The sequence below is a fragment of the Pan paniscus genome, chromosome 20 (assembly GCF_029289425.2).
Source record: "Pan paniscus chromosome 20, NHGRI_mPanPan1-v2.0_pri, whole genome shotgun sequence".
In the NCBI taxonomy this organism is placed as follows: Eukaryota; Metazoa; Chordata; class Mammalia; order Primates; family Hominidae; genus Pan; species Pan paniscus.
In genome coordinates this window covers 25,022,771-25,138,001 of record NC_073269.2, presented here as the reverse complement: position 1 = coordinate 25,138,001, position 115,231 = coordinate 25,022,771, and the positions used below count along the sequence as shown (strand labels likewise).

General features: G+C 41.0%; 2 protein-coding genes, 1 long non-coding RNA gene and 1 pseudogene across 7 annotated transcripts; 2 read left to right on the top strand and 2 right to left on the bottom strand.

The window, feature by feature from the left end:
- Window positions 1-17,471: 17,471 nt before the first annotated feature.
- On the bottom strand, window positions 17,472-19,503 carry LOC100987084 (actin-related protein 2-like; annotated as a pseudogene).
- Window positions 19,504-38,422: 18,919 nt separating this feature from the next.
- On the top strand, window positions 38,423-57,610 carry LOC134729612 (uncharacterized). Its single transcript, XR_010110863.1, has 2 exons — window positions 38,423-39,787; window positions 49,605-57,610. It is a non-coding gene; the product is annotated as an uncharacterized LOC134729612 (long non-coding RNA).
- Window positions 57,611-69,413: 11,803 nt separating this feature from the next.
- Window positions 69,414-78,203, top strand: LOC103783554 (zinc finger protein 486-like). The gene is made up of 4 exons (XM_055102848.2): window positions 69,414-69,458; window positions 69,770-69,896; window positions 76,001-76,100; window positions 76,620-78,203. The coding sequence occupies exons 1-4, from the start codon at window positions 69,414-69,416 to the stop codon at window positions 76,666-76,668; spliced, it is 321 nt and encodes a 106-aa protein (XP_054958823.1). The 3' UTR covers window positions 76,669-78,203.
- A 2,258-nt stretch (window positions 78,204-80,461) lies between these two features.
- On the bottom strand, window positions 80,462-114,934 carry LOC100968226 (zinc finger protein 486). Of its 5 annotated transcripts, none has more exons than XM_024926527.5 (4): window positions 114,511-114,934; window positions 97,363-97,489; window positions 95,767-95,862; window positions 80,462-84,824 (listed from the first exon to the last, which is right to left on the bottom strand). In XM_024926527.5, the coding sequence occupies exons 1-4, from the start codon at window positions 114,538-114,540 to the stop codon at window positions 83,686-83,688; spliced, it is 1,392 nt and encodes a 463-aa protein (XP_024782295.2). In that variant the 5' UTR covers window positions 114,541-114,934; the 3' UTR covers window positions 80,462-83,685. The 5 variants fall into 5 exon arrangements, with proteins under 5 accessions (XP_024782295.2, XP_054960071.2, XP_034800042.2 ...); XM_055104096.2 differs by lacking the exon at window positions 114,511-114,934 and adding an exon at window positions 112,318-112,646; XM_034944151.3 differs by lacking the exon at window positions 114,511-114,934 and adding an exon at window positions 93,973-94,114 and having other exon boundaries at window positions 97,363-97,396.
- Window positions 114,935-115,231: the final 297 nt, after the last annotated feature.

Here is a 115,231-nt window from a genome sequence, read left to right as displayed (position 1 = left end):
CAGGAGACAGATGGCCTTCCACTTATCTCAACTGCAAAGAGGCCTTCCTCTTTTACTAATCCACCTCAGCACAGACCCTTTATGGGGGTCAGGCTGGGGGATGGTCAGGTCTTTCCCTTCCCATGAGGCAATAACTCAGGCTATTATATGAGGAGAAACCTTGGACAATACCTGACTTTCCTAGGCAGAGATCCCTGCCAACTTCCACAGTGTATTGTGTCCCTGGGTACTGAGATTAGAGAATGGTGATGACTTTTAACAAGCATACTGCCTTTAAGCACTTTTTTAACAAAGCTCATCCTGCATAGCCCTAAATCCATTAAACCTTGAGTCAACACAGCACATGTCTCAGAAAGCATAGTATTGGGGCTAGGGTTACAGATTAACAGCATCTCAAGGCAGAAGAATTTCTCTTAGTACAGAACAAAATGGAGTCTCTTATGTCTACTTCTTTCTACATAGACACAGTAGCAGTCTGATCTATCTTTTCCCCACACCCCTCCCCTGGGATCTTGGCAGGCTTAAGCAGATTCTAGGAGAGAGGCTATTAAGAATTGCTCACCTCCAGGGTTCAGATCTCAGGCTCCAGTGGCAAGGGTTCACAAATGGAATCTTCTGAACTGTGGGTTGCACAGTTCCATGGAAAAAGCAGTTTCCCAGGCTGGGTAGCCCACTCAGTCACAGCCTCCCTTGGCAGGAAAATGGCTGTGGCAGGACCCAGGCCTCCCCATAGTCAGCTCCACAATCTGCTTTCCGAGTTCTCCTTGCCCAGCTCTGCCTCAGTACCCTTCAGCCATAAGATGGCCGCTGTGCTGACAGCTGGGCCCCCGGCCGTCCTTTCTCTTCCCTGCTCAGTGACTATGCCCTGGCCTGGAGCCCTCTCCAGGCGGCTCTGCACCCGCAGTGCGGCATCTCTCCCAGATTGTGCGGGGACTAGGGGAGGCTGAGGGGGGCAGATCACTTGAGGTCAGGAGTTGAAGACCAGCCTGGACAAAATGGGGAAACCCCATCTCTACTAAAAATACAAAAATTAGCTGGGTGTGATGGCAAATGTCTGTAGTCCTAGGTACTCGGGAGGCAGAGAAAAGAGAATGGCTTGAACCCGGGAGGCCGAGGTTGTTGTCAGCTGAGATCATGCCACTGCACTCCAGCCTGGGCGACAGAGCAACAGTCTGTCTTAAAAAAAAATTTTGGGGAGTCACTGCAAAAATATCAAATAATTTTTTTTTTGAGACGGAGTCTCGCTCTGTCACCCAGGCTGGAGTGCAGTGGCACAATCTCAGCTCACTGCAAGCTCCATCTCCTGGGTTCACACCATTCTCCTGCCTCAGCCTCCCGAATAGCTGGGACTACAGGCTCCTGCTACCATGTCTGGCTAATTTTTTGTATTTTTAGTAGAGAGGCGGTTTCACCGTGTTAGCCAGGATGGTTTTGATCTCCTGATCTTGTGATCTGCCCGCCTCAGCCTCCCAAAGTGCTGGGATTACAGGCTTGAGCCACCGTGCCCAGCCTCAAAAAGAGAGATTCAAGAATTGTAGACCAGCTAGCTATAGTTTGTAGTTTGTTCTCCATGGGAGGGTCTTGAAGAAAAGACATTTATAAGGTGCATGATGAAGAAAACCAAATTCAATAATTGGTTAGATGCAGTTACGTAGTTTCTTAATTTGTACAATCAAGGTGGAAATTCCCTGGTTGTTTAATCAGAGTTTAAGTGGTAGTTTATAGTTGTTTAAGCTTGAATTTTGTTTCCCCTAATGTAGAAATTTACCAAAAAATGCACTTGAGTTTAGATTTTTTTTTTTAGAAGTAGGAATCCGGGGACTAGAGCATCCTCAGTCTGATTGCCTGCCACTTAATTATTTTCACATCCCACAGGGGACTGATTTTTCCTGGCATTTTTCACATGTGCCCCAAGCAGGGCCTCAAGTGTACCCCATGTTCCTCAATTAATCATTTTATAAAAAGCATGGCATAACAGTATTGAAGAGATTTTTTTCTGTTTGTAAATATTTTCCCTGAGAAGAAAGCAAAGAATAATCCCCTGACACTGTATTGTAAAAATATCTGTCCCTCTTTTGCTTTTATTTTTCCAGAGAAATTACCAGAATGTTTTTAGGTTAAGATTACCCTTTGGAAACTTCATAGGGTGATGTGTCCTCAGCTATCCTTCAGTTTTTTTTTCTGGGCCTGGGTTTTAGTACTTTCTGGGGATAAACCAAGATACCCACCATGGCTATGGCTATGTGTCTAGTGACTATTAGCTCTTGGGTCATTTTCTTCCACAGGACTACCCGATGTATGGAGTGTAGCCTCTCAAGGGAGCAGGTGGCAGCCTTGGAGGTGAAAGGCATCTCCTGGTGCGTGTTTGTTTTTGTTTTTCTTTTTCTGTTTTTAAAGCTAACCCCTTGAGACATGAAGATTTTCTTAACCCAACCTAGCTTCCATTTTTTGGATACACATTGCTGGTCAGCCAATCAAATGCTGGTATTGAGGGCAAAACAAATAATTTCTCCCCCCTGGATTTTCTTGAGTGGGGGCAGAAAAACAGTGAAATAAAAACAGTGAAAATTTTGTAATAAAAATAAAAAATTCCAAAAGACAAAAAAACTGACCCCAGTGAGATGGCATAAAAACTTACAAAATAAAATGCACCTGGGGCACTCACTGGGGCATAGCACAGTGTCTCCTGGGAGGGTGGTTATTGAGCATGTAAGTGAACAGGATGGGGTGGATGATTGGGTCTGTACATTGAAAAGATTTCTTCACTTATTCTGACCTCAGGTTTTTTCGTTTTTTCATGTTTTTTTTGTTTTTTGGTTTTTTTTGGTGTTTTTTTTTTGACGGTTTCACTCTGTTACACAGGCTGCAATGCAGTGGCTTGATCTCTGCTCACTGCAACCTCCCCCTCCTGAGTTCAAGTGATTCTCATTCCTTGGCCTCCCGAGTAGCTAGGTGCACAACACTTTGCCTGGCTAGCTTTTGTGTTTTTAGTAGAGAGGGACCAGGCTGCTCCAAAACTTCTGGTGTGAAGTGATCTCCCTGCCTTGGCCCCCAAAGTGTTGTGATTACGGGCATGAGCCACTGCACTGAGCTGTATCAGTTTTTTTACTGTAATTTGCATTTTATTAGTAGGGGCTGAAAAGTAAGAAAATATTTACAAAGGACATAATAGAGATGAGTTACAAAAATTAGTATTTAATCATCTATTCTATTAGTTAATAATTCTTATTTACCTTTTTCTTTCCCAGAGTAACCTTAGGAATATTTTCAGGTGTTTTTCTGTTTGATTGTTTGTTTGTTTTTGTTTGAGATGGAGTCTAGCTCTGTCAACCAGGCTGAAGTGCAGTGGTGTTGGTAGAAGAGCTGAGGCAGGACTGGCTTGTCTGTCATAATATAAAAGAGTCTTGGAACATGTCCTGGGTCCAGGGTCTAAAATCCCTCATGGCCTTTGGAACGTCAAACTCTGTGCCAAATGGTGGAAGGCTGCCCTGACAAAACACAAATCTGAGCCCAGGGCATAAAACCCCTCATGGCTTGGATGGAATCCAAGGCTCAGGGCATAAAACCCCTCGTGGCCTCTAGAATGTGCACAGACTTGTTGGTTGCTCTCCCAGGCTCATAAATATGTTCTCCATTATCTCAAGCAGCAGAGCATACTCTTTATGTGTCAAAGAAAATGCTAAACCGTCACAGCTACACTTGATGCACTGTTACCTTTCTACCCTCACGTCCTTATGTCGTCACCTGTTTACCCCCACATCCACACATCCTCACCACCTGCTTCTTTGTTTGATCACCAATAAATAGTGTGGGCTTCCAAAGATTGGGGCCCTCGCAGTTTCCATACTAGCTTTGGCCCTCTGGACCCACCTTATGTACTCTTAACCTGTCTTTTCTCATTCCTTTGACTCCACTGGACTTCATAGCCACAATGGCCTCGTATTGGGTCTGATCACCCCAACAAGTGGCATGATCTCAGTTTTGCCACCCGGGTTCAAGGGAATCTCCTTCCTCAGCCTTTTGAGTAGCTGAAATTACAGGTACCATGCCACCACGCCCGGCTAATTTTTTAATTTTTAGTAGAGACAGGTTTCACCATGTTGGTCGTGCTGGTCTCAAACTCCTGACCTCGTGATCTGCCTGCCTCAGCCTCCCAAAGTGCTGAGATTACAGGCATGAGCCCCCATGCCCGGCCAGGTGTTTTCTATGGCTGAGTGATTTCAAACAGAATTCCAAGCCTTAGCTTTAAGAATGCTAGCTATCGGCCGTGCGCAGTGGCTCATGCCTGTAATCCTAGCACTTTGGGAGGACGAGGCGGATGCATCACAAGGTCAAGATTTCAACACCAGCCTGTCCAAGATGGTGAAACCCTGTCTCTACTAAAAATACAAAAATTATCCAGGCATGATGGCAGGCACCTGTAATCTCAGCTACTTGGGAGGCTGAGGCAGAGAATTGCTTGAACCTGGGAGGTGGAGGTTGCCATGAGCCAAGATCACACCACTGCACTCCAGCCTGGGCAACAGAGATAGACTCCATAAAAAAAAAAAAAGAAAGAAAGAAAATCTCTCTTCTCTTTTGACTGTAGACAATAAACATATTTCCACAGGAAAATGTGGTAGATAATTGATGAGTTACATAGACTTGTCAAAACATCAGTTCCTCTTTTTGCAGGGTAAATTTGTGACAGTGAATATCTCAGTTCTATATCATGTTGTCTTGATTTCTGAATTAAATGCTAAATTATATGTGATGAAACATGGTATCTTCTACAAGTTTTCTCATATGACTAATTTTTACTACATTATTTTTAATAGAAATAATAAAATAATACATATATTGTCTGAAAGAAGTAGATTTATTTGCTTTTCTTATGGAGGAATAAAATGTAAGCATCTTAGCCAGGTACACTGGCTCATGACTGTAATCCCAACACTTTGGGAAGCCTAGGCAGTTTGATCACTTAAGGTCAGGAGTTTGAGACCAGCCTGCCCAACATGGCAAAACCCCGTCTCTACTAAAATTACAAAAATTAGCCGAGTGTGGTGGCGCATGACTGTAGTCCCAGCTACTTGGAAGACTGAGGCAGGAGAATGGCTTGAACACGGGAGGTGGAGGCTGCAGTGAGCCGAGATTGTGCCATTGCACTCCAGCCTGGGTGACAGAGAGAGACTCCATCTCAAAAAAAAAACCATTAAAAAAAAGTGAGCACTTTAAATTTCCTTCCCTTATGTAAACACTTTGTTTGAGTAGTTTCACTGGATTTTTCAGTTAGTTTCAACACCAAGTGAATACCTCTGACATGGAAATTAAAGTTTTAACCAAGAGACTCCAAGCTAAGGCTAATATTAAGCCAGAAAGAGGAAGTTATTAAAGGTCCAGTTCGTTTTTCTTTTTTTTTAATTTCTTCTTCTTTTTTTTTTTTTTTTTTTTTTTTTGACAAAGTCTCACACTGTCGCCTCGGTTGGAGTACACTGGCGTGATCTCGGCTCACTGCAACCTCTGCCTCCCGGGTTCAAGTGACTCTCTTGCCTCAGCCTCATGAGTAGCTGGGATTACAGGTGCCTGCCACGACACCTGGCTAATTTTTTGTATTTTTAGTAGATACAGGGTTTCATTATGTTGGCCAGGCTGCTCTCAAACGCCTGACCGTGTGATCCACCTGCCTCAGCCTCCCAAAGTGCTGCAATTACAGGCGTGAGCCACCGCATCTGACCATACCACATTTTCCTTATCCAGTCTATCATAGATAGCCATTCAGGACCCGTCCATGCCTTTGCTATTGTGAATAGTGCTGCAATAAACATGCATGTGGATATGTCTTTATAATAATTTATATTTCTTTGGGTATATACCCAATTATGAGGTTCCTGAGTCAAATGATAATTCTGTTTTTAATTCTGTGAGGAATCACCACACTGCTTTTTACAGCTGTTGAACTAATTTACACTCCCACCAGCAGAGTATAAGCATTCCCTTTTCTCTGCAACCTTGCCAGCATCTGTTATTTTTTGACATTTAAAAAATAGCCATTCTGATGGGTGTGATGCGGTATCTCATTGTGGTTTTTCTTTTAATTTCTCTAATAATTAGCGATGAGCATTTTTTTCACATGCTTGTTAACTGCACACTTGTCTTCTTTTGAAAAGAATACGTTCATTTTTTTTTCTACTTTTTAATGAGGTTGTTTGTTTTTTTTCTTGTAAACTTGTTTGAGCACTTAATAAATTCTGGATGTTAATCCTTTGTCAGAGGCAAAGTTTGCAAATATTTTCTTTTATTCTGTGGGTTGTCCCTTTCCTCTGTTGATAGTTTCCTTTGCTGTGAAGAAGCTCTTTAGTTTAAATAGGTCCCATTTGTCAATTTTTGCTTTTGTGGCAATTGCTTTTGGAAGCTTCATCATGAAGTCTTTGCCAGTTTCTATGTCTAGAACAGTATTTTTTAGGTTATATTGCAGGGTTTCTTATAATTTTAGGTTTTACATTTAAGTCTTTAATTTATCTTGAGCTGATTTTTGTATATGGTGTAATGAAGGGGTCCAGTTTCTGTCTTCTACATAGTGCTAGGTAGTTATTCCAGCATCATTTATTAAAGAGAGAATTCTTCCCACTTTTCTCTTGTCAGGTTTGTCAAAAATCTGATGGTTGTAGGAGGGTGGCATTATTTCTGGTCTCTCTATTCTGTTGCAAAGGTCTTTTGCATGCATGGATTTTTTTATAACATCATTCTCTCTTGTGTTTTTCTCCCATAAGCATCACCTTAAGTGCATATAGTGTGCAAAATTCAGGTGTCCAAGAGTTCAAAAACTCTTTAAAAAGTATCAAAAAGCTATTTTACTATTCTCTCTTTTCTTAAGGCATTTTGATTATATGTAGGTATTTTTCTCTGCTTTTTTGAAATATATGTAAATTATATTAACAGTTACATAAACCTTTTGTCATTTTTTCAGACTCCAGATTATCTTTATCTAGTACTTCAGATTTTTTGCTTTCTTTTTGCTTCTGAAAAGTTTATCTTTTTCACTTTTAGTCCTTTAAAGTAGACACAGATTGTTTAGATAAAAGCTCATTTTAAGAGCACACAGATGCTTAGCACAAAGATAGGATTAAATTTTGCAATACAGAATGATAAAGACTGAAAGATACTAAGTTTCTTTGAAAGAAACCTGATTATCCAAGGTAATTACCCAATATTTGCAGGCTGAAGGACTTATATTGTGAAAGCAAAAACAGTTCAGTGCATAAACTGAACAGTAGAGTCTGTAGTTGTACCTTGCTTTCTATTTATTACTTCAGAACAATTAGCATAGTTATGTGTAGGGTTTGTAGACAAATTGCATTCATATACATTAAACAGTATTTTATTTTTTTTGAGACAGAGTCTTACCATGTCATCCAGGTTGGAGTGCAGTGGCATGATCTTGGATCACTGAAACCACTGCCTCTCAGGTTCAAGCGACTCTCCTGCCTTAGCCTCTCAAGTACCTGGCATTACAGGCATGTGCCACCATGCCTGGCTAAGTTTTTGTATTTTTAGTATAGATGGGGTCTCATGTTGGCCAGCTTGATCTTGAACTCCTGACCTCAGGTGGTCCAACTGCCTCACTCTTCCAAAGTACTGGGATTACAGGCGTGACCTGTAAACAGTATTTTCTACATAATATAAATGTAAAGCCACAATACTTATTTTGAATGAATCGCTTAAGTTGTTATTTTAATATTGTTATTTATACTTTTGAAACATAAAGTGTTTTAACTGAAGTATAGTTGAATTTTTTTTTTTTTTTTTTTTTTTTTTAGACGGAGTCTCACTTTTTTGTCCTGGCTGGACCACAGTGCTGCAATCTCATCTCACTGCAACCTCTGCCTCCTGGGTTCAAGCGATTCTTCTGCCTTAGCCTCCTGGGTACCTGGGACAACAGGCAGGCTCCACCATGCCCGGCTAAATTTTTTTTGTATTTTTAGTAGAGACAGGGTTCACCATATAGGCCAAGCTGGTCTCAAACTCCTGACCTCATGATCTGCACGCTTAGGCCTCCCAAAGTGCTGGGATTATAGATGTGAGACACCACGCCTGGCTATAGTTGTAATTTTTAAAAATTCTACATACATTATGACTAGTTCATTAAAATTATTCATACTTAGATACTTATACCTAATATCCAAAGAAAATTTACTACCAAATTTTTACAGTAGATATTAGTGTGACATGTTTATTACTTTATTCAATAGGGATAATTATGAATTAACACAACTTTAGTATCTTTTATTGCACTAAATTGGAATGCTGCTATTACAGGAAAAATAAAGACAGGTGATGTGGCCACCCAAAAACAATAATAGCTATTCAGTTAGCTATGTTACAAGTTCTTTTATTTTTTTTTTTTTTGAGATGGAGTTTCACTCTGTCACCCAAGCTGGAGTGCAGTGGCACGATCTCAGCTCACTGCAACCTCCACCCTCCGGGTTCATATGATTCTCCTTCCTCAGCCTCCTGAGTAGCTGGGACTACAGGCACCTGCCACCGCGCCTGGCTAATTTTTTGTATTTTTAGTAGAGATGGGGTTTCACCATCTTGGCCAGGCTGGTCTTGAACTCCTGACCTCATGATCCACCCGCCTCTGCCTCCCAAAATGCTGGGATTACAGGCATGAGCCACCACGCCCAGCCTACAAGTTGTAATATATTCCACTCTATGAAAACAGTCAGATTCTATTTCTTCATCAAAAAGTGTTGCTGGAAGTTGTCAGATGTATTTCAATATAGAACTCCGTTCACTGGCTAGGAGATGAGAGAGCACCAAAGGTGGAAAAAAAACTTTATAAAATTCTTCTGAAAATCTGCCTTCTTTCTTCCTGAAGCTCATGTTTCTCATGCTGAGAGTAGCTGTGCACTTTGGGTGTTTAGAGAGAAATTGCTTTTAGGGGAATATTTTTTGACTGACTTGATCAATCATATCTAATCTGAGCTTTTTCTTAAGATCTTTATAACATTTTTCTATGAAAATAATCTTGCTCAGATCAAGATCTCATTTTTCTCTCCAATGCCTTGGGTGTGTGTTTCAGAAGCCCTATTAGTGTCCCATGGTGTCAGAATAAGTTGGGCTGTCACAATGAGAATTTTTGCAGCTATCACTATCTGTACTCATGCTGAAAATTCAGCTTTATCTTTTCCTTGTCATCTCTATACGTAGAAATTTACGCTGAAACACTGTTCACATTCTCATTATTGTGAAGGTGTAATTCTACCCAGGAGGCCTGCTGGCTCTCCTCCTGCAGCTCAGGCCTCACTCTCTGATGTGACACTAGAGTGCTGCTGTGGCAAATGGGGTTCATATAAAATGTGAGCTGTGCTGTGGGTTGTGCCTCAGTGGCAAATGGTAGAGGTCAAGAGAGGACACTAGCAACCAGGAGAACGCAAGCAGGAGTGCTGTTGCCCGGTGCCAGGGAGTACAGAGCCACTGCTCTAAAATGTAAGTAGCCAAAAAGATAGAACCCTATTCAACCATTTTTGTAGCAGAGTGAAAGCCTACCTTCAGCAGACACCTGGCTTCAAGCTGCTAAACTACATCCTATTATGAAGATGTGAGAAGTTTTTGTCATTGAATATAAGTAATTAGCATACACAGATGGCCTCTTCAATCTCCAGGTGAATTTAGGATGAACTATGTATGACACGGTGCTGGAAATTCTTCTACTTGTGGACTAATTATAGTGACCATCTTTCTGTCTCTGCAGTCTCTTAAGCAGATAGATGAAGATCCATGTCACATTCAAGTTCAATTGTGTAATAAAACATTTTCTTTCTATTCTATTATTGTGGAGTTTCTCTGGGGTGGAGAAAATTTTTCATTTAATTATTGTTTCCAAACACTGTCTAGAATTACCAGACATGATATAAACACATAAGGTGCCATCCAGAATTTACTCTAGAGGGGACTTTCCCTCTCAGGCTTCCAGTCAGATCAGAGTTGTGCAGCAAAGTGCATGCTGTCCCCTAAATATGCAGGCAGAATTGTGTCTCTGCCTAGTTGGCATTCATAGTCCTCTACAGTCACTTCTAGAGAGGCTAGACCACATTTCTACAAACTTCACAGGGCAGCAATCAATCATTTTACCTCTTTCACTGACTCTTGTATCTTCAGACTGAAACTGATACAGAAACTATTTAGCCCAGAAACCCAATCAGAGTAGCATGTGTGCATTGAGTAGACATAGAGACATGAGAATCTCCACTTTCCCCTTCCTCCTCTTGCCAAAGTGCTCACAAATGTGCAGCTAACACCTGTTGCTACTCCAGCCATTCAGGCCCTAAATGTGCAGCTCCAAATTTTGAATTTAGATCTTGAGATTTGGGAAATAAAAAACTTTTATCTAAAAAATGCAAGTCCTTTTGGTTATCAAATTCAGAGATGAAAATAAAAGTGCAGTTATTTCTCCCCTCTTTGAACTATGTATTCATGTCTTGAAACTGTTCACTATTGCCACAAGTAGCTATAAATTAAACGAATAATGCCACATTGGACACTATATCCCATACCCTAAACCATAACGATATATATCTAATCAATAATCAATGCTATTTCTGTAAATAAATAAATATTTCTGACAAACAACTTTGTATCATCTTTTTTTTTTTTTTTTTGAGACGGAGTCTTGCACTCTAGCCCAGGCTGGAGTGCAGTGGTGCAATCTCGGCTCACCGCAAGCTCCGCCTCCCGGGTTCACGCCATTCTCCTGCCTTAGCCTCCCAAGTAGCTGGGACTACAGGCGCCTGCCACCATGCCCGGCTAATTTTTTGTATTTTTAGTAGAGATGGGGTTTCACCGTGTTAGCCAGGATGGTCTTGATCTCCTGACCTTGTGATCCACCCGCCTTGGCCTCCCAAAGTGCTGGGATTACAGGCGTGAGCCACCGCACCCGGCCTGTATCATCTTTTAATGGTAGGTTGTATTGACATTTTTGAAAAATAAAATTTTTTGACCCCTGAGCAAAAATATATTGAAGTGTTTTATATATACATATTTTTGAATTTTCCAGTTTGACTTTTGCTTTTAATTCCTAGTTTAATTCAGTTTTTGTTAGAAAATACACAGTGTATGGCTGGGCGCGGTGGCTCATGCCTGTAATCCCAGCACTTTGGGAGGCCAAGGCAGGCAGATCACCTGAGGTCAGGAGTTTGAGATCAGCCTCAAGAGCATGGAGAAACCCCTTCTCTACTAAAAAAACAAAATTAGCCTGGCGTGGTGGTGCATGCCTGTAATCCCAGCTACTTGGGAGGCTGAGGCAGAAGAATTGCTTGAACCTGTGAGGCCGAGGTTGCGGTGAGCCGAGATCGTGTGAGCCGAGATCGTGCCACTGCACTCCAGCCTGGGCAATGAGAGCGAAACTCCATCTAAAAAAAAAAAAAAAAAAGAAGGCCGGGCGTGGTGGCTCCGCCTGTAATCCCAGCACTTTGGGAGGCCGAGGTGGGAGGATCATGAGGTCAGGAGATCAAGACCATCCTGGCTAACACGGTGAAACCCAGTTCTCTACTAAAAGTACAAAAAATTAGCCGGGTGAGGTGGCAGATGCCTGTAGTCCCAGCTACTTGGGAGGCTGAGGCAGGAGAATGGCCTGAACCCAGGAGGTGGAGCTTGCAGTGAGCTGAGATCACAGCACTGCACTCCAGCCTGGGCAACAGAGCGAGACTCCGTCTCCAAAAAAAAAAAATTTGAGAGGTGTCTTCTAACTCAACATGTCTTTTCCATCTGAAAAATATTCATAATTCCCGGTGGATCCTCTTACCTTGGTCTCCTAAAGTGTTAAGATTATAGGCAAGAGCCACTGTACCCAGTCAGTATTTTAAAATTTAATAAAACCTGCTATGTGCCCTAACAAAATACACCAGATGAAAATAAGAATATTGTGCATTATCTTGGTTTTGACTGGAGAGTTTTGCGTGTGTCTGTGAAGCCTAGTTGGTCTATAATATGGTTTGGATGTCCATGTTGTCCAAACCTCATGCTGCAAAATAAATCCTCAATGTTGAATGTGGGACCTGGTGGGACACATTTCGGTCATAGGGGCAAATTTTTCATGAATGGCTTGGTACATCCTCTTGGTAACCAAAAAGTTTACACTCCATTAATTCAAATGAGAGCTGGTTCGTTAAAAGAACCTGGCTTCTTCACCTCACACTTGCTCTGTCTCTTACCATATAATATATCCAGTTACTCTTTACCTTCCACCATGATTTTAAGCTTCCTGAAATCCTCACCAGAAGCAGATGCTGGCACATACTTCTTATACGGTCTGCCAAGCTGTGAGCCAAATAAACATTTTTTCTTTATAAATTATGCACTCTCAAGTATTCCTCTATATGCAAAATAATTAATATAGTCTATAATGGTATCTAGGTTTTCTGTTTCTTATTTTTTATCTAAATTTTCTATTTATTATTGCAAATGGGGTTTTGATGTCGACAATTATGTTGCTATGTATGCCTTGCTTCACTTTTGTCAATATTTGCTTTATATATTTTGGAGCCCTGATGTTATATACACATATATATATAGATAAATAAATATTATAGTTATAGATTCCTGGTAAATCAACTCACTTTAACATAATATAACGTCAATCTTTGTCTCATGGTACTACCTGACCTAAAGCATATTATGTCTAATATAATTATGACCACTGCACTCAATCGTGGTTACTATTTTCATGGAATGTACATTTTTTTCATTCTGTTACTTTCAGCCTATTTGACTCAATGCTTAAATGAATCTCTTGTAGGCAGCATAGCGTATGCTTTTTAAAAACCCACACAGGCATTCTATTTCCTTTTTTTTATTATTTATTTATTTTTATTTATTTATTTATTTATTTATTTTGAGAGACAGAGTCTTGCTCTGTTGCCCAGGCTGGTGTGCAGTGACACAATCTTGGCTCACTGCCACCTCCACCTCCCAGGTTCAAGTGATTCTCCTGCCTCAGCCTCCTGAATATCTGGGACTACAGATGCATGCCACCATACCCAGCTATCTTTTGTATTTTTAGTAGAGATGGGGTTTCACCATATTGGCCAGGCTGGTCTCGAACTCCTGACCTCATGATCCTCCCACCTCAGCCTCCCAAAGTGCTGGGATTACAGGCAAGAGCCACTGTACCCGGCCTACATATGTATTTATTTATTTTGCGACGGAGTTTTGCTCTTGTTGCCCAGGCTGGAGTGGAATGGTGCAATCTCTGCTCACTGCAAACTCCAGCTCCTGGGTTCAAGCAATTCTCCTGGCTTAGCCTCCTGAGTAGCTGGGATTACAGGTGTCTGCCACCACACCCTGCTAATTTTTTGTATTTTTAGTAGAGACGGGGTTTCACCATGATGACCAGACTGGTCTTTAAATCCTGATGTCAAGTGATCTGCCTGCCTCAGTCTCCCAAAAGGCTGGGATTATAGGCATGAGCCACTATGCCTAGCCTCATTTATTTTTCAGAATGGAACTCACTGTGTCAACCAGGCTGATTTGCACATTTCACTGCTGCTTGAATCTCTCAAAGTCTGCTGATTATCTCATTTCAGTCTCTCAAATACCTGGATTACAAGTATGTGCCATCACACCAGGCTAGCTTTTTTGTATTTTTTATAGAGACAGAGTTTTGCCATGTTGCCTAGGCCTGTCTTAAACTCCTGGGATCAAGTGATCAGCCTACCTTGGCCTTCCAAAGTCCTAAAATTACATTTCATTTTATTTTATTAAGTAGTTTAATTAACTTATATTTAAAATAATTGCTTAAAGAAATAAAGTTGTTATCCAGGCGCTGTGGCTCATGCCTGTAATCCCAGCACATTGGGAAACTGAGATGGGTGGATCATCTGAGGTCAGGAGTTTGAGATCAGCCTGATCAATATGATGAAACCCTCTCTCTACTAAAAATACAAAAATTAGCCATGCGTGGTGGCATGTGCCTGTAGTCCAAGCTACTGGGGAGGCTGAGACAAAAGAATTACTTGAACTGGGGAGGCAGAGGTTGCAGTGAGCCAAGATTGTGCCATTGCACTCCAGCATGGGCAACAAGAGGGAAACTCTGTCTAAAACCAAAAAAAAAAAAAAAAGAAAGTTGTTTGTTAATTATATTGTTATCATTTTATGTGTTTCTAGTAGCTATTTTTTTCTCATTTCCTATTTGACTTTCTTAATTTTCATTTAGCTTTGTACTGGCATGCTTTGAAATGTGGCTAAGTACCAAGTACCATTATATTTGCTTCCATCATCACCATCTTTCTTCTAAAAAGAGACCTAGAATTCTTTTTCATTACCACAAATACCCGACTTCTGCCACAAAGACAAAAAAACAAGAGTATGATTTTACATCACACACTCTTGGAAAAAAATAGAGTTCTTGTCTTGATGGAAGTTCTAAAGACTAGGTGAGAGATTAAATCACTACCAGGAGCTAGATAATTGCTGTTTTACTAACAAATGTTCATTTTCATTTCTATATTGTCTCAAGTTATGTCAATAATGAAGCAAAAACCTTTATGCAGATAATTTCAAAAAAACTTATTTTTGTTTTTTTAATTTTTTAATTTTTTTGACATTAAAAAAATCTGATTTTATTTTCTGAATCAAAAAGAAGTATTTCATATTAAATTTAGACTGTTTAGCTTTCCACTGATATCTCAAGATACTTTCCAGATATTAGCAGTACTCAGAACTGTGTAAAAGTTAACCACCAACACCATGTTTTAAAGAAAAAAGTTTAAATGTAAGACTAATGTCTTGGGGACATTACTAAATGTATTTCTAAGAAACCCTTCTCAAAGGTCAAAGTATTGGCAATTCTAATTTAAAAATTTTAAATTTTTAATTATTGGAAATTTAAGTAACAATAGTTTCAAGAGCTAAGAATCAGATTGCTTTTTTAAACAGATTTTTTTTTTTCCTGAGGGATTCATACTTGACAACAACTCCAGTTAAACATAATACTCCACCCAAATCCCAAATTTAAATGCATTATGTCACCTTGGAATAGTAAAATTATAAAATGGTATTTCTAAATTATAATATATATACATAATACACCATTTTAACTGTCACATTTCCCAGCAGAATTATGAAATCAAAAACAAATTCTACATTCAAGGGACAAATCATAAATGCTCTTTCATTGTTTTAAGAGTCCATTCAATTCTTTGTTGTTTTTTACTCCCATATTTTAAAATTATGACCAAAGGACGAAAGGCCAAGTCAATCCCATTTCCCTGAACACAATTGCCAGTAGGTACTGGCCCTACATGTGCGTCCTTTAACAAGCTCTGTTCTCAAAAGGCTGGGGATATTTATATAAGAACTTAGTCTAAAGTGACTCAAAGATCCATGTTCCTAAGATCTAGTATGGGCTATTCATGTGTTCTGAGGCATGTCCAGCATGCAGGCAAACTTATATTTTCAAATTGAGGTAAAACAGACAAAAAACACTTAATATTAACAGAAGTTACATAATTAAAACTAACCTTTTACTGCTTATTTAAGCTAATTATGTATTCTTACCAAACAGAGACCCTCAAGTCAGTAATTTCTTTTGAATTTAGTCACCCCAAATTAAGCCTCTTCTTTCAAAGCCATTATTAGTTTAAAAAGTTTTAAAATGAAGAGAAATATTTTTTTCCAGAATTTGTTCTCAGGCCTCTGAGACCAAGCTAAGCCATTATATCCCCTGTGACCTGCACATACACATCCAGATGGGCGGTTCCTGCCTTAACTGATGACATTCCACCACAAAAGAAGTGAAAATGGCCAGTCCTTGCCTTAAGTGATGACATTACCTTGTGAAATTCCTTCTCCTGGCTCATCCTGGCTCAAAAACTCCCCCACTGAGCACCTTGTGACTCCCACTCCTGCCCACCAGAGAACAACTCCCCTTTGACTGTAATTTCCCTTTATCTACCCAAATCTTATAAAACGGCCCCACCCTTATCTCCCTTCACTGACTCTCTTTTCAGACTCAGCCCACCTGCACCCAGGTGAAATAAACAGCCTTGTTGCTCACACAAAGCCTATTTGTTGGTCTCTTCACATGGATGCGAGAGAAACTTGTATTTTGTAATTAGTGTGATGTAGTTTATTTTTATTTTTCAAGCTTAGAAATAATTCATGTATGGGTACTATTTGATATTTTTTTCAGATACCAAGGAATATCAACAGGATTCATAAGTAGGATTTTCTGACACTGACAGGAAAGTCTGCTAATGTTTACAAAATACCAAAGACTCTTCTTTCAAGCTTCAAAGATGGCCGAAAATTAACAGTTATGATTAGTTTTTCAGTACAAATAAAAAATTTAAATCTTGATTTTTTTGGCCAACATTTTAAACAGTCAAATTAGGTTTCAAATCAAAACAAATAAAACAACTAATGAAAATTACCCAATCGGTCAGGAGATAAGACCATCCTGGCTAACAGAGTGAAACCCCGTCTCTATTAAATATACAAAAAATTAGCGGGGCGTGTTGGCGGGCACCTGTAGTCCCAGCTACCCTGGAGGCTGAGGCAGGAGAATGGTGTGAACCCAGGAGGTGGAGCTTGCAGTGAGTTGAGATCATGCCACTGAACTCCAGCCTGGGCGACAGAGCAAGACTCTGTCTCAAAAAAAAAAAAAAGAAAAGAAAAATGAAAATTACCCAATTGGCAACAAGTCCTGTATTCCAACGTTATTTTTAAACCACCAATTATAACCTACTGCCAGTAATTATTTATAAGTACCTGCTTGTTTTATTACACACTGGTCAGTTATGTAAGAGAATAATTTGCAAGAATGATACTTGGCAATGGGTTACCTTAATGCTTCCGGAATAAACAGAAGCATTAACAAAACACCAGATCTTAAGCACTTTCAAATCTGTAATTTGAATTACCCAAAGGATTTTTAAATGTTACTTTTCCATTGAAGGATTGTAGGGAGTCTAGTCCCAGCTAACGTGGTTGATTTTAAAAAACAAATAAATCCCTAAGCCACATAGTAATGGAATACTACACTTGCTTTTTTTATCATATGGAAACAGCTCCAGGCAGAGCACAAGTAGAAGAAAACCTGCCAAATCAAAATACTGTAAAGAAAGTTCCTCTATGTACTCCAGTGAGAAAACCTCAAAAATAAAAATCAGAAGACCACCCACTGTTACCCTCCCCAGCAAAAAAACCTACCCAAAACACTTTAGTTCTGAACCTAACATTTCACTAAGATGTTCACAGGAGAAGCTTTAAGGTACTTAAAGCTGCAGCAGTACAGTTGAAAGCACCACATTACAGAGGAAATGCTCTAAAGGGTTCAGCAGCTGCCCACCCATCCCAAACCACCCCCAATCCCAGTAATATGTAAAAGCTCCTGTTAAAGTTTTTTTCTTATGCTAATAAATGCGTACCACCTAGTGACTAGCAGCATTAGAGAGGTAAAGTGAAAATAGGAAGCCTACAGGAATATCTAAATGCCTGCTTAGAAGAAACAAAGCAGCAGACAGAATCCTTAGCCCTCTAGTCTATGTAGGGAAGCAGTTGAATTAAATTCAGATTTACCCACATTAACAAAAATTTAACAAAGCTCCCCCAAGACACCAGAATAAAACTTGACCTTTCCAGTCAAAGGGCAGAGAAAGGCTTCTTCCATGTCCTGGAGTTGAATGAGTTCAAAGATTGGCAATAAAGGAAAAAAGAAAGCATTACGGGTGTGATGGGAACAAGCTTTGGAGTTTATCGAACAGTCACACCAAGTTTCTTTAGCACAAGGACACCCTTTTCTTGGTACTCCTGTCGGGTCATCCAAAAATTGTCTTTGTCTTTCATGATATCCACTAGAACTGCACCGCCCAAGAATACCATGTGCTTTCTGCGGGATGGGTCTTCAATGCAGATCTTAAATTTAGGAAGTTTTTCCACATCATCCTTCAAAACTCTTTCTAAGTAAAGCTGTTTAAGTTCTCGTTCAACCATGATGACAGGCCAGGATACATAGTAGACCCTCCAGAAAGCACAATGTGTTTGTAGAATTCAGATCTGGTATCAATGTCAGCCGCCTGAATTGTGTTAAAAAGCAATTCAGCAACACCAACTCCTTCAACATTGATCAAGTGAGGCTGAAATAAAGCTTCTGGTGTTTCAAATCTCTCTCCCCCAACTTTGATGATTCATCCATCTGGGAGTGTATAAGATTCAACTAATACTGTGGTTTCTAAGGCCAGTTTCTGCTCTTGCACAATATTATATCCCACGTAACACAGTTTTTCTTTAATCATGCGAACCGTTTCAAAATCAGCAGAGTGGTTGAAGGTGTATCCTTGCAACAGAAGTAGCTTGATAAGATATCTAGTTATATCCCTCCCAGCAATATCCAGTCTCCTGGTAAGATGAGGGAGAGAAAAGCCTTCATATACTGGGTAAATGTGAGTCACGCCATCTCCAGAGTCTACCACTACACCAGTCAATAAACCTTGAGCGTACAAAGTCAGAACTGCCTGGATGGCTACATATATACCGGAAAACTGGTAAGTTTCAAACATTACCTCTACCATCTTCTCTCTGTTTTCGGTTGGGTTCATAAGAGGTTCTGTGAGTAAGATTTTACAATTTCTGGTATCTATATTAGGTTTCTCTGGTCCAAATGTGTAGTCCCACAGGTGTTTCGTGTCATCCCAATTTCGTACTATGCCATTTTCCATAGGGTAGTTAACTTCTAACATTGATCGTAATTCACTTGCCTCATCACCAACCATAAGATCCTTGATTTCAATGTTTCCCACTTTGGTGGTTGATCTGATCGTTGTACCCGAGCGAGTTAGGAAAACGCCACACTTTGAGATGAATTAAGAGTCCTTTATTAGCCGGTGACCGAGAGACGGCTAACGTGTAAAGTTCTCTCGGCCCAGAGGAAGGGGCTTGATTAACTTTTATACCTCCCTTGGTTTAGGAAGGGGAGGGGGGTCTAGTTAGAACAATTTTACAGAAGTTAAGTAGTCAAAAAGTTAAAAGGATAAATGATTACAGGAAAGTAAACAGTTACAGGTGCAGGGGCTTTAAGACTATTACAAGGTGATAGACGCGGGGCTTTGGGCGTTATCAATCAGATGAATTCTTGGGGAGTGCGGATATAGCTTGCCACAGTATCTAATCAGTTAATTGCATTCTTGGATGTGCTGGGAGTCACCTTGCACAAGTTAAGTCCTTGAGGAAGGGGCTGCCAGTGAAAGAGCCAAGATGGAGTTTGTCTGGTTCTCTTAGCTAAGGGAGAAACAAGGCCAGGTGAATAAAGGAAAAAACAAGGTTGGGCATTACATGATAATAGATCTTCCAACCAAAGCTGGGAAGATGTGTTCTGGAAAGTTGGAGCCTGCATATCCACACTTCACAAACCCGGTGCCATTGTCGCACACCACCACCTTCCTGCCCTGGCTGTCCATCGTCCGCCCAGGGAAGAGCCGCTGCCGCCGCACAACCTACAGCCGCCGCCGCCCTGCCGTTTTCTCTTCTTCCAAAACTTATTTTTAAATCAGCCATAATAGTAATCAAAGACAGAGAAAAGAAGGTTTTTAATATTCATAATTTATATTTTAAAACGAACATGCTTCTAGAAATAAAGAAGGACAGGAAGAAAGAAATATACAAACAAATAAAAGGTAGCCTGGTCAACATGGTGAAAGCCTGCCTTTACTAAAAATACAAAAATTAGCTAAGTGTGGTGGTGCACACCTGTAATCTCAGCTAGAGGCTGAGGAGGCTGAGGCACTAGAATCACTGGAACCTGGGAGGCAGAGGTTGGGCGTGGTGGCGGGAGCCTGTAGTCCCAGCTACTCGGGAGGCTGAGGCAGGAGAATGGCGTGAACCCGTGAGGCGGAGCTTGCAGTGAGCCGAGATAGTGCCACTGCAGTCTGGCCTGGGAGAAAGAGCGAGACTCCGTCTCAAAAAATAAATAAATAAATAAATAAATAATACAATTAGCAAAATCAATAACAAAGTTGAAGGCAGATGTAATCACGAAGAATTTTTGCATTCAACTGAAGTTAATTTTTTACCTCATTTAAATATATTGTTGGATCTTTTAGAGGTTTTGTGTAATCACCAAGACACTACTAAGAAAATATCTGTATAGATACACAAAAGAAAATAAGAAGAAAATTGAAAGCATATCAATACAAAAATTTAAAAGAAACACACACACACAAAGGCAGAAAAAAATGAGAGACAAAGATACAAAAATCAAATAAAACAATTAATAAAGTAACATTGGTCAGGTGCGGCGGCTTATGCCTGTAGTCCCAGCACTTTAGGAAGCCAAGGAAGTTGGATCACTTAAGGTCAGGAATTCAAGCCCAGCCTGGCCAACATGGCATAAATCCATCTGTACTAAAAATACCAAAAATTAGCCAGGCATGGTGGCAGGTGCCTGTGATCCCAGCTACTCAGGTGGCTGAGACAGGAGAATCCCTTGGACCTAGGAGGCAGAGGTTGCAGTGATCTGAGATTGCACCATTGCACTCTAACCTGGATGAAAGAGTGAGACTCCGTCACACACACACACACACACACACACAGACACACACACACACAAATTATTGTTTTTCTCTTTCAGAAAACTATTTAAATATATATAATTATCTTTCCAATCAAGAGACATACTTTCAATAAAAAGCTTTATTAAAAAATTTTACCAGCCTGACCAACATGGCAAAACCCTGTCTCTACAAAAAATACAAAAGTTAGTCAACTGTGGTGGTGCCTGCCTGTAATCCCAGCTACTCAGGAGGCTGAGGCAGGAGAATCACTTGAACCTAGAAGGTGGAGGTTGCAGTAAGCCGAGGTCGCACCACTTGCACTCCAGCCTGGGTGACAGAGTGAGACTCCATCTCAAAAAAAAAAAATTTGAAAATCAAGATCCAACTTGCCTTTCTACAAGAGTCACCTCAGATCTAATGACAAAGACTGAAAGTGGTGAGATGGAAGTAGAAATTTCATGTAAATATTAATGAAATGAGAGTAGAAGAGGTCAAAATAATATTACAAAAGCTACATCTTAAGTCAAAAACTGTCATATTTTATAAAATGTACTTTAAGTCAAAACTTCAAAAAGACACAGAAGGGCATTAAACAATATATAAATTCATTCACTGGGAACTTATCACAAATTTGTGTGTATTTGTGTGTGTGTGTGTTTCAAATTAGGGTTTCAAATATATAAAGCAAATACTAACAAAACTGAATAAGCACATAGAGAGAAATATAATTATACTAGGCTATTTCAATACCCCACTTGCTATAATAATAATGACATATTTGAAAATCCATGTTTATTGTGCCAGTATTCACAAAAGACAAAAGGCTGAAGCAACCCAGATGTCTCTTGATTTATAAACATATCAAAAAATGTAACATATACATATGATGAAATATTATCCCACCTTAAAAAAAACAATCGTGTCACATTTTAAGATGAACCTTGAGAATATTATGTCACCTGAATTAATCCAGTAACAAAATAATGGATACTGTATGATTCCATTAATCATAAAAAGAGAAAGTGGAAGGTTTGTCCAGTCTAGGGCTGGAGAGAGAGTAAAATGAGCAGTTGTTACTTAATGGGTATTGAGTTTAAGTTTTACAAGATGTAAAGTTTCTAGAAGTCTTTGCATAGCAATGCGAATATACTTAACATTCCTGAAATGAACAGCTTTTTTTTTGAGACAGGATCTCACTCTGTCACCCAAGATGGAATGTAGAGGCACAATTTTGACTCCCCCTCAATCTCCAAAGTAGATGGGACCACAGGTGCACACCACCATCCCTGGCAATTATTAATTTTTTTTTAATAGAGAAAGGTCTCCATATGTTGCCCAGGCTGGTCTCAAGCTTTCAGGCTCCAGGGATCCTTCTGTCTTGGCCTCCCAAAATCCTGGGATTACAGATGAGAGCCACAAACATGCCTGGCCATGAAATATACACTTCAATAGATTTAAGACGGTACATTTTATGTGTTTTTAAAATATTTCTTTTGGTCGGGCGTGGTGGCTCAAGCCTGTAATCCCAGCACTTTGGGAGGCCGAGGCGGGCAGATCACGAGGTCAGGAGATCGAGACCATCCGGGCTAACACGGTGAAACCCCGTCTCTACTAAAAATACAAAAAATTAGCTGGGCTTGGTGGTGGGCGCCTGTGGTCCCAGCTACTCGGGAGGCTGAGGCAGGAGAATGGCATGAACATGGGAGGCGGAGCTTGCAGTGAGCCAAGATCGCGCCACTGTACTCCAGCCTGGGCGACAGAGCAAGACTCAAAAAAAAAAAAAATTCTTTTAAAGAAAAACTGAAAAAAATACAGAATTATAAATCTTTTTGAAAATTACCTTCAAATAACTAAAGTGTTTCACAAAACGAAATATATATTCATCATTAAACACATGGTAAAAATAAGACTATCTCCATGACAACTCACTTAGACAAGATAAAACTGCCATTGAAAATCGGCTAAGAAAGAATATAGGATAAGCCATAACTAAAATTGTGGTCACATTTATAAATAAACACACAGACATATGTAATCTGATTGTGATAAACATGCATAATTTATCTCTTAATTAAACCTCAAATTGACTTAAACTGTACAAACAGAATTGCAAATTGTCTAAAATTGTAATACGAAAGTAAAGCCAACAGACACAAAAAACTGATGTTAAGAAACCTACACTGAGGCCAGGCACAGTGGCTTATGCCTGTAATCTTAGCTCCTTGGAAAGCTGAGACATGAGAATTGCTTGAACCCGGGAGGTGGAGGTTGCAGTAAGCCAAGCCCGCACCACTGTACTCCAGCCTGGGTGACAGATCGTGACTCCGACTCACAAAAACAAAAAAAATTGTCTAGGTAACTGGAATATTTAACTATTACTGTATACTCATCAAATGCGAGTATTTTGAATCATTGGCATGCACTGTGTGGCAGTAAAATTTCAGAGAATAAGGAGTATAATTATAAATAGAAGATTCTAATGAGAAACTTCTAATAAATAGCATTTAAAATAAACTAGAGTTATGTTTGTTTTAAATATATGCTATTCTTACACAAAATGAAACTGCTGTAATCCAACTTTGAAGCAAAGAATAGCCTTACATTGTTAAATATAGAAAATATATATATCTACTTTGCAGAATAGGGTTAGACCCTCTGATATGTAAAACAATTAGGAAATAAACTATGTTATTATTCAGATATAGGCTGAAGAAAGTAGAGGAAAATTCTGTAATTCCTTTTTGCCAGCAGCAAAATTAAATTTATAAGTAAATATTTTAGTAAATATGGAGTGCCCACTAATTATCTAATTTACTGCAGGCATAATATGCAAAGTTTAGCAAATTGTTTTAAATATCTGACTCTAAAATTACAGACAAACTTGAAGTAGAAAATAGAAAGTAAAAATGTATAAGGAGAGTGACATCAGTAAGATAAAAAGACTAGCTGGGTGCAGTGGCTCATGCCTGTAATCCCAGCACTTTGGAAGGCCAAGGCGTGCGGATCATGAGGTCAAGAGATTGAGACCATCCTGGCCAACATGGTGAAACCCCATCTCCACCAAAAATAATAAAAAATTAGTCAGGCATGGCGGCAGGCACCTGTAATCCTAGCTACTTGGGAGGCTGAGGCAGGAGAATTGCTTGAACCTGGGAGGCGGAGGTTGCAGTGAGCCAAGATCGTGCCATTGCACTATAGTCTGGGCAAAAAGAGCAAAACTCCACATCAAAAAAAAAAAGAAAAAAAAAAATGAAAAGACTAAAAGTGCCCTATTTTCATATCCCCTTACAATAAAAATATATATATGTGTATGTATATATACACATATATACATATATATATACAACACACATATATATACACACACATATATATACACATATACACACACACACACACACATATATATATATACATCAGCCATACCTGACAGAAATGCCTTTATAAGAGAATCAGGCATTGTGGCTCACACATGTAATGACAGCTACATGGTACATTAAGGTTATGTCACTGCTTCAGGCCAGGATTTCGAGACCAGCCTGGGTTATGTAGCAAGACGCCATCTCCAAAATAAGTGCCTCTAAGAGAGATTTGAGATCCAGGGAGGGAGTTGTGAAACACTGTCAAAGCTTAAGATTGAGAAGAGTTTTATTCAGAAGGCAGGCCCTCATTCAGGTGGGAAACTACAGGACCCCTGTTCTTGGCTACAGACCAGGATAAGATTCATCCAACTTGGTCCTACTGAAAATTCAGAACTTACTCTGTAACCATCCCAAACTTTTCCCAGCCACAGTCTGGCAGAGGTCCTGCCATTCCCTGACCTGGAGGAAGGCACACACTTACAGCCACATAGGCAGGCCTGCAGACTTTGGCCTTTACTGTGGTCCCTGAAGCAGTTCGATGACTCAGTTTCAGTTACCTGAGCCACAGTTTATGGTCAGTTCTGCCTATATAGAAACCCACACAGTTACCTGAGGAAATGCTCTCTGGTACTCACTGAAAGCCACACTCATCCACATCCTGATTTAAGGCCCAGCATATGCAGACCTGACTGCAAAAACATGCCCTAGTGTCTGCCCTATAGAGCAAAGTCCTGAAGGATATTCAGTCTGTCTAAAAATAAAATGGGAATTACAACTACCCAAGCCTCTGTACCAAGCCAACTAAAGGTGGACCCTAGTGCAGACCCAGCAGCCTTGTGACCAAGCTACAACCCCTCTTCACTACAAATTCAGAGAGCATCTCATCACCCTAAGGGCCAACAAAAGATCTTTACCTTCTAAAATCAGTTTGTGAAAACTTGAAGAGGTATTTGCTGCATTGAATTCAGACACCAATACAAAACTATATTGTGAGCATTGTCAATGCTTCTATTTTGTGTGTGTGTGTGTAGGTGTGAGATGCAGTTTTGCTCTTGTTGCCCAGGCTGAAGTGCATTGGTGTGATCTCGGCTCACTGCAACCTCTGCCTCCTGCCTCAAGTGATTCTCCTGTCTCAGCCTCTGGAGTTGCTGGGATTACAGGCTCATGTCAACACACCCAGCTAATTTTTGTATTTTTAGTAGAGATGGGGTTTCATCATATGGGTCAGGGTGGTCTCAAACTCCTGACCTCAGGTGATCCACCCGCTTCGGCCTCCCAAAGTGCTGGGATTACAGCTGTGAGCCACAGAGCCTGGCCAATGCTTCTGTTTTAATGTAGCACTGGAAGTATGTGGCAGAAGAATTAGTCAAAGAAATAAAAAAAACTATTGAAATAAAAAAAGTAAAAAGTTGCTGTTTGTAGTTCATACAATTGTGTATATAAAAAACCATAAACAGTACATTAAAATGTCTAAACTAATAAATACACTCAGTAAATTAGCAAAATACAAAATTAACGTACAAGTATATATAGGGTTTCATACACTTTTTTTTTTTTTTTTTTGAGAAGGAGTCTTGCTCTTTTGACCAGCCTGGAGTGCAATGGTGTGATCTTGACTAACTGCAACTTCCACCTCCCAGGTTCAAGCGATTCTCCTGCCTCAGCCTCCCGAGTAGCTGGGATTACAGACATGCACCACCACACCCAGCTAATTTTTGTATTTTTAGTAGAGACAGGGTTTCTCCACGTTGGTCAGGCTGGTCTCGAACTCCCCACCTCAGTTGATACACCCACCTCAGTCTCCCACAGCGCTGGAATTACAGGCGTTGGCCACCGTGCCTGGCTACAGTTTCATACACTTAAAACAAACTATCTAACAAAATAGAGGGGAAAAAAATCGTATTTGCTATAGCATTAAGTAATAAATTTCTGAGAAAAAAGTTGACCAAGGAGGTAAAAATCTTTACAATAAAAAATGAAAAAATTAAAGAAGATCCAAATAAATTTTAAAATATTTTGTCTATGGATTGAAAGAATAAATATTAATAAAGTGCCATATTATCCAAAGTGATCTATAGATTCAATATACTTCCTATCAAAATTGCAGTGGCATTTTTTTCGCAGTACTGGAAAATACAATTCTAAAATTTACATGAAACTAAAATAAACTTTGAATAGCCAAAGCAATCTTGAGGAAAAGGAATAAGGCAGAAAAATATCATAATTTCAAACTATATTTCAAGACTTTATAGTAATAAAAACAGAATAGATTGTGCTGAAAAAAAAACAAAAAAATGCAACAGAAACTATTACTCTCACACATATCAGACCTGATGCAAAAAGATAACATGAAAAATAGTTTTAGTTTCTCTAAATAATGCAAATAGATATTTGCATATCTGCAAAACAATGGAAAAGCAGCCAGATTGTGTAGTCTCTTTTTCGTTTGTCTTGTTTTGTTTTTTTGTGACGGAGTCTCACTCTGTTGCCCAGGCTGGGGTGCAATGGCACGATCTTGGCTCATGGCAAGCTCCGTCTTCTGGGTTCAAGTGATTCTTTGGCCTCAGCCTCCCAAGTAGCTGTGATTATAGGTGTCCAACAACCCCCCTGGCTAATTTTTGTATTTTTAGTAAAGACGAGGTTTCACCATGTTGGTCAGGCTAATCTCAAATTTCTGACCTCAGGTGATCCACTGCCTTAGCCTCCCAAAGTTCTGAGATTACAGGCATGAGCCAATGTGCCCAGCCTGTGCAGTCTCTTACATGCCATGAAGAGGACTTTGGCTCTCACTGTGAACTTGAAGGAAGCTCACCAAAAGAAAAATGGAATCCTTAGAGAATTTAAAATCATAAGACAGAAGATGCCCCTTTGTAGGAGCAAAATTAAATAAATAAATAAACAAATAACACAGCTGCCCAGGAACTATTTCCTCTGGAACACAGCTTCCTGAATCACATTTTAAAAACTTGCTTTCTCATTGACCTTGGGACCTCTTATCTGTGTCGTCTCTTGTATTCATTTTCACTCACACCTACCTGGGGGTTTGGCAATCATCTCATGTCTCTTCATAGTCAAGGGTTTTTTTCCTTGCTCCAGACAGGTGATCAGGTCTGGCTTAGGACAACAATACCTGTTTTATTAAAAATAAATAACATGAGTCTTGCTCATATTCTCCAATTACAAGCACATTACTAAATGTGCTCAGCAGAGCAGATATAATAAAATATTCTAGTAAATTAATACCAAAATACTAATTCATAACAGAAATTTCTAAATATTTAGAAAATACTTTCAGCCAGGTGCAGTGGCTCACACCTGTAATCCTAGCACATTGGGAGGCTAAGGTGGTGAATAACCTGAGGTCAGGAGTTCAAGACAGCCTTACCATCATAGAGAAACCCCATCTCTACTAAAAATACAAAAAATTAGCCGGGCATGGTGGCACAGGCCTGTAATCCCAGCTACTCAGGAGGCTGAGGCAAGAGAATTGCTTGAACCCGGGAAGTGGATGTTGTGGTGAGCGGAGATCATACCATTGCACTCCAGCCCGGGCAACAAGAGTGAAACTCTTCAAAAAAAAAAAAGAAAAAAACAGAAGGAAAGAAGAAAGAAAGAAAGAGAGAAAGAGAGAAAGAAAGAAGAAAGAAAGAAATAAGAAAGAAAGAAAGAAAGAGAAAGAAAGAAAGAAAGAAAGAAAAAGGAAGGAGGAATACTTTCAATATGCAGTTTTCTTAATTTTACTATCTGGTACTACTGAATCAAAAATTGGTGGTGGCAATTAGATTTTCAGGTGGGGCAACAATATTTTATGCCACTAAGTTTCTGGAATTACCACTAATTTAGAGTGAAGAATACAGCTCAACTCAGGAATGTGGAAAGTCTGGATTAAGATGAAACATCTTGAAGAAATTCTTTTCTAAATGAACAAATTCTGAAGATTTTCTGGAAAAAGTGGATCTGAAACTCTTTTATGAAAAGAATAAATTACTAAAACAATTCTGCAAAAAAAGAGAAATAAAATCTTTAGGGTATATTATGAATTATGTATTCAGGTTATCCTCACCAAGGAAGACTAGGTTTCTGTGGTTCTCTAATATCACATCCCTATATAGATTCTGCTGTGCAGTGTCCAGGCAATGCCACTCCTCCAGAGAGAATTCTGTGGCCACATCCCTAAATTGCAGTGGTCCCTGAAACACACATACACACACCTTTACTTAAATGGCCATGAGCAGAATTTTTAATTTGACTTAAGGTGAAATGCGAGCGTAAAGAGAACTGGTTCTGACTTATAGGATGACTAAAATTATTCAATAAAATAATTTTCAACACAGAAATATTCTCTAATGTATTCTCTAACTCTGAGAAAAAAGAGCAGCATAAGATCCGCCACATCGGTTCATATACATTTTTCTAGATAATAAAGTACAAAATTGAGGGCAAGAACAAGAACACATACAGTTTTGAGTGCTATATTTACATCATACAGAATGAGTTGTGAATATTTTTCTGTGAGGAAAAGAAAGAGAGATCAGATGGTTAATGTGTCCGTATAGAAAGTAGACATAAGAGACTCCATTTTAATCTGTAACCCTATCCCCAGCCCTGTGCTCCCTGAGACATGTGCTGTGTCCACTCAGGGTTAAATGGATTAAGGGCTGTGCAAGATGTGCTTTGTTAAACAAATGCTTGAAGGCAGCATGCTCGTTAAGAGTCATCACCACTCCCTAATCTCAAGTACCCAGGGACACAAACACTTCTCAGAATCACTTTGCAGGGGTTGTCTGGGCTCAGTCTCACCTCCCAGGTTTCAGAGGCTGCAGGTTTTATTCAGCTGTGATGGATCCAGGCTGGGATTCCTTCTACCTTTACAGCTGTGGGGGTGGTCAAGATGATGGTCTGGGCTCCTTTCCACCGTGGTCGCAAGGGGGATGTGTTCCAATCTTTGATCCACACTCAATCACTTGGGGAGAAAGGGTGAATTGGGGAGAATAAGCTGATGGGGCGCCTCTCATTTACACAGGCTGAAATTGTTTGAGTAAATTTCCTAAGGCCTGTAGCTGTAGCTGTCACTGTAACTCGATTTCACCTAACTCTTGTGGAGTGCCTGGGAGTCCCTGTAATATAGGAAGGGGCCTATGATATAATATTTCATAGGGAGAATATCCTGTTCTCTTTGAAGGGTTGCATCAATCTTGAACAGTACCAGGGTTAAAAGTACCACTTTAATCCTGTTTCCTGACATACTTTCCCTAAACTGTTTTTGATTGTCTGATTCATCCACTCCACCTTTCCGAACTCTGCGGTTGGTAGGCTGCATGCAGTTTCCATGTGATCTCCAATACCTTTGATGTTTACTGTACCAAGTCAGCCACACATGCTGGCCTGTTGTCCAAGCTGATCCATAAGGGCAGTCCAAACCTGGGAATAAGATCTCGAAGAAGCACACGGGTTGCCTCACGAGCTTTCTCAGTTCATGTTTGATAAGCCTCTACCCACCCAGAGTAGGTACCAGGTACAGAGTAGAACTAGTAAATACTTATTACCTCCACGCTTTGGCATTTCTGTGAAGTTCACCTGGAGATCTTCAAAGGGGGCTGCTCCATATGTCTGTATACCTGGCAGAACGGCTGGACCCTGTCTTGCATTGTGCTGTCGGCAGATAACACGTCGCTGCGCTACTGTTTTGGCAAGAGCTGATAAATAGGAGATGTAAAAATACCGGCCTAACAACTTTTCCAGTGATTCCTGACCTAGATGGGTAGTTTCATGCACAGCCAGTACAACCTTTGCTCCAAGTAGCTGTGGCACAGCTATTCTCCCATCCGATAACTGGATCCATCCTTCCTTTATTACCTGTCCCCCTTCCACTTGGAGAAAGTTTTTTTCTCCTTTAGAATAAGTAGGTACAAGTTCAGGTTCTTGAGGGAGAAAGGGGGCTGTGATTGATGCCCGGTAAGGGGTGGATGCTGCCTTTTGAGCCTCCAAGTCAACTCAGGAGTTCCCTAAAGCAACTGTAGTAGGAGTTCACTGGTGTCCTCTGCAGTGCGTGACTGCCATCTTCTGGGGCTTCCACACTGCCTCTAATAATTGCAAGATTTCTTGCTGATACTTTATATCTTTTCCCCCAGAGTTTAATAGGCCTGTTTCTTTATATAATGCTTTATGCACTTGGAGGGTTAAAAAGGCATATCGAGAGTCAGTGTAAATGTTCAGTCTCACTTAGCTCTAGGGCCCGAGTTAAAGCAATGAGTTTGGCCTCCTGGGCTGAAGAACCCTGGAGGCAATGATTTGACTTCAATAAAAGCATCCAGAGGTGCATATCCTGCACACCTCTCTCCTTGTGGGTTGATGAAGCTGCTCCCATCCACATATAGCTCCAAGTCCACTGATGTCCAAGGCTGGTCCCATAGGTCAGGTTTGCTAACCTGAGCAAACTGAGTGCAACACCTCTATATAGTTATGCTCAACAGGGCTCTCTGATACCGGGAGCAGGGTGGTGGGGTTCAGGCTGTTACAAACTTCAATGGTTATGCAGAGACTTTTACAGAGCAAGCTTTGGTACTTGGTTAGTCTAGCATTCGTTAGCCAATGATATCCTTTGCTATTCATTAAAGTCACCACAGCATGAGGTGTTTTATGTTTAGGTTTTACCCAAGAGTTAATTTATCTGCTTCTTGTGCTAGCAGGGCAGTTGCTGCTAAGGCTCTCAAACACGGGGGCCAACCTTTAGAAACCCTGTCCAGTTGTTTAGATAGATAGGCCACCGGCCTTAGCCAGGGCCCCACAGCCTGGATCAAAACCCCAATTGCCATTTTTTCTCTCTCTGACACATATAGTGTAAATGGCTTTGACAGGTCAGGCAGACCCAGGGCTGGAGCTGACATGAGTTTCTCTTTTAACTCATGGAAGGCTTGCTGCTGTTGAGATCCCCATTCAAAAGTTTCCTGGATGCCCCCCTTTGTGACTTGGTACAGAGGTTTGGCCAGTACTGCAAAGTTTGGGATCCATAACCTGCAGATCCCCACAGCTCCTAAGAACTCTCTCACCCGCCTCCTGGTCTTAGGTTCTGGTAGGTTGCAAATGACCTGCTTTCTTTACAGTAAGCACACTGGTTACGCTGCAGACGTGGTCAGTCAGACTGTGTGTTTTCCCCAGGGTCCCCCATTCCTCAGCCCTTTGGGGGAACCCCTTTAATAGCTGTGGCTGGCAAGTCAGCGTTTCACCGGGCTTGGCGCTCACTTTCTTTACGGCTTTCTCTATGACCCGCCGCATCTCTATTCACAAACGCCTGATTGGCTATTTCTAATAACTGAAGTGTTCATACCCGCAAACCCAGTCTGTTTCTGAAGCTTTCTTCTTATATCTTCGGCGCTTTGACTAACTAAAGCCACATTAATCATGCGCTGATTTTCAGGGCTATCTGAATCAAAGGGAGTATACATACGATATGCCTCACATAGTCTCTCATAAAATTGTGCTGGACTCTCTTCTTTTCCTTGAATGACCTCAGAGACTTTGTTAACATTTGTGGCCTTCTGGGCTCCCTTTTTTAACCCTTCTAGGAGGGCCTCCCTATATCATTTTAGTCTTTTCATGTCTGGCCCTTCATTTGGGTCCCACTGGGAGTCTGTTCCTGGTAATTGGAACCTTACATACTCTTGGACATTTTGGTAATTGGCCAGAGCATGTTCCTCCAGCCACTTAGTTGCTGCCTGGAGCACCCTTCACCTTCCATCTGTGTTAAAGAGGTACATGAGCAATTGGTGGCAATCAGCCCAAGTAGGGTTATGAGTCTGGATAATAGTTTGGAGCAAATCAAAGCTTGAGGCTTTTCAGTATAAGATGGGGTATTGTTCTTCCAATTGAGGAGATCAGCAGAGGTGAAAGGTTGATACACAAAGGCATGACTTTTTACCACATGCCTGTCCTCGTCTACTCCAGTATATCACTGCTCCCTCAGGGGCATCTGTGTTCCAGTCTTAGGTCCTAAATGAGCCACCAAGGGAGGGGTTTCTCCCATGGCTTCACATCCTCTCTTGTTTACTCTGGGTGTTCTAGGGGTGTGTGTGTCCTGTGGAGGCACAGGTGCTGTGGGCTCAGAAGTGGGAGTCTCTCATCTCGATAAGGGGGAGGCATCACTGGTGCCATTTCCTGCCATGAGTCTTCTGATATGGGGTCAGACAGAACTTTAGGAACCGACTTCCCTCGATGGGTGGAGTGTGATTCTTCCTTGGCTACCTGTTCTTTGCCACTAACACTGCTGCTGCCTGTCCTCTCAACCACTGTGGGGGGGTCTAAAACTAGCTGTAACCAAGTGTCTATGTACGGGAACTGGTCTGGGTATCCTGGCTTACAAGTTATCTTGTGCAATACCGTTGAAACAAGGGACCTGTCCAGGCTTCCTTCTGATGTCCAACCCACTTCTAATGCTGGCCAATCTATTTCACATAAAGATCTAAGTTTCTCTGGTGTCATGGTAACCCCATAGTCTCCTGTAAATCCCTTCTTGAAATTTTTCAGCATAGTTCCAAGTGGGGTAGGCTTACTTTGTGTCTGACACATTTTTCTCTAGAGACAAGACAAAACTCACACTATGAGAAGGAAAGGGTAAAAGTTCACACACTTGCCTAATTCACACTGTATCAAAATCAAAACCAAAACCATGGTGCCAAGCAATTTAAGCCAAGACAAAATCAAAACCAAAACCAAAACCAAAATGTCGATAAAGGCACGTCGTGGGTGATCAGGCCATGCTTCCCCTCAAATGGAGTGAGGAAGTTTCTAAGACCGGTCTTACCATGTTCCAGATGTCCAGACTCAAGTTGCCAGTTCCTTCCCAGTGTTCAGCCACTGCATTGATCCTCCACAGGGGCCTCCCATGCACTGCACTGACAAGGTATTCCACCGGGGCAATTGCCTACCTGGGAGCACTCTCAGGATCCGTGTCTCTCAGTCTGGCTGGAGTCCCCTACGGGGATGCTCCACAGGACAGGCCTAAGTCACCTAAAAGACTGCCTTGACCAACCACTAATCACCTCACTTCCCAGTCAGGGAACCAAGAAATGTAGCAGGACGAGCCACAGACAAACTCCTCAGACACCAGGTTAAAGAAGGAAGAGGCTTTATTCGGCCAGGAGCATCAGGAGACTTGCGTCTCAAAAGCCAGCTCCCTGAGACAGAAATTTCTGTCCCTTTTAAGGGCTTACAACTCTAAGGGAGTCCACGTGAAAGGGTCATGATTGATTGAGCAAGCATGGGGTACGTAACTGAGCGTGTATGCATCGGTAATCTGGACAGAACAGAACAGAAAATTTCACAATGCTTCCTCATACAATGCCTGAAATCTATGGATAATACAAGCAGTTAGGTCAGGAGCTGATTTTTAACTACCAGCCCTGGGGAGTGGCCAGGAGCTGTCTAACTATTTATCTCATTTCTGACTTTCTTTAGTTTTTGCTTCCTCTTTTCTTTTTCTGAGGCTTGAGACAAGGAGAAAGGTGGTCTCCTTCCTTACAGTGTCAGGGGATTAGTCTTTCCTTTCTTCTCACTGGAAATATTTACAAACAGAAAACAAATCTTTTCAATAGTGTTAGCCAATGCTTTTAAAAATGATTAACTGAAGAACATGGGGTACCCTTGAGGCATATGTGAAAAATGCCACGGAAAATCAGTCCCCTGTGTGGTATGAAAATAATTATGTGGCAGGCAAATAAACTGAGGAGGCTGTAGTCTTCAAATTCCTACTTCCAAAATAAAAAAATCTAAACTCAAGGACATTTTTTGGTTAATTACTACATTAGGGGTAGGGCCGGGTGTGGTGGCTCATGCCTGTAATCCTAGCATTTTGGGAGGCCGAGGCAGGTGAATCACGAGGTCAGAAGATCAAGACCATCCTGGCTAACACGGTGAAACCCCATCTCTACTAAAAATACACACAAAAAATTAGCCAGGCATGGTGGCATGCACCTGTAGTTCCAGCTACTTGGGAGGCTGAGGCAGGAGAATCACTTGAACCTGGGAGGCGGAGGTTGCAGTGAGCGGAGATCATGCCATTGCACTCCAGCCTGGGCTATACAGTGAGACTCCGTCTCAAAAAAAAGAAAAAGTTTTACATTAGGGGAAATAAAATTCAGGCTTAAGCAACTATAAACTGTCAGTTAAGCTCTGATTACATAACCAGGAAATTTCCACCTTAATTGAACAAATTAAGAACCTACATAACCATACCTGAGCAATTATTGAATATAGTTTTCTTCATCATGCACCCTATAAATGTCTTTCCTTCAAGCTCCTCCCATGGACCACAAACTACAAACTATAGCTGGGTGCTCAACAATTCTTGAATCACTGTTTGATTAAATTATTTCTATTTTGGCAGGGACACTCATACTTTTTTTTGTTTTTTTGTTTGTTTTTTTGTTTTTAGACAGAGTCTTGCTCTGTCGCCCAGGCTGGAGTACAGTGGCGTGATCTCAGCTCACTGCAACCTCCACTCCTGGGTTCAAGTTATTCTCTCACTTCTATCTCCTGAGTAGCCTGGACTACAGACATTCACCATCACACCCAACTAATTTTTGTATTTTTAGTAGAGATGGGGTTTCCTCATTTTGGCCAGGTTGGTCGTAAACTCCTGACCTCAAGTGATCCACCTGCCTAGACCACCTAAAGTGCTGGGATTACTGATGTGAGCCACTGCACCTGGCCCCATAAATTTTTTGTTTGTTTGTTTTTGAGATGGAGATTTTCTCTGTTGCCCAGGCTGGAGTGCAGTGGCACGATCTTGGCTCACTGCAACCTCCGCCTCCCAGGTTCAAGCAATTCTGCCTCAGCCTCCTGAGTAGCTGGGATTACAGGCACACGCCACAATGCCCAGCTAATTTTTTTGTATTTTTTTAGTAGAGATGGGGCTTCACCATATTGGCCAGGCTGGTCTTGAACTTCTGACCTCAAGTGATCTGCCCACCTCAGCCTCCCAAAGTGCTGGGATTACAGGCATGAGCCACCATGCCCAGCCGCTGGCCTCATAAATTTATAATAGGAGAAAAGAGAAATTGTAAACCCTGTGAGATAGAATAGATCTCATCCTCCCAAGTAGCTGGGATTACAGGCATGTGGCACCATGCCCAGTTAATTTAATTTTATTTATTATTATTATTTTTTTAATTGATCATTCTTGGGTGTTTCTCGCAGAGGGGGATTTGGCAGGGTCATAGGACAATAGTGGAGGGAAGGTCAGCAGATAAACAAGTGAACAAAGGTCTCTGGTTTTCCTAGGCAGAGGACCCTGCGGCCTTCCGCAGTGTTTGTGTCCCTGGGTACTTGAGATTAGGGAGTGGTGATGACTCTTAATGAGCCTGCTGCCTTCAAGCATCTGTTTAGCAAAGCACATCTTGCACCGCCCTTAATCCATTTAACCTTGAGTAGACACAGCACATGTTTCAGAGAGCACAGGGTTGGGGGTAAGGTCATAGATCAACAGGATCCCAAGGCAGAAGAATTTTTCTTAGTACAGAACAAAATGAAAAGTCTCCCATGTCTACCTCTTTCTACACAGACACAGCAACCATCTGATTTCTCAATCTTTTCCCCACCTTTCCCCCTTTTCTATTCCACAAAACCGCCATTGTCATCATGGCCCGTTCTCAATGAGCTGTTGGGTACACCTCCCAGACGGGGTGGTGGCCGGGCAGAGGGGCTCCTCACTTCCCAGTAAGGGCGGCCGGGCAGAGGCGCCCCTCACCTCCCGGATGGGGCGGCTGGCCGGGCAGGGGCCTGACCCCCCTACCTCCCTCCCAGACGGGGTGGCTGCCAGGCAGAGACGGTCTTCACTTTCCAGATGGGGCGGCTGCTGGGCAGAGGGGCTCCTCACTTCTCAGACGGGGCGGCTGCCGGGCGGAGGGTCTCCTCACTTCTCAGACGGGGCGGCCGGGCAGAGACGCTCCTCACCTCCCAGACGGGGTCGCGGCCAGGCAGAGGCGCTCTCCACATCTCAGACGATGGGCAGCCGGGCAGAGACGCTCCTCACTTCATCCCAGACGATGGGCGGCCGGGCAGAGACACTTCTCACTTCTAATTTTAAAGACGGGGTTTCTCCATGTTGGTCAGCCTGGACTCGAACTACCGACCTCAGGTGATCCAACCGCCTCGGCCTCCCAAACTCCTGGGATTAAAGGCGTGAACCGCTGGGCCTGGCCTAGCTGCAGCCTTTTCAAACAGGGCTTCCTACCTGAGCTGAGCCAGGCCCATTCCAGAGCATGGGAAAATTCTATCTCTTTTCATTGTCTCTCTTTTTGAATGTATTCAAAAGATGAACAGAAGTATTGTGCTGTCATATTAATAATACATAAAATTTTTGTTCAAGAGAAAATCAACTTTTACTTGTTAATAGTGTATTATCAACACTAAAGCCAATTTTAATAAAACCTTATAAAGCCGAGTGCAGTGGCTCACACCTATAATCCTGGCCCTTTGGAAGGCTGAGGCAGTCGGATCAGGAGTTCAGGAAATCGAGACCATCCTGGCTAATACAGTGAAACCCCATCTCTACTAAACATAAAAAAAATTAGCCGGGCCTCCTGGTATGAGCCTAGGGTCCCAGCTACTAGGGAAGCTGAGGCAAGAGAATCGCTTGAACCCATGAGGTGGAGGTTGCGGTGAGCCAAGATCGCACCACTGCAGTCCATCGTGGGCAACAGAGCAATATTTTGTCTCAAAAAATAAAAATAAAAATAAATAAATAAATACAACCTTGTAAATAAACAAAATTTGTCATTTTTGACCTCTCAAGATATACATGTATATTTTGTAATCTCTTGTAATTTTTTGAACTTTTTATAGTTTATTTTTATCTGCATTCTTTTTTTCAATTTGAAACCACCTTTAAGTAATTTCACATTGTTATAGGAGACAAAAAGATATCATTTAGTGATAACCTCGGTGGCTCACGCCTGTAATCCCAGAACTTTGGGAGGCCTAGATGGGTGGATCACTTGAGGTCAGGAGTTCAAGACTAGCCTGGCCAACATGGTGAAACTCCATCTCTACTAAAAATACAAAAAATTAGCAGGTTGTGGTGGTGCACTTTTGTAGTCCCAGCTACTCTGGAGACCGAAACAGAAGAATCGCTTGAACCCAGGAGGTGGAGGTTGTGTAAGGCCCAAGAGGTTCACCTTGCCCTTTGCCTAGACAGAGTTGATTCATCAAGACAGGCGAATTTGTGGAAGAAAAGTTAAATAATAAATTTGAACTCAATTGAACGTGGACACAAACAATGGTCACCAAGTCCCAGAACAGTTTGTGTGAGCCCCTTCAAGTGTTCATTCAGTGCTGTTTTGGAGAAATCTCTATTTCAATCTATTCCTATACATTAGTTATTGAAAAACAATAGGCAATCGCAAAAACAAGTTGACATTTTTATGTTCCTCGTGCCAGGTCATGAAAGGCCCTCGTGACTAGGCCTCATACAAAACAACTAGTTACAAAAGAGCTAGGATACCAGACTGGGCTGAAGCTTCATGAGACCTCTTCTCATCTGTGCAGGAATGAGTGGCCGACTCTGGAGCCCAAGCTGTTGCTTCCCATCTGGTGGTGAGGCCTCCATTGTCTGGTGAGTGCAATGTCCGATGCTAGAGCCCAGGCTGTTGCTTCCCACTCTGGTAGTGAATCCTCCATAGTCTGGTGAGTGTAAATATATATATATTTTTTTCCTTTCTCCTCTTCCCATTGCAATTTGCTTATTATATCAATCTACTTGTTATATCAATCTGCTTATTATATTGATTTGCTTATTACATAATTTGCTTATTATATCTGCATTGCCATTTACGTGGAATGAAGCTTGTTTACCCTTAAAGGTATTGTGTGTGTGTCTTTCCTTCTCCCCCTCGTGCGTTTCCCGCACAGAACACTTTTGGCGTCACAAACAGGATTCAAAAACAAAAGTGTGCCACTTTTTAGCAACAAGGGCAGGGTGGGAGGCACGAGGACTTCCCATATCCCGGGATGGAAACTCCCCCAGTTCTCTCCCTTGGCAATTGAATGGTCAAGGGGAACCGGCCTTTCTAAGAATTGGGAATCTAAATTAGTGCAATTTAGACCTTTGTGCGTGAAGTGCTGCAGGGAATTCCAGTCAGCAAAGGAGACGCTGAGGGGATCTCCCAGAGTGGATGGTGTTTCCTTACTGCTTATAAGATAATGTGTCAAGAGAGGGGCTGGTTGCATTCTATGAAATGCAGGGAAATAATTCATTTTACCAAAGGCTAAGACTAAAATACTAGAATTTGCAACCCCTACCACTAAAAATGAGGCTCAGAAATTTATTGGCTTGTTTGGATTCTGGAGACATCATATTCCCCACTTGGGTAACATTTTACAACCTCTGCATGCAGCCACTAGAAAACGCTATGACTTTGGGGAGAGAAAGAGATCATGGCTTCGGAACAAGATAAACAAGCAGTGCAACTGGCCCTGGATCTATGACCCATTTGGGATGGTCCAGTAGAACTGCAAGTAACTGTCCTAGATCAACATGCTAATTGGAGCCTTAGGCAGAAACAAGATGGGAAGGGGTACATTTCTGGTTTTGGACCCAGAAACTGCCAGAGGCCAGCAAAGCTTATAACCCTTTCGAGGAGCAATTGTTAGCTTGCTATTGGGCTTTGCTGGAAACGAAACACCTCTGCTTCAACCATGATGTCTTTATGAGGCTTGAAATTCCTATTATGACTTGGGTCATGAGTTCCCCCGAAACTCACCAGATAGGGCACGCCAAGGGGGAGAACTGGGGGAGTTTCCATTCCGGGATTTGGGAGGTCCCCAAGTTTCCAGCCTTGGGCTCCAGAGTCAGACACCGCACTCTCCAGACTGGAAGATTCTCCACCAGACCAGGAAGCAACAGCATGGGTTCCAGAGTGGGACACCCGCACTCACCAGACGATGAAGGACTCACCACCAGACCAAGAAGCAATAGCCTGAGCTCCAGAGTCAGACACCACACTCAACAGACTGTGGAGGATTCACCACCAGACAGGGAAGCAACAGCCTGGGCTCCAGAGTCGGCCACTCGTCCGTGCACAGACGAGGAGAGGTCTCATGAAGCTTCGGTGCAGTCTGGGACCACAGCTCTTTAGTAACGAGTTGTTTGGCATAAAGCCCAGTCACAGGGCTCTTCAGGACAGGGCTTAAGGAACACAAAAAGGTCAACTTGTTTTTGTGATTGCCTATTGTTTTTCAACAATAGTAGCTGTAATCCCAGCTACTCAGGAGGCTGAGGCAGGAAAATCGGGTGAGCGAGACCCCGCCACTGCACTCCAGCCTGGGTGACAAAGCGAGACTCCGTCTCAAAAAAAAAAAAAAAAAAAATGGCTTTAGTATTGATAATACACTACTAACAAAGTAAACGTTGATTTTCTCTTGAACAAAAATTTTATGTATTATTAATATGCCAGCAAAATACTTCTGTTCACCTTTTGAATACATTCAAAAGGAGAGTGAGTACAAAAGAGAATTTTCTCATGCTCTGGGGTGGGCCTGGGTCAGCTCAGGAAGGAAGCCCTGCCTGTAAAGGCTGCAGCTTAGGCTGTCTCTCTTCACTCAGCCCAGCATCTGATCACATCTTCTGTCACTCAGGGCCTGAGGGGCGGGACCTAAAGCATTATCCAATCAGAGACGCTGGGCTGGAAACCGTCCAATCAGGCACGCAGCTGGAGCGAAGAGGACGGCTTTCCGCTTTTGGCGCGGCCTTTGTCTCTGGCTGCAGCCGGCGCTTCAGGCAGGTCTCCTCTTCACTGGTCTGTGTCCTATTCTCCTGGAGGCCCAGCCTCTGTGGCCCTGTGACCTGCAGGTATTGGGAGATCCACAGCTAAAACCCCAGGACCCCCTGGAAGCATAGAAATGGTGAGAGTGCCCGGCCGACATCCCGAGAAAGGAAGAGGGGGAGGGTGGAACCGGTGGGAAGTGACTGTGGCGGGACTCAGGCCTCTTCGCAGTCAGCTCCACAATGTGCGCCCCAAGTTCTCCTTGCCCAGGTTGGCCTCAGCCCCCTTCAGCCTTAAGATGGCGACTGCGCTGACAGCCGGGCCGCCGGGCCTCCTGTCTCTTCCCCTCGCAGTGACTGTGCCATGGCCTGGAGCCCTTTCTAGGCAGCTCTGCAGCGGCAGCGCCGCGTTTCTCCCAGATTTTGCAGGGACCATGGGAGGGTCGTCAGGGGAGAATCCTGACTCGGGATGTGGGTTCATGAATGGGAAGAGCTTTGGTCCGTGGGGTTCACAGTTTTCTCTTTTCTGTTATTAAAAATGTGTGGAATCCGGGAGGCGGAGCTTGCATTGAGCCGAGATTGCGCCACCACTCCAGCCTGGGCGACGGAGGGAGACTCCGTCTCAAAGAAAAAAAAAAAAAAGTATGGTGCCAGGTACGAAATGCCAGTAATCCCAACACTTTGGGAGGCTGAGAAGGGCTGATCACTTGAGGTCAGGAGTTGAAGACCAGCCTGGGCAAAATGGGGAAACCCCATCTCTACAAAGAAAATAGAAAAATTAGCTGAGTGTGATGGCGAATGTCTCTAGTCCCAGCTACTCGGGAGGCAGAGGAGAGAGAATCGCTTGAACCCAGGAGGCGGAGGCTGCAGTGAGCTGAGATCACCACTGCATTCCAGCCTGGGTGACAGAGCAAGACTTTGTCCTTTTTTTTTTTTTTTTTTTTTTTGAGACGGAGTCTCGCTGTCGCCCAGGCTGGAGTGCAGTGGCGCGATCTCGGCTCACTGCAGGCTCCGCCCCCCGGGGTTCACGCCATTCTCCTGCCTCAGCCTCCCGAGTAGCTGGGACCACAGGCGCCCGCCACCTTGCCTGGCTAATTTTTTGTATTTTTAGTAGAGACGGGGTTTCACTGTGTTAACCAGGATGGTCTCCGTCTCCTGACCTCGTGATCCGCCCGCCTTGGCCTCCCAAAGTGCTGGGATTACAGGCGTGAACCACCGCGCCCGGCCTAAGACTTTGTCTAAAAAAATAAATAAATAAATACATAAATTATGGGAGTCACCGCAAAAATATCAAATAATTTAATCAGTCATTCAAGAGCACCCAGCTATAGTTTGTAGTTTGCGGTCCATGGGAGGGGCTTGAAGGAAACACATTGATAAGGTGCATGATGAAGAAAACCATATTCAGTAATTCAATAAGTATAGTTATGTAGTTTCTTAATTTCTACAATTAAGGTGGAAATTTCCTGGTTATGTAATCAGAGCTTAATTGGCAGTTTATGGTTTTTTAAGCCTGAATTTTGTTTCCCGAATGTAGTAATTTAGCAAAAACTGCACTTGAGTTTAGATTTTTATTTTAGAAGGAGGAATCCGAGGACTAGCGCCTCCTCAGTCTAATTGCCTGCCACTTAATTATTTTCACACCCTACAAGGGACTGATTTTTCCCTAGCATTTTTCACATGTGTCCTAAGCAGGGCCTCAAATATACCCCATGTTCCTCAATTAATCATTTTTTTTAAAGCATTGCATAACACTATTGAAAAGACTTGTTTTCTCTTTGAAAGTATTTCCCAGAAGAAAGCAAAGAATAATCCCCTGACACTGTATTGTAAAAAATATCTGTGCCTGCTTTTCTTTTGTTGTTTTTGTTTTTTGAGACGGAATCTGGCTCTATTGCCAGGCTGGAGTGCAGTCGCGCGATCTCGATTTACTGCAACCTCCGTCTCCTGGGTTCCAGCGATCCTCCTGCCTCAGCCTTTCCAGTAGCTGGGACTACAGGCGCGCGCCACCACGCCCAGCTAATTTTTTGTATTTTAAGCAGAGACGGGGTTTCACCATGTGAGCCAGGATGGTCTCAATCTCTTGACCTCGTGATCCACGCGCCTTGGCCTTCCAAAGTGCTGGGATTAGGCGTGAGCCACAGCGCCCGGCTCCTCTTTTTCTTTTATTTTTCCAGAGAACTTACCAAAATGTTTTTGGGTCAAGATTACCCTTTGTAAACTTTGTAGGGTGATGTGTCCTCAGCTATCCTTCAGGTTTTTTTCTGGGCCTGGGTTTTAGTACTTTCTGGGAATAAACCAAGATACCCACCATGGCTATGTCTGCTGGAGTGTCTAGTGACTGTTAGCTCTTGGGTCATTTTCTCCCATGGGACCACCTGAAGTATACAGTGTAGCCTCTCAAAAGAGCAGGTGACAGCCTTGGGGCTGAAAGGCATCTCCTGGTGCACTTTTTCTTTTTTCTTTTTTTTTTTCCTGAAAAGCTAACCCCTTGAGGCTGGGTGCAGTGTCTCACGCCTGTAATCCCAGCACTTTGGGAGGCCGAGGTGGGTGGGTCACCTGAGATCAGGAGTTGGAGACCAGCCTGGAGGCTGGCCAACATGGTGAAACCCCATCTCTACTAAAAAATACAAAAAATCAGCCGGGCATGGTGGCAGGCGCCTGTAATCCCAGCTACTCGGGAGGCTGAGGCAGGAGAATGGCGTGAACCCTGGAGGCGGAGGTTTCAGTGAGCGGAGATTGAGCCACTGCACTCCAGCCTGGGTGACAAGAGCAAGACTCGATCTCACAAAAAAAAAAAAAAAGAAAAGCTAACCCCTTGAGACATGATTCTCTTCACCCAACCTAGCTTACAATTCTTGGAGACACATTGCTTGTCAGCCAACCAGATGCTGGTATTGAGGGGAAAACAAATAATTTCTGCCCCCTAGATTCTCTTGGCAGGGGGCGGGGGGGGGGTGGCAGAAAAATAGTGAAAAATTTGTTTTAAAAAAAAACACTCCAAAAGACAAAAAAAACTGACCCCAGTGAGATGGCGTAAAAATTTAGGAAGTAAAATGCACCTGGAGGACTCACTGGGGCGTAGCACAGTGTCTCCTGGGAGGGTGGTTATTGAGCACGTAAATGAGTAGGATGGGGTGGGTGATTTGACCTGTACCTTGAAACGATTTGTTCACTTATTTTGACCTCCCTTTTTTTTTCTTTTTTGAGACAGTCTCAATCTGTTGCACAAGCTGGAATGCAATGGCTCAATCTCGGCTCACTGCAACCTCCACCTCCTGGGTTCAATTGATTCTCATGCCTCAGCCTCCCAAGTAGCTAGGACTACAGGTGCGCACCACTAGGCCCAGCTAGTTTTTGTATTTTTAGTAGAGATGGACTAGGCTGGTCCCAAACTTCTAGTCTTAAGTGATCCACCTGCCTTGGCCTCCCAAAGTGCTGGGATTACAGGCGTGAGCCACTGCACCCAGCTGACATGTTTTTTTAACTAAAATTTGCATTTTATTAGTAGGGCTTGAAAGTTAAGAAAATATTTACAAAGAAAATAAAAGATGAGTTTCAAAAAATTAATATCTAATCATATATTCCATTTGTTAATCATTCTCATTTATCTTTTTCTTTCCCAGAGTGAGTTTAGGAATTTTCTCAGGTGTGTTTTTTATGGCTGAGTGATTTCAAACAGAATTCCAAGCCTTAACTTTAAGAATGCTAGCTACCAAGGGAAAAAATAAGAAAAATCTCTCTTTCATTTTGGCTGTAGACAATGAATATATTTCCACAGGAAAATGTTGTAGATAATTGATGAGTTACATAAATTCATCAAAACATCAGTACCTCCTTTTGCTGGGTAAATTTGTGACAGTGAATAAATATATCCTGTTGTCTTCATTTCTGAATTTAATGCTAAATTATATGTGATGAAACATGGTACCTTCTACAAGTGTTCCCATATGACTAATTTGTTACTACATTATTTTTAATAGAAATAATAAGATAATACATATATTGTCTGAAAGAAGTAGGTATATTTGCTTTTCTTATGAAGGTATAAAATGCAAGCACTTTAGCCAGGTGCAGTGACTCATGCCTGTAATCCCAGCATTTTGGGAGGCCGAGGCAGGTAGATCACTTGAGGTCAGGAGTTCCACACCAGCCTTCCCAACATAGTGAAATTCCATCTCTACTAAAAATACAAAAATTAATAGGGTATGGTGGCGCATACTTTGTAGTTTCAGCTGCTTGGGAGGCTGAGGGAGGAGAATGACTTGAACCCGGGAAGCAGAGGTTGCAGTGAGCTGAGATCATACCTTGGCACTCCAGCCTGGGTGACAGGGCAAGACTCCATCTCAAAAAAAAAAAAAAAGTAAGCACCTTAAAATTTCCATCCCTTATATAAACACAGTGTTTGAGTAATTTCCCTGGATTTTTTGAACAGTTTCAAAAACCAAGTAAATAACTCTCACATGGAAATTAAAGCTTGAACCTTGTGACTCCAAGCTAAGGCTAATATTAAGCCTGCAACAGGAGGTTATTAAAGGCCCAGTTAGTTATTCTTGGGGAACCTTTCCTGCAGATGTTTCAGCCTGCTCACCCCAGCCATGGAAGGAGCCTTTATCCTCAGAGAAGCTGCAGAGCCCTGGAAAGCTGGGGCCCCACAGGCAGATGCAGTTAAGGTTAAAATGAAAGGAAACTGGGGGACGGTCTTACTAATGATGATGAAGTTGTTATTGTTTTGAGGCACCTTCTACACTTTGTGTAATACAAATGTTAGATTTATGTAAAAAAAATGAATTTCAAAAATGTATTGCAACAGGAGGAAGTACCAACTAACTATAAGATCTTTACGGCTTGCATAGATGTAGGCAGAAAAGAGCTTTCTTTTCTAGGGAGGAGCAAACAAGATTAGAAAGGAGGTGGGAGAGGAATGGCAAATGGAGGGTGAAAAAGTCAGATTATAGAAAAGAGAATGTCTTACCCTGAAATCAGCATATTCTTAGGAGGGACATAAAATGGGGTTGTATGTTGACTCAGACTGAGGGTAGCTCAAAGTTCAGGAGCCTGAGGGAGGGAGATAAGCTTAAGTAAAGTTTAAGAAGTATTTACTTTTAGGCTGGGTGTGGTGGCTTATGTCTGTAATTCCAGATCACAAGGTCAGGAGTGGGAGACCAGCCTGAGATGGTGAAACCTTGTCTCTGCTAAAAATACAAAAATTAGCCACCTGCGGGGGCACGTGCCTGTAATGCCAGCTACTCAGGAGGCTAAGGCAGGAGAATAGCTTGAACCTGGGATGCAGAGTTTGCATTGAGCTGAGATCATGCCATTGCACTCCAGCCTGGGCAACAGAGCAATACTCCAACTCAAAAAAAAAAAGGAGATATTTTATTTTAAGCCTGGCATGGTGGCTCACCTGTAATCCCAGCATTTCAGGAGGCCAAGGCATGCAGATCACCAGAGGTCACAAGTTTGAGACCAGCCTAGGCAACATGTTGAAACCCTGTTTCTACTTAAAATACAAAAATTAGCCGGGCATGGTGGTGGGTGCCTATAATCCCAGCTACTCGGGAGGCTGAGGCAGGAGAATTTCTTGAACCCGGGATGCAGATGTTGCAGTGAGCCAAGATCACACCACTGCACTTCTGCATGGGTGACAGAGCGAGATTCCGGCTCAAGAAAAAGACAGAAATATTTTATTTTTACCACTGAAGACAAATTCAGCTGATTTTTTTTAATGAGAAAAAGGAGAAAATGTGCAGAGTGTGTGTCTGGCTCTGTGACAGGTAAGAAAAGGGAGCACCGTCTAAGTTGTAATGGGAAGAGTGTTTCTTTCCATAAACTGTTCTTGGAGCACATATAGGATGGAGAATTGTATTAATCACAAATATTTTCCAGCATTATCTATGCATTTCATCGTTCCCCATCACTTTTCTTTGTTCTATGCATTTCTTCCATTTGGCTTTTCCTGGGCTGCATCTTATATATGAAACTGGTAAACATAACTACAGTGTTTCGCTGAGTACTGTGAGTGGCTATACAAAATTATTCAACTTCAGGGAGGTCATGGCAGCCCCAAATATTAAACATTAGCTCAGAAGCATACATGGGCCCATGGGGTTTGTGATTGGCATCTGCAGTGAGGACAATGTTGGGACCCGAGCCCTGAATCAGAGTCTGTTCTGACTGTGGGTAGTGTCAGAATTCAAATGTTAGACAATAAATTGTTGGAGAATTTTTTGATGTTCAGCAAACTACAGATTTAGTGCCAGAAATAAGATATGGCAGAGTCCTTGCCTGGAATAAAACTCTGGGTGTTTGGGAATGAGAGACTGCTCTCCTGTACACAGGCAGTCACACTGCCCATTGTCCTGGGATTCCAGGTCTTCTCCGAGGGTGACAGAGGCCTGAAAACTTAGAGGAAAGGAGCTCTGATGACAGACCCCCTTTTCACACAGCTGCTACCACAGGATTCCCACCCACTCACAAACACACACACTAGATATTGATGTGTCCACACTCCTCCCAGGACTAGGCACCCCCCTCAGGAACTTCACCATGGCGTTTTTGATCCAAGTGTTTTTTGCCAAAAAACAAGTCTCCTGGTACATCCCCTCAGACTGTAAATCTGCTGCAGCAACCTGTTTTCTCTACCAAACTAGGGTTCTGGACCACCTGTTCATAATCTCGTCTGCATGCATGCACACAGAAATAAATCAGTACAGCCCCACTGGGACCACTGTCTGTAGCAAAAATCAGTCCTTTCACCTACGTTGCACTCTCCCACCCTGAGATTCTTTTTTTTTCTTTTAGCTTTAATTTTTGTTTCGGGGTACACATGTGGGTTTCTTATACAGCTAAAATTGTGTCACGGGGGTTTGGTGTGCAGATTATTTTGTCCCTGAGGTACTACCCATAGCACCAAACAGGTATGTTTTCTGATCCTCTGAGTCCTTGCAGGGTCCACCCTAAACTAGTCCTCAGTGTCTGTTGTTTGTGTTCATGTGTTATTATTATTTACCTCTTATAAATAATAACAAGCATTTGGTTTTCTTTTTCTGCATTAGTTTTCTTTTTGGTTTGGTTTGTTTTTTGTTTTTGTTTTTGTTTTTTGAGACAGAGTTTCACTCTTGTTGCCCAGGCTTGAGTGCAACAGCGTGATCTCCGCTAACCACAACTTCCGCCTCTTAGGTTCAAGGGATTCTCCTGCCTCAGCCTTCCGAGTAGCTGGGATTACAGGCACGCACCGCAACGCCTGGCTAATTTTGTATTTTTAGTAGAGATTTGGTTTCTCCATGTTGGTCAGGATGGTCTGAAACTCCCAACCTTAGGTGATCCACCCATCTCATTCTTCCAAAGTGCTGGGATTACAGGCGTGAGCCACCGTGCCTTGATGTTATTGCAAAGACCTCATTTTTTTTCTACTTATTAATTTATTATTATTATTATTATACTTTAAGTTCTAGGTGCATGTGCACAACATGCTGGTTTGTTACATATGTATACATGTGCCATGTTGGTGTGCTGCACCCATTAACTCATTATTCATATGAGGTATATCTCCTAAGTCTATCCCTCTCTGCTCCATCACACACCCATGACAGGCCCTGGTGTGTGATGTTCCCCACCCTGTGTCCAAGTGTTCTCATTGTTCAATTCCCACCTATGAGTGAGAACATGCGGTGTTTGGTTTTCTGTCCTTGTGATAGTTTGCTCAGAATGATGGTTTCTAGCTTCATCCATGTCCCTACAAAGGACACGAACTCATCCTTTTTTATGGCTACATAGTGTATATGTGCCACATTTTCTTAATCCTGTCTATCATTGATGGACACTTGGGTTGGTTCCAAGTCTTTGCTATTGTGAATAGTGCCACAATAAACATACGTGTGCATGTGTCTTTATAGCAGCATGATTTATAATCCTTTGGGTATATACTCAGTAATGGAATGGCTGGGTCAAATGGTATTTCTAGTTCTAGATCCTTGGGGAATCACCACACTGTCTTCCACAATGTTTGAACTAGTTTACAGTCCCACGAACAGTGTAAAAGTGTTCCTAGTTCTCCACATCCTCTCCAGCACCTGTTGTTTCCTGACTTTTTAATGATAGCCATTCTAACTCGTGTGAGATGGTATCTCATTGTGGTTTTGATTTGCATTTCTCTGATGGCTAGTGATGATGAGCATTTTTTCATGTGTCTGTTGGCTGCATAAATGTCTTCTTTTGAGAAGTGTCTGTTCATATCCTTTGCCGACTTTTTGTTAGGGTTGTTTGATTTTTTCTTGTAAATCTGTTTAAGTTCTCTGTAGATTCTGGATATTAGCCCTTTGTCAGATGGGTAGATTGTAAAAATTTTCTCCCATTCTGTAGGTTACCTGTTCACTCTGATGGTAGTTTCTTTTGCTGTGCAGAAGCTCTTTAGTTTAATTAGATCCCATTTGTCAATTTTGGCTTTTGTTGCCATTGCTTTTGGTGTTTTAGTCATGAAGTCCTTGTCCATGCCTATGTCCTGAATGGTATTGCCTAGATTTTCTTCTAGGGTTTTTATGGTTTTAGGTCTAACATTTAAGTCTTTAATCCATCTTGAATTAATTTTTGTATAAGGTGTAAGGAAGGGATCCAGTTCCAGCTTTCTACATATGGCTATCTAGTTTTCCCAGCATCATTTATTAAATCGGGAATCCTTTCCCCATTTCTTGTTTTTGTCAGGTTTGTCAAAGATCAGATAGTTGTAGATGTGTGGTATTATTTCTGAGGGCTCTGTTCTGTTCCATTGGTCTATATCTCTTTTGGTACCAACACCAGGCTGTTTTGATTACTGTAGCCTTGTAGTATAGTTTGAAGTCAAATATGGTGATGCCTCCAGCTTTGTTCTTTTGGCTTAGGATTGTCTTGGCAATGTGGGCTCTGTTTTGGTTCCATAGGAACTTTAAAGTAGTTTTTTCCAATTCTGTGAAGAAAGTCATTGGTAGCTTGATGGGGATGGCATTGAATCTATAAATTACCTTGAGGAGTATGGCCATTTTCATGATATTGATTCTTCCTATCCATAAGCATAGAATGTTCTTCCATTTGTTTGTGTCCTCTTTTATTTCATTGAGCAGTGGTTTGTAGCTCTTATTATTTTGAGATACGTCCCATCAATACCTAGTTTGAGAGTTTTTAGCATGAAATGCTGTTGAATTTTGTCAAAGGCCTTTTCTGCATCTATTGATAATCATGTGGTTTTTGTCTTTGGTTCTGTTTACATGATGGATTACGTTTATTGATTTGCGTATGTTGAACCAGCCTTGCATCCCAGGGATAAAGCCAATTTGATCATGGTGGATAAGCTTTTTGATGCGCTGCTGGATTCAGTTTGCCAATATTTTATTGAGGATTTTTGCATCGATGTTCATCAGGGATATTGGTCTAAAATTCTCTTTTTTTGTTGTGTTTCTGCCAGGCTTTGGTATCAGGATGATGCTAGCCTCATAAAATGAGTTTGGGAGGATTCCTTCTTTCTCTATTGATCGAAGTAGTTTCAGAAGGAATGGTACCAGCTCCTCTTTGTACCTCTGGTAGAATTCAGCTGTGAATCTGTCTGGTCCTGGACTTTTTTTGGTTGGTGGGCTATTAATTATTTCCTCAGTTTCAGAGCCTGTTATTGGTCTATTCAGGGATTCAACTTCTTCCTGGTTTAGTCTTGGGAGGGGGTATGTGTCCAGGAATTTATCCATTTCTTCTAGATTTTCTAGTTTATTTGTGTAGAGATGTTTATAGTATTCTCTGATGGTAGTTTGTATTTCTGTGGGATCAGTGGTGATATCCCCTTTATCATTTTTTATTGCGTCTATTTGATTCTTCTCTCTTTTCTTATTACTTTGGCTAGCAGTCTATTACTTTTGTTGATCTTTTCAAAAAACCAGCTCCTGGATTCATTGATTTTTTGAAGGTTTTTTTGTGTCTCTCTCTCTCCTTCAGTTCTTCAGACAATCAGTAAAAACAAACTTCTCCGAGCTAAAGGAGGATGTTCGAATCCATCATAAAGAAGCTGGAAACCTTGAAAAAAGATTAGATGAATGGCTAACTATAATAGACAGTGTAGAGAAGACCTTAAATGACCTGATAGAGCTGAAAACCATGGCCCAAAAACTACGTGATGAATGCAGAAGCTTGAGTAGCCAATGTGATCAACAGGAAGAAAAAGTATCAGTGATTGTTAAAATGAATGAAATGAAGCGAGAAGAGAAGTTTAGAGATAAAAGAATAAAAAGAAATGAACAAAGCCTCCAAGAAATATGGGACTATGTGAAAAGACCAAATCTACGTCTGATTGGTGTACCTGAAAGTGATGGGGAGAATAGAACCAAGTTGGAAAACACTCTGCAGGATATTATCCAGGAGAACTTCCCCAACCTAGCAAGGCAGGCCAACATTCAAATTCAGGAAATACAGAGAACGCCACAAAGATACTCTTCGAGAAGAGCAACTCCAAGACACATAATTGTCAGATTCACCAAAGTTGAAATGAAGGAAAAAATGTTAAGGGCAGCCAGAGAGAAAGGTCAGGTTACCCACAAAGGGAAGCCCATCAGACTAACAGTGGATCTCTCGGCAGAAACTCTACAAGCTAGAAGAGAGTGGGGGCCAATATTCAACATTCTTAAAGAAAAGAATTTTCAACCCAGAATTTCATATCCAGCCAACCTAAGCTTCATCAGTGAAGGAGAAATAAAATCCTTTACAGACAAACAAATCCTGAGAGATTTTGTCACCACCAGGCCTGCCTTACAAGAGCTCCTGAAGGAAGCACTAAACATGGAGAGGAACAACTGGTACCAGTCACTGCAAAAACATGCCAAATCATAAACACCATCAATGTTAGGAAGAAACTGCATCAACTAACAAGTAAAATAACTAGCTAACATCATAATGACAGGACCAAATTCACACATAACAATATTAACCTTAAATGTAAATGGGCTAAATGCTCCAATTAAAAGACACAGACTGGCAAATTGGATAAACGGCCCAGACCCTGGCAGGTGCAGTGGCTCACACCTGTAATCCCACCACTTTGTGAGGCTGAAGTGGGCAGATCACGAGGTCAGGAGATCGAGACTATCCTGGCTAACACAGTGAAACCCCATCTCTAGTAAAAATACAAAAAATTAGCCAGGCATGGTGGCGGGCACCTGTAGTCCCAGCCACTTGGGAGGCTGAGGCAGGAGAATGGCATGAACCCGGGAGGCAGAGCTTGCAGTGAGCCAAGATCATGCCACTGTACTCCAGCCTGGGCAACAGAGACTCCATCTCAAAAAAAAAAGAGTCAAGACCCACCAGTGTGCTGTATTCAGGAGATCCATCTCATGTGCAGAGACACACATAGGCTGAAAATAAAGGGATGGAGGAAGATCTCTGAAGCAAATGGAAAACAAAAAAAAAAAGCAGGGGTTGCAATCCTAGTCTCTGAGAAAAACAAGACTTTAAACCAACAAAGATCATAAAAGACAAAGAAGGCCATGACATAATGGTAAAGGCATCAATTCAACAAGAAGAGCTAACTATACTAAATATATATGCACCCAATACAAGAGCACCCAGATTAATAAAGAAAGCCCTTAGAGACCTACAAAGAGACTAAGACTCGCACACAATGATAATGGGAGACTTTAACACCTCACTGTCAACATTAGACAGATCAATGAGACAGAAAGTTAACAAGGATATCCAGGAATTGAACTCAGCTCTGCACCAACCAGACCTAATAGACATCTACAGAACTCTCCACCCCAAATCAACAGAATATACATTCTCAGCACCATATTGCACTTACTCCAAAATTGACCACATAATTGGAAGTAAAGCTCTCCTCAGCAAGTGTAAAAGAACAGAAAGTATAACAAACTATCTCTCAGACCACAGTGCAATCAAACTAGAACTCAGGATTAAGAAACTCACTCAAAACAGCTCAACTACATGGAAACTGAACAACCTGCTCCTGAATGACTACTGGGTACATAATGAAATGAAGGCAGAAATAAAGATGTTCTTTGAAACCAATGAGAACAAAGACAGAACATACCAGAATCTCTGGGACACATTTAAAGCAGTATGTAGAGGGAAATATATAGCACTAAATGTCCACAAGAGAAAGCAGGAAAGATCTAAAATTGACACCCTAACATCACAATTAAAAGAACTAGAGACGCAAGAGCAAACACATTCAAAAGCTAGCAGAAGGCAAGAAAAAACTAAGATCAGAGCTGATTTTTTTTTAATGGGTTTCATTGATGTTATTGCAGAGGACATGATTTTTTTTAATGGCCATGGAGTATTCCATGATTATGTGCCATATTTTGTTTACTAAATCTTTTATTTTATTTTATCTTTGGATGCAGGGTCTCACGTATTGCCCAGGCTAGATTACCATGGTGTGATTTTGGCTTACTTTAGTCTCAGCCTCCCAGGCTCAAGCAATTCTCCCTTACCTCATCTTCTCAAGTAGCTGGGACTACACGTGTGCGTTACTATGGCTGGCAACTTTTTCTTTTTGTATTTTCCATGTAGACAAGATTTTGCTATTTTTTTCAGGCTGGTCTCAAACTTCTAAACTCAGGCAGTCCACCTGCCTCGGCCTACCAAAGCTCTGGGATTGAAGGCTTGAGCCACCGCTTCTGACCATACCATATTTTCTTTATTGATGGGCATTTAGGGCCTGTCCATGTCTTTGCTACTGTGAATAGTGCTGCAATGAACATGCATAGCATGCATATGGATGCGTCTTTATAATAATTTATATTTCTTTTGGTATATACCCAATTATCAGGTTCCTGAGTCAAATGATAATTCTGTTTTCAGTTCTGTGAGGAATTGCCACACTGCTTTTTACAGTTAAACTAATTTACACTCCCACCAGCAGAGTATAAGCATTCTCTTTTCTCTGCAACCTTGGTAGCATCTGTTATTTTTTGACTTTTTAAAAATAGCCATTCTGACTGATGTGAAGTGGTATCTCATTGTGGTTTTTCTTTTAATTGTTTATTTTTTTGAGATGGAGCCTGGCTCTGTCACCCAGGCTGGAGTGCAGTGGCACGATCTCAGCTCATTGCAACCTCCACCTCCCAGGTTTAAGCGATTCTCCTCTATCAGCCTCCTGACTAGCTGGGACTGCAGGTGCCCACCACCATGCCAGGCTAATTTTTGTATTTTTATTAGAGACAAGGTTTCACCATATTGGACAGGCTTGAACTCCTCACCTTGTGATCTGCCTGCTTAAGCCTCCCAATGTGCTGGGATTACAGGTGTGAGACACTGTGCCTGGCTTCTTTTTAATTTCTTTAATGGTTACCATTGAGCTTTGTTTTTCATATGCTTGTTAGCCACATGTATATCTTCCTTTGAAAAGCATCTGTTCATGTTTTTTGCCTACTTTTTAATGATGTTTGGTTTTTTCTTGTAAACTTGTTTAAGTTCCCATTAATTCTGGATATTAGACCTTTGTCAGAGGCAAAGTTTGCAAATATTTTCTTTTATTCTGTAGGTTGTCTGCTTACTCTGTTGATAGTTTCCTTTGCTGTGAAGAATCTCTTTAGTTTAAATGGGTCCCATTTGTCAGCTTTTGCTTTTGTTGCAATTGCTTTTGGTAGCTTCATCATGAAGTGTTTGCAGGTTTCTATGTCTAGAATGGTAGCTTTTATTGTATCTTGCAGGGTTTCTTATAATTTTATGTTTTACATTTAAGTCTTTAATTTTTCTTGAGTTGATTTTTGTATGTGGTGTAATTAAGGGGTTCAGTTTAAGTGTTCTACACATTACTAGTTAGTTATTCCAGCACCATTTATTAAATAGAGAATTTTCCCCACATTTCTTTTGTCAGCTTTGTCAAAAATCTGATGGTTGCAAGAGGGTGGCATTATTTCTGGGCTCTCTGTTCTGTTGCATTGGTCTTGTGCACTCATGAATTTTTTATAACATCTTTCTCTCTTCTGCTTTTCCCCCCTATAAACATTTTTTTTTTTTTTTTTTGGAGAGAGAGTTTCGCTATTGCCAGGCTGAAGTGCAATGGCATGATCTTGGCTCACCACAACCTCCACCTCCTGAGTTGAAGCAATTCTCCTGCCTCAGCCTCCCGTGTAGTTGAGATTACAGGCATGGGCTATCATGCCCAGCCAATTTTGTATTTTTAGTAGAGACAGGGTTTCTCCTTGCTGATCAGGCTGGTCTCCAACTCCCAACCTCAGGTGATCTGCTTGCCTCAACCTCCCAAAGTGCTGGGATTACAGGTGTTAGCCACCACACCCAGGCTAACATTCTTTCAAGTGCATCCAGTTTGCAAAACTTAGATTACCAAGAGTTCAAAGACTTTTTAAAAAGTTCCAAAAAATTTTTCTTATTCTCTTTTTCCTTAAGGGATTTAGATTATGTGTAGATATTTTTCTCTGCTTTCTTGAAATATCTGTAAACCATATTAACAGTTAAATAAACTGTCTTTTTTTTTTTTTTTTTTTTACTTTAGATTATCTTTTCTAGTACATCTGATTTATTGGTTTATTTCTAATTTTAAAAAGTTTGTTTTTCTCCTTTTTAGGACTTTTTTTTTTTTTTTGGATGGAGTTTCAGTTTTGTTGCCCAGGCTGGAGTGCAATGGCATGATCTTGACTCACCAAAACCTCCACCTCCCAGGTTCAAGGGATTCTCTGGCCTCAGCCTCCCGAGTAGTTGGGATTACAGTCATGTGCCACCACACCCAACTAATTTTGTATTTTTAGTAGAAACGGGGTTTCTCCATATTCCTCGGGCTGGTCTCGAACTCCCAAACTCAAGTGATCTGCCCGCCTCAGCCTCCCAAAGTGCTGGGATTACAGGCATGAACCACCATGCCTGGCCCATTTTTAGTCCTTTAAAGTAAACACAAATGTGTTTAGATAAAAGTTCATTTTAAGAGCACACAGAAGCTTAGCAGAAACATAGGAGTAAATTTAGCTATACGGAATGAGAAACACTAAAAGATACTAAGTTTCTTTGAAAGTAACCTTATTATCCAAGGTAATTATCCAACATTTGCAGGCTGAAGTACTTAACACAGCAAAAACAAAAAGAGTTCAGTGCATAAACTGAACAGTAGAGTCTGTAGTTGTACTTGGCTTTCTATTGATGACTTCAGAACAATTAGCATAGTTATGTGTAGTGTTTGCAGACACTACACATAACAATATATTCATATACATTAAACAGTATTTTCTTTTTCTTTTTTTTAATTTTTCTTTGAGACAGAGTCTCACTCTTGCCCAGGCTGGAGTGTAGGGGCATGTTCTGCTCACTGCAACCACTGGGACCCAGGCTCAAGTGATTTCTCCTGCCTCAGCCTCCTGAGTAGCTGGGATTACAGGCACACCCCACCATGCCTGGCTGCGTTTTTGTATTTTTAGTAGAGATGGGGTATCACCGTGTTGGCCAGCTTGATTGTGAACTCTTGACCTCAGGTGATCCACACACCTCAGTCTCCCAAAGTGCTGGGATTATAGGCATGAGCCATAAACAGTATTTTTTACAATAGTATGAATATAAAGCCACAATACTTACTTTGAATGAATCACTTAAATTGTTATTTTAATATTGTTATTTACACTTTTGAAATATAAACTTTTAACTGAAGTATAGTTAAATTTTTTTAAATGCCGTATACATTACTACTAGTTTATTAAAATTATTTATACTTAGATATTTAATCTAATACCCCAAAAAATTTACTACCAAATTGTTACAGTCAATACTAGTTTGACATGTTTATTACTTTATTCAATAGGGATAATTATAAGTAAACACAATTTTAGTATCTTTTATTTCACTCAATTGGAATGCTGCTATTACAAATGAAAAAAAGACAGTTGATGTGGCCACCCAAAAACCACGATAGCTCTTCAGTTAACTATGTTGGAAGTTCTAATATACTCCACAATGTGAACACGGTCAGATTCTATTTCTGCATCAAAAAGTGTTGTTGGAAGTTGTCAGATATATTTCAATATAGAACCCCCATTCAATGACTAGGAGATGAGAGAGCAGCAGAGATGGGAAAAAAAGCTTTATAAAATTGTTCTGAAATTCTGCCCCCTTTCTTCATAATGCTCATGTTTCTCATGCTGAGAGTAATTGTGCACTTTGGGTGGTTAGAGAGAAATTGCTTTTAGGGGAATATTTTCTGGCTGACTTGATCAATCTTATATCTAAACTGAGCTTTTTCTTAAGATCTTTTTAACTTTTTTCTCAAAATTATCTTGCTCAGATGGAGATCTGTTTTTCTCTCCAATACTTTGGGTGTCTGTTTCAGAAGCCCTATTAGTATCCCATGGTGTCTGAATGAGGTAGGCTGTCACAGTGAGAACTTTTGGAGATATCTCTATCTGGACTCATGCTGGAAATTCATCCGATTTTTTTTCCATGTCACCATGATAATTAAAAACGGGCTGAAACACTGGTCACATTCCCATTAGTGTGAAAGTGCAATTCTACTCACAAGGCCTGCAGGCTCGCCTGCAGCTCAGGCTTTCCTCTCTGATGTGACACTAGAGTGCTGCTGTGGGAAATGTGGTTCACATAAACTGAGCTGTGCTCAAGGCTGTCCCTCAGTGGCAGATGAGAGAGGTCAAGAGGACACTAGCAACCAGGAAAAAGCAAGTGCTGTAGCCCAATGCCATGGAACCCAGAGCCACTGCTGTAAAATGTAAATAGCCAAAAGGATAGAATGCTTTTCAACCATTTTTGTAGCAGAGTGAAAACCTACCTTCAGCAAGTACCTGTCTTCAAGCTGCTAAACTACCTCCTGTTACGAAGGTGTGAAAAGTTTTTTTGTTACGGAATATAAACAATTAGCATATACAGATGGCCTCTTCAATCTCCATGTGAATTTAGGATGAACTATGTATGACATGGTCCTGGAAATTCTTCTACTTGTGGACTAATTTTGGTGACCATCTTTCTGTCTCTGCAGTCTCTTAAGCAGATTGACTATGATGCATGTCACATAAAACAGTTTTCTTTCTGTTCTATTGTGGAGTTTTTCTGGGGCTGGAGAAAATTCTTTTGTTTTTTCCAAACACTGTCTATAATTACCAGACATGATATAAACACATAAGGTGCCAACCGGAATTTACTCTAGAGGGGACTTTCCCTCTCAGACTTCCAGTCAACTCACACTTGTGCAACAAAGTGCATGCTGTCCCCTAAATATGCAGGCAGAACTGTGTTTCTGCCTATTTGGTATTTATAGTCCTCTACAGTCACTTCTAGAGAGACTAAACCAAATTTCTACCAACTTCACAGGGCAACAATCAATCGTTTTATCTCAATGACTCTTGTATCTTCAGACCTGAAACTGATCCAGAGACCATGGGGCCCACAAACCTAATCAGAGTAACGTGTTCATTGAGTACACATTCAGACATGGGAATCTTCACTTTCCCCTTTTTTCTCTTGGTAAAATGTTCCCAAATGTGCAGGTAACACCTGCTGCTACTCCAGCCATTCGGGCCCTAAATCTGCAGCTCTACATTTTGTATCCCGGTCTTGAGATTTGGGAAATAGAAAATTTTTATCTAAAAATGCAAGTCCTTTTGGTTATCAAACTCAGACATTGAAATGAAAGTGCAGTTATGCCTTTCTCCTCCTTTGAAATATGTATTCATCTCTTGAAACTGTTCACTATTGCCACAAGTAGATGTATATTAAACTGATAATACCGCATTGGACACTATATCTCATACCCTAAACCATAATGATATATGTCTTATCAATAACCAATGTTACCTCTTTAAATAAAAAATTTCTGACAACTCTATCAGCCCACTCTCTGTCCCTTTGTTTTTGTCTTCACAACTCCTCTTGCAACTGCTGTTAATGAAAGTGTAGATTCTAGGCAACTTGAGTCTTTGCTCCCAGGTTATAATCCTTAAACTTCACCCAAATAAACTGTCTACTTACATTCATGTTGTGTCAGCTTTTTTTTTTTTTTCATGTAGGCTTAATACTTAGAAAGTGCTAGAGCAGCCTCTATTAGGGGTTCTCTTCTCTGATTGTACTCCACTTGCTGTAACACCAAAGGATGCAGAACCAGGTGGGTCCTACCTAAAATCTGCAGATAAGGTATGGCTTCTGCCTGGGGTTTACAAAAAAGGGTCGGACTGTAAGAGTGTCCAGGAGGAAATAGAATCTGATGGTAGGATCTGTAAGTGTATATAAACATCTTAGGAGTGAGACATCAAGGCCACAAAATATCCAGAGCCATGTGCACAATTACATTTACCTGTAAAATGTGATACTGGAGTAGAGTATTTTCATTCTTTCTCTTACCCAAATGCTAGCAAATCAGAATGGGTGATCCAGGTTCTTGAGCTCCACCAAGGCAGTTCCATTTTCTACTTAGAGTCAACCTGAGTCTCTCCAGCCTGGCTTATCATTGAGTCTCTCCAGCCTGGCTTATTGAGACATCAGCCCATGGTCACTGGGAATTCTCTCACAATCACCTAGGTGTCTTTGAGGCATTTGGGAATATCCAGAGCAGAGTTGTGTCAGGTTGACAAGAGTGATTAATTTTGCTTCTGTCTCAGTGTAAGAGAAATCAGTCATCCTGTGTTTTTGTTCATCCTCTCATACAAGAGGTAACTTTGGTTGGTACTCAGATGAGAGTTTATCCAGTTTCTGGTACTTGGATGATAAACAAGAAGGAGACCTGGAGACCCAAGTAGATAAACTCATTACTTCCATTTTATATGGCCATTAAAAAAATACATGAAGCAGTCATGGTTTCTACAATCCAGAAACTTTTAGTCTAGACTAGCAACTTCATGAATAATTGAATTATGCATCATATGGTTGGTGGAATATATAGACGTGTCCAAAATCTTGGGCTTTATTTATGCCACTTTATGCTGTTGTGACTTCTGATATCTACACCTGAAGGTATATTTATGAACAGAACAATTATTATAGTTTCGTTGTTTTTTTTTTAGACAGAATCTCAGTTCCCCAGGCTGGATTGCAGTGGCACGATCTTGGCTTACTGTAATTTCTGCCACTCGGGTTCAAGCCATTCTCCTGCCTCAGCCTCCCAAGTAGCTGAGATTACTGGCCACAGCCACAATGCCCAGCTAATTTTTGTATTTTTAGTAGAGGCAAGGTTTCACCATCTGGGTCAGGCTGGTCTTGAACTCCTGCCCTCATGATCCACCCACCTCAGCCTTTCAAAGTGCTGGAATTGTGGGACTTAGCCACTGCACCCAGCCGTATAGTTTCTATTTCTTTTACCTTGCTAACTGTACATATTTATTTTCCAATAAAATTACCCTAGGAAACCTGAAGGGATTTGTTTAAATTGCATATTAGTATATAGTATAAAGTTGACAGGGCCGTGGCTAGAAAATATTAAAATTACAGAAACTCTGGGATTTAAGTTTCTTTTAGGTAGGCTTAGAAAAACAAAACTGGAAGTATCCCAGTGGCATAGAGAACAGAATTCTACAAGGGATCCTCACTCTGCCCCAGACCTGTTCAGATTCACCTTCTTTGGAGGCCTTATGTAGGTCCAGACCTACCCTGGAGTCTTGCCTCACAGAACTGATTGGCAGAGATCAGTTTTGGCTGGTGAATCCTGCAGTATTTCTAGAGCTGCTGCTCACAATTTCCTGAAATCCAAAAGCAGATAAATACAAAAAAAAAAAGTATGTATTTGAGGGTCTTCATTTTTAAATTTTCTTTTTTTTTTTTTTTTTTGAGACGGAGTCTCACTCTGTCGCCCAGGCTGGAGTGCAGTGGCGTGATCTCGGCTCACTGCAAGCTCTGCCTCCCGGGTTCACGCCATTCTCCCGCCTCAGCCTCCGAGTAGCTGGGACTACAGGCGCTCGCCACCACGCCCAGCTAATTTTTTGTATTTTTAGTAGTGACAGGGTTTCACCGCGTTAGCCAGGATGGTCTCGATCTCCTGACCTCGTGATCCGCCCGCCTCGGCCTCCCAAAGTGCTGGGATTACAAGCATGAGCCACCGTGCCCGGCCGTTTTTAAGTTTTCTATGAAAACCATTGGATGCAGAGACATTCTATTTAGCAACTTGTTTTTTATTCCCGCAGATCCAGTAGTTGCTCCATAAGTCAAAAAAAAGTAAATACAAACAGAATAAAATTTTCTCTAAACTAAACTCTTCCTTTTTATGTCTCATTCATCTGTCTATACTTAGCTTTTATTCTCTACAATTTTTAAAAATTTTTGATGACAGAAAAACAAGAAATTAAAATGCTTGGCCCTTTTTCTAAATCGTGGTAATTATTAAATCCTTAATACCAGCTCCAGGGTGTTATGAGAATTAAATTACATAATGTGTTATGCCCAGCACAGTGCTCTGTATCATACTCTTGAGCACATAGTACATGCTTAATAAACATTGCATTAGTACATGTGTACATGTTGTTTTTTTAATGCAGACTTATTCAGGCATTGCTGCCTTCTGTTTCTTCTGTAAACTTTAAAGAGCCAGCAAAGAATATAAAACTTTAGGATGGAGATGAGTTGTCCTTATTTGTACCAGAGGTATCTGATTGTGACAACAGTGTAAGGGACCCTGTGGTTTGCCTACTTTTCTAACTAATGCTAATAATGAGCCAAGGAGGAGTAACATCAGCATTGACAGGGGACTTGTTTAAAACACTGATTCGCAGACCCTTTTCAAACCTGCAGAATCACATTACTTAAAGTGTGGCCAGAATTACTAAGTGAATTATAAGCTCATTAAAGCTTGAGAGGCAATGCTTAGCTTAGTGGTTATCAGCCCAGGCTTCTCATTAGGATCACATGGCCAATATGCAGAAATCTCTTGTGCCCTCACCACAGCTTCTGTTTATTATTCTGGTTGAAAACATCCATGTTGTTTTAATGAAGGGCCTCATGTGACTCTAAGGTGAGGCCAGAATCAGGTATGAGGCCTTCAAAATATATTCATGAGAATTAAGTTCCACCTTTGGACTAAAGGGTATCCACAGGGCCTGTTCTGTTTTGGCTTGGTATGGACAGGTCAGAGTGGTGCATATTTGTATTACTGTATGAAGCAGGTACTATGTGCTCCAGATTATGATACAGAGAACTCTGCTGGGCATAACACATTATATAATTTAATCCTCATAACACCCTGGGAGCTGGTACTAAGGATTTAATATTAATTTCCAGAATTTAGAAAAAGGGCCCAGCATTTTAATTTCTTCTCTTTTTCTCTGCAGGTTCTGTAGCAGAAATTGCTGGTGTCTGTGGCAGGGGAGGGCACCTGAGGACAGGAAAGAAGAAACATATTTTTATCTTTATGGAGCAGCACATTGTTCCCAAATACCTTCTGCTTTAAGGGACAGAAATGGGTGGACTTTTTCTGTCTTTTCTGCCAGTTGATGTCATGCTCGCAGGTAAACATGTGGTACTGACACCCTTAAGGAAATATTCTCAAGAGGCAGGTAAAAAACCAATTCCAAAAAAGTATTGCAACAAAAGGAAGCACCAAATAACTATAATATCTTTATGGCTTGCAAAAATATAGGCAGAAAAGGGCTTTCTTTTCTAGGGAAGAGCAAACAAGATTAGAAAGGAGGTGGGAGAGGAACAGCAAATGGAGGGTGAAAAAGTCAGATTTTAGATCAAAGAATGGCTTACCCTGAAATCAGCATGTTCTTAGGAGGGACATAAAATGGGGTTGTATGTTGACTCAGACTGAGGGTAGCTTGAATTTCAGGAGCCTGAGAGAAGATAAACTTAAGTAAAGTTTGATTAAGAAATATTTTATTTTAGGCTGGGTGTGGTGGCTCAAGTCTGCAATCCCAGCACTTTGGGAGGCTGAGGCAGGCAGATCACCAGAGGTCAGGAGTTCAAGACCAGCCTGGCCAACATGGTGAAACCCTGTGTCTACTAAAAATACAAAAATTAGTTGGGCGTTGTGGCAGGTGCCTGTAATCCCAGATACTTGGGAGGCTGAGGTAGGAAAATTGCTTGAGCCCTGGAGGTGAAAGCTGCAGTGAGCCGAGATGGCCCCACTACACTCCAGCCTGGGTGACAGAGTGACACTCCATCTCAAAAAAAAAAATCATAATTGATTTTGACCGCTGAAGGCAAATTCAGCTGGTTTTTTTTTTTTAATGAGAAAAAGGAGAAAATGTGCAGAGTGTATGTCTGGCTGTGTGATAGGCAAGAAAAGGGAGCATCATCTTAATCATAATGGGAAGAGTTTTTCTTTCCATAAACTGTTCCTGAAGCACACAAAGGAAGGAGAATTTTATTAATCACAAATATTTTTCATAATTATCTATGTGTTTCATCTTTCCTCATCTCTTTTCTTTGTTCTATGCATTTCTTCCACTTGGCTTTTCCTGGGCTGCATCTTATATATTAAACCAGTAAGCATAACTACAGTGTTTTGCTGAGTTCTGTGAGTAGCTCTACCAAATTACTGAGCTTCAGGGAAGTTATGGGAGTCCCCAGTTTTTAAACAGTAGCTCAGAACCGTAGATGGGCCCATGGGATTTATGACTGGGATCTGCAGTGAGAACAATGTTGTGGGACTGAGCCCTGAATCAGGGTCTGTGCTGACTCTGGGTAGTGTTAGAAATCAAATGTTATACAATGAGTTGGTGTTGGAGAATTGTTTGATGTTCAGCAAACGCTACAGATTTGGTGCCAGAAAAAAGATATCATGGAGGCCTGGCCTGGAATAAAACTCTGGGTGTTTGGGAATGGGAGATTCTGCTCTCCTGTACACAGATTGTCACACTGCCCATCGTCCTGTGATTCCAGGTCTTCTCCCAGGGTGACAGAGGACTGAAAACTTACAGGAAAGGAGCTCTGATGACACATCCCCTTTTCTTGCAGCTGCCACCACAGGATTCCCACTTACTCCCAAACACACACACTAGACATTGACATGTCCACACTCCTCCCAGAACTAGGCACCACCCTCAGTGACTTCACCATGACATTTTTGGTCCAAGCACTTCTAGCCAAAAAGCCAAAAGTATCTACAAGTTTCCTTGCATATCCCCATCCCCGGATATCGAATCTGCAGCAGCAACCTGTTTTCTCCACCAGCCTAGGGTTCTGGCCCTCCTTTTCATAATCTCATCTGCCTGCATGCACACAGAAATAAATCAGAGTACAGCCCCACCTGGTCAACTATCTGTAGCAAAAATCTGTCCATTCACTGACATTGCACTCTCTCTCACCTGGGGATTTTTTTTTCTTTTAGCTTTTATTTTTGGTTCCGGGTACACATGTGGGTTTGTTATACAGCTAAAATTGTGTCATGGGGATTTGGTGTGCAGATTATTTTGTCACTGAGGTACTACCCATAGCACCAAACAGTTATGTTTTCTGATCTTCTGAGTCCTTCTACCCTCCAGCCTCAACTAGGCCTGTGTCTGTTCTTCTCTTTGTGTTCTGTGTTCTTACTTCTTAGCTCTTATTTATAAATTATAACATGCGTTTGGTTTTGTGTTTCTGCATTAGTTTTCTTTTTTGTTGTTTTTTGTTTGTTTGTTTGTTTGTTTGTTTGAAAAGGAGTTTTGCTCTTGTTGTCCAGGCTGGAGAGCCATGGTAACATCTTGGCTCATCAAAACATTCGTATCCTGGGTTCAAGCGGTTCTCCTGCCTCAGCCTCCCCAGTAGCTGGGGTTACAGGCAGGCACCACCATGCCTAGCTAATTTTGTATTTTTAGTAGAGACAGGGTTAATCCATGTTGGTCAGGCTAGTCTCAAACTCCCAACCTCAGGTGGTTCGCCCACCTCGGCCTCCCAAAGTGTTGGGATTACAGGCATGAGCCACCATGTCCAGCCTCTGCATTCATTTTCTAAGAACAGTGGTCTCCAGATTCATCTATGTTATTGCAAAGGACATGATTTTTTTTAAATAGCTACCCAGTATTTTGTAATGTTTATATACCATATTTTGTTTTTACTAAATCTTTTATTTTATTTTACTTTTGGAGACAGGCTTATTGCCTAGGCTACAGTGCCAGGGCATGATATTGGCTTACTTTAGCCACAATCTCCCAGGCTCAAGCAATTCTCTCCTACTTCATCTTCCCTTGTAGCTGGGACTACATGCGTGCATTACCATACCTGGGCAATTATATATATATATTTTTTTTCCGGGGAGACAAGATTTTGTCATGTTGCCCAGGCTGGTCTCAAACTTCTAAGCTCAGGCAACCCACCTGCCATGGCCTCCCAAAGTGCTGGGATTACAGGCATGAGCCACAACATCTGACCATACCATATTTTCTTTATCTAGTCTATCATTGGTAGGCATTTAGTGCCTGTCCGTGTCTTTGCTATTGTGAATAGTGCTGCAGTGAACATGCATATAGATGTGTCTTTGTAATTTATATTTCTTTGGGTATATACCCAATTATGAGGTTGCTGGGTCAAATGATAATTCTGTTTCTAGTTCTGTGAGGAACCACCACACTGCTTTTTACAGTTGTTGAACTAATTTACACTCCCACCAGCAGAGTATAAGCATTCCCTTTTCTCTGCAACCTTGCCAGCATCTATTATTTTTTGACTTTTTAAAAATAGCCATTCTGATGGGTGTGATGCGGTATCTCATTGTGGTTTTTCTTTTAATTTCTCTAATAATTAGCGATGAGCATTTTTTTCACATGCTTGTTAACTGCACATTTGTCTTCTTTTGAAAAGAATATGTTCATGTTTTTCTTTTCTACTTTTAATGAGGTTATTTGTTTTTTTTCTTGTAAACTTGTTTGAGCTCTTAATAAATTCTGGATATTAGTCCTCTGTCAGAGGCAATGTTTGCAAATATTTTCTTTATTCTGTATGTTGTCTGTTTACTCTGTTGATAGTTTCCTTTGCTGTGAAGAAGCTCTTTAGTTTAAATAGGTCCCTTTTGTCAATTTTTGCTTTTGTGGCAATTGCTTTTGATAGACTCATCATGAAGGTTTTCCCAGTTTCTATGTCTACAATGGTATTTCTTAGGTTATCTTGCAGGGTTTCTTATAATTTTAAGTTTTACGTTTAAGTCTTTAATTTATTTTGAGTTGATTTTTGTATATGGTGTAATGAAGAGGTCCAGTTTCGGTCTTCTGCGTAGTGCTAGGTAGTTATTCCAACTCCATTTATGAAATAGAGAATTCTTCCCACATTCCTCTTGTCAGCTTTGGCAAAAATCTAATGGTTGTAGGAGGGTGGCATTATTTCTGGGCTCTCTATTCTGTTGTATAGGTATTGTTCATTCGTGGATTTTTTATAACGTATTTCCCTCTTCTGCATTTTCACCCATAAACATTCTTTCAAGTGCATACAGTATGCAAAACTCAGATGTCCAAGAGTTGAAAAAATTTAAGAAGTTCCAAAAAAATATTTTATACCATGGAGCTAGCAAATTAGAATAGGTCATCTAGGTTCGGGAGCTCCACCAGGACTGTTCCATTTTCTATTTAGAATCAGCCTGAGTCTCTCCAGCCTGGCTTATCATTGGGACATTAGCCCCTGGTCACCGAGAATCCTCTCACAATCATCTAGGTGCCTTTGAGGCATTTGAGGATGTCCTGAGCGGAATTATGTCAGGCTGACAAGAATGGTTAATTCTCCTTCTGTCTCAGTGTGAGAGAAATGAGTCATCCTGTTAGTTCATCCCCTCATACAAGAGGTGTCTTTGGTTGGTACCCAGATGAGAGATTCTCCAGTTTCCTGGTACTTGGATGATACAAAAGGAGAAAATCCGGAGACCCAAATAGATAAACTAGTTGCTTCCATTTCATATGGCCATTTAAAAAAATCCATGAAGCAGTCATGGTTCTTACCATCTAGAAACTTTTAGTCTAGACTAGCACCCAGATAAATAATTGAATTATGCATCATATGGTTGGTACAATAAATAGATATGCCCAAAATCTTAGGCTTTATTTAGGCTATTTCTTTATATTGTTGTAACTTCTCATGTCTACACCTGAAGGGATATTTATGAACAGAAAAATTGTTATTATAATTTCTTTTTTATTTTTGAGATGGAGTCTTACTCTGTCACCAAGGCTGGAGTGCAGTGGTGCAACCTTGGCTCACTGCAACCTCTGCCACCCAGGTTCAAGTGATTCTCCTGCCTCTGTCCCTCAAGTAGCTAGGATTACAGGGGCCTGCCACTGCACCTGGTTAATTTTTGTATTTTTAGTGGAGACGTGGTTTCACCATCTTCATCAGGCTGGTCTCAAACTCCTGACCTCGTGTTCCACCCACCTCGGCCACCCAAAGTGCTGGGATTACGGGCATGAGCCACAGCACCCGGCCATATAAAATCTATTTCTTTTATGTTGTTAAGTGCACAGTATTTATTTTCTAATAAAATTACACTACAAAACCTGAAGGGATTTGTTTAATTTGCATATTAGTATATAGTATACAGTTGACAGGGCAGTGGCTAGAAAAAATGAAAATAACAGAAACTCTGGGATTTAGGCTTCTTTCAGGCAAGCTTAGAAAAAACAAAACTGTTAGTACCCCAGTGGCATAGAGAACAGAATTCTATAGGGTCCTCACCTTGTCCCAGACCTGTTCAGATTCACCCTTTTTGGAGGCCTTATTTAGGTCTGACCCTGCCCTGGAGTCTTGCCTCACAGAACTGATTAGAAGTTATCAGAATTTTGGCTGGTGAATCCTGCAGCATTTCTAGAGCTGCTACTCACAATTTCCTGAAACCCAAAAGCAGATAAATGGGAAAAATAAAGTATATATTGTAGAGCCTTAGTTTTTAAATTTTATTTATTTATTTATTTATTTATTTATTTATTTATTTATTTCTTGAGATGAAGTTTTGCTCTTGTTGCCCAGGCTGGAGTGCAGTGGCACGATCTCGGCTCACTGCATCCTCCACCTCCCAGGTTCCAGTGATTCTCCTGCCTCAGCCTCTTGAGTAGCTGGGATTACAGGCATGCACCACCATGCCTGGCTAATTTTGTATTTTTAGTAGAGATGGGGTTTCTCCATGTTGGTCAGGCTGGTCTCGAACTCCCGACCTCAGGTGATCCACCTGCCTTGGCCTCCCAAAGTGCTGGGATTACAGGCGTGAGCCACTGCACCCAGCCAGTTTTTAAATTTTCCATTAAAACTAGTGGTTGCAGAGACATTCTCTTTAGCAACTTGTTTTCTATTCCTGCAGATCCAGTAGTTGCTCCACAAGTCACAAAAAAGTGAATATAAACAGAATAAAATTTTCTCTGAGCTACATTGAACTCTTCCTTTCTATATCTCTTTCATCTGCCTATATTTAGCTTTACTATTTACAGTTTTTTTAAAAAATTTGATGACAGAGAAACAGAAGAGATAAAAATGCTGGGCCCTTTATCTAAATCCTAAAAATTATTAAACCCTTAGTACCAGCTCCCAGGGTGTTATGAGAATTAAATTACATAATGAGGGATGACCAGCACAGTGCTCTGTATCTTACCCTTAAGCACATAGTACCTGCTTAATAAACATTGCATTAATACATGTTTACATGTTGTTTTTTAAATACAGACTTATTCAGACATTGCTGACTTTTGTTTCCTCTGTAAACTCTAAGGAGCCAGCAAAGACTATAAAACTTTAGGAGGGAGATGGGTTGTCCTTATTTGTATCAGAAGTATTTGGTTGTGACAAGAGTGCTAAGTGTAAGGGACCCTGTGCTGTGCCTGCTTTCTCTAATGTTAATAATGCTCCAAGGGGGAGAAACAACTGCATTGACAGGGGATTTGTTTAAAACACTCACTTTTGGACCCTTTTCAAACCTGCAGAATCACATTAGATTAAGTGGGGCCAAAATTACCACGTGATTTATAATCTCATTAAAGCTTGAGAGGCAATGCTTAACTTAGTGGTTATCAGCCCAGGCTTCCCATTAGGATCAAATGGCCAATTTGCAGAAATCTCTTGTGCCCTCCCCATGGCTTCTGTTTATCATTCTTGGTGGAAGCATCTATCACATTTTAATGAAGGGCCTCATGTGACTCTAAGGTTAGGCCAGAATCAGGTATGAGGCCCTCAAAATACATTCATGAGAGTTAAGCTCCACCTTTGGACTAAAGGGTGGTCACAGGGCCAGTTCTGTTTGGGTTTAGTAGGGACAGGTCAGTGTGGTGCATATTTCCATTAAGGTAGCAGAAATTGCTAGTGTCTGTGGCAGGGGAGGGCACCTGAGGACTGGAAAGGAGAAACTTATACTTTCATCTTCATGGAGCATCTCATTTTTCCTGAACCTCTTCTGTTTTAAAGGACAGAAATGGGTGGACTTTTTCTGTCTTTTTCTGCTAGTTGATGTCATGCTAGCAGGTAAACACCTTTAAAAGCATATCCTTCAGATGCAGGTTTAATTTGTCCAGAAAATCTCATCTGAGAAGGAATTCCAGAGAAGGGGAAAAAGAAAAAAAAAGGCTTTTCTTCAGGTAAACCTGTGTCAGATGAAGACCTGTGTCCACTCTGCCTCCTGGACTGCCATGCGTTTAGTACTTGCAAACCTTTACTTTTCTACTTGTATTTTTCCTCCCTAATAAGTTTGATTTAACTACTTGTTAAAATTCTTATGATAGTCAAGGGTCTCTGAAAAATATTTCTTTCCTATATTCCAGAGCCATCTCTGCATTCTCTACATCATAGCTTCTTATATGTCACGCAGGATTCTCAGCAAGGATTTATGATCTGCAATATTAAAAATGTTCCTTTTGTGGCTATTGAACATGGAAAGATGTGGATACTGAAGATTTCTATTGGGGAAAAGTGTGGTCTTTAGTAAAGATGGAGAACATGTAATGTTGAGGCTCCATCTGTGTGTTCCATTAGCTCTATGCAGAACAGGATTAAGAAAATGCTCATTAAAATGGGATGGCATTTATTACCCAGAAAGTTCTGAAAAAACTTATCAGGAGATACCTGTTTTCTAGGGTGCTAAATGAAGCCTACTTAAAATTACTAGTAAAAATTACAGAACATAGGAGTTATCTGGATGTTGAAGTTTGCATAAAACTCATGTTTCTTTATGGTTAAATTCAGACTGTAATTTAGTTTTTTTGGGAAGTATATTTCAACAGTGATTCTGTGTTCTCCTGTGTGCATTAGCACATCGTAAAAATTTGTCCTCGTGCAGTTAATGGTTAATGATTCACTTGCTGAATTAGCTCTCTGACAGATTTTTTTCACCATAGGGTTAATTATTTTTCTCTTCATTATTAAGTATGTTTATGCAGCTGATGTGCATAAAGCATCACATTTAATCTGGTGGCTGTCCTTTTTTCTTATTTTTTTCTACATATTTCTCTTTGGAAAATGAAGGCTTTTATCTTTGCTTACAGGCTAAAAAATCTGGGAAAAACACAGGCTCTTCCACTTACTGGATGTTTGACAAAATATCCTTCTTGGGCCAAAAACATTGGCATTACTGGTGAGCTTCTTAGAAATTAAAAAAATCAGCCAAGTGCAGTGGCTCATGCCTGTAATCCCAGCACTTTGGGAGGCCGAGGCGGGCAGATCACGTGAGTTCGGGAGATCGAGACCAGCCTGGCCAACATAGAGAAAACCCCATCTCTACTAAAAATACAAAATTATCCAGGGATGTTGGTGCATGCCTGTAATCTCAGCTACTCGGGAGGCTGTGGCAGGAGATTCGCTCGAACCCGGGAGGCAGAGGTTGCGGTGAGCCAAGATCACATCACTGCACTTCAGCCTAGGCAACTAGATTGAAATTCCATCTCAAAACAAAATTTGAGAGGTGCCTTCTAACTCAACATGTCTTTTCCATCTGAAAAATATTCACGACTCATTCTGTATGATGTAAATATAGCACTCAAAAATGTACATGTTCATGTTCATGCCCTTAATTTTATACTTTATTATATGGAAAAATATATGAAATGATGTTGTGGATGTTATGCTCCTCTTTTTTTCTTAGAGTTAGAGAATATATTAGAGAATATTTCTGTGTTGAAAATTATTTTATTGGATAATTTTAGTCCTATAAGTCAGAATCACTTCCCTTTACTCTCTCATTTCACCTTAAATCAAATTAAAAATTCTACCAATGGCGACTTGGTAAAAATATGTGTGTGTGTGTGTGTGTGTGTGTGTGTGTGTGTGTGTTTCAGGAACCATTGCAATTTAGAGATGTGGCCATAGAATTCTCTCTGGAGGAATGGCATTGCCTGGACACTGCACAGTGGAATTTATATAGGGATGTGATATTAGAGAACTACAGACACCAAAGTCCCTTTGGTGCCCTGCGACATGCACAATAGCTATCTCTTCTGGCAATTGGAGATTGTTGAGGACACAAGCAATTAGCTATGAACTAAATCTTGGCCTCTACTATTGATAAGACCCCTCTTCATCCAAATTTTCCCAAATGTGTGTGCCACCCCAAAGGCATACTTACAGTCAGTATAGATAGTTCCTTCCTGGCAAAAGCATACTTACAGTCAGTATACCCTTGGCTTTGTAAATGTCCTAAAGCTTGGCTGAGTGCAAACAGTTCACATGCTTGGGCAGACCAATCTTTAGGCAGCCTTCCTGATTCTACTTCTTCAAGCGTCTCTCCATCAATCACTGAATACCTGTTATGTCTTTTCCTCTCAATCACCTGGGAAGACCCATCTATGAATAAGTGCCAACCTGTCTTGAAGGGAGTTTCTCCTAAGTCTGGTCGAACTTTTGTATGGTAGTCAATCAGATCTAAACATACATGCTCTCGTTTTAAGTTTGGATCCTCTGTTAAAAATCTTGCTGGATTAAGTGAATTATCAGTAGTAGTAGACTAATATTTTCTATTAGTCTAAATCTAGGTATGATATTCTCAATATTAAATCATCTTTTTCCAGTAAAATAGCCGCATATTTTAAAATTATTGAGTCAGTGATCCACCTCCCTGCTTTCTGATTTATTATAGTTCTAACTTGGTGGGGCAGGCTTACTGTTAACTTTCCTCCAAAGGTTACCTTCCTACTTTCTTTGACTAATACTGCTGTAGCTGCGATGGATTGGATACCCTGGGGCCACCTATGAGTGAGTGGGTCTAAGACCTTTGACAAGAAGGCCACGGGCTGTCGGCAGCCTCCGTGTTCTTGGGTTAGCATTCCTAGGGCTACCCCATTATTTACATTAATGAAAAGGTGAAATGGCTTTTCTAGGGACGGTAGAGCTAGAACGGGGTGGCTATGAGTGTCCCTTTCAATTCCTCAATTTGCTGGATTTCTTGGGAAGTCCACAAGAAATTATCAGCCTTCCACTGGGCAAGTTTCTCATATAGAAGTTTACTCTTTCATGCATATGAGTCAAATCCATAAATGACAATATCCAATTAGTCCTAAAAATTTCCTGAGTTCTTATTTAGTTTGAGGCAAGGGTAGGGAAACAATTCTCTTTCAGGTCCTGTTTTTCATTTACCTGCACTGATTAGGCAGCCTAAGTATTTAGCTTCAGGTTCTACATACTGAATTTTCCCTTTTGAGACCAGCAACCCCTCACACTGCAAGTGATTGAGAATGTGTGTAGAGAAGTCACCTACCTCTTTTATGTCTTTACCAGATATAAGAAGGTCATCCACGTACTGAAGCAGACATATTTGTTTAGGGACTGTGACTTTTTCTAGTACTTATTCTAGGATCTGAACAAAGAGGTTGGGGGAGTCTGTGAAACCCTGGGGCAAGACTGTCCATCAATATTGTTGTCTCTGCCCCAAATAGGGGTCTTCCCACTCAAAAGCAAATATATCTCAGCTATCATCAGACAAGGGGCATGCCCAGAAGGCGTCCTTCAAATCTATCATTGTAAACCATTGATGATCATATGGAATTTTGCTAAGAATGGTGTAAGGTTAGGAACGATGGGGTGAGTGATCTGGACTATTTGATTAATAGCTCTAAGGTCTTGCACCAATTGATATGATCCATCTGATTTCTTGACAGGCAGGATTGGGGTATTGTAAGGAGACACACAGGGTTCAAGAAGCCCATCTTTAACGAGACCCTCAATTACAGGCTTCAGCCCTACTCTGCCCTCTAAAAGAATGGGGTATTGCTTTCTCACTATTTCCCCAGGGGTTTTTAGTTTGATACGTATTGGAGGGGTTTGGAGTTTCCCTCTATTTCCTTCCTTTGACCAGACATCAGGATGAATATATTTCTCATCCAAAGCAATGAATAAATGTAGTGAAGTGAGGACTCCTTTAGGGCCCACTTGAAGGCCTATGCCTAGCCTTAACATTAAGTCCCTTCCTAATAAATTAGTTCCCACTTCAGGAATTAATAAAAATTGAATATGGGTAAATCAACCTTGATATCTGACTTCTGTGGTTTCTAAAATTTTTTGCTTAAATCCTTCTTCTTTTACCCCAGAGACTAAAAGTTCTTCTGAAGAGCAGGTGAGACCAGGTGGAGGGAAACAAACAGAGGAGCATGAAGCCCCTGAATCGACTAGAAAGGTGATAAATTCACATTTAGGTCCCACCTTCAAATTTATCAAGGGCTCCTGGTGGGACTCAAAAGAAGTGGGGCCCCTGACTCTCCTATTGTTCCTCAAAAGTCATGAGTGTGAGAGTTTCTCTCTCTCTGTCTAGTTCAGGACACTCCTTCTTGAAGTGGCGTGTTTTTCCACATTGGTAACATCTATCTTGTCCTTCTCCCTTCTCAGTCTTAGCATTCTCTGCCCTTGCCCCTCTATACTCCTTAGGGGGCTTATTAGTTGAGGACCTTGGCCCTCCAGATGGAGGCTTGGGTCCTCTTAAGACGGGTCTAGGCCCCTTATCATCTCTGGCACCTTGGAAGCCCTGCTGAGAGATATATGGATTTGAAGCCATCTGCTGGAAGGTAGATAACACAAGTTTTGTCTTTTGTTTTTGTTTTTCCTCTTCTCTTCTGACATATACCTTTTGAGCCTCCCTAAGCAGTTCACTCAGGGGACGGTCCTCCCAATTTTCTATTTTTTGTAGTTTTCTTGAAATTTCTGGCCAACTTTTAGTAACAAAGTGAAGTTTTAACATTCCCTGTCCAAGGAGATTTTCCAGATCAAGACCTGCATATTGTCTCATTTGCTCCCTCAATGTATCTAAGAACTTAGCAGGTCCCTCATCTTTTTCCTGTTGAATATCAAATGCTTTAGAAAGATTCTGAGTTCGGGGTACTGATTCTCAAATTCTTTTTATTATCATCTCCCTTAGATCTTGCACGTTTTCTCAGTGATTTGCATTGTTATTGCCCCACTGAGGGTCGTGGGTGGGAAATTTATGGTCCACAGGAGGAACATTTTGACCGGGTGGGTGCTCACGTTCCCAAACCGCCATAGCAGCCCTCTATACTTCATTCGTTCCCTGAAAAGAGGGTGCCCAAGATGGACATCAACTCCGCCCAAGTGCGTATCTGAGGCCCTAAAAATTGATCAATTTGATCTGCTACTCCATAAGGGTCATCCAGTAATGGCTTAAGCTCCTTTTTTTAAATTCCAGACCTCTGAACTAGTCGAGGGAGCATTTACAAAGCCAATAGCCCCCCCGCCTCGTGGTACCTCTCTTAAAGGAAAGAAAGTTGGATCTGGCTCTTCGGGTGTGGAGGGAAATGGAAAGTTTTGAATATCTTTTTTACATTGCTCTATTTCACGTTGAAGCCCCTTTAAAGAGGGATATTAAATAGGTTGGGAGGGGGCAGGCTGACAAGATGGTAATTCATAGTTGGGATTATAAGGAGGGAGGGCAATATGAGCAGAAGTACCACAAGCAGAGGATGGATCCACAGCAGCAGCTGGGGGAATAGAACAGGCTGGGGCACTGCCTGAAGCGTCTGGCAAGTAACCCGCAACCACAGCCGGAGGGGCGGCACAGGCTGGGGCGTAACCTGAAGCAGCTGGGGAGTAACCTGAAACCGCAACCTGAGGGACGGCACAGGCTGCGGTGTGGCCTGAAGCGGCTGGGGAGTAACTTGAAAGCACAGCCGGAGGGATGGCACAGGCTGGGCGTAACCTGAAGTGGCTGGGGAGTAGAGTAACCTGAAACCGCAACTAGAGGGACGGGATTAGGGGCAGCCGGAAGAGTGAGGCAAACAGGGGAGGGACCTGAGACGCGAACCAGAGGGTCGGAATTAGGGGTGCTGAACGAAGGAAGATGATTTAGAGGATCCCACGTGTTAGGTGTGGGTTGTCTAGGCATGGGAACTTCTTCCCTTTTAGAAGGGTTGGCTTCTGACTTTCTCCCTCCGGAGTCTAAAGGGTAAAGAAGAACTGGTCCCTGATGCCAGCAGAGGGCGTAATTGATCTCTTCCTGGGAGACAGGGCTGTTATCATTAACATGTTCCATTAAGAGCTGACAAATCCGCTCCTCATTAGACCCAAATTTTGGCCAGAAAAGTGAGGGTTTAAGGATGGGTTCTCAAGCCCAAATAAAACAACAATATTTTGTCATCTGCTATTTTCGTTTATACTTGGTTCTCATTATCTTTCCAATACTTATCAGAAGGAATTTCATCACTCTGGAGACACTTTAATTTTCCTGTCTTGCTTGAAACATTCCCCATCTTAGGGATTATTTGGTGGGTGGGGGGGCCCAACCACTCCTGTTAGAGATTTCTACCCTCCCCCTTCCTGGAGGCTTACTGAGGCTTTGGGGAAAAGGCCCCAATCCAACCTGTCTGGGATTTCTACCCTCCCCGTTCCTCTTTGTCTACTCTGTTTGCTCCCACCTCTAGTTGATAGCACGAGACCGCAGAGAGGACTCACTCACTCCACACAACCACAGTACTTAGTCCCATTCACACACTCTCAACCTCCAAATTATCCCATCCACCCAGGATATATTTTGTCGCCTTCGTGAAGTCTCCTACCTTATTCTGTGCACAAGAATTACCTAGTCCTCTTATTGCCGTGGTCTTGCAAGCCTCTCTTAACTGCTTTGCTGAGAATCCACATTTATTAATCACAACGGGTGTGTCTTGATCTCCCTCACCCTAGGGCCACTGTAACTAGACAGTAGGATGCATCCCCCCTGGGTGGGGTGACCAAAGGCCCCCTTTCTAAAGGAGAATATTTGAGCCGCAAAGTTGGGCGCCAGAACTGTTAGGAATAATGCTCAAAACCCTAAGGAAATTGAACACTCAAACAAAGGATTCTTAGCAAAGCAATTTTACTTCTGCCCAGAAGGATGCCTCCTTGTCCGGTTGCCATGAGAGCACACCTGAACAAAGGGGCATGAGAGACTTTATTCCTGACACAAGTCGTACTCCTCTACCTTTTCCCCATTGGCTGGGGTCGGGTCGCTAATCCCGGTTGGCTAAACATTTGACTTTTTTTTTTTTTTTTTTTTTTTAAGATAAGGTGAGCATGTAAAAGAAAATGGAAAGAAAGGGGAAGGGGTGTCTGTAATGAGCTAGAAAGTTAGTCCTCTTTCCAAATAAGGAAAGGAATGTGAGCTGGTAGTGATAACTTCTGGTACTGTGGTGTGCCTGGGTATCTAACAAAGGCAAAAAGGGAAAAAAAGGAGGAAAAATGGTGGGGGGTACTATGAATTAAAGAATAAAAGATTGATCAGATTATTTGAAGAGAAACCTCATCATATCCCACAAGGGTATATTCTTTCTCTTTTTTTGTAGAATGATTTTTAGTAATTTATTATTTGCATAAAAGAGTTTCAGGATCAGGCGCGGTGGCTCACGCCTGTAATCCCATCACTTTGGGAGGCTGAGTCGGGTGGATCACGAGGTCAGGAGTTCAAGACCAGTCTGGCCAAGATAGTGAAACCATATGTCTGCTAAAATACAAAAAATTAGCCAGGCATTGTGGAGGGAGCCTGTAATTTAACTAATCAGTAGGCTGAGGCAGAGAATTGCTTGAACCAGAGAGGCGGACGTTGCAGTCAGCCAAGATCGCACCACTGCACTCCAGCCTGGGAAACAGAGCGAGACTTTGTCTCAAAAAAAAAAGAAAAAACAGAGTTTCACATCCCATTTATTTGGAAAATCTTCAGAATTTGCTAATTTAGAAAAGAATTTCTTCAATATGTTTTATCTTAATCCAAACTTTCCACATTCCTGAGATGAGCTGTATTTTTCACTCTAAATTAGTGGTAATTCCAGAAATTTAGTGGCATAAAATATTGTTGCCCCTACCTGAAAATCTAATTGCCACCACCAATTTTTGATTCAGTAGTACCAGGTAGTAAGTAGAATTAAGAAACCTACAAATTGAAAGTATTTTCTAAATATTTAGAAATTTCTGTATAAATATGTATTTTGGTATTAACTTACTACAATATTTTATCACATCCTGTCTGCTTAGCCTGTTACTAGCTTGTAATTGGAGAATATGAGCAAGATTCATGTTATTTATTCTTAACGAAACAGGTATTGTTGTCTCTAAGCCAGACCTGATCACCTGTCTGGAGCAAGGAGAAAAACCTTTGACTATGAAGAGACATGAGATGATTGCCCAACCCTCAGGTAGGTGCGAGTGAAAATGAATACAACAGATGACACAGTTAAGAGGTCCCAAGGTCAAAGAGAAAGCCAGTCCTTAAAATGTGATTAGAGAAGCTGTGTTCCAAAGGAAATAGTTCCTGGGCAGCTGTTTTTTGTTTTTTAATTTTGCTCTCTCAAAGGGGTATCTTCTGTCTTATGCTTTTTTTGTTGTTGTTCTGGGATGAAGTTTTGCTCGTTAACCAGGCTGGAGTGCAATGGTATGATCTTGGCTCACCACAACCTCTGCCTCCCGGGTTCAAGCGATTCTCCTGCCTCAGCCTTCCCAGTAGCTGGAATTACAGGCATGCGCTACCATGCCTGGCTAATGTATTTTTAGTACAGAAGGGATTTCTCCATGTTGGTGAGGCTGGTCTTGAACTCCTGAAAACAGGTGACTTATCCGCCTCGGCCTCCCAAAGTGCTGGAATTACAGATGTGAGCCACCATGCCCAGCCCTGCCTTATGCTTGTAAATTCTCTAAGGATTCTACTTTTCTTTCGGTGAGCTTCCTTCAGGTTTACACTGAAAGCCAAATTCCTCTTCATGACATATGAGAGACTGCACAATCTGGCTTCTTTTTCATTGTTGTTGGGACTCACAAATGTATGCATGATTTTAAGAAACTAAAACTATTTTTTAAGGTTTTTTTCACATCAGATTTGAAATGTGTGAGAGTAGTTATTTCTGTTGCATTTTTCTGTTCATTTTTCTGCACAGTCCACTCTGTTATTACTATATAGTCTTGAGATATAATTTGAAATTATAAGTATGATATCCTTCTGCTTTGTTCCTTTTCCTCATGATTGCTTTGGCTATTCAAAGTTTATTTTAATTTCATGAAAATTTTAGAATTGTATTTTCCATTACTGTGAAAAAATACAACTGCAATTTAGATAAGAAGTTTCTTCAATCTATAGATCACTTTGGATAACATGGTGCTTTAATATTTATTCTTTCAATCCATAGACATAAAATATTTTAAAATTTATTTGGATCTTCTCTAATTTTTTACTGATTTTTTTATTGTAAAGACTTTTTACCTCCTTGGTTAATTTTTTTCTCAGAAATTTATTATTTAATGTTATAGTAAATAAGATTTTTTTCTTCCTCTATTTTTTTTTTTTTTTCCTTTTGAGATGGAGTCTCGAACTGTCACCCAGGCTGGAATGCAGTGGCACAATCTGGGCTCACTGCAACCTCCACCTCCTGGTTTCAAGCAATTCTCTTGCCTCAGCCTACCAATTAGCAGAGATTGCCGGTGCCCACCACAACATCCAGCTAATTTTTATATTTTTAGTAGAGACAGGGTTTCACCTTTTTGGCCACGCTTGTCTCAAACTCCTGACATCAGATGATCCACCTTCCTCGGCCTCCCAAAATGCTGGTATTGCAGCCATGAGCCACCGCACCCAGCCTCTTTCTGTATTTTATCAGATAGTTTGTTTTAAGTGAAAGAAACCATACATATACTTCTATGTTACTTTTATATTTTGCTAATTTACTGAGTGCATTTATTAGACAGGCTTTAATATACTGCTTAGTTTTTTAAATATAAAATTGTATAATCTGCAAACAGCAACTTTTTACTCATTTTTCTTTAATTTCAATGGATTAAAATTTTTTTTGACTAATTCTTCTGCCACATACTTCCGGTGCTAGATTAAAATAGAAGCGTTGACAATGGGCACAGTATAGTTTTGTATTGGTGTCTGAAGTTGATGGAGCAAACACCTCTTCAAGGTTTCTTACACTGATTTTAGAAGATAAAGATCTTCTTTTGTTGGTCCCTTAGGATGATGAGACACGCTCTGAATTTGTAGTGAAGAGGGGTTGCAGCTTGGTCACAAGGCTGCTGGGACTGCACTAGGGTCCATCTTTAGTTGGCTTGTTACAGGGGCTTGGGTAATTGTAATTCCCAGTTTATTTTTGGACAGACTGCAAATCTTTCAGGACTTTGCTCCATATGGCAGACATAAGGAATGTTTTTGAAGTTGGTTCTGCATATGGTGGGCCTTGTATCAGGATGTAGATGAGTAAGGCTTTCAGTGAGTACCAGAGATTATTTTTTTCAAGCAACTCTGTAGCTTTCTATGTAGGCAGAACTGGCCATGAACTGTGGCTCAGGTAACTGAAACTGAGTCACTGAACCACTTCAGGGAACCCTGTAAAGGCCAAGGTCTGCAGGCCTGCCTAGATGGCTGTGAATGGGCACCTTCCTCCAGGTCTCTGGAATGGCAAGACCTCTGCCAGACTGTGGCTGGAGGAGTTTCGGATGATTACACGGTAAGTTCAGAATTCTTAGTGGGACCAAGTTGGGTGAACCCTATCCTGGTCTGTAGCCTAGAACAGGGGTCATATAGTTTTCCACCTGAATGAGGGCCTGCCTTCTGAATAGAACACTTCTCAACCTTAAGCTTTAACAGTTTCACAACTCCCTCCCTGGATCTCACATCTCATAGAGGCACTTATTTTGGAGATGACATCTTGCTACATAACCCAGGCTGGTCTCGAAATCCTGGCCTGAAGCTGTTCTCCATCATTAATGTACCATGTAGCTGTCATTACAAGTGTGAGCCATAATGCCTGGTTTTCTAATAAAGGCATTTATTTATTTCTCTGAGACACTCTCTCATTCAGGCTGGAGTGCAGTGGTGCCATCTCACCTCCCTGCAACCTCTGCCTCCCGGGTTTAAACAATTCTCCTGCCTCAGCCTCCTGAGTAGCTAGGATTACAGACGTGTGCCACCATGACTGCCTATTTTTTTGGTATTTTTGTAGAGACAGGGTTTCACCATGTTTGCCATGCTGGTCTCAAACTCCTGACCTCCTGATCTGCCCATCTCAGCCTCCCAAAGTGCTGGGATTAAAGGCATCAGCCACTGTGCCCAGCCAATAAAGGCATTTTTGTCAGGGATGGCTGATGTTTTTTGCTGTAAGGGGATATAAAATTAGGGAACTTTTAACCTTTCATCTTACTGATGTCACTCTCCCTCTACATTTTGACTATTTTCTATTTCAAATTTGTCTGTAATTTTAGATTTATTTATGACAATATGCTAGAATTTGCATGTTATGCATGAAGTAAATTACATAATTAGTAGGCACTCCATATTTACCAAAATAATTACTTATAAATTTAAGTTTGCTGCAGGCAAAAAGGAATTACAGGGTTTTCATCTACTTTCTTCAGCCTATATCTGAAGAATAAAATAGTTTATTTCCTAATATTTTCTTTCACGTATCAAAGTGCCTAATCCTATTCTTCAAAGTATATATTTATATTTTCTATGTTTAACAATTTAAGTCTATTCTTTGCTTCTAAATTTGGATTTCAGCAGAAATTTAAAAGTTTCTTTTAAATTTAAACCCTAGTTTCTTTTAAATGCTTATTTATTAAAAACTTCTCTTTAGAATCTTCTATTTATAATTTTTTGGAAAAAAAAAAAGGTTTTGGCCGGGTGCAGTGGCTCACGCCTGTAATCCCAGCACTTTGGGAGGCCAAGGCGGGTGGATCATGAGGTCAGGAGATCAAGACCATCCTGGCTAACACGGCGAAACCCCGTCTCTACTAAAAATACAAAAAATTAGCTGGGCGTGGTGGCGGGCGCCTGTAGTCCCAGCTACTCGGAAGGCTGAGGCAGGAGAACAGCGTGAACCCGGGATGCGGAGCTTGCAGTGAGCCAAGATCGCACCACTGCACTCCACCCCACCCTGGGCAACAGAGAGAGACTCCGTGAAAGTTTTCTGCTGCTTTTGTTATCTACATAAACAAAGATATCACCTGCAAATAATGAACTAATTTCCAGTTTTATTCATTACAAATATTAACATTTTTTTCTGGCATATTTTTCCTTTATGCACCATTTTATACATTCACACACACATAGGACAATAAAAATATATCTAATTATTTAATTTTGGTTGAATTTCCATTAAAATAAGTGTTAACTATGATTATTTGTTTTCTGTTTGAAGAGGGCTTTTATTGTTGTACTCAAGAGCGTTGTTTCTGGAGACAAAGCTGCCTGTACTTTAATAGACAGATTCTGAAAAAAATTTGAAACATAAGCCATAAAATTTTATATTAATAAATTCAAGACAAAGCAGAAAGCATAGATTTGCTTTCAGCATTCTCAAGGAGCTTAGTTTTTATTAGCCACCTTATTAAAATAATTTGTTTTGTTCCAATAATTGTTCTTTTCTTCTGAAAATACGTACAATCTCATGCTCACACAAACACACTCCATAAGTTTCTTACACCTAAGGTTTATCTTCAGAGTAATATGTGTATATTTAACTGATGTAAATTAACACTAAAAGTCTACATTTGCAGGCAAAGACCACATGTTCAAAGAAAACCATATAACAAACATTTATTAATAAGTTTTCAGTATATGTATGATTTCTATTTCTTTTTTTCTTGAGATTGAGTCTGTCGCCCAGGCTGGAGTGAAGTGGTGCAATCTCAGCTCACTGCAACCTCCAGCTCCCAGTTACAAGTGAATCTCCTGCCTCAGCCTCCAAACATGCGCCACAATGCCCAACTATATTTTGTATTTTTAGTAGATGAGGTTTCACCACGTTGGCCAGGCTAGTCTTGAACTCCTGACCGCAGGCAATCCACCTGCCTTGTCCTCCCAAAGTACTGGGATTACAGGCATGAGCCACTGGGCCTGGCTGTATTTTATTTATATTTCTGTATAATTTTTATTATGATCATAAAAATAACCCTGTAGTCAATAACAATTTATTGTACATTTTAAAATAACTAAAAGTATATAATTAATTACACTGTTTTTAATACAAAGGATAAATGCTAGAGGTGATAGATACCTTATTTACCCTAATGTAGTTACTAAATATTGTAGGCCTGAATCAAAATATGCCATATAAAGCATAAATATATATACTATATACTCACAAATACTAATAATAAATTTCAGTAAGAAAAGAGAATAAAAATTTAACCTATGGGAACAATATTCTTAAATTCATTTGCTGTTTAAAGCCACTGGCAAAGTGATTACTAGAGACATTATTCCATTATGTACCAAATAGTATATTGCTACCATCTTTTACCTACACCTTTGAGTAAGGTGGGATAGGTTAGTGGCATAATAATGCTTCATTAAATGCACAATAGTCTTAACATGGTAAAAAACATAAAATTAAATTCACACATAATCTAACAATTTTTAAATGTACTGCATTTTATTACATAAAAGTACAATAAGTAAAATATATGAATTTAGTTTAATATACTTTTATCTATAATTATTTCTTGCACTATAATGTAGAAAAGTATTACTCTGAATACCTACCTTATACATTATTTCATATAGGTTAACTACAAAGAGCCTCTCCACTTATATTTTCATCATGCATCTTATATTTTAATGTCCTTACTTTTATAGAAAAGGTCATAAATGCCCAATTAATAAAAAACTATCTCTAATATCTCTGATGCAGCAAAAATTGATCACATGCTTTCACATGTGAATACAGTAAGAAAGAATAAAATAACAGCATAAAGTAATTTGAAAGCTGTATTACATCATTATCCACTTTTCAGAAAAATTTTTTTAAGGAAACAAATATACTTTTTTTTTTGAGATGGAGTCTTGCTCTGTTGCCCAGGCTGGACAATGGTGCAACCTCGGCTCACTGCAACCTCCGCCTCCCAGGTTCAAGCAATTCCAATTCTCTGCCTGAGCCTCCCAAGCAGCTGGGATTATACGCGCCCGCCACCATGCATGGCTAATTTTTGTATTTTTAGTACAGACAGGGTTTCACCATCTTGGCCAAGATGGTCTTGAACTCCAAAGTGTTGGGATTACAGGCATGAGCCACCACACGCAGCTGGAACAAGTATACTTTTAATGTAATTACAATGCTTCCAAAAATCTGCTTTTAAAGTTATACACAAATAAATTTTTTTTTTTTTTTTCCTGGAGACAGTTTCGCTCTTATTGCCCAGGCTGGAGTGTAATAATCTCGACTCACCACAACCTCTGCCTCCAGGGTTCAAGCCTCCTGAGTAGCTGGGATTACAGGCATGTGCCACCACGCATGGCTAATTTTATATTTTCAGTAGAGACTGGGTTTCTCCGTTTTGGTCAGTCTGATCTCAAACTCCCAACATCAGGTGATCCTCCCACCTTGGCCTCCCAAAGTGCTGGGATTACAGGCATGAGCCACTGTGCCCAGCCACAAATAATTTATCTAAGAAGTGTTTCCAAACTCATTATATTTGCAGGAATCTTCTTCAATATACATTCCCTGATGTTGCACAAAGCTTGGCAACCGCTTTAGGGTTTCCTTCTAATACAAAATGCGGGCAATAAGATCTGTAATACAAGCAAAGGTACTACAAACCTCTTTATATTTGTAATGCTTGTCTTCAGAATCAATACTCTTCTTCACCTTAAAGGCTTATATTTTCTGAAAGATTTTTTTCACAGTAATTGCTCTTTTATTTTTATTAACTATGAACCTTCTTCTGTTGAGTAAGATGTCATGGGCATTAATGGCTTTTCCATATTCTTTATATTTGTACAATTTTTCTCAAGGATAATAGCTTTCCTGTGAAATATGGTGTAAGCACTGATTAAAAGTTTTGCCACATTCTTCATACTTGTAGGTATTTTGGAAGTATGAATTACCTTACCTACAATAAAGTGTGGCAACCATATAAAGGCTTTGTCACATTTCATACATTTCTATGGTGTAGTATAATTTTTTTTATGCATAGAAAAGTTGGAGGTGTTGGGAAAAGCACTGTCGCATCTTTCAGGTTTGTAAAGGTCCTCTTCACCATGAATTATCGCCATGTCTCTTAAGAATTAAGAGCTTGTGGCTGGGAATTGAGGCTCATGCCTGTCATCCCAGCACTTTAGGAAGCTGAGGCGAGTGGATCACCTGAGCTCAGGAGTTTGAGACCAGCCTGGCAAATATGGCAAAAGCCCATCTCTACTAAAAATACAAAAATTAGCTGGGAATGGTGGTGGCACCTGTAATCCCAGCTACTCGGGAGGCTGAGGCAGGAGAGTGGCTTGAACCCAGGAGGCAGAGGTCACAGTAAGCCAAGATCGTGCCATTGCACTCCAGCCCGGGTCACAAGAGTGAAACTGCATCTCAAAAAATAAATAAATAAATAAATAAAAATAAAAGAATTGAGAACTTGTTACAGGCTTGCCACATTCATCACACTTGTAGGGTTTCTGTCCAGTATGAATTATGTGTAATAAGGGTTGAGAACTTCCTTAAAAAGCTTTGTCAGCCAGGCACAGTGGCTCATGCCTGTAACCCCAACACTTCGGGAGGCCAAAGCAGGCAAACCACCTGAGGTTAGGAGATTGACACCAGCCTGACCAACATGGAGAAACCCCATCTCTACAAAATTAGCCAGGTGTGGTGGTGCAGCCCTGTAATCCTAGCTACTAAGGAGAGTTACTTGAACCCAGAAGGTGGAGGTTGTGGTGAGTCAAAATTATGCCATTGCACTCCAGCCTGGGAAACAACAGCAAAATTGCCTCTCAAAAAAATAATAATAATAACAAAATAATCCTTTGTCACGTTCTTGGTTTCTGTCCAATATGAATTCTCTTATGTTTATTAAGGTCTGAGGACCAGTTAAAAGCTTTGCCACATTCTTTACATTTGTAAGGTTTCTCTCCAGTATGAGTTGTCTTATGTTCAGTTAGATTTGAGGATGTAGTATACGCTTTGCCACATTCTTCACATTTGTAGGGTTTCTCTCCAGTATGAGTTCTCCTATGTTTATGGAGGCCTGCAGACCATGTAAAGGCTTTGCCACATTCTTCACATTTGTATGGTTTCTCTCCAGTATGAATTATCTTATGCATAGTAAGGTGTGAGGAACGGGTGAAGGCTTTGCCACATTCTTCACATTTGTAGGGTTTCTCTCCCGTATGAATCTTCTCATGTTTACTAAGGATCAAGGATGAAATAAAGGCTTTGCCACATTTATCACACTTGTATGGTTTCTCTCCAGTATGAATTTTCTTATGTGAAGAAAGAGTTGCAGGATGGTTAAAAGCTCTGTCACATTCTTTACATTTGTAGGGTTGCTCTCCAGTATGGATTATCTTATGTGTAGTAAGGGTATAGGGGTACATAAAGGCTTTGCCACATTCTTCACAAATGTAGGGTTTCTCTCCAGTATGAATTTTCTTATGTGTAGTAAAGCTAGAGAAGTACTTAAAGACTTTGCCACATTCTTCACATTTGTAGGGTTGCTCTCTAGTATGAGTTATCTTATGTGTAGTAAGGTGTGAGGACTGGTTGAAGGCTTTGCCACATTCTTCACATTTGTATGGTTTCTCTCCAGTATCAATTTTTTTATGTGTAGTATGGGTTGAGGACTGGTTAAAAGCTTTGTCACCTTCTATATATTTCAAAGGTTTTTTTTCAGTATGTCTTCTTTTATGTCTCTTTGAATTTGAAAATTGATGAAAGACTTTCACATATTTACCACATTGAAATATTTTGCTCTGGGTAGTTGTCAAACATTGGTTAAGTCCATTATAATCTCTTTTGTGTAACTTACACTCATCCACACTTTCACAGCCTTTTTTAAAGTGTAAATTGCCATGTCCACATTTTTCAAATTTTCTCAGTATCACTTTTTGGTAAGAATCTTTTATTTTCTGCTCTGGCCAAAGGTCTTGGGCAAAATGAGAACACATAACTGAAAGAAACAATAAAAACACATTACTTCAATTGCTAGACTCAGATAAATATACTTTACAAATCTAACCTATAAAATTATACAAACTACATATAGCAAAATGCCACAAGCTGTAATTTCTTCATGGACATATAAAGGTAACAAAAACATACTGACCAAAATACATTTGTAAAAAATTTATAAATGACTTTTAAGTGTGTGAAAGTCCCTAGGTGAGCACAATGCAAACAGTCACATAGAAGATAAAGAAAAGTCTGTTACTTATATGCAACAGCTCTTCCTGCTCTCCAGTATAACATTGTGCCTTTAAAAGTAAATTGCCAACCTAGTGCAGTGGCTCATGCCTGTAATACCAGCACTTTCGGAGGCTGAGGTGGGTGAATCACTTGAGGTCAGGAGTTCAAGGCCATCCTGGCCAAGATGGTGAAATCCCATCTCTACTAAAATTACAAAAAGTTAGCCAGTCATGGTCATGGGCCGCTGTAATTCCAACTGCTCAGGAGGCTGAGGCATGAGAATTTCTTGAACCCAGGAGACGGAGGTTGCAGTAAGCCAAGATTGCACCACCGCACTCCGGCCTGGGCGACAGAGCGAGACTTCATCTCAAAAAAAAAAATTTTTTTTTAAAGTAAATTGCCAACAAGGCATGATAGCTCATGCCTGTAATTCCAGAAATTTGTGAGGGCAAAGCATGAGGATCACCTGAGGTCAGGAGTTTGAGACCAGCCTGACCAACATGGTAAAACCCCATCTCTACTAAAATACAAACAAATTAGCCAGGCGTGGTTACAGTTACCTGTAATCCTATTTGGGAGGCTGAGGCAGGAGAATTGCTTCAACTGTGGAGGCAGAGAATGTAGTGAGCCAAGATCATGCCACTGCACTTGAGACTAGGTAACAGAATGAGACTCTGTCTCACACATACACACAAAAATGTAAATTGCCAACTCCTGGTTTCCTTTTTAAAAAACAAGAAACATTGGCACATACGTCTTTATTTCTGTCTTCTAGGGGCTTTTTTAGACACCAGATAATGTGTCCCATGACATAAAATGCTAAAAAAAAATGGTGATATACATTGGAATGACAGTTTGAGTTTGCTGGGTCTAAAGGTAAATTATAGAGAAGCAGAGAAACTGCAAACAGGGAATGGGTATAGCAAGTGATTACTGACTATTAAGAAGAAATACGAATAAGCTGATTTAACTAAACAATAAACACAAAATTTTAGACAAGACTCATCCTAAAAACATGTTTGAAAAATCCCCAGAATCTCTAGCCAAGACAATTGATTTCATACTACGCCAGGACAAAGCTATATTATAAAGATTGTAACAGGTAGCTTTTTGTTAATTTCCAAATCTCTATCAAAGATTATAATGTATACCAAATATTAGAACATGGCCCCATCAAAAAAATTATAAACTTTTCAAAAGCAACCATAAAAAGTATACAAAGTAATTTTTAAAATTCCAAATGAATTGAACATCCCACTGTTGGTGGGTCATTCCTGTAATCCCAACACACTGGAAGATCAAAGTGGGAAAATACATGAGGTCAGAAGTTTGAGACCAGCCTGGCCAACATGGTGAAACCCTGTATCTACTAAAAATACAAAAATTAGCTGGGCATGGTGACATGTGCCTGTAATCCCAGCTACTTTTAAGGCTGACACAGGAGAATTGCTTGAATCCGGGCGGGAAACGTTGCAGTGAGTGGAGATTGTACCACTGTACTGCGGCCTGGGAAACAGAGCAACACTGTCTCAGAAATAAAATTTAAAAGGTTGGGTGCGGTGGCTGATGCCTGTAAACCCAGCACTTTAGGAGGCTGAGGTGGGTGGATCATTTGAGGTCAGCAGTTCAAGATCAGCCTGGCTGAGATCACGCCACTGCACTCCAGCCTCGGTGACAGAAAAAGACTCTGTATAAGAAAAAAACAGAAACCCAGACAACTGCTGAAGATCAGAAAAATGAGAATAAAAAGAAATACTAAAATACCAAAAAACCGAAAATTGTGGATATAAAAAATATAAAAAACTGAAAAATTTATTAAAAGAAAATATGATGTAAACATGAAAAAGCTGAATGAACAAACTTAGATACACACAAATATATTTATAACAAACACATATATAAGCAAAATTTCAAAAATCACATATAAGAATAGAATTTTGGGTGCTGCAAGATAAAAATGATGTTCCATTTATAAGCATAGTCTCATGAGATAACCAGATAATTTTTTTTTTTTAGACAGAGTTTCAATCTTGTTGCCCAAGCTGGAGTGCAATGATGCAATCTTGGCTCACTGCAACCTCCGCCTCCCGGGTTCAAGGGATTCTCCTGCCTCGGCGTCCTGAGTAGCTGGGATTACAGGCATGCGCCACCATGCCTGGCTACTTTTTTGTATTTTCAGTACAAACAGGGTTTCACCATGTTAGCCTGGCTGGTCTCAAACTTCTGACCTCAGGTGGTCTGCCCGCCTCAGTCTCCCAAAGTGCTGGGATTATAGACGTGAGCCACCACAACCGGCACCAGTGAATTTATTTAAAACATTCTTGCACGTCAGAAAAAAACTGTGATATTGCTAAAGTTATAATAATTTTTTTAAAAAGCTGTCAAATGCAATAATGCCATCAGCAAAATTGTACTACCAAATAAAACAAGTGCTTCCAAAATAACCAAATCCTGAGAAAGTATATTGGCACTGCATACACCATACACATCAAAGATGCTAAAAGGAGTCTCTTCCACTGAAAATAACATAATGCAAGAAAACAACAGATAATCTATGAAAATACATAACTTTCTGGAAAAGATATCCACATACACAAAAATGGAATTTCTTAACATTATCATAATGGTACAGAAAACATTTTTAATTACTCTCTAAATTTAAAAGATAAAAGTATAGAAATTATTGTTAACATCTGTTAATAAATATACAACATAAAAAATATAATTAGCAAAATCAGAAACAAAGTTGAAGGCAAATGTAATGATTTCAGTATATAACTGAAGTTAATTTTTTTACCACATTCAAATATATTGTTGGATCTTTTAGGTTTTATGTAATCCCCCATGTTACCACTAAGATAATAGCTGTATAGATACACAAAAGAAAATAAGAAAGAAACTGAAAGCATATCAATACAAAAAATTTAAAAAACACAAAAAAGACAGAAAATGAGTGAAAAAGATAGAAGAATCAAATAAAACAATTAATAAAAATAACTGTTTTTCTACTGCAGAAAACGATTTAAATATATATATAATCATCTTTCCAATCAAAAGACATACTTTTTTTTTATTTTTTGAGACGGAGTTTCGCTCTGTTGTCCAGGCTGGAGTACAGTGGTGTGACCTTGGCTCACTGCAACGTCCGCCTTCTAGGTTCAAGCAATTCTCCTGCTTCAGCCTCCTGAGGAGCTGGGATTATAGGCACCTGCCAGCATGCCCGGATAATGTTTGTATTTTTTAGTAGAGACAGCGTTTCACCATGTTTGCCAGGCTGCTCTCGAACTCCTGACCTTCTGATTCACCCACCTCGGCCTCCCAAAGTGCTGAGAACACAGGCATGAGCCACCGTGCCTGGTGGAGGTTACAGTGAGCCAAGATTACACCACTGCACTCCATCATGGGCAATAGAGTGAGACTCAGTTTCAAAAAAAAAAAAAAAGATGGTACATAAAAACTTTAAAGTTTTTAATAAAATATAAGAAATATGTAAATCTGCATAAATCTGTTAATAGATACACCATACAAAATAATTTTTATATCAGTAACAAACCATAAAATATAGAGGCATAGTTTTTGTATTCAATTGAAGTTACGAGGTTGAAACATATTGTTTTAACTTTAAGATGTATGTAATCTCCAGTTTTCAAGATGATTACAAAGATAATATTTATAGAAAGTACGCAAAAGAAGATAAAAAGTAATGAAAGCATGCCAGTACAAAATAAAATGAAAATTAAGAAAGTAAAACAGGAGATGAGAAAAATATAACTACTAGAAACACATAAAACAATAACAATCCAACTGCTAATGACAACTTCATTTCTTTATTCATTGTAAATATAAATTAATTATACTACTTAATAAAATCAAATGTAATCTTAGGACTTTGGAAGGCCAAGGTAGGCTCATCACTTGATCCCATGAGTTCAAGACCAGCCTGGGCAACATGGCAAAACTCTGTCTCTACAAAAAATACAAAAAACATAGATGGCTATGATGACACATACTTGTAACCCAGCTGTTTGAGAGGCTAAAATGAGAGGATCATCTGAGTTTTGGAGGTTCTGGCATCAGTGAATCATGCAAATCAGCCTGGTTGACAGAGTGAGACCCTATCTCAAAGTTAAATGAGGCCAGGCGTGGTGGCTGATGCCTGTAATCCCAGCACTTTGGGAGGCAGAGGCGGGCAGATCACCTGTGGTCAGGAGTTTAAGACAAGCCTGGCCATCATGGTGCAATCCCATCTCTACCTAAAATACAAAAAAATTAGCTGGGCATGGTGACAGGTGCCTGTAATCCCAGCTACTTGGGAGGCTGACAAAGAAGAATCGCTTGAACTTGGGAGGCAGAGGTTGCAGTGAGCTCACGCCATTGCACTCCAGCTTGGGCAACAAAAGTGAAACTCCGTCTCAAAATAAATACATAAATAAATATATACATATGAAGAAAAAGCTATAGAATGCCTCAGTGGTTTATTTAAAAGCATACAGTATGCTGCCTACAAGAGACTCATTGTAGCATTGAGTCAAATAGGCTGAAAGTAACAGAAGGAAAAAAATGTGTATATCATAAAAATAGTAACCACAATTGAGTGAGGTGGTCATAATTATATTAGACATAATATGCTATAGGTCAAGTACTACCATTAGACAAAGAATGATATTATATTATGGTAAAGTGAGTTAATTTACCAGGAATCGGTAACTATATTATTTATCTATCTATATGTATATGTGTATATAACATCAAGGCTCCAAAATATATAAAACAAATATTGACAAAAGTGAAGCAAGACATACATAGCAACATAAAAACTGTAGACATCAAGACCCCATTTGCAATAATAAATAGAAAATTCAGAGAAAAAATGAGAAACAGACAACTTACGCAACATTATAGACCATATTATTTTGCATACAGAGGAATACTTGAGACTGCATAATTTCTTTTTCTTTTTTTCTTTGTTTTTGAGACAGAGTCCTGCTCTGTTGCCCAGGCTGGAGTACAGTGGCGCAATCTCAGCTCACTACAAGCTCCGCCTCCCAGGTTCATGCCATTCTCCTGCCTCAGCCTCCCGAGTAGCTGGGACTACAGGCGCCCACCACCATGCCCGGCTAATTTTTTTATATTTTTAATAGAGACGGGGTTTCACCGTCTTAGCCAGGATAGTCTCGATCTCCTGACCTCGTGATCCACCCACCTGGGCCTCCCAAAATGCTGGGATTACAGGTGTGAGCCACCGCCCCCAGCCGAGTGCATAATTTTTTTTTTTTTTTTTTGAAGCAATCTCGCTGTCGCCCAGGCTGGAGTGCAGTAGAGCAATCTCAGCTCACTGCAAGCTCCGCCTCCCAGATTCACGCCACTCTCCTGCCTCAGCCTCCCAAGTAGCTGGGACTACAGGTGCCCACCAGCACGCCTGGCTTTTTGTATTTTTGGTAGAGACGGGGTTTCACCATGTTAGCCAGGATGGTCTCGATCTCCTGACCTCATGATCCACCTGCCTCGGCCTCCCAAAGTGCAGGGATTACAGGCATGAGCCACCATGCCCAGCCAAGTGCATAATTTTTAAAGAAAAATAATTTATGTGGCTCACAGTTTGACAGACTATAAGAAGTGTGTGCTAGCATCTGCTTCTGGTGAGGATCTCAGGAAACTTACAATCATGGTGGAAGGTAAAGAGTAATTGGACATACTATATGTTAATGAAACAGAGCAAGTGTGAGGTGAAGAATCCAGGTTCTTTTAATGAACCAGCTCTCATTTGAATTAATACGGTGTAAAGTTTTGGTTACCAAGAGGATGTACCATGCCATTCATGAGAAATTTGCCTCCATGACACAAACATGTCCCACCAGGTCCCACATCCAACATGGAAGATTTATTTTGCAGCATGAGGTCTGGAGAACATGAACATGGAAACCATATTATAGACCAACTAGGCTTCACAGACACATGCAAAACTCTCCAGTCAAAAGCAAGATAATACACAATATTCTTATTTGCATCTGGTATAATCTGTTAGGACACATACCAAGTTTTATTAAATTTAAAAGTACTGACTGGGTGCAGTGGCTCTTGCCTATAATCCTAACACTTTGGGAGACCTAGGTAAGAGGATCCATTAGGGCCAAAAGTTTGAGACCAGCCTGGACAACATAATGAGATCCTAACACTGCAAACAAGCAAACAATTAGGCAGACATGGTAGTACATGTCTGTAGTCCAAGCTGGTCAGAAAACAGAGGTGAAAGGATCACTTGAGCCCAGGAGGCTGAGGCTATAGTGAGCCAAAATTATGCCACAGCACTACAGCCTTGGTGTTGGTAAGATGTTGTCTTAAAAAAAAACAAATCAATTTAAAAACACTAAAATTATACATTGTGTGTTTTCTAACAAAAACTGAATGACACTAGGAATTAAAAGCAAAAGGTAAATTGGCAAATTCAAAAATATGTGAATATAAAACACTCTGATTCAACATATTCTTGCTCAGGGGTTAAAAAATTTTATTCTTCACAGATGTCAATACAACCTACAGTTAAAGGCTACAGTAACATAAACAATGTGATACTGACACAAAGATAAACAGATGAAAGACCAGAATAGAGAGCTCAGAAATGAACCCTTCTATATACGATCCAATGGTCTTTCAAAAAGTTGCTATGAGTACAAAATAGAGAAAAGTAATATCTTCAAAAAATGATGTTGAAAACTGAATATCAACACTGATAAAATAAAATTGGGTTATTTCCTTGAACGATACAAAAACATATTTTAAACAAAATACTTAGACATAAAGAAACTAACAAATCTATTAGAAAAAATACAGGAAAAGGACATTACATTGGTCTTGCCACCATTTTCTTAAATACGACATTAAATGCATAAGCAACAAATACAAGAAAAGTTTAACTACACTAGACATCAAAATTTCTGTACATCGAAAGAAAATTCAAAAGTGGCAACATCCCTTAGAAAATGGATGAAAACATTTGCAGATTTCATGTGAAGGAAGTTAATGTTCAAAATAAATAAAAACTCTTAAAACTAATCAATAAAGTTGAATAACTTGATTTAAAAATGAACAAAAAAATTTTCATCAAAAAACTACACAAATGGGAAAAAGCATTTGAAAGAATGCACAAAATTACTGATTTGTAGAGAAATTAAAAAAACACAATGACAAACAAAATCACCTCATATCCATTAGAATGGCCACTGTAAATTTTTTTAAAAACACCCAATCTGTTGATGTTGCAATAAAAATGAAACCCATGTTGCTTCTTGCTGGAAAACAAAGATGCAGCCATTATTTTAAAATGTTATAAATGTTCCTCACTTATTATATCTATTTACAAAATACGTAACACAGGCCAGGCCCAGGTGCTCAAGCCTGTAATCCTAGCACTTTGGGAGGCCAAGGTGGGTGATTACCTGAGATCAGGAGTTTGAGACCAGCCTGGCCAACATAATAAACCCCATAATACTAAAAATACAAAAAATTAGCTGGGTGTGTTGGTGGGCACCTGTAATCACAGCTACTTGGGAGGCTGAAGCAGAATTGCTTGAACCCAGGAGGCAGAGGTTTCAGTGAGCTGATATCACACCACTGCACTTCAGCCTGGGTGACAGAGTGAGAATCCATCTCTAGAAAAAAAGAAAAGCAACACAGGACCTGGAAGACATATTTGAAAATCCATGTTTATTGCACCAGTATTCACAAAAGCCAAAAGGTTGAAGCAACCCAGATGTCTCTTGATTTATAAACACATCAAAATATGTAACATATACATACAATGGAATATTATTCCATCTTAAAAAGAACAATCTTGTCACATTTTAAGATGAACATTGAGAATATTATGTCACATGAATTAATCCAGTAACAAAATTATGGATATCTTAAGTAGTCAAATCATAAAACAGAAAGTGGAAGGTTTGTCTGTCGAGGGTGAGAGAGGGTAAAATGAGCAGTTGTTATTTAATGGGTATTGAGTTTTAGTTTTACAAGATGTAAAGTGTCTAGAAGTATTTTACATAACAATGAGAATATACTTAACATGCCTGAAATGAACAGCTTTTTTTTTTGTTTTTTGGAGACAGGGTCTCACTCTGTCATTCAAGCTGGAGTGTAGTGGCACAATTTTGACTCCCCCTCAATCTCCCAAGTAGCAGGTACCACAGCTGCATACCACCATGCCTGGCAATTATTAAATTATTTTTATAAAGAGGGGTCTCCATATCTTTCCCAGGCTGGTCTCAAACTTTTGGGCTCCAGGGATCCTCCTGTGTTGGCCTCCCAAAATCCTGGGATTACAGACGGGAGCCACAACCATGCCTGGCCCTGAAAATGTACACTTGAATTAAGATGGTAAATTTTATGTTATGTGTTTTTAAAACAATTTTTTTAAAGAAAAACTGAAAAAAAATCCAGAATTATAAATCTTTTTGAAAATTACCTTCAAATCAAACAAGTATTTCTCTCACAAAAGGAAATATATATTCATCATTAAACACATGGTGAAAAAAAAGACTATCTCCATGACTACTCACTTAAACAAGATAGTTTATGGTCAGTTCTGCCTATATAGAAACCCACAGTTATCTGAGGGAATGCTCTCTGATACTCAATAAAAGCCATACTCATCAATATCCAGATATAAGGCCCACCATATGCAGACCTGACTACAAAAACATACCTAGTGTCTTAACTACGGAGCAAAGCCCTGAAGGATATGCAGTCTGTCCAAAAATAAAATGAGAATTACAACTACCCAAGCCCCTGTAACAAGCCAACTAAAGGTGGACCCTAGTGCAGACCCAGCAGCCTTGTCACCAAGCTACACCCCCTCTCCACTACAAATTCAGAGGGCATCTCATCACCCTAAGGGCCCAACAAAAGATCTTTACCTTCTAAAATCAGTTTATAAAAACTTGAAGGCCGGGCGCGGTGGCTCACACCTGTAATCCCAGCACTTTGGGAGGCCGAGGCGGATGGATCACGAGGTCAGGAGATCGAGACCATCCTGGCTAACACGGTGAAACCCTGTCTCTAATAAAAATAAAAAAAAAATTAGCCAGGTGTGGTGGTGGGCACCTGTAGTCCCAGCTACTCGGGAGGCTGAGGCAGGAGAATGGCGTGAACCCAGGAGGTGGAGGTTGCAGTGAGCTGAGACTGCACCACTGCACTGCAGCCTGGGCAACAGAGTGAGACTCTCTCAAAAAAAACCAAACAAACAAACAAACAAAAAAAAACTTGAAGAGGTGTTTGCTCCATCAAATTTAGGCACCAATACAAAACTATATTGTGCCCATTGTCAATGCTTCTATTTTAATGTAGCACTGGAAGCATGTGGCAGAAGAATTAGTCAAAGAAATAAAAAAAACCATTGAAATTAAAGAAAAATAAGTAAAAAGTCGCTGTTTGTAGATCGTATAATCTTGTATTTAAAAATCAATAAATAGTACATTAAAACCTGTCTAAAGTGATAAATACACTCAGTAAACTAGCAAAATATAAAATTAACATACAAGTGTATGTATGGTCTCATACACTTAAAACAAACTATCTGATAAAATAGAGGAAGAAAAAAATCTTATTTACTATAGCATTAAGTAATAAACTTCTTAGAAAAAAACCAAGGAGGTAAAAAAATCTTTACAATAAAAAAACTATGGGCCGGGTGGGGTGGCTCATGCCTGTAATCCCAGCACTTTGGGAGGCTGAGGTGGGTGGATCACAAGGTCAGGAGTTCAAGACCAGCCTGGCCAACATGGTGAAACCCCTCTCTACAAAAAATACAAAAAAAATTAGCCAGGCATGGTTGTATGCACCTGTAATCTCAGCTACACAGGAGGCTGAGGCAGAGAATTGCTTGAACCCAGAAGGCAGAGTTTGCAGTGAACCAAGATCACACCACTGCACTCCAGCCTGGGCAACAGAGCAAGACTCCTTCTCAAAAAAAAAAAAAAAAAAAAAAAACCTATGAAAATATTAGAGAAGATCCAAATAAATTTTAAAATTGCCATATTAACCAGAGTGATCTATAGATTCAATAAACTTCCTATCAAAATTGCAGTGGTATTTTTTTCATAGTAATGGAAAATACATTTCTAAAAGTTACGTGATACTAAGATAACTTTGATAGCCAAAGCAATCTTGAGGAAAAAGATCAAAGCAGAAGGATATCATACTTATAATTTCAAACTATATTTCAAGACTATATAGTAATAAAAACAGAATGGACTGTGCAGAAAAAATGAACAAAAAATGCAACAAAAACTAATACTGTCACACATTTCAGATCTGAAGCAAAAAGACAACTTAAAAAAGGGTTTTAGTTTCTCAAAATCACACAGATATCTGTGTGTCCCCAAGGCAACGGAAAAGCAGCCAGATTGTGCAATCACTTATATGCCATAAAGAGGAATTTCGCTCTCACTGTGAACTTGAAGGAAGCTCACCGAAAGAATAGTAGAATCCTTAGAGAATTTAAAAGCATGAGACAGATGTCCCTTTGTGAGAGAAAAATTAAATAAATAAATAAATAAATAAATAAATAAATAAATAAATAAAACAGCTGCCCAGGAACTATTTCCTTTGGAACACAGCTTCCCAGATCACATTTTAAGGACTGGCTTTCTTTTTGACCTTGGGACCTCTTATCTGCATTGTCTGTTGTGTTCATTTTCATTCGCACCTACCTGGGGGTTTGGCAATCATCTCATGTCTCTTCATAGTCAGAGGTTTTATTCCTTGTTCCAGACAGGTGATCAGGTCTGGCTTAGAGACAATAATACCTGTTTCATTAAAAATAAATAGCATTAATCTTGCTTATATTTCTCAATTACAAGCTAGTAATGTGCTCAGCAGAAAGAATGTAATAAAATATTCTAGTAAATTAATACCAAAATACTAATTCATAACAAATTTCTAAATATTTAGAAAATAATTTCAACTTTAAGGTTTCTTTTTTTTTTTTTTTGGAGATGGAGTAAAATAAGTAAAAAGTTGTTGTTTATAGATCATACAATCTTATATTTAAAAAACCATAAGCAGTACTTTAAAAACCATAAATAGGGCCAGTTGCAGTGGCTCACACCTCTAATCCTAGCACTCTGGGAGGCCAAGATGGGTGGATCACAAGGTCAGGAGTTTGAGACCAGCCTGGCCAACATGGTGAAACCCCATCTCTACTAAAATACAAAAAGCTGGGTGCAGCGGCACGCGCCTGTAGTAGTCCCAGCTACTCAGGAGGCTCAGACAGGAGAATTGCTTGAACCCAGGAGGCAGAGGTTGCAGTGAGCTGAGATCATGCCATTGCACTCCAGCCTGGGCAGCAGAGCGAGACTCCATCTCAAAAAAAAAAAAAAAAAACATAAACAATACCTTAAAACCTTTCTAAACTGACAAATACACTCAGCAAATTAGCAAAACATAAAATTAACATACAAGTATATGTATGGTCTCAAACACTTAAACTATCTGATAAAATAGAGAAAGAAAAAATCTTATTTACTATACCATTAAATAATAAATTTCTTTAAAAAATTACTAAGAAGGTAAAAAATCTTTACAATAAAAAAACTATGAAGAGAAGATCCAAATAGATTTTTAAATTGCCACATTATCCAAAGTGATCTATAGATTCAATAAACTTCCTATCAAAATTAGAGTGGTATTTGCTCTTCTTGCCCAGGCTAGAGTGCAATGGCTCAGTCTCGGCTCACCAAAACCTCTGCCTCCTGTGTTCAGGGGAATCTCCTGCCTCAGCCTCCGGAGTAGCTGGGATTACAGGACTATGCCACCATAAACGACTAATTTTGTATTTTTAGTATAGACGGGGTTTCTCCATGTTGGTCAGGCTGGTCTCAAACTCCCAACTTCAGGTGATCTGCCCGTCTCAGCCTCCCAAAGTGCTGGAATTACAGGTATGAGCCACTGTGCCTGGCCCTGCATGAAGGCTTTTTAAATTTACTACCTGATACTACTGAATCAAAAACTGATGGTGGCAATGAGATTTTCAGCTGAGGGCAACACTATTTTATGCCACTAAATTTCTGAAATTACCACTAATTTAGAGTGAAGAATAAAGCTCAACTCAGCAATGTGGAAAGTTTGGATTAAGATGAAACATCTTGAAGAAATTCTTTTCTAAATAAACAAATTCTGAAGATTTTCTGGAAAAAGGACATCTGGAACTCTTTTATGCAAAGGATAAATTACTAAAATCATTCCGCAAAAAAGAGAAATAAAACTTTTGGGGTTTTTTATGAATTATGTATTTAAGTTATCCTCACCAAGGAAGACCAGGTGTCTGTAGTTCTCTAACATCACATCCCTATATAAATTCTGCTGTGCAGTGTCCAGGCAATGCCACTCCTCCAGAGAGAATTCTACAGCCACATCTCTAAACTGCAATGATTCCTGAAAAACACACAAACACACACATTTTTACCAAGTCGCCGTTGGTGGAATTTTTAATTTAAGGTGAAATGAGAGAGTAAGAGAACTGATTCTTACTTATAGGATTGACTAAAATTATCCAATAAAATAATTTTCAATACAGAAATATTTTCTAATGTATTCTCTATCTCTGAAAAAAAAGAGCAGCCTAAGATCCACAACATTAGTTCATATAATGATATTTTTCTAGATAATAAAGTATAAAATTAAGGGCATGAACATGAACATGTACATTTTTGAGTGCTATATTTACATCATACAGAATCAGTTATGAATATTTTTCAGACAGAAAAGACATGTTGAGTTAGAAGTCATCTCTCCAATTGTAACATGTACAATAAGCTGAAGACCTTCTTATGCAGGATTTTTTTTTTCCAAAAGATCTCGCATAAAGTCTGATTTCTTGAATTTCTTATAAGCTCACCAATAATGTTAATGTTTTTGTCCCAAAAACGATATTTTGTCAAATGCAGTAAGTGCAAGAGCCTGTGTTTTTTTCAGATTTTCTAGCCTGTAAACAAAGATAAGAGCCTTCATTTCCCAAAGAAAAATATGTTTAAAAAAGAAAGCTGCCAGATTTAATGTAAGGTTTATGCATATCAGCTGCATAAACATAATTAATAATGAATAGAAAAATAATTATCTCTATAGTGAAAAAAATCTGTCAGAGAGCTATTTCACCAACTGAATCATTAACCATTAACTGCACTACGATAAATTTTTATGATGTCCTAATTCACACAGAAGAACACAGCATCACTGTTGAAATATTCCTCCCAAAGAAAGTAAATAAAATCTGAATTTAACCATAAAGAAACATGTTTTATGCTAACTTCAAAGTTTTTGATAACTCCTATGTTCTGTAATTTTTAGTAGTAATTTTAAGTAGGCTTCATTTAGCACCCAAGAGAGCAGGTATCTCCTAATAATTTTTTTCAGAACTTTCTGGATAATAAATGCCATTCCATATAAAAAAAGCATTTTCTTAATCCTGTTCTGCATAGAGCTAATGGAACACACAGATGGAGCCTCAACATTACATGTTCTTCATCTATACTAAGGACCACAATTTTCCCCAACAGAAATCTTGAGTATCCACATCTTTCCATGTTCAACAGCCACAAAGGGAACATTTTTAATATTGCAGATTACAAATTCTTGCTGAGAATTCTGCATGGCATGTAAGAAGCTATGACATAGAGAATGCAGAGAAAGCTCTGGGATATAGGAAAGAAATATTTTTCAGAGACCCTTGACTATCATAAGAATTTTAAGTAATAAAACCAAACTCAGGGAGGGAAAACACAAGTAGAGAAGTAAAGGTTTGTGAGTACTAAACTCATGGGGGTCCAGGAGGCAGAGTGGACACAGCTCTTCATCTGAGACACGTTTACCTTAAGAAGAGCCACTTTTTTTTCTCCTCCTCCTCCTCTGGAATTCCTTCTCAGATGAGATTCTCTGGAAAAATTACACCTGCATCTTGAGAACATGCCTTTAAAGGTATCAGTAGCACATGATTACCTGCTGGCATGACATCAACTGGCAAAATGACAGAAAAAGCCCACCTATTTCTGTCCTTTGAAACAGAAGACATTCAGGGAACAATGAACTGCTCCACGAAGATAGAAATATAAGTTTCTCATTTCCTGTCCTCAGGTGCCCTCCCTGCCACAGACACCAGCAATTTCCAGTAATGGAATTATGCACCACACTGACCCGTCTGTACCAAACCCAAACAGAACAGGCCCTGTGACCACCCTTTAGTGCAAAGGTGGAACTTAACTCTCATGATTGTATTTTGAAGTGCTCATACTTGATTCTGGCCTCACCTTAGAGTCACATGAGACCCTTCATTAAAACAACATAAGTGCTTCCATGCAGAACAAACAGAAGCTGTGGGGAGGGCACAAGAGGTTTCTGCCAATTGGCCATGTGATCCTAATGAGAAGCCTGGGCTGATAATCACTAAGCTAAGCATTGCCTCTCAAGCTTTAATGGGCTTATAAATCACTTGGTAATTTTGGCTCCACTTTATGTAATGTGATTCTGGAGGCTTGAAAAGGGTCCATGAATGGGTGTTTTAAACAAGTCCCCTGTCAATGCTGAAGTTGCTTCCCCTTGGCTCATTATTAGCATTAGTTAGAGAAAGCAGGAACAGCACAGGGTCCCTTACATTTAGCACTCTTTTCACAACCAAATACTTCTGATACAAATAGGGACAACGCATCTCCACCCTAAAGTTTTATATGCTTTGCTGGCTCTTTAAAGTTTATAGAGGAAACTGAAGGCAGCAATGTCAGAGTAAGTCTGTATTTAAAAAACAACATGTACACAAGTACTAATGCAATGTTTATTAAGCAGGTACTTTGTGCTCAAGAGAATGATACAGAACACTGCTGGGCATAACACATTCTGTGATTTAATTCTCATAACACCCTGAAAGCTGGTACTAAGTGTTTAATAAACTTTAGGATTTAGGTAAAGGGTGCGGCATTTTTATTTCTTCTTCTGTTTCTCTGTCATGAATTTTTTTAAAACACTGTAAAAGCAAAATATAGACAGATGAAAGTGATAGAAAGGAAGAGTTTAATGTAATTTAGAGAAAATTTTATTCTGCTCATATTTACTTTTCTGTGACTTGTGGAGCAACTACTGGATCTGCAAGAATAGAAAACAAGTTGCTAAATAGAATGTCTCTGCAAACACTGGCTTTAACAGAAAATTTAAAAACTAAGACCCTAAAATACGTACTTTATTTTTCCCTTTTTTTTTTTTGTTTTTTGAGATGGAGTCTCGCTGCCACCCAGGCTGGAGTGCAGTGGCGCGATCTGGGCTCACTGCAAGCTCCGCCTCCCGGGTTCACGCCATTCTCCTGCCTCAGCCTCCTCAGTAGCTGGGACTACAGGCGCCCACCACCACACCCAGCTAATTTTTTGTATTTTTAGTAGAGGTGGGGTTTCACCGTGTTAGCCAGGATGGTCTCGATTTCCTGACCTCGTGATCTGCCCGCCTCGGCCTCCCAAAGTGCTGGGATTACAGGCGTGAGCCACCGCGCCCGGCCTATTTTTCCCTTTCATCTGCTTTTGGGATTCAGGGAATTGTGAGCACCAGCTCTAGAAAGGCAGCAGGATTCACCAGCCAAAACTCTGATCTCTACTAATCAGTCCTGTGAGGCAAGACTCCAGGGTAGGGTCAGACCTAAATAAAGCCTCCAAAAAGCATGAATCTGATCAGGTCTCAGGCAGTGTGAAGACTTATGTAGAATTCTGTTCTCTATGCCACTGGGGTACTTCCAGTTTTGTTTTTTCTAAGCTTACCTAGAAGAAACTTAAATCCCAGAGTTCCTGTAATTTTAATTTTTCTAGCCACTGCCCTGTCAACTTTATACTATATACTAATACACAATTTAAACAAATCCCTTAAGGTTTTCTAGGGTAATTTTATTAGAAAATCAATATGTACACTTTAGAAGGTAAAAAAAAGTAGAAATTATACAGCTGGGTGCGCTGCCTTACAGCTGTAATCCCAACACTTTGTGAGGCCAAGGTGGGTGGATCACGAGGTCAGGAGTTCAAGACCAGCCTGACCACAGTGGCTGGGGCCAGCAATCCCAGCTACTTTGGAGGCTGAGGCAGGAGAATCGCTTGAACCCAAATGGCAGAAATTGCGGTGAGCCAAGATCATGTCACTGCACTCATGCCTGGGTAACACAGTGAGATTCTGACTAAAGAAAAAAATTATAATAACAATTATTCTATTCATAAATATCCCTTCAGGTGTACAATTCAGAAGTCATAACAGCATAAAGTGGCCTAAATAAAACCCAAGGTTTTGGACACATCTATATATTGTGCCAACCATATGTTGCATAATTCAATTATTTATCCAGTTGCTGGTCTAGACTAAAAGTTTCTGGATTGTAGGAAACATGACTGCTTCACGTATTTTTTTAATGGCTATATGAAATGGAAGCAACTAGTTTATCTATTTGGGTCTCCAGATCTCCTCCTTGTTTATCATCCAAGTACCAGGAAACTGGAGAAACTCTGATCTGGGTACCAAAAAAGGCACCTCTTGTATGAGGGCATGAATGAACACAGGATGACTCATTTCTCTTACACTGAGACAGAAGCAGAATTAACCACTCTTGTCAGCCTAACACAATTCTGCTCTGGACATCCTCAAATGCCTCAAAGACACCTAGGTGATTGTGAGGGAATTCCTGGTGAACCAGGGCTGTTGGCCCAATGATAAGCCATCTGGAGAAACTCAGGCTGATTCTGAATAGAAAACAGAACTGCCTTGGTGGAGCTCCAGAACCTAGATCATCTGTCCTGATTTGCTAGCTCTTGGATAAGAGAAAGAAACAAAAATACTCTACTCCAGTATCACATTTTACAGGTAATTATAGTTGTGATCATGGCTCTGGATACTTTGTGGCCTTGATCTCTCACTCCTAAGATGATTATTTACACTTACAGATTCTGCCATCAGATTCTATTTCCTCCTGGAGCCTCTCACATCACTGTAGCAGGTCAATGAACAAGATGTGAAAAATCTCAAAATGCCACACTCCCAAATGGGGCCTGTAAGATATCTATCTTGACAACTTACAATGCAGAAAATGACTTTTGTTAATTTTCTGTACATTCTCTATCCAAAGTCTGGCATTTTTTTAAAAATCCCAGGCAGAGGGCAGACCTTATCTGCAAATTCTAGGTAGGATCAACTTGGCTCTGCATCCTTTTGTGTTACACCAAGTGGAGTACAGTCAAAAGAGAGATCTCATAGAGGCTGCTCTAACACATTCTAAATAATAAGTCTACATTTTAAAAAAAGGTGACATAACATGAATATAAGTAGACAGTTTATTTGGGTCAAGCTTAAGGGTTATAACCTGGGAGCAAAGATTCAAGTTGCCTGGAATCTACACTTCGATTAGTAGTATTTACAGGAAGATATGTCAAGACAAGACAGGGACAGAAAGTGGGCTGATGCAGAGTTGTTTGTCAAGTTTTTATTTATTTACTTAAATAACATTGATTATTGATTAGATATCTATCATTATGTTTTAGGGTATGGGATAGTGTCCAGTGTGGCATTATTAGTTTAATTTATAGTCACTTGTGCCAATAGTGAACAGTTTCAATAGATGAATACATCGTTCAAAGTGGGAGAAAGACATAACTGCACTTTCATTTTAACATATCTCTGAGTTTGATAACCAAAATAACCTGCTTTATTTAGACAAAAGTTTTTTATTTCCCAAATCTCAAGATCTGGATTCAAAATATAGAGCTGTAGATTTAGGGCCTGAATGGCAGGAGGAGCAGCAGGTGTTACCTGCACATTTGTGAGCATTTTAGCAAGAGGAGGAAGGTGAAAGTGGAGATTCTCTTGTCAACATGTCTACTCAATGCACACATGTTACTCTAACTGGGTTTGTGGGCCCCATGGTCTCTGAATCTGTTTCAAGTCTGAAGATACAGGAGTCATTGAAAGAGATAAAATGATTGATTGCTGCCCTATGAAATTTGTAAAAATCTGATCTAGCCTCTCTAGAAGTGAATGTACAGGACTATAGATAACAAATAGAGACACAATTCTGCCTGCATATTCAGGGGACAGCATGCACTTTGCTGCACAAGTGTGAATTGACTGGAAGCCTGACAGGGAAAGTCCTTGCTAAATTCTGGTTGGCACCTTATGTGTTTATATCATGTCTGGTAATTCTAGACAGTGTTTGGAAACAATAATTAGAAGAACAATTTTCTTTGGCCAGGCGCGGTGGCTCACACCTGTAATCCCAGCACTTTGGGAGGCCGAGACAGGCAGATCATGAGGTCAGGAGATCGAGACCATCTAACTAACACAGTGAAACCCCATCTCTACTAAAAATATAAAAAATTAGCCAGGTGTGGTGGTGGGAGCCTGTAGTCCCAGCTATTCAGGAGGCTGAAGCAGGAGAATGGCGTGAACCCAGGAGGTGGAGCTTGCAGTGAGCCGAGAAGGCACCACAGCACACTCCAGCCTGGGTGACAGAGTGAGACTTTGTCTCAAAAAGAAAAAAAAGAGAAGAACAATTTTCTTCGCTGGACATGGTGGCTCATGTCTATAATCCCAGGACTTTGGGAGGCCTAGGCGGGTGGATCACCTGAGGTCAAGAGTTCTAGACCAGCCTGGCCAACATGGTAAAACCCATCTCTACTAAAAATACAAAAAAAAAAATTAGCCGGGCCTGGTGGCAGGCACCTGTAATCCCAGCTACTCAAAGGGCCGAGGCAGGAGAATCTCTTGAACCCAGGAGGCAGAGGTTGCAGCGAGCCAAGTTTGCGCCATCACACTCCAGCCTGGGGGATGAGAGACTTCGTCTCAAAAAAAAAAAAAAAAAAAGAACAAATGTTTACAGCCCCAGAAAAACTCCACAATAATAGAACAGAAAGAAAACGTTTTGGCTGGGTGTGGTGGCTCGTGCCTGTAATCCCAGCACTTTGGGAGGCCGAGGCGGGCGGATCACCTGAGGTCGGGAGTTTGAGACCAGCCTGGCCAACACTGACAAACCCCCTCTCTACTAAAAAATACAAAAATTAACCAGGCATGGTGGCACATGCCTGCAATCCCAGCTACTAGGGAGGCTAAGGCAGGAGAATCACTTTAACCTGGGAGGCGGGGTTAGTGAGCTGAGATCGCACCATTGCACTCCAGCCTGGGCAATAAGAGTGAAACTCCGTCTCAAAAACAAACGTTTTTATTTTACAATTAAACTTGAATGTGACATGCATCATAGTCCATCTGCTTAAGAGACTGCAATGACAGAAAGATGGTCAACATAATTAGTCCATAAGTAGAAGAATTTAAAGCACCATGTCATACATCGTTCATCTTAAATCTACCTGGAAATTGAAGAGGCCATCTGTGTATGCTAATTGCTTATATTCAATGACAAATAAACTTTTCACATCTTCATAACAGGAGGTATTTTAGCAGCTTGAAGTCAGGTACCTGCTGAAGCTAAGATTTCACTCTGCTACAAAAATGGTTGAATAGGGTTCTATATTTTGGCTAGTTACAGTTTAGAGGAGTGGCTCTGTACTCACTGGCAGTGGGCTACAGCACTCCTGCTTGCTTTCTCCTGGTTGCTAGTATGCTCTCTTGACCTCTACCATCTGCCACTGAGGCACAGCCAACAGCACAGCTCACATTTTATATGAACCCCATTTGCCACAGCAGCACTCTAGTGTTACATCAGAGAGTGAGGCCTGAGCTGCAGGAGGAGAGGCTGCAGGCCTCCTGGGTAGAATTACACATTCACAATAATGAAAATGAGAGCAGTGTTTCAACCTCAGTTTCTACTTATAATGGTGACAAGGAAAAAATACTGCTGAATTTCCAGCATGAGTCCAGATAGAGATAGCTCCAAAAGTTCTCACTGTGACAGCCCAGCTTAATCAGAAATCATGGGATTAATTAATAGGGCTTCGCCTCTCCCCCTCCCTGTCCCTCTCCCTCTCCCTCTCTTTCCACGGTCTCCCTCTGATGCCGAGCCGAAGCTGGACTGTACTGCTGCCATCTCGGCTCACTGCAACCTCCCTGCCTGATTCTCCTGCCTCAGCCTGCCGAGTGCCTGCAATTGCAGGTGCGCGCCGCCACGCCTGACTGGTTTTCGTGTTTTTTTGGTGAAGACGGGGTTTCGCTGTGTTGGCCAGGCTGGTCTCCAGCTCCTAACCGCGAGTGATCCGCCAGCCTTGGCCTCCTGAGGTGCCGGGATTGCAGACAGAGTCTCGTTCACTCAGTGCTCAATGGTGCCCAGGCTGGAGTGCAGTGGCGTGATCTCAGCTGGCTACAACCTCCACCTCCCAGCCGCCTGCCTTGGCCTCCCAAAGTACCGAGATTGCAGCCTCTGCCCGGCCGCCACCCCGTCTGGGAAGTGAGGAGCGCCTCTTCCCGGCCGCCATCCCATCTAGGAAGTGACGAGCGCCTCTTCCCGGCCGCCATCCCATCTAGGAAGCGAGGAGCGTCTCTGCCCGGCTGCCCATCGTCTGAGATGTGGGGAGCGCCTCTGCCCTGCTGCCCCGTCTGGGATGTGAGGAGCGCCTCTGCCCGGCCGCGACCCCATCTGGGAGGTGAGGAGCGTCTCTGCCCGGCCGCCCCGTCTGAGAGGTGAGGAGACCCTCTGCCTGGCAGCCGCCCCGTCTGGGAAGTGAGGAGCGTCTCCGCCTGGCAGCCACCCCGTCCGGGAGGGAGGTGGGGGGGCCAGCCCCCAGCCCGGCCAGCCGGCCCGTCTGGGAGGGAGGTGGGGGGGCGACCCCCCCTCCCGGCCAGCTGCCCCCTCCGGGAGGGAGGTGGGGGGGTCAGCCCCCCGCCCGGCCAGCCGCCCCATCCGGGAGGTGAGGGGCGCCTCTGCCCAGCCGCACCTACTGGGAAGTGAGGAGCCCCTCTGCCCGGCCACCGCCCCATCTGGGAGGTGTACCCAACAGCTCATTGAGAACGGGCCATGATGACAATGGCGGTTTTGTGGAATAGAAAGGGGGGAAAGGTGGGGAAAAGATTGAGAAATCGGATGGTTGCCGTGTCTGTGTAGAAAGAAGTAGACATGGGAGACTTTTCATTTTGTTCTGTACTAAGAAAAATTCTTCTGCCTTGGGATCCTGTTGATCTCTGACCTTACCCCCAACCCTGTGCTCTCTGAAACATGTGCTGTGTCCACTCAGGGTTAAATGGATTAAGGGCGGTGCAAGATGTGCTTTGTTAAACAGATGCTTGAAGGCAGCATGCTCGTTAAGAGTCATCACCACTCCCTAATCTCAAGTACCCAGGGACACAAACACTGCGGAAGGCCGCAGGGTCCTCTGCCTAGGAAAACCAGAGACCTTTGTTCACTTGTTTATCTGCTGACCTTCCCTCCACTATTGTCCTATGACCCTGCCAAATCCCCCTCTGCGAGAAACACCCAAGAATGATCGATAAAAAAAAAAAAAAAAAAAAAAATTAATAGGGCTTCTGAAACAGACACCCAAAGCACTGGAGAGAAAAAAGTTAAAATGATATTAAGAAAAAGCTCAGATTAGATATAAAATTGATCATGTCTGCCAGAAAATATTCTCCTAAATGCAATTTCTCTCTAAACACCCAAAGCGCACAGCTACTCTCAGCAAGAGAAACATGAGCATTATGAAGAAAGGTAGCAGATTTTCAGAAGAATTTTATAAAGTTTCTTTCCCATCTCTGCTGTTCTGTCATCTCCTAGCCATTGAATGGAGGTTCTATATTGAAATACATCTGACAACTTCCAACAACACTTTTTGATGAAGAAATAGAATCTGACTATGTTGATATAGTGGAATATATTAGAACTTGCAACATAGCAAACTGAAGAGCTATTATGGTTTTTGGGTGGCCACATCACATGTCTTTATTTGTCCTGTAATAGCAGCATACCAATTTAATGAAATAAAAGACACTAAAATTGTGTTTACTCACTAGTCATAATATATGTAGCATTTTTAATAATTAAAACTATACTTCAGCCAAAACACTATATTTCAAAAGTATAAATTACAATATTAAAATAACCATTTAAGTGATTCATTCAAAGTAAGTATTGTGGCTTTATATTCATACTATTGTAGAAAATACTGTTTATGGCTCACACCTGTAATCTTAGCACTATGGGAAGCTGAAATGGGTGGATCACCTGAGGTGAAAAGTTCAAGATCAAACTGGCGAACATGGTGACAACCATCTCTACTATAAATACAAAAACTTAGCCAGGAACGGTGATGCATGCCTGTAATCCCAGCTACTCGGAAGGCTGAGGCAGGAGAATCGCTTGAACCTGGGAGGCAGCAGTTGCAGTGAGATGAGATCATGCCACTGCACTGCAGCCTGGGCAACAGAGACTCTCTCAAAAAAAAAAAAAAAAAAAAGAAGAAAGAAAGAAAGAAAAACAAAATACTGTTAAATGTATATAAATGCAGGTTGTCTACAAACATTACACATAACTATGCTAATTATTCTGAAGTAATAAATAGAAAGCCAAGCACAACTACAAACTCCACTGTTCACTTTACACACTGAACTGTTCTTGTTTTTGCAGTGTAAGTACTTCAGCCTGCAAATATTGGATAATTTCCTTGGATAATCTGGTTTCTGTCAAAGAAACATAGTATCTTTTAGTGTTTACCATTATGTATTGCTAAATTTGATCCTATCTTTGTGCTAAGCTTCTGTGTGCCCTTAAAATTAGCTTTTATCTAAATAAATCTGTGTCTATTTAAAGGACTAAAAATTTAAAAAATAAACTTTTTGGAACCAAAAACAAAGCAATAAATCTGAAGTTCTAGATAATCTGGAGTCAGAAAAAAAGACAAAAGGTATTTAGCTATTAATATAATTTACATATATTTTTAAAAATCAGAGAAAAATAACTATATATAATCTAAATCCCTTAAGAAATGAGACAATGGCAAAAATTTTTTTGTAAGTTTTTTTTTTTTTTGAGACGGAGTCTCGCTCTGTCACCCAGGCTGGAGTGCAGTGGCACTATCTCAGCTCACTGCAAGCCCCGCCTCCCGTGTTCACGCCATTCTCCTGCCTCAGCCTCCCAAGTAGCTGGGACTACAGGCGCCCGCCACCACGCCTGGCTAATTTTTTTTTTGTATTTTTAGTAGAGACCGGGTTTCACCATGTTAGCCAGGATGATCTCTATCTCCTGACCTCGTGATCCACCCACCTCAGCCTCCAAAAGTGCTGGGATTACAGGCATGAGCCACCACACCTGGCCTTTTTTTGGAAGTTTTTAAGGAGTTTTGAACTCTTGGACACCTGAGTTTTGCATACTGTATGCGCTTGAAAGAATGTTATTGGGGTTAAAACCAGAAGAGAGAAAGATGTTATATAAAATCCATGAGTGCACAAGACCAATGAAATAGAATAGAGAGCCCAGAAATAATGTCACCCTCCTATAATCATCAGATTTTTGACAAAGCTGACAAGAGAAATGTGGGAAGGATTCTCTCTTTAATAAATGGTGCTAGAATAACTAGCTAGCATTTTTTAGAAGACTAAAGCTGGACCCCTTCGTTACACCATATGCAAAAATCAACTCAAGATAAATTAAAGACTTAAATGTAAAACAAAATTATGAGAAACCCTGCAAGATAACCTAGGAAATACCATTCTAGACACAGAAACTGGCAAAGACTTCATGAGGAAGCTACCAAAAGCAACTGCAACAAAAGCAAAAATTGACAAATGAGACCTATTTGAACTTCAGAGCTTCTTTACAGCAAAGGAAACTATCAACAGAGTAAACAATCTACAAAATAAACAAAAATATTTACAAACTTTGCCTCTGACAAAGGCCTAATATCCAGAATTTATTAAGAACTTGGCTGGGCGTGGTGACTCATGACTGTAATCCCAGCACTTTGGGAGGCCAAGGCGGGTGTATCACGAGGTCAGGAGTTCAAGACCAGCCTGACCAACAGGGTGAAACCTCGTCTCTACTAAAAATACAAAAATTAGCAGGGTATGGTGGTGGCACGTCTGTAATCCCAGCTACTCAGAAGGCTGAGGCAGGAGAATCACTTGAACTCAGGAGGCAGAGGTTGCAGTGAGCCGAGATAGTGCCACTGCACTCCAGTCTAAGCGACAGAGTGAGACTCCATCTCACAAAAAAAAAAAAAAAGAACTTAAACAAGTTTACAAGAAAAAAACAAACAACCTCATTAAAAAGTAGGCAGGCCGGGCATGGCGGCTCCTGCATGTAATCCCAGCACTTTGGAAAGCCAAGGCAGGCAGAACACTTGAGGACAGGAGTTCAAAACCAGCCTGGCCAACATGGTGAAACCCCCTTTCTACTAAAAATACAAAAAATTAGCTGGGAGTGGTGCAGGTGCCTGTAATCCCAGCTACTCAGGAGGCTGAGGCAGGAGAATCACTCGAAGGTGAAGGTTGCAGTTGGTCAAGATTACGCTATTGCAATCCAGTCTGGGCAACAAGAGCAAAACTCTCTCTCAAAAAAAAAAAAGTAGGCAAAAGCTAGGTGCAGTGGCTCACACCTGTAATCCCAACACTTTGGGAGGCTGAGGCCGGGTAATCACCAGAGGTTGGGACTTTATGATCAGCCTGACCCACGTGGAGAAATCCTGTCTCTACTAAAAGTACAAAATTAGCTAGACATGGTGGTGCATGCTTGTAATCCCAGCTACTTGGGAGGCTGAGGCAGGAGAATCACTTGAACCAGGAAGTTGAGGTTGCGGTGAGCCGAGGTTGCACCATTGCACTCCAGCCTGGGCAACAAGAGCAAAAGTCCAGCTCAAAAGACAAAACAAAATGAAAGGAAAAAAAAAAAAGGAAACTAACGTAGAAACAGAAAACCAAATGCATGTTATTAAGAGCTAAATAATAAGAACACATGAACACAAAGAGGAGAACAACAGACACTGAGGCCTAGTTGAGGGTGGAGGGTGTGAGGACTAAGAGGATCAGAAAACATACCTGTTTGGTACTATGGGTAGTACCTCAGTGACAAAATAATCTGCATACCAAATCCCCATGACATAATTTTAACTGTATAACAAACCCACATGTGTACATCGAACCAAAAATAAAAGCTAAAAGAAAAAAAATAATTCCTGGGTGGGAGAGAGTGCAATGTAGATGAATGGACTGATTTTCACTACAGATAGTGGCCCAGGTGGGGCTGTACTCTGATTTATTTCTTTGTGCATGTAGGCAGATGAAATTATAAACATGTGGCCCAGATCCTAGGATGGTGGAGAAAACAGGTTGCTGCTGCAGATTCAGTGTCTGGGGTGGAGACATGCCAGTAGACTTGTAGAGACTTGTGGGTTCTTGACAAGAAACACAAGAAACACTAGGATCAAAAATGCCGTGGTGAAGTTTCTGAGGGTGATGCCTAGTCCTGGGAGGAGCGTGGACACGTTAATGTCTAGTGTGTGTGCTTGTGAGTGGGTGGGAACACTGTGGTGATAGCTGCAATAAAAGGGGGTCTGTAATCAGAGCTCCTTTTCTCTAAGTTTTCAGTCCTCTGTCACCCTGGGAGAAGACCTGGAATCACAGGACAATGGGCAGTGTGACAGCCTGTGTACAGGAGAGTGGAGCCTCCCAATCCCAAACACCCAGAGCTTTGTTCCAGGCCAGGCCTCTGTAATATCTTTTTACTGGCACCATATCTGTAGAGTTTGCTGAACATCAAACATTTCTCCAACACAAACTTATTGCCTAATATTTGAATTCTGACAGCACCTAAAGTCAGCATAGACCCTCGGTCCCACAACATTGTCCTCACTGCAGATGCCAGTCACAAACCCTATGGGCCCATCTATTCTTTTGAACTAATGTTTGAAAACTCGGGACTCCTGAAACCTCCCTGAAGTTCAATAATTTGGTAGAGCTATTCATAGAACTGAACAAAACACTGTAGTTATGTTTACTGGTTTAATATATAAGATACAGCCCAGGAAAAGCCAAATGGAAGAAATGCATACAACAAAGAAAAGACATGAGGAAAGATGAAACACATAGATAATCATGGAAAACATTTGTGATTAATTCTCCATTTGTTGTGTACTCCAGAAAAAGCTGATGGACAGAAACACCCTTCCCATTATGACTTAGATGGTGCTCTCTTTTCTTACCTGTCACACAGCCAGACATACACTCTGCACATTTTCTCCTTTTTCTCATTAGAAAAATCAGCTGAATATGTCTTCAGTGGTCAAATTTCTTTTTTTTTTTTCTTGTGATGAAGTCTCACTCTGCTGCCCAGGCTGGAGTGCAGTGGCACCATCTTGACTCACTGCTCACTGAAACCTTCACCTCCCAGGTTCAAGCAATTCTCCTGCCTCAGCCTCCCAAGTAGCTGGCATTACATGTACCTGCCAAGACGCTTGGCTAATTTTTGTATTTTTAGTAGACACCATGTTTTCACCGTGTTGGCCAGGCTGTGACCTCAGGTGTTCGGCCTGCCTCAGCCTCACAAGGTGCTAGGATTACAAGCGTGAGCCATCGCGCCTGGCCTAAAATAAAATATTTCTTAATCAAACTTTATTTATCTCCCTCCCTCAGGCTCCTGAATTTTGAGCTACCCTCAGTCTGAGTCAACATACACCCCATTTTGGCCGGGCGCGGTGGCTCACGCCTGTAATCCCAGCACTTTGGGAGGCCGAGGCGGGCGGATCACAAGGTCAGAGGTCAGGAGATCCAGACCATCCTGGCTAACACGGTGAAACCCGTCTCTACTAAAAATACAAAAAAATTCGCCGGGCGTGGTGGCGGGCGCCTGTAGTCCCAGCTACTCGGGAGGCTGAGGCAGGAGAATGGCGTGAACCCGGGAGGCGGAGCTTGCAGTGAGCCGAGATCGCGCCACTGCACTCCAGCCTGGGCGACGGAATGAGACTGTCTCAAAAAAAAAAAAAAAAACATACAACCCCACTTTACATCCCTTCTAAGAACACGGTGATTTCAGGGTAAGACATTCTCTGAGCTAAAATCTGACTTTTTCACCCTCCATTTGTCATTCCCCTCCCACCTTTTTTCTAATCTCGTTTGCTCCTCCCTAGGAAAAAAGCCCTTTTCTGCCTACATTTTTGCAAGCCACAGAAACCTTATAATTAGTTGGTACTTTCTCCTGTTCCAATACTAATTCATTTTTTTACATAAATCTAACGTTTTTATCTTAAAAAGTCTAAAAAGTGCCTCAAAACAATAGCTTTATTATCAGTAAGACCCTCCCAGTTTCCTTTCACCTTAATTTTAACTACCTGTGGGGCTCCAGCTTTCCAGGGCTCCGTAGCTTCTCTCAGGATAAAGGCTCCTTCCATGGGTGGGGTGAGCAGGCTGGGACATCTGCAGGCGAGGCTCCCCAGAAAAAACTAACTAGGCCTTTAATAACCTGTTGGCCGGGCGCGGTGGCGCAAGCATGTAATCCCAGCACTTTGGGAGGCCAAGGCGGATGGATCACCTGAGGTTGGGAGTTAGAGACCAGCCTGACCAACATGGAGAAACCCCTAGTAAACACACATAATTAGCCGGGCGTGACGGCGCGTGCCTGCAATCCCAGTAACTCCAGAGGCTGAGGTAGGAAAATCCCTTGAACCCAGGAGGTAGAGGATGCGGTGAGCCGATATTATGCCATTGCACTCCAGACTGGGCAATAAGAGCTAAACTCCATGTCAAAATATAAAAAATGTAGTAACCCCAGCACTTCGGGAGGCTGAGGTAGGCGGATCACAAGGTCAGGAGTTCGACACCAGCCTGGCCAATATGGTGAAACCCCGTCTCTACTAAAAATATAAAAATTAGCCGGGCGTGGTGGCGAGTGCCTGTAGTCCCAGCTACTTGGGAGGCTGAGGCAGAAGAATTGCTCGAACCCCGGAGGCGGAGGTTGCAGTGAGCCGAGATCGCGCCACTGCACTCCAGCCTGGGCCACAAAGCAAGACTGTCTCAAAAAAAAATTTTTTTTTAACCCCTTCCTCCTTTTGCAGACTTCATATTAGCCTTAGCTTGGAATTACTAGGTTCAAGCTTTAATTTCCATGTCAGTGTTATTCACTTGGTTTTTGAAACTAAGTGTTTGAAAAATCCAGTGAAATTACTCAGTGTTTACATAAAGGAAGAAAATTTTAAGATTCTTTTTTTTTTTTTTTTTTTTTTTTTTTTTTGAGACGGAGTTTCGCTGTTGTTGCCCAGGCTGGAGTGCAATGGCGCGATCTCGGCTCACCGCAACCTCCTCCTCCCAGGTTCAAGCAACTCTCCTGCCTCAGCCTCCCGAGTAGCTGGGATTACAGGCATGCGCCACCATGCCCAGCTAATTTTGTATTTTTAATAGAGACAGGGTTTCTCCATGTTAGTCAGGCTGGTCTCGAACTCCCGACCTCAGATGATCCGCCTGCCTTGGCTTCCCAAAGTGCTGGGATTACAGGCGTGAGCCACTGCACCCGGCCCTTTTTGTGTGTGTGTGAAGGAGTCTTGCTCTGTCGCGCACACTTAAGTACGATGGCGCGATCTCAGCTCACTGCAACCTCCGCCTCCTGGGTTCAACCAATTCTCATGCCTCAGCCTCCCAAGTAGCTGGGATTACAGGCGCCTGCCACCACACCTGGCTAATTTTTGTATTTTTAGTAGAGATGGGGTTCACCGTGTTGGCCAGGATGGTCTAGAACTCCTGACCACAAGATCCTCCCGCCTAGGCCTCTCAAAATGCTGGGATTACAGGCGTGAGCCACCGCGCCCGACCAGGAAGGGGTTTTTAACCCCAACGTAGTTTTTGTTTTTGTGTCCTTCCCCTATTGGCTGGGGTCAGACCGCACAATCTAAGCTGATCCCGGTTGGCTTAGACCCAAACTTTTTCCAAATAGGATAAACGCGCGATTTGCGAGAAAAGGAAAAGGGAGAAAAAGGGGTAGGGTTGTTTTACAACTTTTACAACTTCTGACCAGGAAGTTGAGTCTTTGAAGAGGAATTTAGTTGTCCTAGCAACCCTTCACCTCAAGTGATCCGCCAGCCTTCGCCTCCCAAAATGCTGGGATTACAGGCGTCAACCACCGCGCCCGGCCCCATAAATTTTTAACAGAAGAAAAGAGAAACTGTGAACCCCACGGACCAAAGCTCTTCCGAATCGTGAACCCGCACCCCGAGTCAAGATTCTCCCCTGATGACCTTCTCGTGGTTCCCGCACCATCTGGGAGAGACCCGAAGCTGCGGGTGCAGAGCTGCTGCACAGAGAGGGCGCCAGGCCAGGGCACGGTCACTGCGCAGGGAAGAGACAGGACTCCCCGGGACCGGCTGTCAGCGCAGCCACCATCTTATGGCTGAAGGGGACTGAGGCCGAGCTGGGTAAGGAGAACTCCGGATGCAGATTGTGGAGCTGACTACGGGGAGGCCTGAGTCCCTCCATAGCCACTTCCCATCAACCAGTCCCTCCCCTCTCTCAGGATGTCCAACGGGCACTCTCACCATTTCTAGGCTTCTAAGGGGTCCCGGCATCTTGGCTGTGGATCTCCCAATACCTACAGGACACAGGGCCACACAGGGTGGGCCTCTAGGAGCAGAGGACACAGAGTAGCGAAGAGGCGAACTAGAGCTCCAGATGCAGCGAGAGACAAAGGCCGCGCCAAACCCGGAAGCCGTCCTCTTTGCTCCAGCTGCCTGCCTGATTGGACGGTTTCCAGCCCAGCGTCTCTGATTGGATAATGCTTAAGGCCCCGCCCACTCAGCCCCTGAGTGACAGAGGATGTGATCAGATGCTGGGCTGAGTGATGAAAGAGTAACAGCCTAAGCTGCAGCGTTTTCAGGCAGGACTTCCTCCCTGAGCTGAGCCAGGCCCACCCTAGAGCATGGGAAAATTCTCTTTTTTACTCTCTCTCTTTTTGCATGTATTCAAAAGGTAAACAGAAGTATTTTGCTGTCGTATTAATAATACATAAAATTTTTGTTAGAAAATCAACTTTTACTTTGGTAATAGTGTATTATCAATACTAAAGCTAATTTTAATAAAACCTTATATATAAATCAGATTTGTCACTTTTGACCTCTCAAGATTTACACATATATTTCATAATCACTTGTAATTTTGTTAACTTTTTATATTTTATCTACATTCTTTTTTTCAATTTGAAACAACCTTTAAGTAATTTCAAATTGTTACAGGAAATAGAAATAATTTAGAACCAGGCGC

Excerpts from the sequence above, each read along its gene's own strand:
- LOC103783554 (XM_055102848.2), top strand. The coding sequence starts at position 69,414 with ATGTCTTTTCCATCTGAAAAATATTCACGACTCATTCTGTATGAT. Across the intron at positions 69,897-76,000 it reads CAGACACCAAAGTCCCTTTG|GTATTGTTGTCTCTAAGCCA; the intron begins GTGCCCTGCGAC and ends TTAACGAAACAG. Across the intron at positions 76,101-76,619 it reads ATTGCCCAACCCTCAGGTAG|CTTCCTTCAGGTTTACACTG; the intron begins GTGCGAGTGAAA and ends TCTTTCGGTGAG.
- LOC100968226 (XM_055104096.2), bottom strand. The coding sequence starts at position 112,377 with ATGGAAGGAGCCTTTATCCTGAGAGAAGCTACGGAGCCCTGGAAAGCT. Across the intron at positions 97,490-112,317 it reads GGAAAGCTGGAGCCCCACAG|GAATCATTGCAGTTTAGAGA; the intron begins GTAGTTAAAATT and ends TGTGTTTTTCAG. Across the intron at positions 95,863-97,362 it reads CAGACACCTGGTCTTCCTTG|GTATTATTGTCTCTAAGCCA; the intron begins GTGAGGATAACT and ends TTAATGAAACAG.